Source organism: Netta rufina (genome assembly GCF_964035555.1).
Source record: "Netta rufina genome assembly, chromosome: Z".
Classification (NCBI taxonomy): domain Eukaryota; kingdom Metazoa; phylum Chordata; class Aves; order Anseriformes; family Anatidae; genus Netta; species Netta rufina.
In genome coordinates this window covers 77,758,975-77,903,153 of record NC_140126.1, presented here as the reverse complement: position 1 = coordinate 77,903,153, position 144,179 = coordinate 77,758,975, and the positions used below count along the sequence as shown (strand labels likewise).

Below are 144,179 nucleotides of genomic sequence, written 5' to 3'. Positions count from 1 at the left end.
GGGACACACTGCTTCTCTCAGTCTGTGCCTCCCTCTCAGGTGGTGTCTCTGACTGCCTGGAAACGATGCTCTCCTTTTGGGCCATCTCATGAAAATTCCTCTTGGAATTCCAGGTCCCCAGATGGCCTTTGTCCTTTCCACAAACTGCCCGCGTGCTGGCACTGACTGCTACCCTGGGACAGAGTTGGAGGTCAGCCCCTTCCTAGCTGCCTGTGCATGGGGAGGAGGGCCCAGCATGTTTAGAGGTTTTGCAATAACAGGTTCCTATCTTAGGACTATCGCTTCAGCCTTTAGTTTGGGCACAAAGAGACAGAGATATTCCAGTGACTGAGCATCCATCTCCCCATGTCCCAACATTTTCTGGGGCTGTGATGCTAGAAAGCAGAATAATGCAGGAGAACTGTATAACTGGGAAAAAGCAGGAGAACTGGATAACTTGACGTTTTTAACTACCATCTCTGCCATATGTAAATACAGTAGTCCAAGTCCTTTTCTGCTTGCTTTTCTTTTAATCTGAAAGAATTACAGTGACAAAACAAAACAAAACAAACAAACAAACAAAAACAGATATAGTGGCATTAGTCATGATATTTTTTCTTTCTTTTAATTTTGAAATCCTGCAATAAAACACCGTGATTTTGCTTCTTGCATTCATTGTTCATAGATTTTTATGAGATAATGTGGACAAATCATTTTCTATTTCTGGGTTACTTATGAGGTATTTATTGTAAGCACTTTTTATTTCCTAATTATCAGCTATTCAATACACTTTACTGCTTCTGTTCTCTTACTTAACATCTGATAATGTTTAGGCAAAAAAAAGATAGCATGTTGCTCTTTTCCCGTCTACATTACAAAGAATTAATTTGTAAGATGTACATGTATTACCCTCTGAAAAGTTTAATATAGTTTCCTAAAATACTTGAGAATCAAGTTAGTAGGTAATTTTCCTGTTCACAAGAAAGTGTAGATTCTTTCAAAAAGATTGCAGAAACATAATGACTTCAGCAAGACCTGTTTTGGGGAGAGGTCATTCAATACAAGTATTTTGTACACTTTGAAAAGAGAAGGAGGGAAAAAAAGGTTCTCTGAAATAACCAGTAAATTGTTAGGAGGGCATTCATTTGGGGCATGGGAGGATCGGGTCTGAGTGGCTGCATTCCCTCATTAAGAAGAAATTTTCTTTGTGATTCCAGGCAAGACGGAGACACCAAACAACTTATAAGAGATCATTAACTGTGTGTTTGTCATTTTCTGTGTGCCCAAACTGAGATAATTAATAAACATCTTTCCCAGCCTCTTGTGTCATCCTGTGAAGCACTCACCTCTAGAAATGTTAACTTTATACATAAATCAGGTATGAAACAAATATAAGTTATGAAATCACACAGTGAAAGCTTGTATCATAATGCAATGCCCTTTTCTCATGCTCCTCGGAAAAAAATGAAAACAGGATTTACTTAGTGGTGTAATAGAAGTTAAGCAGTTTTCACAGGAGAAAATCACCCCCCTGTGTGTTTAATACCATGTACATTACGAACAGCATTGGTCATATTTCCTTTTACATGATGGCTTATACCATTGAACTCATTTTCAAACATGGGAGTTTTAAAGTGAATTCTTAAATTCATGTCTATTCAGATACAAACTAGTATATCAAATTAAATACAAAGTCTGGTCTGCAAAAGTAACCATCAGTCTCTATGGTAAATTTTCATTGTCATCCATGAGGAGCACGTGTGACATGGAACATGTCTTTTATATGAATATTAGCTATGATCAACACATGAACTTAGCTATGGCCACCATACTCTTTGTATTTAAAAGGAAGATGGGGAGCCTCATGAGAAAAAGTGTTTACTACTGGAGTAGATGACAGACTGTTTAGAAATACATCAGAGAGTCTTTTAATTAAAGACTTTTCCTAATATGGAATGATTTCAACAGAAACAGTGAGAATCTTTTCATCTCTTAAGGACCTGGCAAACCAGAAATAGTATGGATGTGTATGTAACACACATCTATAACCAGGATTCTTCATATATGGATTCTTTTAGCTGACAACCATTTTTTCAGAAAATACAATGTGCAGTGTAATCTCTACTTTAATGCAGTGTTCAGATTTATAATGGGGGGGAGGAAGATAAAAAAAAAAAAAAAAAAAAAAAAAAAGGAAAAAAAGGAAAAGGGAAAGGGAAAAAGGAAAAAAAAAAAAAGGAAAAAAAAAAAGAAAAAAGAAATAAAAGAAAACCACACAGAAGGGTGGAAAATTCAGAAATGTGCTATTTTTTGATAACAAAAACCAGCCCACACTGTCCGTATGTATGAGGTACAAGTCAAGGGACAGGAGCAGAGGACGTTTCTTGCATTAGATCCGTTTGCTCTGCATCTCAAGTGAACTCCTGAGTGTGCCTTTGAATCCATTGAATATATTTCAAGTCAAGCACATCCAGTTTGCTGGAGATGTGCTGAAAACGCATTGCTGTTTATTTTTTAGATGTTCATGCCTTCTGCAGGTGCCAGAGAATAATTTAATTTCCCCCTCTCCTTGTTTACTGCTTTGTCTCCCTCCCTCTCGAGGGCAGGGGGTTCTCCTCGGGGGGAGGTGCAGTGATGCTCCCAGTCAGCGTCTGCACCCAAGCAACCAGTGCTGTTGGACAGCCGCACTGTCCAAAATGCGCATCTGCTCCCTGTGTGCTGGGTGAGGGGAGGCTGGACATGGGCAGTCCCCTTTGCAGGTGTGTAAAGCAGCAGGCTGCATCACTACAGGGAATGTAACTTGCACTCACCTGGCTGACTTCACCAGATTTTCACTCTTGCTCTCTGAAATGGCCAGAGATCTTGATTTTACAGCAGTCTTACCTTTTTTATTTTGAGCACAGTTTGCTATTCCAATGGGTACTGAACAAAAGCAGAGCTGTCATAGCAACTGAACAATTCATTTCACTTGACCCATTTAAAATTTGAAATGACTTGTTTAAATACATCCTGACAGTCCTGTCAACCTACTAAAAATGTCATACACTTTTGATACCTATAGAGCAATAGCTGTCTTAGAGACATTAAAGGAAGGTAGAAGTAGGCACAGAGAGACACAATTAGGGTGTCTGTGAGACCGATGAATGGGCTTTTAACCTCTTTGCAACAAAAAAGTGTTAGATGATAGTGCAAAACTCTCCCGTCTCCTTAATTGGCCAGCTGACATAATGAGAATTTGGCTAGTACATATTCTGTGTTTTCCTTGTTGTGGCAGTGTTTTCTCAGATGGAGATGCTCCATTTGCTTCTTAGCCTTCTCTTCTGGGTATTGGTGCTTCATAAGCAGTAGCTTTTCAGAGGACAGGTGAAAAACAGAAATTAATGTATTATGCAGTTCCTCACAGTTTGCTGTAGGATTTCTTCATTGCTACTGAGTAACTTAACACTGATAAAGTGTTACTCCCCCATTTAAGCTACAAATTGTTAATCGTATCAATCTTCACGAGGCTGGTTGTAGAGACAACCATGGTAACACTGGATGGAAAACAAGTGTATCCTACCAAGCCAGAATACATGTCAAGTTGTACTCTTCTGCTCCTTCTCATCTTATTTCACGTGGCAATTTTTGTTGTCTGGGAAAAGTACATTAGGAGTCTTGTACTACTCGGCCTTTCTTTTAGACTTTGTTTTGTGGGATCTTAACTTACCTGCTTCCAGAAGAGTATCCTCAAAGAAAGCCACCCGTACCCTGGGCTGCACCAACAGCAGCGTGGTCAGCAGGGCGAGAGAGGGGATTGTCCCCCTCTGCTCTGCTCTGGTGTGACTCCACCTGGAGCCCTGCACTCAGCTCTGGGGCCCCCAGCACGAGGAGGTCACAAAAGTGTTAGAACAAGTGCAGAGGAGGCCACAGGAATGGTCAAGGTTTGGAGCACCTCTTCTATGGAGCCGAGGGCGTTGGGGTTGTTCAGCCTGGAGAAGAGAAGGCTCTGGAGGATTCCTACAGTGACCTCCCCATGTCTAAAGAGGGCTACAGGAAAACTGGGGAGGTTTCTTCAGCGATGACTTCTGAAGGTTTTGGCAGAAGCTCAGGACTGCTGTCTGTGACTGTTTCTTGTGAGTGCTGGCTCCAGGCACTACTGCTTTAGGACCCTCATTTTCATGCTTTTTTAGCCTGTAGATCACTAAAAACCTTCTGCTGGTACCAAGGATCCTTCCACATCAACTTAAAGTAATTGAGAACAGCCTTTCTTACTTAGCTGTGTTTTACACATCCATTAAAAGTAGCCCATCAGTTTAGAAAAATAAAATAAAATAAAATAAAGTAATAAAAAAAATCATATTTTGCACCTTTTTATTTTTATTTTTGTTTTTGTTTTTATTTTTATTTTTATTTTTTTTTGTGATTGTGATTTGTGAAAGGCATTTGGTAAGTGGCTGCCAGCACTGAAAGTAAGAGATGACTGCTCCTGTGCTCCTTCCTGATTCCTAGGGATGCAGATGGTACACACCTGCCTCAGAGATGGGACATCCCAGCAACACCTTCACCACTTCCTCCCAAAGCACACATCAGTCCTCTGGTGAGGCATGGTCTTTGGTGAGACCAAAGAGGGAAGCAGAGCCTCCTGGAGATTTGTTTGCAGAGGTGTGTGAGCCAACACAGACGCGAGGTGGGAACATCTCACTGCAGTTCCCTTTCCTGTGCCCTCTCAGCTCCCAGGCCACTGCTCAGGGCAGCTGCCTCTCTGCAAGGCCAGCCTCGTCCATGTTTAGTGTTTTCTGAACCACAAGTTGCTTCGTGCAGGCTGCAGGCACTCACAAATCTGTGCTGACTGAGCTCTGCAGGTTGCCTTCCTTAGGAAATAAAGACACCTCGTCATTTGAGGAACAAGCTTTGTTTGCTCAGACACCCCACAAGACCACCGCTGTGCTGCAAAAGTGTAGTGAGGCTGCTCTGTGCAGGTGTGTGACTGCCTGCAGAGCCGTGGGCACGTCCCCCCAACATGAGTCTCATCAGCAGCCCCAGCTGCTCCCGGCTCCCCAGGACTGGCATAGGCAGGAGGAAGCACCACCAAAAGCTAAGGATTTTGTATCTGTAAGGTGTAAGCTGTGCTTCTCATTCCAAAAAACCTCTACCTCCTCTGTTTTACTAGCCTTAAATGTAAGGGGACTACATTTGTAGGGGTGCAGTCCCAGAGTGCCAAACACCCTGCTCCCCACCAGCAGTATGGGAGGGCTGTTTTGTGCCCTCCATCAAAAAAATAAAAAAAATAATAATAAAAATAAAAAATTCCCCAGTTCAGTCCAGTCAGTACAGATTTAACCCTAGTCCTCCCTGATCCAAACCCCTGAGTGTTTTTTCCCATTATCTTTTTTTTTTTTTTTTTTTTTTTTCAACTGGACTGGAGAAGAAATTTAGTTCAGTCCCTCCTCACCTCTGCCTCCTCTGTGCACGGACTCAGAGCTTCTCAGGCAGGCAGAGAGGACTTGTTCCCAAAGGTTATGAAGCGTGGATCTGGAATATAGCACTTTGTGCTAGTGCAGGCTTAGAACAATGAGCTATTTTCCGAATGGGATGTCTCTTGCGTCAAGCAGTGAAGTGATTAATTAAGAATTGCATTCATTTCTCATTTTCAAAGTAGGGCGGGTATGCATTGTACTCAAAGTGTTTAAGTTTCAAGTGTTGTATACATAATCTCATTCAGGTCCCTGCAGCTCTCCATATCATAAATCTAAGAGGCAGGCTTTGTTTTAAGTTTGTGGGAAGGATTTTGAAATCTCAAAATTAAGAACAGCAAGGGCAATAGAAGATAAGTCCAGAGAGCCACAAGAACATAATAGTTGAGCAGTCTGTATTTCCTGCATTCTCTTATATTCATGTGAACTCAGTCTAAGAGGAAAAAAAATAAATAAAAAATAAAAAATATACATATATCCTTTCAGAAAAATGTTACTTTTTTTTTTTTTTTTTTTTTTTTTTTTTTTTTTACCCCCAAAGATCTTCGAATTCTTGTATGGTGTTTACTGAGTCTATCTCAATGAGGTAAAGGAGAGCTTTCATGTTTCAGAAATAATGCAAAAATTATTTCAGTTACTTTTTTAAACAGTGTTTTCCTCCAGACTTATGGTTTACTTTTAAACTGTTGCTGAAACTGAAGAACAAAGTACTACAGCTACTCTGCTTCCTTTGTTACCCCACTCTCTTGTACTAGAGGTGAAATCTTGATTTTACCCACACAAGTGGCAAGAGAACTTGGTCTGTCCTACAGCAAGAGATTCCCTCCACTTCCTTCAGTATAACTCAGTTGGGTTACACTTGTAGAAGTTCAGATTCAACCTACGATAAATGGAGAGATGGTGGGAGGGAAACTCGGTGTACCTGAATTAGGTTCAAACAGCTTTAGTTAATATTCCCTTAAAAGTTTGTCACATACCAAAATTGTCTTTTCTTCTTAGAAAAAGTACTTGCTGCTTTCACAAGGAAACACTATTACAATTCCAGTTCTGCTAATAAAGGATGGCACAAAGATGACAGAAGAATGAAAGAATGCCAATACCAAATTTTCTGAAGCCAAACAGATGCAACACTTCAGGGGGCCAAAATTATTTTCTTGACATTTACATCTCTGATAGGCCAAGGATGGAGTGAAACAGCAAGACTTCAATGCTGTGGTATGACTAATGATTTTGTCCAAGGATCTCCTCTTCCTCATATGTGCTATTGCAGCACACACAGATGGCTCATTTGGAGGCAGACCACAGGCTGCTGTGAACAGAAACTCAGTCCCTGCTGTGATAGAGCCTTTCAAATATTTTCACTACAGTAGCCAAAATGTAAGCCACAGATGCTTAAAAGGTGGTTTAGTATCAAAAGGATGCATGCAAATGTTACTTATCATAGATTAATGTCTTTTCTGCCTTGCTTAACTCCTTTTGACACTTGCGTACAGAGGTGTCAAACAAGTACTTCCAGGGTTAATTATGAGGAAGGATGCATCTTTGGTGGTAGGACAGAGAGAACCCAGCTATGCCTGAGCCTTGCCTCACTGTCTGAAGATGGGGCAGGTCTTAAGGGACCCTCTGCACCCCTGTTTCAACGCATACTCCTGCAGCAGAAAGGGTCTGCTGCAAAGCAGGGGCAAGAGTCTGAAGCTCACAGTGCCCTTCATCTTCTGTTGCTTGTGATGGAAATCACCAAATGAATGCTCACAAACCACACACTGAGAGGAAGGAGATTTTGTACCATGTCCTCAGAGCGGGCTCAAAGCTGCAGATCTTCTTCAGCCCCATGCTGGCTGGTGGGAACAGCTGTCTTAGAAATGCTTACATGGAGCCAAATCACAGCATAGTTTTGCAATGGGCAGATAGGCCAAACCGAGATGAAACGAGCCCTGGAGTGCAGGGTCAGTTCTGCTCCAAGTCAGCTGCTGGGAGAGCTGCAGCACCCCACCAGGGCACCTCTCTGGGGCACGAAAGCCACCAGCATGGGCAGGAGTGGGTTTGGGGGCATCAGAGGGAGGTGGTACAAGAAAAGGTGCGGGCACACCTGAATTCAAACCCTGCAGAAGTGACAGACCAGCACCAAGGTTCAAATCTCTCCACACTTGCAAGCTTTTCCTGTTTCAAAGGTAAAAACCCAGAGTCCCCTTGGAGAAAATCAGCTGAAGTACATTTCCCAGGCTTGCCCTGGGGCTGGTGACAATTGCTGTCTTTCTGCCCATCCTCAGGCTCCTGGCCAGAGCCTTCCTCCTCGTGATCTGTCACTTCGACAGGGAGCTAACTATGGGGGACAGCCAGGTAGGTGACCCGACATCCCCCCAGCTGCTGTTCTTCTGGGGAGTGCAGACATTCAGCTGTGTTCAAAGTATATTTTATTAATCCCCGAGGAGGCTGTTTGGATTACGAATGATGACTAATATGATTTGGATCCTTTACAGTCTTAGAAGCACTGCTTCATGAATGAGAATTAAAATTAGATTCTTTGATATTTCTTCTGCATGATGACACACTTGTTTTTTATTATTAATCTTGCCTCTGGTTGTTTATTTTGTGGGTTCAGTGAGTCTGACATCTCTGCCACAGTGTCACTGTTTGTAGGTACTGGAGGTAACTTGCTCATCAGACAGCTCCACCTCTAACCTTTCTTTGTTTCCCCTCAAAAGAAGCGCCAAGGAAGGTGTGCAATTAAGTGTTGGCTGAGTAATTTACTTTGAGAGATCAGTTCAACTAAATAAAGAATAAAAATGTGCACAGATTTATGCCTGAGAGGAAGACATGCCAAAGAGTTGCTAAGCCCTGCTTATATCTAATTTGAACTCACTACCAAAGTGTGCACCATTCTGGAATAAGATTTACTCTTGTAATTTCTGGTCCAAAGGCCTGCCTAGATAAAACCTGGAGGTACTTTTGGCTGTCTCCAGCTAAAATTTCTCCATGCAAATTCCCAGTTTTGTCCACTTGTGATGGCTGTAGTGGTGAAGAGGACCATAACACCCCCAAACTTTTTACTGGAGACAGCACAGATTGTTTCCCTCCCCTTAAGGGATAGCTTCAGTCCTTCCCTATAAACTGAGTAGGTCAGTTCTCTCCTGAACTGTCCTGATAAGGTCTGCTGATCAACTGTTTAATATGAGCAGCACATACAATGTCTATAGCACTGACTGTGAGAATGCACATGGAACAGAAACCTTAATACATCCAAAGCATGTAATGGCGTGATGGGAAAAAGATGAAGAGATGTCTCCTCACCATTTCATTTTGAAATGAACAGCAAAAAATTTCTCTGCAGACTGGCAGTAACACAATACATTATCTCTTTTTATGGCTGGAAATCTGCTGACCTATCCCTTTTTTGCACAGTGAACACTCAGCAGAGGTGCCACCTACTCAGCAGGTTCAGAGGTCCAGATCAGATAAATCTACCAGCTCAGATGCTTATCAATAACTTGTCCAAATTTAGCAACACCGTTTAGATTAAAAAAAAAAAAAAAAAAAAAAAAAAGCAGGAGGAACTCTTGTGAGAACAAGTTCTTCAGCAAATTTCCGGCCATTGCCAGTTGCAGACAAGTCGGGGCGCCCAAGAAATAAAGCACGGTCTAACAATCAGAAGAGAGAGCCAGCATTCAATACCGCTGTTATGTATACATATATTGGTCACAGACCTGCTTGCTTGTTTGCAATTCATGGACCTGTGCAAAGCCCTGCCCTGCCCTGGCGTCTCCTAACGTGGTGACTAAGAGACATAAATAAAAGGGCTGCTGAGACCATGCAGGTCTGGCACAGGCCAGGCCCACAGGATGGCCTCACCCTGGGCCTGTGACGGAGAGGTAGAAAGCACTGAGCTGTGCTGCACCAGGCTGCCCACACAGCACTGGGTCAGGCACAGCCTGGAAGAAGCCCCCTGAAAAGAGTTCATCCAGGTGTTATTCCCAGCCAGGTTAGAGGTGGAGGTGATACCTCCAGACACTTAATTTTCTGAATCAAGCAAGCTCAGGTAGATAGGGGAAATAAGGAAATAAAAGCCAAGAAGAAACAAGCATGCCCACACACCAGGTTCGGCTGCAAAGCCTCTCCCTGGTGGGACTGGAGCACACCTCAGATGGATGGGTCCTGTCCTCTCCTCTGATGAAGGATAGAAATGGACCTGAGGCAAGAAAAATCCCTACGTGCCTGCCTGCCAGCAGCCTGCAAACACACGTGCTCCTGTTAGAGAGTGCTGTGCTGAAATACAAACCACAGCAGCCATCTCAATGCACTGCACAGCCCCCACTGCCACGCACAGCCCTGACCCTACAGAAAGCAACCCCGGGCCATGCTTGGCGCAGGGGTCCCTGGATAATTTAAACAAGCACTGTGCACCGTCAGCTTCTGCGCTTTAGCTGACTCGCGTCTATATAAACATCGGGCGAATGAAATGGTTTCTGCCTCATGGGGAACAGCGGGCGCTGGTGGGCTCGGCACACGACATGTGGAGAAGGTATCACAAGAAGGCATCACGGGCACACAGACGTGTACAGCTGTGTCCATGCTCCTTGTCAGGGGAAGCCCTGTGTTCCCTGTGTCATCAGACATTTGTTTAAGCCTGGGCATATCTTTATTTCCCTTGTGGAAGGAAACACCTGTGAGCGGGGAATAACTGTTAGAGCAGAGCTCACCTGCTAAAAAATGAGACTTCACATCCAGTGCTCCGTGAATAAAAGTGGGCAACATGTGAACTGCAGCCTAAGCCGTGCTCTGGTGGTTTTTGCTCCACACACTGCTGGTGTGTGCGATGCTCCAAAGCACAGAGCTGAGATCAGAACACCGTGCTGGAAGCTGCACCTTGCCTGTGTGCACCCTTGCCCCAAACAGCTCATTAGTTTCAGAAGCAGAAGAGTACACGTATTTGACAGGCAGATGATTGAGAGACACAGAGATCAAAATACTTGTACAGGATCAGCGTGGGCATCGAGTGCTGTGCCCATCTAATGAGTCCAAATCAGCACTTGAGCTGTTCCTCTCTCTCCTCCCATGCAGTCCGGTCCCATCTCGAGCACAGGAGGAGGCTTTCCAGCATGCACAACATGGGCATGGTGCACCTCTGCACCTCTGCAAAATTTCTGACAGCTGATCACAGCAGACCTTTAGAAATAGCATTTAGAAATGCTGCTAACTGTATGCAAGCATTCAGATGTACACAGTGAGGAGAAAACACAGCAGGAGAGGCAGCGTGCTGCTGGAGGCAAAGTGTGCACCATTTCTGAAGCAGAGCTAGCAGACCCAGCTACCAGCTGGGTCTGGAAGATGATTCTCACTCTTCCCAGTGACTTCAGCAAGATTGAGACAGGGCTCAAAGGCAAGCAAGAAGACAGATATGTCATGTTTAAACTGTTCAAGAGAGAAGGTATAATAATTGCTCCACTCATCTCTCTCCTCTTGGGAATTTTCTCAGCTGTTATGTGAAGAAATAATGAAAGTTCCTGTCTTGCTTTCAAGAAAGCCCTAGATTCCTTTCAAAAATTTTGCATGTTCCTGTCCCACAAATGCTGCTGACAAACCAATCCCAGTATTAGTGATGAGGACAGCAGTCTTCCTGGGCGGTTGCTGCCATGCTGTTCCTTGCACCCTTAGAAGCAGCTAACGCTAGGTCATAAACCGAGACAGGAGACTGAATTTAGCAGATTATTGCTTTATCCATTCTGGCAGTTCCTGTGTTCCTCTGCAGACAACCTGTGGACGTGTAGAACTCAATGCACATTGCAGGTGTCTGGCTATACAAGGGGGTTAGGTTAGCCTGCTGACTGGCAGCATGGTCCTGTCCGCTCAAACCCCTATGAGCATTTCAGCCACCCCACTTGTGCACCAGCTGATACTGCATGGATTGTGACCAGCACAGAAGATGCATGGAGCTCTGCTTAGTATAACCTTGTTAACACTCAGCTCCAACATCAGCCACCACCATTTGTTACTGAAAAGACAAGAAAGAAAACACCAACAGGCATATGTGCAGAAGAGATAAAGGAGAGAGTAGGCTTGGGCCAGGGAAGAAATATGTTTGCATGTATGCACATATTACTCTCCTAACTAAGGTAGGAAGAGTGACAAGGAGGTGGAGAAGGACATGTCTTGCAGCTCCTAGTTTGGAGAACAAGATCCTGAAATACTGCCACAGAGTTATAGGAGTCCTGAGCCTGAGCCACCACCTTTTATCGCCTCTCCCTGCCTGCTGGTTGTTTTCTGGTGTACCACACACTGGACAATGCAGGGACAAGACTGTTACACTCTGTGAGATGTCTTTCAATAAGCACAAAAACGATTCCTTCAAGTTCCTATTAAACCTGGCTGCAGCTCTTGTTCTTCTGTCAGACTGTGCAGACAGGCAGAAGAAGAGGAAAGTCAATGTTCCTAAGCTCTTGGGAAAATGGTTCCTCCTAGATGATTTGTTTTCCCAAGATTTCAGTAGGGCACAAGGAGATTAATAGGAAGGGAAGCAGCTTTTGAGCAACTTGAAGCCAGCACACTCTAGCTGTTTCTGCATTCATTTGCAAATGGCTTAAAAAAAAAAAAAAAAAAAAAAAAAAAAGCATTCTTTTTCTGCCATACAAATGCGAGAGCAATTATGACTATTTTTATTTTAAGAACTGTAATACTGCCAGAACATCAATCTGCACTAGCAATCTATTTCCATGTTCATCTCAGCTTAAAAAATCGGTGCTGTAGAAAAGACATTGTGTCAGGTGTGTTACTACCAATCCAGATATGACTTCAAATAACAAATTAATCAAAAAATATTTTGAGCTAAATACTTACTCAAGAAAAGTAGGAGCAGTTGGTGGTATCTGTTCTTCCCAGAAGGCTTGTTGCAGGTATTCATGTCACTGGATACAAAGTGCTCCCAAGGTTTCAGGTCCAACTCTACTCCTTATCACAGACAAAGTTGATGCGCATGCATGGGTTAGGAGCCCACTGCTAAACCTTAGCTTAAACTCTCTGGGATACAATCACCCTCAATGTGAATGTTATTGTTCAGGAGCCACAGGCTGTTATTTCACAACAACAATGACAAATGTAACACTCAGCATAGAAGTACTGACACCTAAATCAAGGCCAAAGCAGATGGCAAGGTGATTTCCAAGCAGCTTGCTCTCACCAGGTGAACAGTGGTATGCATCTCATCCCACCTCCTTCAACTTATTTTTCACCTGCATATGTCCCCACTCTTGCACGTTTTGTTCTCCCTAGCCAGTGCTGTTGCTTACAGATATAATACCAGCTAGCTTATCCTTGCTCTCCTGATGGCTCTTCTGCAGAGAAAAACAAGAAAATTTTTAAGGAAAGCCCAGGAGCCAACATGAGGGCACAAGGACGTGTTTCTTCAAGGAGTACTGCTTTATCTCAGGGTCACTTCCCAGAAGGCCCCAGCTCCAGGAGCTCAAATGTAGGACTGCTGCTACAAGCTACGTGTTCTGATCAGATCCTGAGTGATGGCTTTAGATGAGGAAGAGGATGGTCAGAGGACACCTGGACAGAGGTTGCTAGAACACCTGGCTGGGGATGACCCCACAGAAGCAGTAGGGTGTGTGGGTCACGGCTGCTTGCAGGCTCTCTCTGCAGGGCACCCCAGAAGCAGGACGGTCTGGATGTGTACCCTGTGAGCCCCATGCTCTCCAGAAAGGTGCTGCCACCACAGCACTGCCATAGGCCTTGAACCCAGAGCCACAAAGGTTTGTGCCCATGGCTGTGCTGTGTGTTCAGCTTTTTCTGACCAGCTTTAAAACCACAGAGCTGCTTCATTGATCTGCGTGTCATTTCCAGCTCACCAGCATTTCATGGCTGTCAAGCAGAGCATGAAGCGTGGTGTGAAGAAGTTTGAGGTTTTCTTTCATGCTTCAATGATCAGTCTCGTACAAGTAGCAATAACGCACAAACACTAACCTTCAGGAAACAAGTGAGATAGGATGGGCCCTTTTTGATCTTCTATGTTTCAAGATAAAAACCTGTTGTGTTAGGATGATGAAGAGACTTTTTTTTTTTTTTTTTTTTTCTTTCAGCCAACTACTCAACTACTCTTAAAGCTCTGTGTGGAGGCTAAGTCTTCCTTGGTTCCTGTTCTTTATGCATTTTTGAAGTTTACAGCATTTGTGGCACAGTCTTTGAACCGGAAGGCACTGGAGCTTCACATCTTGCTCAGTCTTGTGTGATCTTCAACCAACAGAGTAGTATTTTGTGGTGGCAGAACCTTCTAGCAAACAACCATTTCAGGGTGTTTGCTAGAAGGTTCTGCCACCACAAAATACTACTCTGTCAGGGTATACTGCAATGCCCCTCAAAGATGATTGACTGTGTTTATATCCCTTTTATGAAGACACCAGAAATTGTAATTTATTACTTACAAAAAAGAGGAAGCTACCACTGTTCCACAAGGCAAAGGTGGAGCCATTTTGCCACCTTTTAATGACTTTATGTCAGAATCAGCTATTAAAAGCCCCAAGTCTGGTGAGGTTTAGACATTAGCTGTATTTTGAAGCGTACTAGCAAGTACCCAAGAGCCTGCCCTTGAAATTACAATCATTCCTATATTCTCACAAGTGTTTAGGCTTCCAAATAAGTTCATTTCTAAGGAAAATAAAAACACACATATATATAAATGAATACCCCAAATGGAAAAACAACCAAGTTGAGGAAAACCCATCCAACAACCAAGTCAGCCAACATTTGAGAAAACTTTGGAGGCTGCGGGGAGATTTGGGGAAGTTGCTGATTCTAGGTAGAAGCCCAGAAGTAAAATCTGCTATGTTCAGGTGAGGCCATATTCACCATCTCCAGGGGTTGGTGCTGAGTCCCAACCTCTTTAATATCTTTATTAATGATTTGGATGAGGGAATTGAGTGCACCTTCAGTAAGTTTGTAAATGGCACCAAGCTGGGGGAAGTGTTGATCTGCCAGAGGGTAGGAAGGCCCTGCAGAGGGACCTGGGCAGGTTGGGTCAGTGGGCAGAGGTCAATGAGATAAGGTGCAACATGGCTAAGTGCTGGGTTCTGCACTTGGGGCACAACAACCCCATGCAGTGTTACAGGCTGGGGGCAGAGTGGCTGGAAAGCTGTGCAGAGGAAAAAGATCTGGGTGTGCTGACTGATGCTCACCTGAACATGTGCCAGCAGCGTGCCCAGGTAGCCAAGAAGGCCAGCGGCATCCTGGCTTGTGTCAGGAACAGTGCAGCCTGCAGGAGCAGAGAGGGGATCGTCCTCCTGTACTCTGCTCTGTTGAGGCCGTACCTCGAGTGCTGTGTTCAGTTTTGGGCCCCTCACTACCAGAAGGACATTGAGGCCCTGGAACGTGTCCAGAGAAGGGCTATGAAGGTGGGGAAGGGCCTGGGACACAAGTCCTGTGAGGAGTGGCTGAGGGACCTGAGGGGATGTTGGGCTGGAGAAGAGAAGGCTCAGGGGAGACCTTAGTGCTCTCTGCGACTACCTGAAAGGAAGGTGTGGGGAGCTGGGAGTCAGCCTCTTCTCACAGGTAATAAGTGATAGGACTAGAGGGAATGGCCTCAAGTTGTGCCAGGGGAGGTCCAGGTTGGAAATGAGGAGACATTTCTTTTCAGAAAGAACAGTTAGGCATTGGGACGGGCTGCCCAGGGAGGTGGTGGAGTCACCATCCCTGGGGGTGTTCAAGGAGAGGTTGGACATGGTACTTGGTGACATGGTTTAGTGGCTGACATTGGTAGGGGGATGGCTGGACCAGATGATCTCGAAGGTCTTTTCCAAACCTAATGATTCTGTGCTTCAGAAGAGCCATGATACCCTACAGCACAGCTCATCTTGGGTGACAGCTTCACCATCCCAGCTCACCCTCTGGAGTGCCGTTGTGTATGTTCTGCCAGTCGCAGGACGCATCTCTTTTGTGGGACCTCACTGGATGCAGCTCCTCATGGAGGCAGCCCCAGGACCTGAACAGTGCCCAGGACATAGAGCCACTTGACAGGGCAAATGTGCCTTTTGGACACAAGGTGTAAATTGGCTTGTGGTCTAAGCACAAAGGAAGGACCCACTGCAGCTTTCTGCAGGATACATTTGTTCATCGAACTGCTTTCAGTTAGACATGATATTTCATAAGAAATGAGGAATAAGTGCTTTCTTTCCAAAAACTCAGTGAAAGCGCAACATTTGGACATGCAGCTTCCCTCTGGCAGTGGCCAAAGAGCACTCTTCGACTGGAGGAAGTGTCAAGAACAATGAAATAAGGCATTCTCTTAAAAAAAAAAAAAGTGGCATAATGCCACTAACTTTGGACTAATCTCAGCAATGTTTTGCAGATTCTGTGCCCATCCTGTAAGTACTACTATCCCCCTATATTTAAGCTGATGTGACAAAGAAATTCCAGAGCAAGCACTGGCACTTGTTGACTGCTCTTGCTGAAAGCAGCTGGCTTTGCAGCAGGGTGAGCACTTCAATCTGAGGGTCCTCTCCTTGCTGGAGCCCTTTCATAGACATGCTGAGGAGTGACTGCAGATATCATAACTAGCTCTGAATAATTATTTCAAAAGGAATATTATTTGGAGGCTAAGTATTTAAATCAGTATTTTTTTATTTTATTTTATTTTTTGTAATCTTGTTTATTCTGTTTTGTGGAAGTCACCCGAAAGTGGAGTTTCAATTTGGCAGCACTAAATCCACAATCTGCCAGTTTGGGCTTTGGCGAGATTTCACGGCCAGTTGCAAAATATTAAAAAAAACAAGCTGTCCTCTCTGTCACATTTTCTGCATGCAACAAACTTACCAACTTAATGGCACTTCTATGAGAATTGTATGTTTTCTTGTTTGTTTGTTTGTTTTTTAAAGTTCAGAGACAAAACATGTCTGAGAGTGACAAGGGATAAACAGGAACTTTGCAGAAAAAATGCAGAGTGCAACAGAGTTACTACAGGGCTGAGGAGTGCTCTATAATTTTTGAAAAATAAATAAATAAATAAATAAAAATGTAGCCAGCAGCTGAATTTATGGAAGATTAAAAGGAAGGATCATACCTCTCAATTGCTCTCTTCTTGATCCTCATGTTCATTTGGAAGAAAATGACTGCCAAGACAGCACATGTAAGGATCATTTCTATTTCATCACAGCAACCATCAGGGCAAGGAGGGCACAGAAAAGGTTTCTGACCTGGCTGTGCCAGGCAGCTCCACGTAGGACCACTTTGCACCTTGCCAAGAGAGCATCGATGGCCCTGATGGAGCTGAGCAAGGCCGGTGGGCATGCAGAGGCAGATGTGAGACCTGCAGGGGCTGGGTTAATGCAGCGAGTGCAGGACTGAGCCCACCTCCGGCCAGAAGGTGTGATTCACACTCCCTCTGTGGCTTATTTTCTCCAGAAAGGTAAACAGAGTTGTTGTTAGTGTTTTGAGATAAGAAGGCGATGTCTCTTATCACTGTACAAGCTCCATTGTGAGCTGCAGTCTGGGCTAAACTGGAACAATATAAGGAAAAAAAAATAACAGCAGAAGAGGTTTCTGCTGCCTAAGAGCTATCCAAGTAATTGTGTAATTATTTCTGAGTGAATACACCAGAAAAGGTTTGAGGCTATGTATGAACAAGCAATACCCTACAGAGAACACCCTGTCCTCCCTCCAAAACTGCTTAAACATTTTGCATTAATTCCACCTTAGCTTTTTCTGCTGTCTTGAAAAACAAAATGTGTTGCAACGGAGTCCACTAACGTGGCAAAAAGGAGAGAATTGGAGCAGTTGTTTTCTGCTTTCATGTATCACGACATTTCTGCTGAATTCCCAAGAGCAAATTGAAATTGCACATCTTTGTAACGCATCTCATAAGTAATACTTTTTCAAGTAATATAAAACATGCAGCATTAAAATAAGACAGTATACAAAAAGCAAGTTTTTATGAAGCCATCATACCGTGGTGGGAAAGGAAAGGCAGCAGACAGATTGGAGCATGCCCTGCAATTCCTTTGGCCTGCATATTGCAGAACAGGAGAGCACCTTTCAAAGCGTTTGTTGCAGGAGTAGGGCTCCCTGCAAGAGGAGGTGGGCAGGGCAGGCATGAGCTGTCCCAGGTCCCTCACTGCAGCACAGGGGCTGTCCGCTGCTGCCAGGATGGGGGCTTCCTACTCGGGCACCTGCCAGCCCAGCTGTGGTCAGCTGCCAAAACAAGCCCCATGATACAGACTTGAAATTTTCTCCTTATTCCACTCCTGACAGCTCTCCAATGACAACACGCATTTCAGGCTGTGCTAACACCATTTTTACATTCACTGAAAAGCTGCAGAATTGTGCTTATGGCACATTTATCGTTAGTGCCTTGAAACACCTCATCAGAGGGGGTTATTGCAGCAACAGCCATGAAGAGGCCCAGATTTGGACTTGAGTCTAAGAGAGCCACTGGAACAAAAGGACACCTAATCCTTGCTGGGCAAAGGAGCTCTTGCAGCAGGAAAGAAAGTTTCACAGTTACAAATACAAAGCATGTGCACTTCACTTCTCGTAAGCAGTGAGTGGGAGCTCCTGGAAGAAACGGATATCTTTCTGAGCAGAATTTAAATTACTGTGGCTGTGTATTTTCCCTCAGATCCTTGTTCTTTCTTCAGTTGCACACTCGCTAACAAACGATGAATCCCCATTTGTAAATCAGCTGCAGGCATGTAACATTAATAGCTCGCAGGCATTTTTTACATTGTAGGAGTTTCAGCTGCACTGACTCATGCCTCATGCAGTTTAGTGTCCAAACCAAATAAATTAGAAACGTTCAGCGGTGCAGGCTCAGCCAAAAGAAAAAAAAAATAAAAAAGAGAGAGAGAAGAAAAAAAATGTGTGAAGTAGTGTAATGGATGAATGCAGCAGAAAACTTAAAAAATTTTAGAGGAAAGAATAATCTCACTAAGCCTGTGTCACTCACAGAAAAGGGGAACCAGCATCACCATTGTCCTTGCACATCCCTAGTCTTTTACCAGCTGTGCTTTTGAGGAGAACGGATGATAGCTGTGCAGTGTTGCCTGCAGTGGTGGCAGAGTGCAAACTGCTGGGAGGTGAGTCCTGTGCGCCGTCATGGCCAAACTTCAATGAAAGGAGTTGACAGCCTCAAATTATTATTTTTTTTTTTTCAGATGCCCAAGAGGGAACCAAGGCTGGAGGCTCAGTGGCAGAGCAGTATCCATCCCTTGTGCATGACCAGCACTGTCATGGGATGTGGACCTGGACATGGGTCCATTGGGCAGGTTTCTGCCATCAGAGGAGTGATAACAACTTATCACACAGTGCTAGGACCCTGGGATGGGTGAGAGATCTCAATCAGAGGCCCCTTGGCAGCAGGTCCCATGGACAATGTTGAGAAGGAAATTGGTACACCACCAGAACTTCTGGCTGTACTCTATAGCTGCCCGGGAAGGATTACCGACTTATTAAATACATGTTTTCTATATATCTTGCATTGCACATGTAAAAAGACTGAGCCACACAGCTGGGCACATGCACAGTCTGTACAGCTGTGTGCTCCCCTCACCGCTTTCCCCATGCTTTGCCCCCCCGTTTCTTACTGCTTTACTTCTTTTCCAGTGATGCCCCAGTTCCCTGCCTGGCTCCTGCGGGGCCAGCACAGGAACAGGCTGTCGGAGTACAGCCAGGAAAAATACTCTTAAACTCTGATACCTCTGCAGCAAACGTCGCACAGCGGGGCTGTGTTCCTCTGCGGGGCTGCTGAATCCCCTCCAGCTATGGCCGGTTGGTTTCAGCCTTTAAAAGCTGCATTTTCACTTCCTCAAACCAGAGAAACTTTTGCAAGGCCTGCTCTTTAGTTATTTTCTTAGGAAAATCATTGTTACCAGATTCTTTTCAGCCTGTGACTGTTTGTTATTGATAGCTTAAGTAGGCATGGCGACTTCCCGGCATCCCGTGGTAGCCTCACAATTCTTCAGACCCCCAGCTTCCTTTTTCACCTATTTTTAAACTGGCTAGCTCACAGTTAGGGGAAGAACTCAGCAGGAGCTTTACTAAACATTTATCAGCATAAAATATTTTCCCATCTGTCCACACACCACTGTCGGGGTGTGCATGCCACCATCAGCAGCTCGGGCATGCTGCAGAAGATCTGGTTCTCTCCCATTTTGCGCTTTCTGTGGGTATTTGATCAGCAAGTGTGGAGTCTGACACTTTTCTTGGGGATCCACTGCCTCCTCATTCCCTCACCTGTGCTCCCATCTTACCTGTGCCAATGCAGCCAGGTGCATGGTCATGCTGATTGAGGCTAAAAATTACACTTTTACCAGTGACCTGACCTAATTACTTGATCTATGCCAACATGCAACCTATGAAAAACTGAGGCAGCAAAGCTGAAATGCTGGCACAGGGCAGGAACAACCAAAAGGAGAAGGGTGAAGAAGTACAGCATCTCTTTACACTGATTTCACTGCATAAAGAAATGCTCCTCCACATGTCAGCAGAGCTGTTTTGATGCAGCCACATCACCCCGAGGGCGAAGAGGTGTAAGTGAGAGCACGCCTTCTATGTGTGCATCATGTGGCTCTGTGCATCGAGAGGCTCCTGGTGCCATAACCACTGTGGACAGGAGCACACCATGGTTAGCTGAGGGATAAGCTGATGCCAAGCAGTGCTGTGGCAGCTTCTCCTCTACATGCTCTTGCAGGGCAATGCTTCCTAGTGGGAAGAGCAGATGCACGGCCTTGTAAGTAGTGGCAGGTGGAGGAGAGTGCCATGGCAGCTGCTGGAGCAGCTCACTGAGTGGGAACTAGCACCCCAACTTTTGTGTCAGCCTCCCGTTCCCCTGGCCAGATCCCAGCGGAGCATCAGGCAGTGCAGATTCTCTGCTCTCGGAGTTCATTTCAGGATGTGGCGGTGTATGGAAATGAAGTAAAATAACTGCATCAAACCAATCCCACGGGCTCTACTTGGTTCCCACAGAAGTGCAACTGGCATCACTCACAGAAATGCCTAGAGGTGGTTTGTGGCAGGGCATTCTTTTCCCAAATCAGGACACCAAAGCCATCACTTTTCTAAACTGTCTTGCAAGCTTTTTGTGCATGTGTGAAATAATGTAAGCTTCAGGAGCTGCCACGGTTTCCAAACCTGTGAGCACACTTCAACATCACCATGCAAAAGCTGAGTGAATCAGAACTGCTTGATAGCTGTCCATGAATGTTTGGAGGAAAGGAAGAATGGGAACAGATCTGGCCCCACAAATCTGTACTCATCCCTTGTTCCTTATCAGCTGACCATATCAACCATAAGAGGCATTGAAAAAGTTAAGGGAGTGCTGAGAGTTAAGGCAGACATAACCCATAAACCTTTGAATGCAACAGTAGTTAAACTTGAAATTCAAGGCAGCTTTCGTTTTGTCTGTGGGTGACCACAGCTCTCATTTCAGCTTTCTTTAAGCAGATAGCTAAACAAACACTCTCTCCCTTTTAGCTATTTAAAATCAACAGCTTAATTGCTGTTCAGCCATATCTGCTAATTCCGCTGAGAAGCAGCACAAAGTTTTGTTCAGACATGCTGTTTACATTGCTTCCCAGTTAGAAGGTAGAAAAAACCTTTTTAAATATCTAGCCTGTGTGCTAATTAAGAGCAAACAGTCATCATGAAGCCAGTGTTTAAACGCAAGCCTCACAGTGACATAATCACAGATAACGAATCTGCTGTTATAGAAAGATAGCATTTTCAGCATATCCTTTCCCTGCTGAGAACCTCGTGTCCTGCACCTCTGCTCTTTGAATTTAAAAGGCGATGGGAATAGAGTTTGCTGCAATTATATCATGGGTTTCTTGAGAATAAGTTGTTAAATATCTTATATTCTTTGGTTAAAGAGGGGCTCTTCTACACCCTTCAATAGCAATTGTTCAAGATGTGTCCCACACTTAGAAAAAGCATGTAAATAGAAACAAACATCCCAAAATCAAAACCTAAAATGATGTGGGAGCATGTTCTGATGGGAAGCAACAAGACTCCTCTGGATGGCTAATCTCATGCAGGACTCACTTTCACCAGAAAAATCACCTCCATTAGGAGAAGTGCATTAATGCACTTTTGATTGCAGCCTGTCATTCAGAGGAGAAATAGGCAGGGGATTTAATTGATCTTGGCTAAACTCTACCTGAAGATTTAGTTGCAGCCTGCTAATTTGTAAAGTCCATCATTGTTATCTGCTACTTTGGCTTTACCCAGGGATTTGCCTCTGTCTGAGTCACGACATTTGATGTTAATTAGCACCAGACCACCCATTTGTTTTGGCACCCACTGGAGCTCGAGGTGCCCTGTGTGCCCCTGTCCCCGCAGCAGCAGCGGTCTCCAGCCAAGCAGGGGCAGCACACATGGGTGCGTGCTGGCTCCAGGGCGTGCATGGGGCTCCCAGCACCTGCCAACACCCTGGGCACACATCGGGGCAGTGACCCCAGAAGGCAGCCAGCCCTTAGCCGCACGCAATGCTGGATGGCCCCTTCCAGTCATAAATACATCCCAGATAAAACATAATTTGGACGATAGTTTAAAATGGATGAATGTACTTCAGGCCACCTAGGTAACTTGTGAGCGATCTCTTTGTTTCTCAAGCTTTCTGTCTGTGAGCCTGTGTGTAGCACTTCATCTCCAAGCGTGTCTCCACTATCTCAGTTTCACAGCTCAGTTTTGTCCGCCAGGAAGTGAAACAAACTGTGAAAGTATCATGGCCACAAATCTCACTTAGTCCTGCAAAGCATATTCATCTTATCACAACAGTGTCTGATGTATCACTGTATCTACTTGTGCCCTTGTGCCATGAAATAACATTCTGATGCTACAGAGGCTGCACTGAAAAGAAAGATGTGTGACATTCCATACAGTGCTACTGGAGGATTTGATACAAATCCCTGACTGGGCCAGCTTTGGGAATTTTCTTGAGCCAACTGACCAAGAAATTGGCATCAGCAACTCAGTAGAATTAGTAGACTCATATGGGCCTCGCCAGCAAGCCTTTGGCTGTAGAAGCTGTTTCCTGAGTGTGACTCCCTGTAGTCAGAGAAATTAACTGCAAAGATTTGTCCCTAGTCACAGTGAAAATTGCCTTTTAGTTTTCCCTCAGTCTTTGCTAACAAAGCTTGGTCAGTAACTGCAGAGCTGCAGGGGAATGTCTTCATGGGGTCTGCAAGTCCAATGCAAATTGGAGAAAGAAGTAACAGCTTCAGGCTGGGATTCACAGAGCCCTCAGAGAACACATGGAGCTTCTGATGCACACGGCATTTTCACAGATGATACTACCTGAGACAACAGAACGATTTTTTAAAATTGCAACACAGGTACTTAGTACAACATCTCTTTTGGTGTGTACAAATACTTGAATTCAAACCAGTATATATCCATATTCTGGGAAAAAACATAACAACACAGGAAAAAAAACTATGGTACCTGCTTGCAAGAAACAACCTGGTACTTAGAATCACTTGGTAATTAGAGTAATCTGTCCTCAGAGCTTGGTTGTGGTACTGCAGCTAGCTGTACACACGGGGCTCATCTACAAGACATGTGGCCGTGTGTTTAAACCAGATGTCTGAGGTGGAAATGCCCCACTGCCTAGCTCCACCAACAGCTCTAGCCCAGAAGGGAGGGTGATAGTAACCTGTCCTCCTGTCTGAAGCCCTGTCGCCACTTTCAGACCACCTTGTCATTTCTCACCACTGGTTTTAATAACCTACCCTAACTGTCAAATGTTATAATTCAGGCTGTGTACATTTACCATGATCGTTGGGCTAGTAATCTCCTGTCAGAGCAACAGAACCTGCTGTTGCTCTGATGAGTCCATAAGGCTGGAATGCTTGTTTTTATTTATTTATTTATTTTTTAATGTGTGTAATAACATTCTTGCGAGATTAAGTCAGATTTGGGTTTTTGTTGTTGTTGTTGTTATTTTGTTTTTTAACTCTATTCAAGGTATGTTTCACAAATTTTACAAAATGCAGTGACCAAGGCCAAGTGTAGAAATTAACATGGATAGAAGATGAGAACATGAGGTTTCCTTGCATTGTCTTCAATAGAGCACATGTCTTAAACTGTGGAGTCTGAACTCCTCACCCACAATTGTAGCAGCTGCTTTAGAAAATAACTAGTGCAATAAGAATGCGAAATGCTACATGAAAAGCTGAGCCCAGATTTATTTTTAATATCTGAAGTCTTTTTTTTTTTCTTTTTTTTTTTTTTCTTTTTTTCCCTGTGTTCTTACAGTTCAAGTTTTCAATTTGACCCAAAAGAAGGTAAGAGTTTTTGTACTCTCTCCTCATTTCCAAATTTATCACAGCTAACATAAAGCTAACAGCTTTACATTAACTAAACAGCTAACGTTCTTTTGCCAACAATACCAATTAGCTTAAATGGCTCCTTTGCCTCCTGGACACTGACATGGACGAATTTACAGGCCGTGATCCTCTCACACTTCACACTGTGCTCAGCTAACCCAGGGGTGGTTTCTCTCATAAGGACCCACTTGACTTCAGAGGTGGTTGTCATTCTACACTTGCCCTTTCCATGCATCTTTTCCAATGTGACATCTTTGTCCTTTTATCTTTGTCAACCATATTTGTGGTCCCATTAGTAACCAGTTTAACGTGTAATGCTTTTTATTATGTTTGTATTTCAAAGTACCACAAGCCAGCATTTCATTTAGGCCAAAATAGATTAGATCAATTGCAAATCTTTTACCTTAAACATGAACATTTTTATCAATGAAGGCTGACAAATAAGTCTGGAGCAATCAATCTGAGATTGAAACTGCACTGCTTATATCACTTTTCATTTAATTCCATGCCTTACTACTGTTTCCTTCTATTTTTCTTCTAGGGTCCAGTGTACAGCTGGGACCGTGTGATGGCAGCTGCTTGGATACCCAAACAGAAGCACTGTTTTTGCAGTCACAACACTCTGCAGCATGGCTTTCTGGTCCTGCACCTTTCTCTGCTAAGCTCTCCAGTGCCCTGGAGACTGTGGGGGAAGAGTATACTGCAATCTTTAACTTCCAGCATTGGCATGGAGATCTTTTTATTCACTTTTTGGATATGTATGAGGTCATGAGCCTGCTCATCCTCCAATTATTTGTATATATTCAGACAAAACAGACAAGGCTTGAGTCTTCAGCTTAAGAACTTAAGCTAAGGAGCCAAATTCATTAATATTTTGATGTCATCTTAGCAAAACAAGTAAGTATGCTTTTTAGCTCTTTCTTTTCTTCTATTGTTCTTATCACCCCCACACTTACTGAATCTGCAGGCTCAATAGGGACCAAACAGTAGGGACTGATGGTATCTGACCCTGCTGAAGGTGCACTTTGTTATTGGTATGAGCATCCATCACTAGAGACATCGTCACTACAAGTCCTGCTGCTTTGGTTTTCCTGCAGCACCACAAGGTTCCTTCATCCTTTTTTTTAAATCTCACTTTTTTTTTTTTTCTTTTTTCTTTTTCTTTTTCTTTTTCCATCAAATAACATTGTTACATAGTTAACTTTTGAGGAAGGTTTTGCATATTTAAAAGCATAACTGAATATTTTAAGTCTAGAAACAGGTCCAGACACAATTCTCATATCTGACTATTCTGAAACTTAGAGTTATCTGAGGTTCAAACAACATTTTTCAAGGCTGTTTAAATTACCACAGAGGGCTGGGCAATATTCCTAAAAAATGTTTTTTCAAATGTAGGGTGAGATGATAATTTTATACATTATAAAAAAAAAAGTATAGCATAAAAGAACAGTGTTACTTATCACAGAGGTGAGCATTCCGCATGCAAACCAACATTTAGAAACACTAAACAAAACTGGTCAATAGTGCAGGCATTGCTACAATTCAAGCCTCGACCAAGGGATGTGCTCAGGCAAGTCTGATTTCCTCAGCAGTATTTGTATGAATGGATTTGAAGGGAGAAAAAAAATGAAAAATTGAAAATAAGATGCTTTCAAGTAGGGGGTGGGGGATAGGGAATCATTTGCAATGAAAAAGAAAATATTGTAATTTAAATCAGTTGAATTTGAAATCGTGCCATCATGAGTCACCTTAAGTACAGCCTCATGTCTATTGATCCTGGTCTCTCAGGCAGAGACCCTAATGCATCTACCTTGCCTGTAATATACTATGATCTTACTGCAGGAAATTTGGAAGCCCTTGGCCTGGTACATAAGGGCAGCTGGCTCCATTGAAAAATGGAGACGATATATCTAGGAGCATATGCCAAATGAAAATACTTCGAGGGCTGTGTATTCTCTGCTTTGTCCAGACTGTTGAAAACAAAATAAAAAAAATAATCAGCATTTCCCCTGGACAAAACAGTTTTGATGGAAAAATTTCAATTAGATCTTCTCAGAGGATAACATTTCTCTTACAACATCTAATTCTAGATTCCAACAAAATAACTAAAACCTCAGCTCAAGAATATAGTTTGCATCACAGAAAAACACTGCAGACAGGTGTTAGTACCCAACCCTGACAGATCCTAAGATTCTCCTTCCAGACAAGGAAATGCAAAACTAATAAAGATAGTAAGCCACCAGCAAACAGAATAATACTGACCTTAACTTAGTGGTTACTGTGCTAACAAAAGTCAAGGAAAAAACAAGCCTCCTAAGCAGGAATATCACTGGTGAAGTGTTCCTTCCATGGACTAGAACATGGTGACTTTTAAGTATTGCAGCTTTTATTGTTGTGATTTTTCTCCTCTAGTACAAATTACATCTGCGTGAGGATTCTTCCCCACCCTTATATGCAAAAACATTATTATAAGATTGTTTTAATTTTTATTCAGGCTTTCTTAGTAGTGCTCATGTACAAGAGCAGCACCATCTGAGGCCAGAAGGTGCCCAGGGAGCCACACAACCACACAAACCACCATCAGAGCATCCTGGTTCACAGATCTTTGTGTTGATTAGACCATAAAAATATACAACATATGACAGTAATTGATTAAAAAGTGTGTCCAAGCTTGAATTAACTCTCCACACCAGTACTAGAAGTGCTTGTTATGGCAAACCAGCCTCAGCTGAGTGCTTAATAAAGTGATATATTAGAATGAAGCCATCTATGCCATATTAAAGACCAATCAATTATGTACATGAATAATCACAGAATCACACAAAATCACAGAATTTCTAGGTTGGAAGAGACCTCAAGATCATCGAGTCCAACCTCTGACCTAACGCTAACAGTCCCCACTAAACCATATCCCTAAGCTCTACATCTAAACGTCTTTTGAAGACTTCCAGGGATGGTGACTCCACCACTTCCCTGGGCAGCCTGTTCCAATGCCTAACAACCCTTTCAGTGAAGAAGTTCTTCCTAACATCTAACCTAAAACTCCCCTGGCTCAGGGGAGTTGGCTTCCCAGGCCAACCCCCACCTCGCTACAGCCTCCCTTGAGGTACCTGTAGAGAGCGATAAGGTCGCCCCTGAGCCTCCTCTTCTCCAGGCTGAACAAGCCCAGCTCCCTCAGCTGCTCCTCGTAGGACTTGTTCTCCAGGCCCCTCACCAGCTTCGTCGCCCTTCTCTGCACCCGCTCAAGCACCTCCATGTCCTTCTGGTAGCGAGGGGCCCAAAATTGAACACAGTACTCGAGGTGCGGCCTCACCAGAGCTGAGTACAGGGGGACGATCACCACCCTAGCCCTGCTGGTCACACTGTTTCTGATAATCCAACGCTTTATCTTCCCAGCTTGCATATGACATACACACAGCTGTGGCAGAACTACTGTGCAGCAAAGGACTCCTGGTGACAATGTGGCTCAGCCAAACCACTGTTCCCATGTTATCAAGGCACATGAAAGAGCAAAAAAGGACAAATAGGAGGTTCTCTTACCAGCAAGTCCTGCCAATTCCTTTTGAAGCCTTTGCTGATAAACCTGTTCTTCTACCTGATCATCTCCACGACTCAGCACAGCTCGCATGCACAGGAAGGGCAAGGCATTTTGGTCATATAGTTCTTGGGAAAGTCCCGTCCATTGTTAAGGGTGTAGAGACCCTTATTTACAGCAAACTTTTAAGTTAAAGGTGCCTGAGATTATGGTGCAGAGAGCACAGGTGAGCATCTGCTTAATCTTTGAATGATGGGTTTGAATAAGGCAGCAGAAACCTCATACATTAAAAATAAAATAAAATAAAATAAAATAAAATAAAATAAAATAAAATAAAATAAAATAAAATAAAATAAAATAAAATAAAATAAAATAAAATAAAATAAAATAAAATAAAATAAAATAAAATAAAATAATAAAATAAAGTAAAATAAAGTAAAATATAAAATAAAATATGTTTAGGACCCCACCCTAAAACCTTAAAGGTTAAAATCTTAGAAAGAGAAAACAGAGTGACTGGGCTGAGCATACACATACACAACACTTCAGTGCTCATGTACGTTTTCATGTGTATAAATTAATATGAAAAGAGGCCTTTACTGTAGCCCAGACATTTGATAAGCAGTGAAAAAATGCAGTTTTTCTATGGCAAAATGGCTGGCTAGGATGGAGGAAAATAAATCTTAAAAAGAGTATCATCTTATGAAGTAATTGGTAGAATTACTCCACTAACTCACTCTCCACTTGCTGGTCATTACTGAAAGAACTAGACGGGGCTGCAGATGAAGAACATCCCCAGAGATGGTCAATAAAAGTTGATTAGATTACAGGAAAAAAAAAAAACTTCCATTTGCTGTTTGAATCTCACTCTTACTTTCTAGCATGAATGAATTATTTGGTGAAAATTTGAGAAAGAAAAATGAGGAGAAAAATCCAGAGTTATTTTTTATATGCAGACCTCACCATTTGCCAGATGGGGTGTGAAAGCCATGGGGCAGCTCCTGGATCTGCCCTACCTTTGCCCTGAGCACTTCAGCAACACAAGGCAGGACCACAACTGGTGTTCTTCAGAGATTTAAGGTGGAAAATAAGACAAGAATCCTCTTGAAAATTATACAGCACTGAAAAGGAAAAGAGGAGAGTTAAGCCTTAGCAGGATAGTTGAGAGGGGTTGCTGGCACCCCTCCAAGCCCTGCCTGCCCATAGGCCAGGAAGCAGCAGCAGGACCAGCTTGGTGTAACCCAAGCCCTTCTTCAGCCGACGCAGAAGACCACACCAAGGAAAGTAGACATGTTTAAATGCAAGTCTTGGCAATACAGAACAAACTTTCCCAGCAATAGATGCTCTTTTCCCATGTTCAAGCTTTTCTTTGTGGTGGCTGACAACATAGGCTCTGATCTCTGTCACTCAGGAGACTCATGGTATGTCCACCAGGCTCTGGAGACGTAGATACCATTTCAAGCAGATAGTCTTTTCCTACTGTGGTCACATATAAAATAAATAAGACAAGCTTTCAAAAAATTCATCACAAGTTTGTGCAGGTGGTTTCTGCTAAGACGTTAAGAGCACTTAAAGATTAACAAACAATTTAAGTTAGAGCTTTCCAGAGGCAGGCATGCATTCTCATCTGAACACGTAGGATGTGATGATCCAAATGCCACCACACAGCAATCTGTGCGACCTGCCCCAACAAAAGCAACCACACAGCAATGAAAGCACAACCAGAAGGATTAACATGAACCGAAAAAAACACCTTTCAGGTAGCCCAATGAGAACATGACAAGTACTACATGCCGTAATGTTTCCCATTTTCCTTCTAGCATGGGAACTGCCCCAGATCCTTCGCTGGGTGTGAACGTGCTGATGACCCACGAGCACTGCTGGGACATTCCCCCTTCGCCACCATCTCCCCAGTGCTACAGTGCTAGATGCCACAGACAGGTAAGCGGGTGGACAGAGACATGGAAAGTCATTAATCTTTGGTCCTGCCTGCTGCAAATTCCCAGGCTGGTGTTTAGCAGCGATCAAATGGCATCTAGCTGCTATATTTTTTCAGCTGGCAAACCAGCAAGGCAGACTAACACCAGCTTGCCAGCTCAAGACAAGTCCCACGTTCCACTTTACAGGATCAGCAGGAAGCCCGATGTTAGTCTTTAGGATCTGTTGTTTTGTTGGGTGGTGGAAGAGAGCCTAACACCACAATTGGCCTGAAAAATCAAAATTAACTTCACATAGCTTATGTGCTGGTTGGAAGCTGAAACCAGACATAAATTCCTCTAGCAGCTTCTGCCAGTTTCAGCCATATGGTGAAAAAAATAACGGTGACTGTAAACAAATATAAAAAGTTCATTTGCACTGAGTGTGAACCACATCGATTTTTGTTTTTCCTTTCTTCCCCCACTCCTCACTGCCATCCCCACAAGGTTACTGGGTTCTCAGATGCACATCATTGTAGCCAACTACTGTTCCCACCCTGTCGCTCTGTACAAGAGCTGATCTTCCTGCCTCAGAAACAAGACTACGGAAGGATGGGCTGGGATACATGGTTCCAGCACCACACGAAAAAAAATATCTTACAACTCTTACAGGCTTTTAAAAGAGACATGAAGATAGAGCTTTTGTTGTAGCTGGGACAGGACAGCAATGGAAGCACCAGACACAGCTCTTTGTGAACCTGTGTTTTACTTTGTCCTGATTTGTTTGCTCTGCTCAGTTTGGGAGAGCAGGACCATGGCAACACACAGCTTCCACCGCCAAAGCATATTTTTGGAGAAGCATTCTGATGTGCCTCCCCGTGCTGGAGAAATTCAGCTCACATGCAGCCCATGAATGGTGCCAACACACTCAGGTGTGTAAAGATCCGGGCAAGAACTGACATCAACACAAACATCCTCTCAGCAAGGCTGTCACCAGTTTCCTTGCTGAAAGGCATAAACATACAAATACAAATAATGTTACTTCTTTGAGTTAGAAATTATTTCTTCCCATGTGCTGTTGTCTGTTTTTTTTATCAGTCTGCAACACAACAGCTTGCTGCCTCTTGTGCATGCTGTGACACAAACTGAATGAGGATTTCTGAAGTGTGAGTCTTAACAGCAGCTATGTGTACTGCAACCTAAACCCTCATGAGCAGCTGGAATAAATTCCTGTACACAGTATGTTTTACAAAGTTGATCTGAAAAATGTTTTAAAGCAACACAAGCCTTTATAAAACCAATCAAAACCTTTGCAGAGCTAGCAGGCTGTCTAAGTTAGTATCTTAAACTCATTCCAAATGAACCATAAATCACAGTTATCATGAAGAATCAGACTAGCACAATGGGAATAATTGCAAAAGCCATAATGTTTCATTAAAAGTGTAAAAAGTCTTTTTTTTTTTTTTTTTTTTTTTTCATTAGGAGGCTGGAATTCCATCTTTAGCTCTGTGTCTCCAATTATTGCAGCATGAATGAAGTATGTGGTATGTGAGATTGCCCACTGTTTGGAGACTACTGAAATCTCTAGGCAAAACAAAGTGAGTTAATCTTAATTCCCTGTTTCCTGGCTTTTGTTGATCTAGATTAGTCTGCTGAAGTTATTTTAGCAAGCTTTTTGTGTACATTTTCTTTACTTTTTTTTTTTTTTTTTTCCAGTTTTAATTTCTAAAGCACATTCTAAACCAATGCTGCTGATGAGTAAGCCCTGACATGCTCCCTTTAGCCCTGAAATACAGTTTACTTGAACACTTCACTTTTCTGCACCCCTAAATATTTCAATTAGTTTTCTCTTGCTTTGCCACGCTACCTGCTCCTCCAAATGCCAAAGCTACTGGTGATGCGTGGGTTTGCTCTGCACAGAGGGCCGCAGACCCCACTCGCACACCCACAGCCCATGCACACCATCCGCAGGGTGACTTGTAAAAGGGTGCGGCACCTGACAACTCCAAGACAGACAGACGGACAGACAGACAGACAGACAGATGTCTGTCTTGGCGTGTCCAAGCAGAGGGCAGCCTCTCAAGGGCTGCTCCCACCTGGGTGCCCGAATCCACGGCGCTATGGACATCAGCCCCCATTTCACATCGGCCCCGTTGAGGAACTTCCTGAACTGCTCATCACAGCTAACTTCACGGGAGAAGTAGCAGCATAGTTGCAAAATATTTTGCTATCCTTCCCATTCAAAGAAAATGTAAGTTATTATATCTTGCATTATGGAGCGAAAATCACAAGCGATGGCCCATCACCTGTTGGAAGACTGCTAGTTCCATAATCCCTCAGCATAGAGATGCTAATACAACAGCCCTCAGCTATCTCCAGTAGCAAGCCATAAAAATTCTCCCATAACTCAAACCATGCCCTAATAATGTGACATGTTACTGGACAGCATGCTGGACCAGCCACTGGGAAAACTGGCTTTGTCTGTCAGCTCTGCCAGAGATATTTGGGCAACTTTCCTTTGGAAGTCCTTTGCCTTTCTGTGCCTGAGTCTGCCCTTGATGGCAATGCAAATTGAAGCACTGTTATCTTTTGATCTGGCAATCAAATGTGTTGAAACAACAGCAGTAAATTGTGTGAATTTCTCCCATACAAGGGATTGAAGCTTTGAAGTCTAACCCTGACCACTTAATTGGCAATGATGTTAACTGTTTCACAGCTCAACTTAATTCCAGAACGAGCATGCATTTGTTGGTGCTAGACACACCTGAGTAAACAAGCTGCTCTTTTTGTTCAGAAACGTACAAATACGTGGTTGCATGTTTTAGTCCAGGCCATGGGGAAAACAGAGATAAAAGGGTTGTAAATCAAGGCATTCGCTACTCATCTCTCTAAAGAGATTCCAGAATTCAGGATCCAAATCCCAGAATGGTTTGGGCTGGAATGGACCTTAAAGCCCACCCAGTGTCACCCCGTGCCATGGGCAAGGACACCTCCCCCCAGCCCAGGCTGCCCCAGCCCCATCCAGCCTGGCCTTGGGCACTGCCAGGGATGGGGCAGCCACAGCTCCTCTGGGCAGCCTGGGCCTGGGCCTCACTCCCCTCAGAGTAAACAAATTCTTCCTTCTTGCTCACCTAAATCTACCTGCTTCTAGTTTCAAGCCATTCTCCCTTGTCCTATCCCTGCACCCCCAGACACTGAGTCCCTCTCCAGCTCTCCTGTAGCCCACTGGAAAGTTCCTATAATGTCTCCCCAGAGCACAATCTCTTCTCTAAACCCACTAATCCTAATTTTCTCAGCCTTTCTTCACAAGAGAGTTGTTCCAGCCCCCAGAGGCTCCTCTCAACCCCTCTAAAAGATCTATGTCTCTCTTCATTTGAGATTCAAGAAATGTGTTGAGCATTGTAGGGTGCTGTGGGTTTGTCCACACGTGGCTTAGTGGGGCAGAACAGACAGATTCCTCTTCTGCATGGAGCAGATGAGCCGAGTGGCTGTGCTCCAGCTACTAACAGGAGATAATGATGTTCCCTATGATGTATATATATTTAGAAGTATTGCCGTTTTGCTTCACTGCTCATTTCCACACCTGGTAACTAATGTGTTATTTGAATTTACATAAAACATTAATAAATTAATGCCTTAACTTTCAGCCTACTAGCTGGAACATAATTAACTGGCCTATAATTTACATAATTAACTAATCTATAATTTTATGAAGCAATCTGTAATCTAGAGGCCAAAACTTGAAGAAAGATTTTGTCAAATGATCATATGTTTTCAGGCTCAAACAAAGGCTCGTCCGACAAATAATCATGCATGAATTTAATTTTAATATACCTGCTGTAAGCTCAGTTGAAGAGCATTCACAAAAAAAAAAAAATGTGGAAGCTATCTAATTATATCTTCATGAAGATTAAGACTACTGTTTGGGTCATGCTCCTCACCTTTGTTGGTTTTTACCATACAACACTGTTTAAAACAGCAGATGAGCTTGGGGCCTGCTGTCAACAGGATCTAATACAGATGTTGAATAGTTTTCTGATTTGTTTCTGATTTGTTTTTCCTCCTCCCAGGTAAGCACACCCGGGGGGAGCCTCTTGCTCCCTTCACATGCTCACAGTTCATTCATCATCTGCTACTGCAGGTTTCCAAGGAACAGCCCCTTTGACTTCAGCTATGGTTATATATCCGATCCCCAAAGGAGGATTTTATAGTTGAAAGGTTCATAATCTTGATATTGAAAGTTTCATAATTCTTGATATTATTTCCTCTGTTTGCAAATGACAGCTATCTTTTTAATTGAGCCTTTATTTATTGTTACCATGAGTTCACAATGTACTGAATGCTCTCTCTTTCTTATGGAAGAAAGGTTCCATTATGCCAAAAAGAGGTAAGTCATTAAAAATACTAATAAATAGTTGGCAATTTTGAGAGTCTGATTGAATTTTCTAGAGAAAGACCACTGTTCTCATTAAAAACATTTCCAAGTATTGCTGAATCACTTTGCAGTTCAACCCTACCCTGACAAAATTTTGCTGCAAATAATCCTACAAAGTCCAAGCCAAATGAAAGAAATTTCCCACAGATGAAAAAGTTCAATAGTAACCATCTGCCAGTACAGCAAGCAATGAAATGGGTTGCTCTTCAGAGGTGGGCTAGTGAGAATCTAACTTTATTGTCATCACAGCTGCATTTGAGGCTGGCTTTTTTACTGGCAGAGGTGCCAAGGCATTTCCAGAGGTTTGCCTAGAAACCTAGACATAGACCTAGGCACTTGGGCTCCATGCAGCTCATTACAGTCCGACTTGGGTCAAGCCATGAGATCAGCAGGTACTGTTGTGCAAAGCACACTTTGGCTGTGGGAGGAACTGAGGCAGCAGCAACAGCTCGTTTCACCACCAGCTGAAATCACCAGGAGACCCAGGTGCACTGTCAGCACAGTCCCAGCACGGAGCAGGAACTGATTTTGTCTCCATTTTGTGAGCTGCTCCCTCATGAAAGCAGATTTCCAGAGTGCATCATCGGTGTCTTGTGGCTTGCAACCCTGAAGAAAGACCCAATGTAAACTGTAAGGATGGTGTTCCAAAATGACTGTTGCTCTTTGGCTGCAGTCAGACCTTTGCCAGACTTTCTCATACAACCTCTGAAACTGGTTGCACCAATTCTTTTATGGGGCATCTCACAGAGTGACCAGCTGAAAAGATAATCATAGTCTACTGGCTTGGTGCCAAATGCACGCCTCTGGGCAGCAACCGTGAAGTTCGGGGTTTCTTTGCTGTTCTGCCCCCATTGATGTAATAGTTGTCAGAGATTACCTGGACATGGGCTTGCCAGAGCATCACAGAAGGCTTTGGCTGATAAGCTGCTCTTATTCAGCAAGCGTATTTTACCCAGATGCTGCCCTCTCTGCAATCAATATAGGACGTGAACATTGCTGTCTCTATAACACTTACCATAACTCCATCATGAAAATGTACCTGTCTGCAGTTGGCATATTTACCTACAATAATCTCTATTTCTAGGTTTACTAAGCTCCCACAGATTCTCAGACTGATTATTTTGTATACAAAGATCTACGGGATTCTGCAAAAGCACTTGTGTTGGACTGCAAATGCATTAAGCCTGGAAGCTCGTGTTTGTGGCACTGAGTGACAACATAAGGAAGAGAAGTGGAGAGATTCCATGGAAAAGCACAAATCCTCAATCTCATACAGTCAGTACTGACTTTATTTTAAGTGTCATGGTTAGTGTTGTTGGTAGGCTTCTTTCTGTGGCTGGGATTTGTCAGTTTCTTCAGTCCAGCCTCAGCAACTGACTATTAGTGGAAGGCTTGGATGCCTTTTTCTGCGCAGCCTCCTGTTGCATATTCTATTCCTTCTGCTTTTGATTGCACCAGCAATCATTTTCCTGAACAGTTACCCAACCAAGCTTCCCAACATAAGTGAAAACTAGTATTTTGGCAAAGGTTTGTTTCAGCAGCATTGGTGCACCGGTCTGCATGACCCCGTGGTTGCACTGCCACCCAAGCAGGAGCAATGTGCTGTTCGAGGGAGGGGAGCACCAGCAGCGCTGTGGCTGGTCTAACCACAGCAGCACGTTTCCCTTAAAAGAACCAGATGGAAGTGGCTGAAGAACAGATGGTGACTGATAATTCATATTTCCACCAGGTTTTTCAGGGAAAACTTAGGTAAATACATACAGATTCTGTTGTTGTGCACAGGTCTGCTGTGCAGCCAGCACGGAGGCATGGCCACACCAGGCTCCTTGCAAGAACACAGGGGACGCCAGGGCTGAGCATCTTCACAGGGCTCATCCCCATGGAGGAGCAGCCAGGCAGCACTGCGAGAGGAAGCTGCATTATGGGGACTTTATGTGGTGCTAGGAGCACCGTCATGCTCCTCAGAGGGAAAAATACATATAGGAAAGATAAATAAACTAAGAAAAAGACCATTTCCTGGAGTCTGAATGCTTGCCTCCCCTGGAGAATGGGCTGGAAGGAGATTTGTCACACATCTGCAGGCACTGAGGGGATGGTTGAGCAACCCATAAATGGACTGTTCTACACAAAAAACTTTTAAATTGGAAAATGAGGCCGTGAATGCCTGGAGGAAGCACTGAGAGCTGCAGGGGGAACCCCCCCAGGAATTACAGCTTTCTTTGCAAGGATCCCTTCAGGACAAAGCCTCATGTCCCCTACAAGCCAGGTGTCCTTGAAAGGTGAAGACATTAATTTTATCTTGTCAGTGAAGTTTTTGGTCCAGAGAAAAAGCTACAGGGCCCTTCTGGTTAACACCAAGAATCTAATTAGATTTGCTCCTAACTTAATGAAATCCCGACAAACTCATTAAGGGTTTTGATGACAATAAGTGACTTAGAGAAATGATAATGAGTTGCCACAGGGACGTACTATGAAAGTGAAGCTGTAAGATTTATTCCATGGCTGCCCTGGAAATAGAAGCATGTGTATGTACAGGTATACATGGTAGGTCTTAAGACAGAGCCTGCAAGATTGGCGTTTCTATAGGAGGCCTTTCCATGCAAGTGGTCCCCAAGTTTGGGAACAGTGTCAGCCTGATGAAGATATAATTCAAGATACTAAAGCAGGGCTAGCAAAATGTCTTTGTGTCGTTTGCTATTATTGGATGAAAGCAGCCCCTGCCCCCCAGCACAGGCACCTCTGCAGTGAGGTTCTGCAGGAATAACACTGCCAGCAGGGCCCTTTGTGGAGGTTGGCACCCTCTTCGTGATCACCTCACAGCACCCGGAGAACTAATTAGTAATTAATCCTAGGCCGGACTTCACAGTCGGTGGCTTTCTAGCAATGAAACTACTCTCAGGAAAGATAACTCACTCAGTAAAAGGTTTTCTGGGTTAGGGATAAATTAATTAGTTGGTGCACAACAACACAGTTAATCCCAAGCTCTCGTTCTCTAGTTTTGTAAGGCAGACATTTTATAATGATCATATTTTCACGTGTGCAGCATAACTTCCATTAGAGCAATTCAAGGCACTACAAAGGAAGGTAAACGATTATTATGTGCCAAGAAATTATGTTCTCTGTAAGCCACTGCCAAAAGCAGGAACAAAGTTCCACTGTCTTGGCTTTTATACACTCGCATGACTGTGGTATGCACCAGCTCCCCATCATGAGTCAGTTTTCCTTTATACGAAGCACCCTTGAAACTCTAGTCCCAAGTTTGGGATTGAGATTTTGTATGCATTCGTCATGAAATTAAATCGGTTTTGCCTATGCTTCAGTCATAAAGCATTCTTATGGTGGGTCAGGGCTGGGAGGAGAAAGCATCAGACAGAGCCAAGACAGCTGGCTTTGTTTTATTTTGCCTGGTCCTAAGGGTCCCTAGGATGACATCTGCATTCCTCTGCAGTCATCAGCTGCTTCTCCAGTAGTTTAACTGGAATCAGAATTTCACTCCTAACACCAGAGGATAAAGTTGTTGGTATATGACAACTTTTCCTTTCTTGATCGTTTCTGAGTGCGTTTATTTATTTATAATCCAGCAGAGTGTAATCAACTGTCTAATGCTGTAGATCGCTTGAAGTACCTGATTTTTCCAACAAAACTTCTGTCTTCATTTCAAATGCATGACACAAATTTAACGTCTGGAAACTAATGTGGAAGGCAAACATTCCAAGTCATACTTAACTGTTCTGGGTGAATGAATAAGCTTTACAGAGCAAATGTAAACAAGAACCAACTGAACATAAATAAGCTGGTTTCAGCAGTTCCAGTCTACGTCTAAATTTAAACTACCCTTCTACAAAGTAGAAAAGCTTCAAGCTTACAATTAAAAGAAGACAAAAAAAAAAAAAAAAAAAAAAAAAAAAGTGGGGGGAGGGGGAGGAACAGAGAGGAAAAGTTACTTTAAAACACAAGAAAGAAAGAAAAAAGTAGTATTTTTAAAAGTGCTATGTAAAATAGGAAGGGGTGACTAGCCAACAATTACCCAATGGTATAAACAATAGCAAAGTGGGATGCACAATTCTAATTGTCAGAATTACAGTAACTGTGGTATTTTGACAGAGCTGAGGGCGTCTGAATGGTGGCTATTTCTAGCAAGTAGGGTAAACAAATATTGTTCCTACAGCAGTAACTGCTACTTTGTAAAGAAACCGAGAGCTGCACGTCCCTATTTCAAGAACTGTATCTAACCATCTGGGACAATTTTATTTTTAAGAGTGATGCAGGGAAAGAGGAAAAAAAAAAAAAAAAAAACACACCACAAATGTCTTGCTACATACTGAGTTACATATAAATTACAGACTGCAAGTCTCAGAGAAATTACAGTCAGGAAAAACATGCTTCTAATTGGCTTAATGATTCTCCAGCATAACATAGACATATAAGACATGTATCATATGGCAAAAAGGTCGTGGTTCTATTTATGGAATGAAATTACAATAAGGACTCAACAATGTATTTTAACAAGGAGCAAGTTTAGCTGATGAACTCTTCCATAAGAAAGCATATCACGGCTGGTATGTTTAGAATTAAGCAAAAGTAGTGCAGAGTGAAAAATAATCCTTCAGATTCATTTTTTTTTCTTTCTATATTTTATTTAAGCAATGAAACAAAAGTTATTTGATTTGAGATATGATAAAATGTGGTATTAAAAGAGATTCCAGGGGATCTGGAAGATGTTAATGATTCCATGCCCTCAAAATAAAGAGAAAAAAATGAAAATCAGGTGGCCTTCTTATGAGAGAAAAAAAAAGTTTTACTTCTTACGGTGCACTATCACAGTACTATTTTCCCAGTTTTGGGAAAATTACCCAATTACAGACTCCTTTCATCTCTAAAAACCAAAAGCAAAGAGTGGAAAGCAAAAGTTATGTATATTTTCTTCTAATAACATTTGGCTTGTACGTGGCTATTTCCAGAAAGTGTAATCACAAAGAGTTCATTCATGGGAGAAACCACGAATATTACAGATTATTACCCATATTTGTAAAGTGAATGGAAACCGGAGTTTAGGCCTGTCTCCTCTACTGCTTTTCACGGGATAACAAGACTGCTTCTGACTTAATTTTATGCCTATTTTTAAGTCTGGAAATGCTAGACAGAATCAAAGACACTGGGAAGACACGACTGGAGCCTTGTCATAGGCTCATATAGTCATGGGGATTTCTTATGGGTTTACAGCATTTCATCACGGGAGGTGCTGGTGGCCCAGTGCGAGCCTCCCTAGAACAGGACTTAATATTTCACAGCCTGGTAAACTGCTGCAAACCTCCAGGACTGTGTCCACCATTTGTCGAAACAGCAATTAACATACTACATCAAATCAATTCCCACTGGAGTTCAGTGCCCGAGGGAGTTCTTCTTGCCATGGGTGGGAGGCTCAGGCCTCCAGCCTCCCTCAACCAGGGTCAGCTGCTCGTGGAGGCATTCAGATGGGGTATGGAGACTGTGAAGAAAAGCACCTAGCTGCAACATCTTCCCAGTAGAAACACCTCCATGTTTCACCAAGGGTCACACCTGATGCCTCTGTGACTGCTAAGGAAAATGAATGAGGCTGGGAGAGAAACACTGTGATAAAATTAAGAGTACCAGATGAATTAAGCTATGTTCTTAGGGCAAAGAGAGAATATTTGACAATGTTTCTACTTTAGATGTACATGACTTTAGTTAACCATTTGTACTCCAAACAGCTGCATGCAGACTGAGCTATCAGCAGAACTGGCCTCCTGGAATCAGGGCCTAAAATACAGAAGAGCTAAATAAAACAGAGCAGCAGCAACAACAACAAATTCCCACAAACTCATTCTACTCAACTTTTTGAACATTAATATTAACTTAAATCATAATGTCTTCCTGTCTCAACCCTACACAAAACAAATTCCCCTCTGTCCACTATTTAGCCGTAATTTGGTAACAAATCACTAGATAATTTCAGGCAACTCCACAAATCCGTTCTTTTGCATCTGAAGCTACTCCTAATCAAAATTACAAGATTTGCTTCAAAAATGTCAAATTGCCTTGACATGATTACGTGAGTATATAATTGATTATAGAAGTGTATAATGTCTGATTGGTTTTCTGACTTCTTCATCCAAATCTTGGTTACCTTAGCAACCCCACGTTATCCAGCAGAATTTAAAACATATCACGGCTGTGGGACTTCTGCTACAACAAAGAAGGCACTGAATGCAGAAGGTATTTTATACTTTTCATGCAACGTTGTTTGTATACAAGAGTGTTTAACCAACTAATTCTTTGTCTGGATTGTTTCATTAAGATGAAGTTTATTTCTTATAGTCTATTTCTTATAGTCTATATTTCTTATAGTCTTATTTCTATATTTCTTATGGTCTTTATTTCTTATAGTTTATTTCGTATAGTCTATTTCCTTTAAGATTAAGTTTGACTCAGCCAGTGAGTAGCAGCAAAAACAATCCACGAACCACAAATATTGGCAAGTCCAACGTGTAGCATCACACAGATTGACCTGGAAGCTCTACAAAGGACTGGGAATGCACAGGAACTGTGTGATCGGAGGCTGTGTGATATGGGCTGTGGTGCTAAAAAAGGACAGAAAGACTTCACTTCTTGCTAGTGATGAGCAACCGCATGTAGGGTCTTTAGGGAAGACAGTGATAGCTAGGAAAACACAGGCTGTATAACACGTAATGTGGCATAGCTTGTATGGCAGATGGCATTTTTATGAGTGGAATGCAAGAGACAGACAAGTGGTTAAGGAGATTAAAAAGTCAACACTGCAAATCAATCCAACTGAAATATGGACCTTTAAGGCAACACTTTGGGATTCTTGTAGCTATCTTACTACCGAAGACTACCAAAATCTAAGCACTCACTTCCTATGTACATGTACAGATTTTCTTCCCACTGTCTGTGGACATATATTTTTAACCCGTATAATGAGGAAATGGAGACTTTTCTTGGCAGACCACAAAATACGCCCGCATCATTCACCACTCCTCCAGCAGCATGAATTATCACTGCAGCCTCCACTGCTCTGTAAACTACAAAGAGCGTGGAGAACTTTAAAGAAGGAGCAAGCAATGCAAGTGGCTGCTTTTTTAACAGTAATTGGCTGTTTCTCCCATACACTGGCCATATTAATTTTTGAAGCATGTTCATTAGAGTAAGTGCAAGCCAAAAGAACTTCAGGAATCCTGTTTATCCAAGCAGGCCACATATTTCAGTGGGTTTTGAATTTGATGTCATCACATAGCCATGAAAAACAAATTACAAAAACTATTAAAAGGAGAAGAAAAAAAAAAAAAAAAAAGAATAACAAGAAGTGAGGCAGCAAATGTTGCTGGTGATACAGGGAGCACAATAGAGGCAGCATTTCCAAAGCTTGTCTGTTTTTCGTCCCACTTTCCCCCAGATTCTGCTGTTATGATTACACCCCACGGTAGGAGTGTACAGCACTGAACCCATAGATCTGTGGTTGCAGCAGCTATCACTACCAGACTGAGGAAGGACAATCCAAAAAAAAAAAACAACCCACAAGCTGGGCCCTTGAGCTCTGACCCTGCTGGAGGAGGCGAGCAGCAGATGTCCTGCCAATGCGCTAGCACCTCTGCCCCACTTCTCGACGCCAAGCAAAGCTGTACCCGCTTTCGGCAACAGCATCACTGCAACTGCAGCCAGATCCCCACCACCTGTCAAGGAAAACAAGCGCCGTAGTAGCAAGGGAGCTGAAATGTCATATGCCTTAGCCCTGCTGCTAATGCTTGCTCGTTAATTGTGTGCGCGTATAAATGTGCCACAGCGCTGAAACGCTGAAAAGTGTTTTGGCTCATTTCAGTGCTGAATGAAACACAGGAAAAACACTAGAAGGAATGAAAATAGCCTGCTTTTATCTGTCATTTCCCCTTGGTTGTTATATTTTCTGTGAGCATAATTGTGCACCTCTGAATCACGTCTGTTTTTTTCCATATCCCCCCTGTCCCGCAACCCTTTGGCAGACGCCAGCCTGTTACACCTCGATAGGCAGTGGATGAATTACTCTGTTGCTCAGCTACCAAGCTTCTTATTTTACTGCTCCTTTCTCCAAGCAGCTCTTCTAGAGTATAACAGTCCATGGGAGAGGAAATAATATACAAAGCGAGCAGCATAATCACCTCCTTTCCTTCATACACGCTCCTTTTCCACTTCAAACAACAACAAAATGTAAGCGAACCTTGCCTGCAGGTATTGGCCTCTATTTGCAGAAAGCAACCATCAGAAAGAAAGAGTAGTTATGCTTTTGAAAATGAAATTAGATTTCTCACCCCGTCACATTCAAAATGTAGTTTGAAATAAATAGTTATCAGATGATCTAGAAACTGCAGAAATCTTAAAGCTCATCTGAACTTGGAATTGGCACTTTAAACAAGTGGGGAAAAAAAAAAAAAGCCTCCATCCATATCTGTCTGTGCCAGTGGAAGAAATTATTTCACTTATCATCTGCCACTAAAGCAGTTTGGGCCAATGCCTCTTAATTCATGTTTGCAAGATAAGCTGAAACAATTTGCTGTGAAGGAAAACCTCTGTCATTAGCCTGGAGGTGTCAATTTACAAAGCTGCACCAGTTCAAGCAGCTCAGCACGCAGTCACACCTCTAATTACACAGGTGCAGCTTCATGCACTGGCAGGACCACAGCTTCTTCCCTATATAGGGAAGCTGTAAAGACCCCAAAACCAGTCAATGTGAGGCTGTTGACCTAACTGGTCCATGTGCAAGGTTTTCTTCCGGGGAGTGTTTTTGGGAATCGGGCTGTCGGGAAGCTGACAGAAAAGCCTCAGAGCCATGACCTGGGGCAGGCTGCTCTGTTCTCGGATCTCTGAGGAAGCCACGGTTGATGCCCCCTCAAACCTACCAAACCGAATCACTGCCAGCCACATGTGAAAGCAGAAGGAAGACAAGTGAGCAGTCCCTGAAGGGCCGGGATGTCATGCTGTTCTTCCTTCTTCCCTCTGGATGCCTGTACGGGCCCCGCAGTCCCCTTGGCCAGGGACGCCCTGGGCACGGCTCCAACACCAGCTCCGCGCTATGTGGGCCCTGCGGTGCTGCTGCCTCTGTGACGGCGCAGGGTGCTGAGGGACAGCTGTGCACCTGAGAGCCCATCCCACACACGGGCAGCCTTGGTGTCGGTGGGGATGTACCGGTACTCACACCTGTACTGGTACCGGTACTGGTACCTGCACCTGTACCTGTACTGGTACTTGTACCTGTACCGGTACCCACATCTGTACCTGTAAAGACCTCATCCCTGGAGGTCTTTAAAAGACGTTTAGACGTAGAGCTTAGGGATATGGTTTAGTGGAGGACTGTTAGTGTTAGGCCAGAGGTTGGACTCGATGATCTTGAGGTCTCTTCCAACCTAGAAATTCTGTGATTCTGTACTGGTACTTGTACCTGTACCAGTACCTGCACCGGTACCTGTGCCTGTACCTACACCTGTACCTGTACTTGCACTTGTAGTGGTACCAGAAAAGGTACCAGTACCTGCACCTGCACCTTTACCTGTGCCTGTACCTGTACCAGTACCTGTAGCGGTACTTGTACTTGTACCCGTACCTGCACGAGTACCTGTGCCTGTACCTGTACCCACACCTGTACCTGTACTGGTACCAGTGCCTGCACCTGTACTTGTACCTGTACCAGTGCCTGCACCGGTACCTGTACCTGCACTGATATTTGTACCTGTACCAGTACCTGCACTGGTATCTGTGCCTGTACCAGTACCCGCACCGGTACCTGTACTGGTACCAGTGCCTGCACCTGCACCAGTACCTGTACCAGTACCGGTACCAGTACCTGTACCTGTACCAGTACTGGTACCGGCACCCGCACCTGCGGTAAGAAGGGGTGAGGGAGGGCATATGCGTGAGGAAGGAGGGTGAGGGACGGGGGCTGTGCGAGGAACCCCTGCGGCAGAGGGGGCAGCGCGGCGGTGTGACGTCACGCGCCCGGCGAGCGGTGACGCCAAACGCGTCCCCGGCCGGGTGGGCGTGCCCGGGGAGGGAGGGGACGGGAGGGGGGGGCGTGCCCGTGGCGTGACGTCACGGCGCCGGCCATGGCGGCGGGCGGCGGCGGCGGCGGCGGGCCCGGTCCCGGCATTAGGGGCGCGGGCGGGCGGCGTGCGGGCGGGCGGCGCGGCGCCTAAGATGGCGGCGCTGCGGGAGGGCGGCCGCTACGCCGTGAGCGGCGGGCAGGCGGCGGGCAGCAGGACGGTGCTGCACGTCAAGCTCACCGAGACCGCCCTGCGAGCCATCGAGAGCTACCGGGGCCGGCAGGTGAGACCGGGGGGCGGCGGGGACGGGAGCGGGGAGCGGGGAGCGGGGACCCCCGCCGAGGGGCACGGAGCCCCCCTGCTGGGCTTGTGCCGCCGCGTCTCGCGTTGCCCGCTCGGGTTTCGCTCTGCTTTCCTCCCCCGTGCTGTGTCCTGCCCTGCTGTATTTCACTTTATTTTGCTTAATTCGTTTTCTCTCGCCCCTCCTCCCTTTTCCCCCAAGCCCAGCGGGCACCCGTGGGTGCCGGGAGCCAGGCAGGTGCCTCCCGCACGCCAAGGGGAAGGCTGATTAATTATTTCTAATTCATGAAACAGCGCTGGTAAATTATTTACCTGATTTATTTAATATATATATATATATATTTTTTTTATTTTCCCCTAAAGCGGAATCGACCTCCAACTTAGTATAATTTCCCGTCAAATTTTAGCACATGCCTGCTCCTCAGGATGCTATGAGCCGAATACAAGAACGATTTATAGTGAGTATAGGAAAAACATATATAATTTTAAATTATCAGGAAAAAAAACAAACAAACAACAACAAAATAAAAACAGCACTGAAATTCTTCCTGCCTTGCTCTTTCCTCATCCCTCTTAACTTCAGTGCCTGGAGCCCCGGCTCTCCCCGCAGCTCTGCGCTCCTCGTGTGGTCCTGCAGGAGTCAGTGCCTGCCGCGGCTCCAAGAGCGGCTGGCCAAAAAACTTGGAGCTCCGAGAGTGCAGCCTCTGGAGCTTCTGCCTTTAGAAGTAGCCACCTCCGAAGCTAGCACGCCCAATTGCAGATCCATGGGCTGTAGCTGGCAATACTGCTCCTCTCTCTAGCTTTTCGTGCTGGGTTGTATCGCCGACTTGTTTCACTTCTCGCCATGGGGCTGGAAGAGTTGTGACACAGGCTTAAAATCAGTGTTGCTGAGAACTTGAGAAAGTTGTGAAGTGAACGCAGGGGAGCTGACCTATAGCTCAGTAATCGCCTCTGCCCGGTGCAGAAGAACCTTATCTGTGTAACACAAGTAATATCTCCAACAGCATGTCGATGTGTGGAGTCACGATAACCCTCAAATGACCTACTTAGCCATCACTTGTACAACTCAGGCAGGCTGTGCGTGCTTAATTGCTTAACACTCAAGTTTAAATACTTTCTGTAAAGATGGAAGCACTTACTCTGCTTGCTTTCTTTGCTGAAGATTTCCTTAGCTTGCATAGCAATCAGCTCTTAAATTCTTGAATCCAGCTTCCCCCACGTGCAGAGCTGGGGTTGTGTCTGCAGCAGACCAGCTCCGTGCAGCTGTTTGTAGGTGAGGGCAGGGCCTGGTTCCCTGCTCACCTTTCTGCTTCCCGACGCATGGAGTGGGCTGGGTGCAGGTGGTGCAGGACGTTCTTCGTGTTCGGGTTGGCCTCAGTGCTGCTGATCGGCATGGCTTAAAGCACTCGAGCATCATCTGCGGCCGCAGCAATGGAAAGCATGACCACTTTTTCTTAAAAAACAGGTTCTGCTCAGCTACCTGATTAGATGAGCTCAAGTTATATAGCATGCAGGTCTACCCTGTGTGCCAAAATGAGCTGGGCAGGATCACCAAGTCACTTTTTGATGGCTTTGCTGTAAAGTTGGATTGCCGTGTAATGATCAGAAGCAGTGTAGGAGACCAGGTGAAGAAGAAGCAGAATGCAACACGGAGCCTCTCGCTGTTTGACGACAGCATGTAATGTCACTCCAGGTGCTGGTGGCCTCTCCTAATCTGCCAGCTGCTCCTGAAGCAGGCTGGGGAGCACTGCTCTGAGCAGTCCCTGCAGGGCAACAAGGACAGAAGTGTCTTCAGCTGATAGTGCTTTTAGCAGAACAAACATCTGTCTGCAGTTATGTCCCAGCTGTGGTTCTCTAGGTGACAGCAACTGTAAATCTCTAAGTTGTTCTGAATGCTATTAAAGCTTTTTTTTTTTTTTTTTTTTTTTTTTTTCTGGCCTCTAAAATCTCAGCCTCCTAAACCCAGGGATAACTCTGGCTCTTAGGAATCTGTCTTGCATTTAAGTGTTTATTCTTTGAATAATCATTTGGACATTCCAGCTGCAGAGGTTGTGGAGTCAATAAGCATATGAAATGCGTGCTTGCTTGTCTGATGTTCCCCCCACTCGGAGCAATTGAAGTGGTGTCATGGGAGTCTGCTGTATTTCACTTACCAGGGCTGAAATTCCCCGTGACTCACGTCTGCCTCGAACAGCCAGGGTTTGGGCTGGGGGTTAGGAAACTGCTTTCTGGTGCAAGGCTTCATCCTCCTGGAGGTCCGTGGGAGTGAGGATGCACTTCCCCTTGTAGATGGGGCAAATGTCTTTGGTTTTGCTTTCTGCTTGCCTGTCAGTCAGCTCCAAGGTGGACTTAGAAGGCACAGGGAAGAGGATGGGGGTGAAGTGTGCTGACAGTCAACCAGAGAGTGGCTGTGAGAGGTTAAGGGAAGACACTGAAAATCCTGTTGGGAGTGGGAGTGTGCGGAAGAGTCTGGCACCTGCAGTGGAGCTGGGAATGCCCTTGGTCATTCCCTCCTGCTGCTGCTGAAAGAGCAGAAATCTGCTAGTGATACTCTTGCTACTGGAGTGCAAGCCTCAGGGGAGCTCCCTGTGAAAGAGGGGATATGCCTGAGGCCTCTGTTTCTGTCTCTAAGTTGCCCACTTAGGTACACGGAGTGCTGATGATACATTCTGCGTTTGTTTTGGTTTGGTTTCTTCAAATCTGAGGTTGCATCTCTCTTAAGATGATGCACTTGATAATGTGGAGTTAATTGATTTAGGCAACGCAAGTATTCATGATAAATGTGTTTTCATCACTGGTTGATTGCAGGGCTTTTTCCCCTGGTTTCTTATGGGAGCAAGAACTGGGTGATCTTACTCTGCGTGTTTTTGCTGTGTCACAAAGTTGTGAGTCTGATTTGGGACAAATCTCTTAGCAGCAGGAGAAAAAATCGTAATCCCTACAAACTATGGGGTAGATGAGTAGAAGAGAGACACCAACATAACAGCTGAGTTACGGACACAGCGGCAGCAAGGGCTTGTGCCTCCACTGCAGACAACAGGCTCCATGTGGCAGGGATAACCTGCAGATAACCTGGTCTGTTAAATCGGTGCCACCTCAGCTGGATGCGTGCTGTGCCGCTGCCCTGTTGGCTGGCTGGGAAATACTGCTGTCTTTTGGCAAGTGTGTCAGCCTGCTCTGCTGCTAAAGAAAACCAGAAGCCCTTCTTGCTGTCCTTGTCCTTTGCTTGGCTCCCCTTCCTGCACAGGCTTCATGGTGCAAGGTCTCGTGTTGTCAGCGGCAAACCGAGCTGGGTAGGAGGGCTCACACTCGGCACCGCGATCGCAGTGCTGTAGCCAAACCGGCACATCCACTCTCAGATGAAAGAAATGCTTTTTTTTTTTTTTTTTTTTTCTTCCCCCTTCCATTCCTACTGCTGCACTATCTTCCTACACAATCCATGTGTCTAATGCACAGGACAGGCTGCTCTGGATAGATCAGAGATCTGGTATGAGGGTGACGAGGATGTGTATCCTGTTTCAGGTGTCAGAAGGCTGTGGTTGATGAGACATGGGACTGTAGGAAAAACTTGGGGCAGTGACATGCTCTCTGAATGAACGAGGTTGTTCCTGCTATAGAGCTGGTTTAAGGCTAGCACCTTACTGGCACCCCGTGCGTGTACTCGGTGAAGACAAAGTGGAGCTGAATATCTGCAGTGATGACTTGGACTGATCTGAGGTTTCGTGGCCCCTGACAGTGGGGAGAAAAAATCCGAATCCATTTCTTTTCATTTGGGAAAAACTACCTGATTATTTATTTATTTATTTTCCAGAGTGTCTGGTTCTGGGTTAGTGAGCTGAGTTTCTGGAGGAGCTCCACAAGTGCTGGAGGGAACAGGTTCCTGGGAATAGGAAGGAAAGCTTCCTGTTTCAGGAGCTGTGCAGCAGTAGATGGCCGCGTAGCTAGAATACAGCTTTATTTTCCAAGACAACTCCTTGGATCTGTTTGCCAGCTTCCCTAGGAAGGGCAGTTGCATTTTCTGAGCCAGTACATCCACTGCTTCACCTGGGCTGGGGCTGCTTCTGCCTAACCCTGGGGGTGCTGCACTGGCTGTGTGTTTAAAGCAAACAACAACAACAAAAAACCGTAATCTCACTGTGTAATTTTAAGAGTAATCAGGGTGGGTATGCCAAAGGAGTCTGAGTTAAGGTTGCATCTCCATATCCATGCATTAAAATGGCTTTGCCAGCTCACAACGTGATTGTTTCAATACATTAAATGCTTGGAGATGAGAGTTAGCTCTCTCAACTTCATTAAAAGGAAGCCTAGCTGGCTACTTCAGTTTCTCAATCCATATAGTAATCGGGAAGTATGATGTGACCCATCTGATGGCTGGAATGTGAAGGTAAGGAATAATCCTCAGTGGCAGTGATACAGTGTCTGAGATAATATAATAGACTTTATCAGGCCCTATAGTCTTTTCTGTTGAAATGCTTTTCCTTCTCCTGTGAGGAGGGCTCTAATTCCTCAGCCGAAGTTGTGCTGATGTATAGCCGTGCTGTGAATTAACAAGTAAATTTTTACAGGCTCAGTGGGCAGCTGTAAGCCCTGAGGCAGGAGAGAGAAGCTGCTGAAGGGCTGTGGAGGGGAGAAAGGGAAATCCTTAGGCTGACACTGTTACCCTGCAACTACATCATGCCTTAGCCTTTCCGCATGGTAACTCTTTTAAAATCATCGAAATGTATACAGAGCTATTGCACATCACAATCTCTAATGTGTTGATATAAATGCATCTTCTGTTCACTGTGAGTCAACAGGCCTGAAAAACACTAGATAATTAACCTTGTATACAAGGGTGGTGCCGGATAAATATCCGAGTTATTTGCCAAGTGCTGTGTGTGTGTGCAGATCTTGTGTCTTGCAAGCAGACGTAGTCCCTGCCCAAAAACCATTAAGCAAAACTGCAAACCTGGGGAAAGTAAGATGGGTAGCTCTCAACTTTTTCTCCCCCTTATTTAGAGATTTATGATCTGGTTGAAGCAGCTCTAGGTATTTTTTTTAACCAGTTCTTTGTAGGAAACTTTATCTTAATTTTTTTCAGATGGAAGTAGTGGAGTGTGCCTGCAGCTGTAGCTCATTTTTTGACTGAGCTGACATTTGGTTATTACTACTCTCACTTCACTGAGGCAATGTGCACATCGCTTCAGCTGTTTTGGGTACTGCATCTGCAGAGGGATGTGAGGAAAGGGAGCTGGCCTCCTCTGCCCTTCCCCTGGAGTGATCAAGGGGGTGTAGCAGTGGCCTACGCCCTCCCGAGAGTCCAGAAAGGCTGGGGCTTCATTTTGGAGCAAAAGATAAGGGGCTGAGGCTTGAGAAATGGTAGGTAATGTGAAGGTAGAGCTGATAGGGCCCGTATCATGCAGTGCCAGAACAAGAGGGCGCTTGATAAAACTGGTGGATAAAGTTAAAGCCAGCGAGTCTGTTCACCTGGAGGATGGTGAGCTTCTCTGCCTCGCTGTCAGGGGAGACAGGAGGCAGACGGTATCAGCCGGTTCATAAAGGGATTGGGCAAATTCATGGACAGCAAGTGCATAAATGGATTAAAAAAGCACTAATTGTGGATGTGCCCTCTAATGTAGGTGGGTGTGGGGAAGTTGGAGGAGGATGGCACAGGAAAGAGGCAGGGCCCCTGTGCTCCCTACACAGAGAAGACCGAGTAGCTTTGGGGTACAGGACATGAAATACAGTGAGCGAGGACTTGGCAAGAGATGAGAAGTAGAAAAGCCATTTGTGCCTGGTGTGAGCTGTCTGTGAGATGTTTGTTGCAGTGTCAGGCTGGCCGGCAGCCGAAGGTTTGGCTGCGGGGCCGTCCCCTTCCCTGCTCCCCACCAGCACAGTCTGGTGCTCCAGATAAGGTGCCAGCAAGGACGTGAGAGCCTTCTGATACTCGGCTAAATTTAGGTTCTCGGTGGCATTTTCTCTCGCTGAAGTAGAGCAGGTTGCTGGCGAAGCCAGTGTGCTTTCCCTGCATCCGAAGCCGGCTGATGTCGAGCTCCGTGTGCGAAGGTGACGTCCGCCGCCTCGGCCTGCGCGGCCGCTGCGCCGCCACCTCTGAGTCAGCGTGTGGGGAAGCGCTCCCGGACGTCACTTTCTGTGTGGGACACAATTTCCTTCCCAAAAGCTGATGCCTGGGACAGAAGTCAGGATTTACAGCGGCGTCAGACTTCATATATGTACCCCACTGCCTTCTGAAACGGGTTCGTTTGTGCGTGCTGGGCAAGCCGGTCCATTCATAACTCCACTTGTCTGGCTTCTGGCACTTCTCTGCTTTGAGCCAGAAGATCTGTAGAGCAAGCTAGTTCCCAGCAAGCCATTTAAAGGCTTAAGTTGGTGTGTGCTGCGGGCTGCTGTGCAACTTGAGGTGCTGCGTAAGCCTCCTGTCACCGACAGCAAGCACAGGCACTGTTGAAGAGCTGGGGCCTGCGCCTGTGTCTGCTTGTTGCTGCTGGCAGGGTGGTGCCTGGCTCCTGCCTCTGCTGCCACCCGGCACGAGCAGGGTCAGTCCATTGCCAAACTCAGGGATCTGCTGCTGGTGTGTGGTGAATTTCCCTGTGAAAAGGGAGACAAATGCCCGGGAGGGAGGAGGAAGCTGTGGCTGGGGGCAGGAGTTGCACCTAGCTTGCTTTCCTAGCGATACCGAGCTGTGTCCTGTGCTGACACCGCTTCATGATCCTGGATGGCACCTCGGTTTACAAGCACTTGCTTTTCTGGAGAGAAATGTTTATTAATTAGAATGTCATCCTCTGGCGCAGCTCTTTCAGCGCAAGCATTTGCGGGAGGCTGACGACCTCGCTGCAAAATCCTATGGACAAAGCCTAGTAAGTCGAGCCAGTCAGCACAGAGGCCATATGTTTTCTGTCCAGCAGCGTAATTTCAGGATTCAGTAAAGCTGAGCACAGTCAGCACTGCTGCTAAAATGGGATATCCTTATCAGCATGCTCCTGCTGGCAGTGGTGTTTTTGCTCCTGTGAGCTATGTCAAGGAATAGATCTGGCCAGAACCTAACCTGTGACAAGAAAAAGTTTTCAGCTAGCAATCTCCTTGCCCCCCTACCCCAAAACACCTGCAAGTCTTCATGGGCTGTGGCACAGGATGCTTCCATACTTGCATCCTGTTCGGGAGCAGGCTGCACTTAGTGATGTGAAATTATAGAGGCAAGTGAGAGGTGGCTACTATTATTTTTGGCCCTGTTGCGTATGTCTCTTGGTAGATTCATTGCTGAGGGAGTGAGGACTGTGTGGGGGAGACCTAAATTACTTGGCTTGGTTATGTTCCATCTCTTCTAATTTCTGAAATGAAATCTACCTCATTAGCCAAGCTGAAGAGTGGAAAAGCACCAAAGGGTGCCCAGCACTCACGAACATGTAAAAATGGTATCATCAAACAGGCTCTTCAGAAACTAAGCACATCCAAAACTGTAAGCGACCAGGATGTGAAGGCAGAATTTAGGAGGGCGGGGGGGGGGAAGCACACCTTTTGGAACTGTTTTCATACATAGGGGAAGGGAGGAGTTCTAGCAATAACAGCAATACTATGCAATAATGCTGAGCATTAATTTTCTTGCCCACCCCTCCACCCCATGGCACTCAGGCATCCTTGTTGAGCGTGACAAAACATCAGCTCTAAAGCTTCTTGGCGCCATGTGGAGGACTGCTGGCAGGAGCCCTGGGCATGCATGTGTGGGGGCACTGAGCCGTGGTATAGCTGGTGAGAAGGAGGCTGGCTGCAAACGGATGCACTATGTGTGCTCTTGATGAAGAAAAATACATTCTGCAGATGCAGAGAGGCTTGCACTTTGCTTACATTTTACTTGTTTTCTTTTTCTTGCAGGATCTTATTTCTGCTCAACCTTCAATTCAGTTTCAAGGACTCCAAGGGGTGAGTATTTTGTACTTCTGTAACACAGTCAAGCATATATTATCTATTAGTTACTTAAAAAAAACAACAACAACCGCAAACACACATGCTACAGGTATTTTCAAGATAAGTTTATCACCACGTTTCATTTTATTTACTGAAGAATTTTAGTTAAAAGTAGAAAAGAGTCGTGCTGTTGGTATACCCTTTTTTTTTTTTTTTTTTTTCGTCTTTTATCACCTGATACCCTAAATTTGAAAGGAAAGAGTATAACTTGTAAGTCATCAACTAAGAAGTGTAGGTGTAATATTGCAAAAATGACCTGGAGTGTTTGGTTTCAAGGTGTAAAGCAGATGTACAATTTTGAGGGGTGAGAGGGTTGTTTTTAATAACATGGACTATCGATGGTTCTTGTACCTTTTTTAAAACTAATATAAAGTGGAATATTTCAAGCCTGTTGATAGAGTTGAAGGAAAAAAAAAAAAAACGAGGAAATGTGGCCTAAAGGGTACGTGTCCTATTAAGCAGTCAGCAAGTGTAAACTGGAGAAATAAAGCTGAGTATAAAATTAAACGCAGGTTGTGATCTGTGAGTATCTTAAGATACTGCGTTTAATATTTGAGCTTTAAAGGATTGTGAAAGACTCATTGTGAAAGACTTACATACGGATTGTGCCTCTCAACCTTACTTCAGGTCATGGAATTGATCCAGTTTTCTATGTACACATGCAGTGCTTGTGTGGATACACCAAGGAAGGCATGAGAGGATGGATAAAACCTTTATTCTGATGTAAAGTAGTCATCCTGCTCAAAGAGTTTGAAACTACAGTCCTGGTCCGGTGTAAGGTGGGCTGAGTGGCAATCAGAACCAGTGTAAGGGATGTGGTTCTGCTGGCGTGGTCACCTTGCCCTCACGTAGCCCACAGAGTCTGCCCAAATCATCGAGTCAGGGGTGGTTTGGGCTGGAAGGGACCTTACAGAGCACTCAGGTCCAACTCCTCTGACACAGGCAGGGACACCTCCCACCAGCCCTGGCTGCCCCCAGCCCCATCCAACCTGTGTCCTCCTTGTGCTGGGGGCCCCAGAGCTGAGCGCAGGCTCCAGGTGGGGTCTCAGGAGAGCAGAGCAGAGGGGGACAATCCCCTTCCTCGCCCTGCTGCCCACGCTGCTGTTGGTGCAGCCCAGGGTACGGGTGGCTTTCTGGGCTGCCAGCACACATTGCTGGCTCCTGGTGAGCTCCTCATCAACCATTGCTCTCGAGCAGGGAGGCAGCGGAGAGCAATGCAGCACCGTCCCCTTTTGGCACTCCACTGCATTTTTTCCTGTGTTCCTGTGTGTGACCATGTAACTGTTCAGCAGAGTGCGTTTTGTTCTTGTTTACAAAACCTGGAGAAAGTGACGGTTTTGCTTAGTTCAGAATAAGTTCTGGGCTTATAAATAATTAACCCAACTATTGGCACAAAGTTTAGGAAGTGGTACGAAGCAAAATGAAACTCACCAGTGCACTTTATCTAGCCTGCACCCTCTCTTTCTCTGCAAAAGTTCATGTCCCTATTTCTCCCTTATTCTTTAGTAGCAGCCTTACAGGAGCCCTCTGTGCAGTTTTAGGAACTACTAGGCTGGAGGAGACCTTGCTTCTCAGCAGTAAAGATCTGCTTTTTGTTGTTGTTGCTGTTGTGGTGCACCAGGCACCTACATCACCACCGCATGCGATGTACAAACGTCCCCACAGCCATACTCCATATTTTGCTCTGTGTCAGTGAAGCAAAGCATTGCGGAAGCCCAGGGCAATGCTGGAAGTAGGGTGGTGGAGTTACGTATAGGATGTTCGTATGGCTTGTTAACTGATGCTGCAGGGATTAATGCTCCCGTGTTTTCCTTCTTGTTTTTTGTTTTTTGTTTTTGTTTTTTTTCCTCAGCTCCTGCTGCAGTGTGGTGATGCTGCATCCCCCTGCTGTCTGCTGTAGGTCTGGGCCAGGGAGGGATGGAGGCTCTCCATGTCCTGTCCTCCTCCCACTTCTCCTCATGCTTCTGCCAGGTAGAAAACAGGAGGGGAGGACACTGCCAGCCACCCATGAGTGCAGGATGCTGTGTGGTCAGGCAGGAACAGAAAAGCCTGTTCTTCTCTCCACCCCCCATGGTTGCACACGTACATACGAACTCATGTACATGTTTAACAAAAACGCATGCTCCACAGAAGGCTGTAGTTGCCCCAGCTCCCTGCATTTTCTCTTTAGGAGAGAGACAGCAGAGCTGTCTGTAACTTGTTAGTGTATCAGCGTGGGTTTAAGTCGCCACAAAACAATTGCTTTATCAGTTACCAAATGTTTCACTGAGCAAACACTTCGAAAGATGGCTAAAGGGCCCAGTGTTACTGAGGTACAATGGTGTCATCTTTGTTTCTCTAGAGCAGTTAATCTGGGCCAGCAAGGTAGAACTCCACAGCAAGGTCTGTTCCCACACTCCACCAGATGGAAACATCTGACGGGACTTCGCTGTGTGCTACAGAAGCAAACATCTCTGATGGTGCTTCTCAAATCTATGCCTAATTAGAGAAATGCAAACTAAGGAGCTTACTCCAGCACATTCTTAGCTACTAGGTATCCGAAGTAGGGGCAGTATTTTAAGTTCGTTGAGGCAGATGATGAGACTCCTTTTCCTGTGGGTTTTGAGTGCTTCCAGAAGTTGTGGAGTTGCAGGCCAGGCTGCCCTGAGAGGCCTTTCCTTCATAGGGCATCATCCTCAGTGCCCATGCACCACGCAGCATCACCTTGGACGTTTGTGGAAATGGGCAACAGCACAGATCCAGGATGCAATGCTGGATTTGTCCTAAAAAGCTGTCTTCTGAAGTGCTTCATCTCTAGTTGCAGGCATCCTACTCACCTTCTTCCATGGGTAACAGGAAGGGCTCAAGTGGAGAAACAAGGAGCGCTCTGGCTTGGGGTGGTCTGCAACCACGTTAGGTGAAGAAGTTGAGAACCTGGGACTTGGACAGGAGCCTTAGGTTAGAAAAGGCAGTGTAGGAGCTTTTAGGTTGTGTGTATGTGCTAACAGGGAGCTTGGGTTTCTGCCAGAGCAAGCTGAGCTTTTTTCTGTTGTAAGGTGACGTTGCCCTGAGGGCGCCTGAAAAGCATTGGATGTGTACTGGCAGCCTCAGAGGTGCCCTAGCAAATCTGTGGACACGGTAAGGCAGTGTGCATTTGAAACAATAATAAATCACCTCTGCATGCTGTGTAATTTGCCTCCAGACACTTTTAGTGCAGTAACCACCGAAACAGTGTTCGTACAGTTTGCACCAAGCTCAGGCTGTCATTGATAAAATATACATGAGTGTTGACATGAACACACCAGGGCACGGATCAGCCCCTGAGGAGGAGAACTTTCCTCCTGGAGCATCTCAGCCCTGAACCGTCCGGACCATAACGTGTGGTACGGTCTGAGCTAAGTGGGGAATGCAGAGGGGAAGGCAAGACGTGGGTCACTCTGATGGGAGAGATTGGCTTTCAGCAAATACCTTGTAATTAAACATTTTGGTTTACACGTTGTCAGTCTGGGTAGCGTAGAAGCTACTGCGGTGTGCAGTGTCCCTGGGGAATTCCAGTATTGCCAGCTGATTTTTCACTGTGAAGCGGTAGGGATAAGTTTAAAAACAAAAGAAAATACAACCCTGCTGTTTCTAGTCCAGTATACAGTCCACACCAAGCTTTAAACAGGCATGCCTTCCTCATGTGGTCTCACTGCTGCGTTTTTAACTTTCTCTGCAATGTCTTGTAACGTGCTAATTTGCCTCTTACGTAGACACAAAACTTGTGGCAAGCATGCTGTGTAAAAAACTGACAGCTCACCCAGCATCTTGCTGCGCTGCATGTGCCTTCAGCACGTCTGTGCTGCAGCTTCTGTCTGCTGAGGGGTGGGCACAGCGCTGCTTGTCCTTCTCCATGGGGCTTACAAAAACAGCTGTCTGGTTTGGGGAGCTGAGCAGTGTGCTGAAGTGGGCTTGTAGCTGGATCAACTGCTTCGTACGCTCTGCAGAGTAAAATTACTTTTTTTTTCTGTGAAGCTCGGTCCTTTGGCTTATAAATGGCTCTTGAGAAATGAATACCTTTGTCTAAAAAGACCTGATTATGTTTGTTTGTGTATCTTTCTAGAGTAAAGCTTTCAGTGTTTTTGTCAAATGATACATTATTTCATGTGTATCACTGTATAGACCTGTTTAGTTTCAACCACCCATTGCAGTTTAAAATGAGACTTTTATACTCTTCTGTATGTTGCAGGAATTATGGTTTATTCTTCTGCATAAAGACATGTTTCTAAAAACAATATAAAATGCCTGCTCTCCTATGTCTTTTTACAGCGTATCACTTCTGTGGTGTCCTTACGGATGAGTCAGCGTGGCGGTATTCTTACTTGCTTGTTTTTCCCCGAAATGTGTCCTGTGCAAACCTTTGGTCCTCTCTCCGACTGTAATTACTTTGTGTTATCCCCCTTTGTGCTGCTTGTCCTGGCCAGGAAAGCCCAAAATGTGTCAGTGAGTGCTTGTTACTGCTCTTTCCTGCAGAACTGGCTCCTCTTGTATCCTTCTGGGAAGAGGTGTGCGGCTGTCGGAGGGGAGGAAGGGCTGTAAGCATCCCTGTCAACAGCACAGGAAGGTCACAGAGCTCAAGTGCGCACAGCCAGCAGTCCTCAGTGGAGGAGAAGTGTCCTGCAGCTGGTTGGTGTCGTGTCTGTCTGGGTGAAAACAGCACTGTCCCTAGTGCCGAGACCTGTGCAGGCAAAAACCTCGGGGAGTGAACGCTGGGCTTTTATATTATTTGAGAGAGGCTTAGGCATCTTAATCTCCCTTTAGAAAGGGTCATTGATCAGGGGTGTTCTCCAGTCTGGCTCTAACAGAGGAGGAGGAGGTTTGGTCCTTAAAGGACACAGCACTTGGCAAAAAAAGGAGGATTCTGAATATTAAAACAAAAGCAAAAGAAGTCAATGCTAAAACAGATTTCATGTTTAGGAGGATTTTTCGAGGCTTCAGCATTGTCAAGCAGGTTTCTGGAATGCCTCTGTCTCCTTGGAGGTTTAGGCTGGACACCTGTATTAACACAACTGAACAAGCAATGTTGTCAGTGCGGGGCAGGGATACCTGGGCGAAAGCTGCTGCAGTCAAGAGCCAGACAATGCTGTAGCAAAATCCATCCCTTGCGGGATTTGTGAAAGAGGAATTCTTACAGTCTGGAAGAGCATCCCTGCTGAGCAGAAGTGCATTGCCACATGTGTCGCCTCCCAGCAAACCAAGTGTCAGCCAGGAAGAGCTGTGAGTAGCTTTCATCTGGGCAGGCAGCTGAGGAAAGGCTTAAACCCAAACCCAAACCTGTCGCGCAGAGCAGGGACCTGGCTTCTGCACCCACTGCTCGTTGGATGCCGCAATCCCCTCATGGATCTGGAGAGGCTCTCGGGCTGAGCTGAGCCTTGGTGCCTGGGGCAGGGAGCACGTCCCAGTCCAGGCTCGTGGGCTGCCAAAGGTTGCCGTGAAAGTAGGTGATGACTTGGGTGAGCAGAGCTGGTCAAAGTGGTCGGGTTGGGATGGTTTTGAGGAGGAACAGAGGGAAGAGGCGACTTGAACATCTGCTGAGCAGCGGCATCCAAAAATAGAGGCGCTGCGAATGCCCTCAACCAGCCTGACATGCTGCTGGCTGTGGGAGAACAGGAGGGAGAGAGTGGGTAGATGTATTCAGGAGCAAATGAGATGAAATGAGTCAGGCTTGGAGAGCGCAATATGCCTGCCCGGAATTCAGGGTACTCTCAAGTGTGCGGCATCATCAGGAGTGATGCAAAAGAGGACTGAAATTAAGAAAAGCCATGAGCTAAAAAAATTTGCAGTCCTTCTTTTTGAAAAGAGGGAGTGTTTAGAGAAAATTCTGAAAACTGCTCTTACTTTAGAGAGCCAATGAGGATGATGTCTCGGCATGAGAGAGGATAATGATAGATCCAGAAATCAATTATGAAGAGGAAGGGATTAAAGTCAAGGGCATGAGTTGTTCTAGTGGATGTCCTCTATTACTAAACCCACTGAATGGTACCAAGTTTCAAGCCAATGTGAGGACGCAGATATTTTAAAATAATGTTTTAAAGTAGGCTGCAGGGGGTCAAGAGCTCTTGACACCAGTGTTGAGTGCTCCAGCCTGGTAGGCAATGACAGTGGGGCCAGGTTGGGGCATACAAGCCTTCCCAGGTACACTCGAGACCCGTGTGGGGACGCGTGAGGTTTTGCAGATGTGGGCATTGAGCCCCAGCAGTGGGGTGAAGGAAGGAGATGGGAACAGGGTGCCTGCTGCGTGCCACAGGGTGCCCTTCGGGTGACAGCCGTCTGCACGGCTTCTTTCAGGTCACTTGGGTTGAGATCATCAGGGTTGGCTTTGATTCACAATTTTGGTCTCTTGGACACGGAAGCTTATTTTCTTTTTTGAAGACTTAAAGGTGCTCTTTACCTCCCTTTTTGCTTCCAAACTGCTTGCAGCAAGAAAGCCTCACTGCTTCAGGATAAAGTCTCCAATTCCAGCAGCATGAGGATGTTGGGAATAAACCTCTGCAGAATGTCTGTTCTGTATCTGTTTTCTCTGTCCCTTGCTGAAAGTGTATATGGGGGGGGGGGGGGGGGACGGACAGGGGCGTTGTTTTCTTTCAATTTCAAGAGAACCCTGTGCCAGCTCAGATCTTCCTTACAGGAATTTCCTCTAGCATCTCCAAGCTGGCATCTCGATAACTCCTGCTGCGTACAGATGAATAGGTTTGATCTTCCTGTTTTATGCACTGCAGGGCTGTGTCTCTGCATCCCTGCAGGACCGGCACAGGCACAATACCAGGGCAGTCCCAAGGGGGGCAAGAGGAGGGTGTGGTGGTAGAGCTTCTGTCTGGCAGCACATTTGCCTGGCTTCTCTGCCTTGTAAGAGCACACCTTAGTGCATTAAATGGGCAGGAACACTGTTAAAGTCTTTTCTCATATGAATATCCTAAGAGATCGCATCAGCACTGGAGGTTCAGGCACCAGTAGCAATCTTTTTAATTATTTTTTTTTTTTTGCCGTTTGGTGACAGAACCGAGACATCTGGTGTGTTCAGTTTAGGTGCAATGCCCCCCGTGACTTCTCCATGCTGCAGTACCTGAAAGCAGTCGTTCCCTTGTCATAACTCATCTGAAAAATCTACAAGTGAGAGAAATTCTGTGAGTTAATTAAATTTGTCTGTGAATTGTGTGCAAACAGACGAAATGATTTTCTTTATGTGAACTTAGTGCAGGGCAGAAAGAGCAAATTTCCTGCAGCTACCATGGGTTCAGAGTGATCAGCTCAGCCATTCCTGTCTCTTCAGCATGGATCTAGAAAACAGTGAGGCTTTTTGCATCTCTGTCAGCCTAGAGAGATGAGTTTGACATTAATACTAAGACTTCTGTGTGCTTCTGCTGAAGTAATACAGATTCTGTAGGCTAAACAAGAAATTGCTCGGTTCCCAGAACTGGGTAATAATTCTTTTGCGATGGCTTATGGCCACCTTTTTTCACGTTACCTTCCACAAAGCCTGTTAATTGTTGCATTCATTAAAGACTTTTTTCTTCTTTTTCTTCAACCAGGGAGAATGGGGGTGATGATAAAGCACAGATGATAAAACGGTGTGAGGAGACAGCTCCGAAGTAAAGCAGAAAGGAAGCATGAGAAGGGAAGGGTTTGAAACATACAGCTGATCATCAGGGAGCAGAAAATTCTGTCAAACCTGGTGGGAAAAAAACATTAAGTATTTGCCTTCCTGTACATAAGCTGCATAAGGGCCCAGAGCATCTCCTGTATGAGGAGAGGCTGAGAGACCTGGGTCTGTTCAGCCTGGAGAAGAGAAGACTGAGAGGTGATCTGATCAATGTTCGTAAATACCTAAAGTGTGGGAGGCAAATGGACGGGGCCAACCTCCTTCCAGTGGTGTGCAGCCATGGGACAAGGGGCGATAGCCAAAAACTGGAACACAGGTTTTACCTGTGTTTGTGAGGAACATCCTATCTACAGCAAGGGTGACAGAGTGCTGGAGAGGGCTGCCCAGAGATTGTGGAGCCTCCTTCTCTGGAGATATTCCAGACCTGCCTGAGGGCTTTCCTGCCCAACCTCCTGTAGGGAGCCAGCTTTTAGCAGGGGGCTGGACTTGATGATCTCCAGAGGTCCCTTCCAAGCCCTGCAATTCTGTGATCCCAGCTGCTTGTTTTCCTGAAGTGTCTGTTATGCAGGAAAGGATTTATAAAGCGTAAGTTACCTTCTGAAATAGACTGGCGCTGGCCTTAGCTACATCCACAGCTGATAAATAGTCTGTGAGATAGCAGCTGAGGCAAATTCTAAGCCAGACCTGAGCTGGATGTCAGCCAGAAATGAGCCAGTGCCTCAAGGCTGCGCAGGGTGTTGAGGTTTAACCCGGCAGGCAGCTGAGCTTGCTCCCCTGCAGTAAAATTTGGGAGGGGAGTAAAATTTGTGATAGGGGGATAGAGACACAAAGCAAGTGGTGCACAATACAATTGCTCATCACTAGCCAAGATCCCGAGCAGCAGCAGCCCCCTGGCCAGCCCCCACATATAATTGTCCTGCATGATGCCCCATGGCATGGGACATCTCTCTGGTGGCTGGGGGCAGCTGTCCTGGCCCTGGCTGTCTCCCAGCCCCTCGCTGGCAGGGTAATGTGAGAAGCTGGGAAGTCCTTGGCATAGTGCAAGCACTGCTCTGCAACAGCTACAGGTCGGTGTGTTATCAGCATTGTTCTCATCCTGAATCCAAAACACTGCACCATACCAGCTGTCATGAGGAAAGTCAGCTCTGTCACAGCCAAAACTAGGACACGGGGACATGAAGTTATGATGTGAAGTGGCGTGTGGGAGAAATGGAGTAGTGCTACCACAGCTGGCTGCATTGACGCGCCGTCTGCTCGTGGAGATGTCTGCACAATGGGCTTCCCGTGTGAAACGGGGAAAGGTGTGCGGACGCGGATAAATGTGTTTGGGTGCATAAGGAATCATCTGCGAGGAGAAAAGTGATGCTCTGTCTTCACATGCTGGTACGTACCCTGGGAAGTATACAGACCACAGACATAGTAATTCAGACAAGTTTGTTAGCCTGCCTGAAACTGGGGCGATGTTTGGGGGTAGACACGTGGCTCATTTCACTAGGTTAGTGCCTAAGTGAGGGGGAGAAGTTGTTTTGAACGGCGCTGGTATGCACCTGTTTTCAAGGTGACCTTGTTTCCTTGTCTAGACACAACCTGAGTGATTCTTTGGTTAAGGTGTGCATATATTGCAGCTTCTCTTCAGGGCTTTCTCATCGTCTTTCATTGCTCCATCTGGCTGTCTGCTGGCAGGGATAAACTAGGTCTGCAGCAAGGACTTCCCTCCTCCTAGGGGAAGAGCAAAGATCAGCGATGAGTAATGCGTTGTGCCAGGGTGGGTGTTTGCTGTTAGAAATACTCTTCTTTGCCGTGGGAGGGTATGGCAAATTACTTTCAAGGTAGAGCACGCCACCTGCAAGCTGGGACACTCTGTATGCATGCAAGGCAGAGTACGAATATAAAGCAGCTTTTCTGAACAAAAGCACTAACAACTGGCTTGCAGTGCAGCTTCCTGATATGGATAAGTTTATTTTCTGTCACGGATTAATGCAGTTGCAATATGTGCTTTATTAATACAGGATCCTTGACCTACTTCTGCAAGTATAGCTCAAATAGGAAAAACAAACTTTTGGCCACTCTGCTTATTGGAAGCTGAATGCAGTATCTTAATTCTGATTAAACCAAGAAGACTCGAACTCCGTATTGAAATTTTCAGAACTATAGGATACAAATTTATGGTGTAAAATCTGGCTGGTTTGTTCAAAACAGAAGGCTTATTTGGAGAAACTGATGTGTCAAACTAATTTGAAGCGCTATTTTGTCTTGCAAGATACAGAAGGGAATGGCAAGTATGCCAACAGCAATAAAACTTGATCTTAAGCATTTGGGGTGGCAGTAATTTTTGAAAACCTAGAAGTTGTCAGCAAGTTAATGGAGTAATTGCAGAAGCAGCAGTAGTCTCTGAAGAGCTGGAAAGAGGATCAAGAGAGGCAGCTCCCAGGTGCAGGGCTCAGGCCGCTGTGCTGCGGTTCGAGGTGCAGTTTTTGTGTTTTTACAGTTTTTGTGGAGCTGCTCCTGCAGCTGGCTGGTTCCCATGTTTCTGCTCTAAAAATAAGGTTCCTTGCACAGCTGCTTTCAAATGGCAGCATGCTCGCATTTTCAGACCCATCTCCTGTTTTTCAAGTCTGCTTTGACTCCATCCTCATGTATTTTGTCCCTGCCAGCTTTGTATTACCTACAGATTCAATACTTACACTTTGTTCTTTTTTTCGTAAATGTTTGGGCTTTTACTTTTGAACCATAATATGGAAAATCAGCTTATCTGATTTATTTGCATTTAATGTAACTTAAAATGCACTTTCTTTTCCCCTCAGAGCTTTTTCAAAGTTTATTGAACTGGCTTATCTGAAATACAACAGACTTTCTGCAGTAAGTTCCCTTGTTTAAGGGAAAAAGCTTTTCACTTTGTGGATACTCTGAATGAGTCCTTTTCAGAGGTTGCTAAAGCATTTACTGGGTCCTTCAGTTTCCTGGATGCAGCAGCAAATAGTAAGAAATGCGGCATTGAACTGAGTTAGCAGCCCTTCTCACCACTAACTGTTGTTCTGAGTTCTTTAAAAACACCTCAAATTTCTAACTGGTAAGAACTTTTAAGGAAAATGACAAAAATGAGAGCCTTGTATCCGCTGCATTACAAATCCAATAATTTTGGAACTGAAGATGAAACTATTTTTAATTCTCCAATTAGTTGCACTGCTGTTTTCTGTGCTTGAAGATTTCAAAAATATTCTCCCACAGTGCTTGCTTCCTCTTTACCTTAAGTCAGGGAGTGCCTGAGGAGTGATCACCTAGCTCTTGCAAAGTTTTTGAAAAACCTGTCTTGAAAAGGTGAGAATGAAAGTTAACTTCTAGATCTCTTACTTTCTGGTGAGAAGACACCTATCACAGTGCTGTCAACAGCTGGTTCGCTTGTCATCATCGGTGCCTTTCTTACAAAGCTGGGCAGGATGGGGAGCTGCAGGAAGCCTTGACAGGTTCAGGATTTGTGTTTGAGTTTGTTCAAATGGTAAGTCATTTTTGGTGATCAGCTTGATATGTTTCTGCCTGCAAGGAGGCGCATTTGTATTTTTCTCCATACCTTGTCGATGTCTTGTTTCATTGGGAGAAATAAGGCTTCACTGAAGGTAGTGGGAGAGCAACAAACAAGTTTTTAAATGTGCTCTTAGGCCAACTTCCATCTTCACATTGTCACATCAAAACATTTGGCTGGTCTGTGATTTAATATCCACAGTAATTCATCCAGACTTGTAAAGAAAAAAATTCTGGTTATAGATATTACTAATTGCTAAGGTGATTCCGTGGATATACATTCTTTCAGCTGATCAACAGGAAAAAAAAAAATCCCCAAAGCTTTGAGAATTAATTGAAAGCATACACAGCAACATTTAGCTACTTCAATATGTGTGGTTGTATTTCTTGACTGGCAGCCTTAGATTGATATTTGCTGTTCTTCCAAAAACTACATCAGGCTACAAGACATCCTCTTCTTCGGTGGGTTGAATCCTCAGTCCGCCACTTACAGTCCTATCAATGCCACGCATACACACCTGCTGTATGTACTGTAAAACCATTAGGCTGAAACGTTCAATCAGTGATGGCTGGTTTTAGAAAATGTAGGTGAATTCACGTTCCTGTGATCTTTGCAGACTGATGGTTACTCTGTAGTAACCTTTGTAATAGTTGAAAGGTAAGGTAGCACGCGCGACCCACGATGATGAATCAGGTAACTTGCTTTATTTTCATTCTTATTGCAACTGCATAAATTGCTCTCTTAAGAATACAGCTACTTGAGGCTTAAGTAAAAGAATAATGTTCGGGTAAATTGTCTTTCTCCTTGTCCAGCTATTGCCCCGAGCTGCTGCTAAACTGTCCAGATGTTAATGATTAAAATACTATTGGAGTCTTCTAGTTTCATGTTAGTACTTTGTGCAAAATGACACTGATTTTTAGAAAGACTAGCCAAATTCACAAGTGAAAGAATAAGAAAAAGACTGTTGAGTATCACATCTAAATACCCTTTCTTGTCACTTTTACTTAATATTCCATTAAAAATTCAAGCAAATTTCAAAACAGCTTTTTAGACGTTATGCAGCCTAATTTTATGTTCAGAACAAAGTAATTGGATGGCAGTCATTTTTTGTGCTTCAGGGTTTTATTTGTAAAGCAGCACATTTTTCAAATTTTTTTTTTTTTCAAATGTGCTTATGCCAATAAACATTTTAGTGATTCCTCACACTTAAGTTTTTCAGCTCTGGTAAAGTGTGTCACATCCTAGGCTAAGTGATTAGCTCAGCCAAGGAAATAAAGTTTTATTATATCTGACTGAGTTTACCAACAACTATTTACATGTCATGCTTATGCAAATAATCTAGAACTGAGCAAAAGAAAAAGGCTTTTAGCGTCTGTTGGAGTTGAAATTCACCTTTGATATCCTTAGAAGTTTTACAGTTCGTGCGTTGCTGTTTCTTGTAGCTGAATGCTGATTGTGCTTCATGAGGACAGGGTAAATCACAGAGCTGGGTCGTGCACATTGCTTTGCTCTGTTGAGTTAGCCAAGCTTCAGCCTGTTTGGCTGTGCTCAGGCACTTGCATTTAAAGCTAAGTACATGCATAGTAATTCCACTTAATTGGAAGGGACTACTTGCTGCTTGTATGCCTTGCTGAATTAGGTGCCAGAGTGCTTGCTGCTTGAGTGCCTTGACGACTGACTGTAGCTTTTCTGGTACAGTTACAACAGCAGCACATAGCCTGGGCTGCTTTTGGAGGGCAAATTATGCCAGATCAGACTTTTTAGTGATGTCACTGAAATCATGCTAAAGCTTTTGAAACGCATTTTCTCATTGAGAAGTAAATCCTACGAAGACTCTTATGACTGTAGCTAATCACAAGCAAAGGAGTGTAGATTGAAGTCTTTACATAAACTTTTTTTTTTTCCTTTTAGGTTGTTAAAATTCCCAAAGCTGAAGTCCCAAATGAATTGCATACATTTAACTTCTACGTGTCAAATGTTGGCAAAGATAGCCCTCAGGGAAGCTTTGACTGTGTCCAGCAAACTGTCTCAAGGTAAGTTTTACTTAACATTTTCTTTCATGGCAAATTTAAGTAGATTCTGTGGCTTTATGCTATATGCTCAAACCTTTAACAGAGGCGTGCTCTTAGTGATGAGCTGCAGTTAAAAAAAATAAAAATAAAATACCTAGCAGTAGCCTGATTTTTTGCTCATTATATATAAATACTTGCTTTTACATAGAATTCTTTAGGTTTTGCTTTTAAAGAGAGTAGCCTTTTGATTGCTTTCTCACCTCTCAGAGCTATTTTTAAAAGCATTTGGAGTTCAGTATCATCCAAGCTAGACCAGATCCATTCTCCAACCATATGTAAATATGATTATAGCTGGCAGCCTGCTAGGAGGCCAGCCATGATGGATAGTTGTCTTATTTTAAGAACCACATAACTCAGTGACCTACCCATAGCTGCATGACCACCACGTTTCAGAACCCAAAGGCAATACAGCAGCGCCTTGTCCTGGTTCGTTTGAGTCAAAGTGAACAGTGTTAGGGTCTAGCTAACAGCCCAGCAAGCTCCGTGCTCTCACACCTGGCTTGCCTCAGCCCCTGGAAGAAGGCATTCAGTGTGGTGCTGGTGGGGTCGGGGGTGCAGAACCACTGCCTGTCCCCACGCGTTTGCAGGAAGCTGCCGGCAGAGCCTGTGCTGAGCAGGGAAGCTGATAGCAGACAGCCCTGTGTGCATCTCTGAAAGGGGCTGCTCCTCTTCTGGCCGCAGAAAGGCTCCTGCACTTACCTTGGAAATTGGGGTTTGTCGTGGTGGAGAATTTACCAGCATTATGAATGTGAGCGGATTGAGTAGCTCTCTGCCTAGCAGGAGACCTCCGAACGTCCTCACTTCTTGTGCTAGTTCTCTCCTAGGCAGTGCAGCCTTTCTGTCAACTCGTGCAGCTGGTGGGATTGCTGAGAGCTGAACGCTTCAGCAGTGGACCTGGGGAGCCTGGGGGGGTGCCTTTTGGTGTGCTTTTTTTTTTTGTTTTGTTTTTGTTTTCCCCCCTTGTTTACGCTGTGTCTGCAAGGAGCCAGACAGTGGCTGCTGATGCTGGCACAGAGTAAGCAGCAGGGGTGAGTCCTGCTTGCTCTCCCCTCTTCTGTCTGATAAAAGCTGTGTGTGCCTGGTGCGCTGAGGCTGCTGCCAGCTCCTGATTAGAAAACCTGCAAGTGGCCTTCAAGAGGGCCATTGAGGAAGACAGCTCATACTCCTGAGAGAAATTGCTTCAGGGTCCTTGTGCAGGCAAGCCTAATGTGTAGCGGTCCTCAAGTCCAACTCAAGTGTTTCACTGAGCATCTCTGTGGGCCCTTTGTTTGTGAAGGAGCAGCTTCTGTTAAATTGAACTGAATTCATTTTATAAGAAAGATTAAATTTAAGCTGCTTTAGGTCTGAATAACATGCCTAAGTAGTTTTAATGTGGTTCTGCCAATCTATTTTGAAAGCTTGTTTGAATTAGATTTTGAGTTCTTTTGTAGTCAGCTCTCAGTTTGTTGGAGTATTTTATGTAGAATCATTTAAAAATAATAATACAGAAGGGACCTTCTGCTCAAGGCAGGTCTGGCTTCAAAACTTGCTCAAATTCAGAAAATCCATAGCTCAAGGAGGGGAATTGCACTGTGTCTTCTTGGTTAGTCCTTAGCAGCTCCCATAGTATTAGCCTTTTCTCTGAGGTCTGAGCTGTGCCCCATCTCTTCTTCTTTGAAATATATTTGGGACAAGCTGCTATGGGAGCTGTTCCATGCAGATGTCTTGCCCAGTGGGGCCCTTTCTCTTCTTGAACTTTGGTTGCTGCAACCCGGGGAAGTGACAGCGAGCCACATGCACTGAGCAGCGCACAATGCTTCGGTGCTGGTGCTGGTCCTTCTTAGATGAGTCCCTGTGATGGGTAAAGCAAATGGGCAACGGGTAGAGCTTGCACTCTGGGCGGCAAGAGCAATCTCTTTCTATTGTACATGTGCTGTTCTGGGAGCAAGAAACAATTCCAAAAATGTAGCTCTGGGCTCCAGTTGGACAGAACCGTAGCTGTATCCTGAATATTCTCAGTGGCTTGGCTTTGTCCAGTCTTGTGGCTGTCAGAAACAACCTGGTAAGGTAAGAAGCTAGATGCTGAATGTTGTTGCTCAACCTCTCCTTTTGGAACCTTAACTGGGGAGTTTCAGGGTTGTTCGAAGTGTTTCAGGCTAGATTAGTCTGTCAGCCTCTTTCTGGACAGAACAAGTGCTCTGCTGCACAAAATACATGTTCACAGCTGTAATCACTAAGGTTAAATTGAGTTGCTGTTAGGCCGTGGACATGCTCATCTGGATGAGTGTGAGTGCATTTAAACTGATTCAGGGCAAACAAGAAGATGGTTTTGGGGGAAAGCCACTCTTCACCTATTTTGCAGCTTCTGCCAGCAGCTCCGTCAGTGAGATGCTGCTGATGTCTGTGGCTGGTAGAAACACGAGGCACTTGCATCCCAGAGGACTGGGCCCCTTCAGAAACCTGACGTCTGAGCTTTACTGAGGAGATGCCACACCTGCCCTCTCATTTGTTCTGTTGTACAGGGCTTTGTTTGAAGTGTCCCTTATAAAATACAAATCCCCAGAGTTAAACCAACATTGCTGTCAAATGCACAGGGTCAGCAAAAAAAAAAAAAAAAAAAGAGGACAACCTCTGAAGGCAGCAGTTAGTGGTGACAGGTAGCATACAGGCTTTGAGGGGAGGTCTGGCTTTGCTTTCTTGAACCTCAGGGAGACGTGGGCAGTCACGAGCAAGTTGTCGGACTTGGGCGGGCAGAGGAAGCTGGTGACTTTCAAATATGTGCTTAACTAGGTGCTGAGCATTACTCAGAAAGCCTCGAAGGCATAATGTGCAGGTAGCTGTTAGGATGCCCATGTAACTACTTCAGCTCACGTAGTAATTTGAGTAGTTTGCTGTAGTTCTTAGTACAGCCACTCATCCTATCGTGAGCTTGCCCCTCAAAAGTGGTTGTACGAGAACATTGTGATTACATTGACAGGTAACATGGATAAAATTTGGGCGTTGGGCATGCAGAGGTTATTTGAAACATCTATCAGCTAGCTGTCAGAAGTGAAAAACATTTTTCTCTGCCTGTTAACACAGGTGTTTAAGTTTCTAATACAACCATACTTCTGGACTTGAAATAGTGCTTGGGCTCATTTTTTTTTTTCAATGTTTTTGTAGTTCTGGAGTCTCACAACTGAGTTGCCTGGGATCTGTACAGAATAAAATTACAGTATGTGCAACAAATGATTCCTATCAGATGACCAGAGAGCGCATGACCCAAGCAGAACTGGAATCACGCAATCGAAGCGCAAAGTTTATTAAGCCTGGTGGACCATATTTAGGTATGGTTGTATTTTGTTTTCTACTAGATGTCTGTAAGTTTTCAGTAACTATTTCCTTTGGCATGCTGTTGGCAAGTCCTAGTTTTAGGTGGCTCACTCTCACGTTGCAGATTTAAAACCTCCTGTTGCTGCGTTCAGAAGTTAGCTTTTTCCAGCCTCCCCAAAGCCTGCCAGCCTTTTCTTCCTTGTTCCCATATTGCTGGGCTGGTTGAAATTTTGACTGTTGAGCTTTTGAGGGTTTTTCACTCCCCATGCACTTACATCCTCTGTTTTAGTAACTAATGTTTTTGTTTTGTAACAGCACTCTTGACTACCTAAATACTGCACTAAACCATCACCTGAATTTGAAATGTAAAAAAAAAAAGCAACACTGACGAAGCTTCCTATACAAATTCATAAGCTTACTGTTTTTTGCATATGCTGATGCTAATTAGATTTATTTTGTCTTCACCATGAATGAGCAACTGTTACCATAAGACTGTTTTTCCATTTAAAAAAAAACAACTCTCAAGACAAATAATGCTGGTTCCTTAAGCAGATTGGCTGCTTAAACAGACCCCAAGCGAAAGCTTTAAGTTAAGGAAATGGGGCCTGAGGATGGGCGGCAGCAGAATGACAGGATTTGGTGGTGCTTCTGTTTCAGGCTGGCACAGGCGAAGCCCAGGTGGGACAGGCTGGGTGCTGCTAGAGCACAGAGGGTGGCTTTCAGCATGCTTTATATGGTACAGGTGGGGAGCTGGGGTTGTCACTCGTGGTAGCAGGTGGTTATGTTTTTGGCTGATTGCTTTTAAGTGATTCAGAGACACGACTTAAGCAGGTGCTTGGCTGAATGCTACTTCCACTATCTGCTGTGCCAGGAGGCACGCATCTAAATTGGTTTTACCTTGTCACAACATTTGGAATGCATTCAGGAGACAGCTGGCCAGCTCGTGGTGCTCTGAAAACGTAATCACGTGTGTTTGTGTGGTTGGCTTTGTTCTTGGCAGCCAGGAGGGCAAAGTCCAAGGGCAGAAAGATCATAAAGGTTTGGCCTGCGCTGGAAATACATTTCTACAGTTCCTGGGGACAGCAGTAATCAGCACAGCTATGTACTGGTCTCTCCCCTGTGACTCCAGAAATTTCCTGAATTCCAAGCGTGTCTGACGGAGGAGAGGTGGAGCCTCGGATGTTCTGACACATCCTCGTTGGCCTCCCTCATGTACCAAACGTGACTTGCTTGCTTCAGAAAAATGCCTCACATCCTCTGGCGGATTGCAACATTTTTTTACTACGATAATATCACGTTTTATATTTTTTTTCTGTTCTATAGCAGGTGTTATTTAAAAACTGAGTAGAGAAGCTGAGGGCTGTTTCTGGAAAGCTCAGATCCAGGTTGGGCGCTGTTACTTTTACACTCTGGATGCACTGTTTGCAAGCACTTGCATTGCTCCTCCGGTTGAGAAACATGCCTCTTTGTAGCTTGATCCAAAATGCTGAGCAGGCTTTCTTTTTAAACTTCTCTGGCATGGTCCCAAGAAGTGTTAGGTTCTTGATATACTGTTTTCTGCCAAACTTGATGACATATATATGAGCTTATGTAATAAGAGGGGGGGTAAAAATTTCTGTATAGAATGAGTGACTCAGGTGATGAACACCAATCACTGGTAGTTTCTTTAGGCAGTGGTGCAATTGTTTCTGTAGACTTGTCTTCCTAGGCACTCTTCAGTGCTTAAGCATAAAACTGGAAAAATAATAAAAGCAGCATCTATCTATATAAATAAATATGTAAATTTTCCTATCACTCACCTACCTGTTTTTATTGTATTGAATAATATTTTAATTCTGAACCTGATGCATCTTTACTCTCTGAATATGCCAGTGGATCTTAAAATGCTAAGTAAATACATTTTTAGAAAAATCAATTTCCTTGGCTACTTTGAACATCCCTGGTAACGCTTTTTCGTTTTATCCTTAATTTAGGAAAAAGAGTACAGATCAGAAAAGCACCACAAAACGTTTCGGATGCTGCGCCTGAGAGGAAGAGGTCGACACCCATAAACCCAGCAAATACGATACGGAAGACTCATGCAAACAATACTGTTTCTCAGCGACCGTATAGGGACAGGGTGATTCACTTACTGGCACTGAAGGCTTACAAGAAACCAGAGTTACTTGCTCGCTTGCAGAGAGATGGTGTCAACCAGAAGGACAAGAATTCCCTTGCAGCTATCCTGCAGCAGGTCAGATCATGGTTGCCAGCATTTTTTTCTCCTGCTGTTCTTTTAATCATAATTTAGGGGTATGTTACTCCCATATTTAAATGAGAAAAATCATAAACACTTTAATCTTCTCCTCATTTCAGTGTTTCAAACGGCACTATGAAGGGTCCTCCAAATGCAAGCCAAAGTGACAGAAGGAAAGACTAAAAGATCTGGGGGGTAGTTTTGTTTTTCTAGGATGGCAGGCAGCAATTCACTTTTTTTTTTTTTTTTTTTTTTGCTTTGTTGTTCCTACTGCCTTTTTTCCCCATGCTTTTCTGTTGCTTGGACTGCTGAACCAGCTAATTGAGAGTAACTGACTTTACTTTCTCTCAGTTGCTTGAAATAGATCATCACAGTACTTCATATTTGTTGTGATGAGTTTACGGGGAGAAGTCAGTAGTCAAGTAGGTTAGTGTTCCACATGCAGTTTGTGGCCTGTATGTGGTATGTTGGCTCCTCTTGTGACCTGTTGTGGACTGCAGTCTGTTGAGGGGTGTCTCAGCTGTCAGTAAATGAGAAAGGCAGTGGTCCTCGTTCGAGCAAAGGTTCTCTTTGCTATTGTATGAATTCTGCTTCTGTCATTCCTGCAGGGTTTTTTCTTATGCAGTAGCTTTTCCAGTGCTTCTCTGAGTTAAGTTCTGCTGGTGTTTCTTCATCACGTTCATCAAAATCACCAGTAAGCCTACGGTGTTTTACAAGGTGAAACTTGTAAATTCTGTGGTCAAGAGTGACACTAATTTTTCTACTCAAACAGTTCTGAGAAGGCTCATTAGGATATAATAATATGCAGTGGATGCTGACTTCATTTTTTTAGTACTACTGGTACCCATAGACTGTGACTGAGTTATGCAAGTATATGCAAGCGTAAGCCAGGAGCATTTTCTGTCTATCTAGGATAGTTTTGAAAACTACTACAGTGAGTAAAATTTAATATTTATGCAGTTGGCGTTGTTCCTACACTGAATTTTAAACACTGGTTGCTCAAATACGTAAAGTATTGTTTCTTTGTTTGCCCAAAGCAGTGGTAGTTTTTGACCTCGAAGATGTGCAATTTAACAAAAGCTGCATTCTTACTATGAATTTAAATAGTTAATTTCATATTTAAGTTGATTTTAAAAGTCCAGAACTTCAGCTCTCTAGACTAAAAAAGAAGTTCTCCTATCCCATTACTTTTGGCAATGTTTACAAGAGACTTTTAGAGTCTGAAGGTACTAGTTCGTATTCAGAAATGATCGTGTTAGCAGCACCATGAAAAACCTTGCTCAAATTTTTCTTGTCTCTGTAGCCAGTTTTAGTGGAATCTAATATCAGGAGCCTAAACTTGCTAAGATCTAACATTCACAGTTTCATTCTCTGAGAATATAGCTTTAATTCAATTTTTTTAACAAATGGTTTAGTTTCTGGGTGTCTTGGATACTTTTAATTATTTTTAAGCAGGGGACACTTGCACACAGACACAAATTAGTAGCATTTATTTATAGTGTATTAAAGGATAAAAAAATAAACTCAGGTCTAATAAATTTCAGAATAAGTCAGAAAGTGCATCAGAAAATAAAGCATGCTTAATCCACTAACACATTTAAATCCTTTTTTCTTTGATCATCGGCATTTATAACTTTTAGTAAACGCTGGGGAGAAGAAAATAGTGAAAGCTGCAGAAACTGGTGGTCGTTTTTTACAGAGTGATTGAACGTTTTGTATCAGGCAAATGGACCAATGTTGTTTTTCTTTTCCTCAAAAATTTAGAGGAGGAAGTCTGAAACAGCCCTTTGGGTGGCAGCAGTCCTGAGGTTTTGCTAGTTAACTTTGAGTATACTTTGTGTTTTTCTTAGGGAAGATATTTTAACACCTCACTTGCAGGGGCACATGACTTTCTCACGACAGTGACTTGCTGCAATGAACCCTGTGTCTGCAAGAGGAAGAGTGTTTCTGTGCGTCTCTCCTGGAGCACTAAATCTTGGTTTTAAAATAGAAATTGTTAGATATGGCCACAGTTACCTTTTTTCATCTGTCTGCCTTTTGTGTGGCAGAATAATCCATCTTTGTAGTAAAAGTGCAGTTATCCTGTAAGCCTGTCCAACAGAAAGCTGTAGTTCCTTGCAGCGTGCACTCACTGGGGAAAGAAACACCATTCTGTTTACCAGGCAGGAGATGACAAATAAGCTGCTCTTGCTCATTGAGGTGGTGATGGAGATGCTTGCCCAGGAACAGCCGTGCACCACAACTGCAGTGCCGTGGTGTCCTCCTGAAGTGGAACAGCTCTGAGTCTGCAGCTGGGGATGTGCATTCTCTGCTCCTTCACAGAAAATAATATTAAAAATCAGGCCTGTCCACATGCTGTACCAGTGAAGACTGGGCAGCTTTGGCATAGCTTGCCGTGGTTCTTAGTGCTGTATTAAACTCAGTGTTACGTTGTGCAGATAAATTTACATGAGCATGTTTCATATATCCAAAATTGACCATGTTTTTTGAGGATCAGTGCGCTCATTATATGAGAATGACTTTGGTCTTCACCTCTAAAATCTAGAACACTCGTGCTTGATTTTGTTTTCAGTGATGATTTAGCTCTGCTTTACTACTGTGGTTTGTGTTGAAGTATAATGAACTTTTTTTCTTTTATTGATGTCTGCCTGTAGGTAGCCAACTTGAATCCCAAGGATAACTCTTATACTCTGAAGGATTATGTATTTAAAGACATTCAGAAAGACTGGCCTGGATACAATGAATTTGATAAACAGTCACTGGAATTAATACTTTCTAGGTAAGTTTAGTCTCTAGGGGAAGGAAAATAAGTTTTGGAAACTTTCATCCGGGAAATGAGGAGTGTGTGTTTTCCCAGTAATGAAAGAATTATGACATGGATGTTTTTGCCTTGTAACCTGAAATATGGGTAATCCTTACAGAAGAGTAAATTCATCTCAGAATACCACCAGCACCAGTCTTTTGGAATCTCCTGTAACTTCTAATAAAGATGCTGCAACAGCTTCTCCTTCCCAGGTATTTTGTGGCTTTTTAACATTATTTACAATGTATTATGATTTAACTGGCTTTTATATTGGAGTAAAAGCTGTAATGCAGAGCACTAGTATTGTCTTTATCATATGAAATACTGAAGCTCTTATTTCTAGTTGGTCAATTACATTTTTTTTAAAGATGGTTGCACTGTCAAAGACTTTAAACCGTATGCTCACATAGCTCAAGAGCTGCTATGTTTATTAAAATCTTCGGGAAAAAGCAGTTCCTGAATACATGTTATCTTGTAAATAAGCCTAGATCTCACAGAAGCTATCCACGTAGTGTCTGAATAGTTGAGGCATCAGCCTAGCATGTCGCTATCAATAGCACACTGACCTTGCAGGGAGCTTGCCTGTAGAGGCTGAACTTCTTGGCTACCCGTTATTGTTACAGTCACATACTTTCTGATTAAATACTTAATAGTTTTGTATTGACACGTAACTTGATTATCTTGGTGTGTGGGAAGGTCTTCTGAAAATCAGACATACAAGGTTTATATATATATTTGTATAAATATTTGTTACACAATTGCATACATTCAAGGTTCTTTGTGAATATGGTACTTACAATACATCAAACCTGCACGAACATCCTTGTGCTGCTCTTTAAATATAATGCTCAAAGTCTAGAATAAGGACAAATTGCCATAGCAATCTACTGTTTGAGGGAATGTTTTTCTTCCTGGCATCATTTAAATACTTGTTATGGTGCAGGGTAAAAGGCAGGTCTGGATCAGTGGGAGGTACATCAGCCTTTTCCCAGCCTTTTCAAACTTAACATACATACGTCCTGTTTCTCTAAAAATAATAAAACAGGACAATACAAACTCTTTAGAAAGTGCTTAAAAAACTCCATATAAAACACACTGCTTTATGGAAAAGCACAACTCTTTCTGTGACAGAAACTGCACGTTAGTAAGTGCAACCAAAACTTGAAGGAATTTGGTTTTGCGAGCTTGTGTGTGCATAACAATAAACGAGAGAGGACTTGAAGCCTCTCATGGTTAAGGTATTTTAGTGCTGCTCGGAGCTGCCATGGTCAGCCAGGGACCTGACCTCCTCGTCTGGCTGCAGCCTTCTGCAGTCTTAGCTGTAGGCTTGGACAAAGAACTTGAAAAACCATAAGATTAAAAGCTAAGAGTAAACAAGCTACGTGTTTAGCTGCATCAATTTCTTGCTGGGTGCCATTGTTTTAGGTGTGGGATGTATGTTCAAGATTTGCCTGTTCTGAGACGCTTTTGCCCAGACCGGCAGCGAAACTGAGTTCTGCTAATCTGTTTTATTTTTCAGAAACGCCTCTGGGATTCTGACTTCATCGACCCCCTGATGAACAAGAAGCCGAGGATCTCTCACCTCACCAGCCGAGTCCAGCCATCCTTTGGCACCCAACCTCCTGCCCCTGCCAAGAAGGCAGCCCCGGCCCCACCACCAGCCGACGCGGCGCCCGCCCCGCTGCCCCTGCCCACTGCGTGCACGCCTGCCTCCAACCCGCCCCAGACCGCCAGCTCCAACTCCCCCAGCACCCCCAAAGGGCATGGGACCCAATATCTGCCCACAGACAGCATCAACCAAAACAGCAGTAGCAACTTCAAGGACCAGCAAGAAAAATATACCTCTCGGACTCCCTCGGGAACCCCAGCACCCGCTGACAGTCTGTTGGAGGATCATACTGTGCCGGCAGGAGAGGACGGCATGGTTTTGTACAAAAAGTCCAAGAAGAAGGCCAAAAAGCATAAAGAGAAGGACCAAATCAAAAAGCAGGACACTAGGAATGCAGGCGAAAATGAGAAGGACCTTGAAAAAGAAGAAACTGCCAACCTGAAAAACCCCTCCAGTTTGGAGACAGATGAAGGTACCCATACACTGCTTTTCCTAAATATTGCATGGGTAACTGTTGCGAAAAGGTGCTGGTAAAAATGGGGTGGAAAGGTGAATGGTCTGTTTTCTCCACTTGCTCTATATTAAGTCCCTTCCCATTATCCCTAACTTATAATCATGAATTAGGAAATCATATTTTTGCCTGCCATTGCACTACATTTTATCTTTTAGTTTTAAAAAAAGAAAAGCCCCAAAACAGATGCTGAGCTTGTTCTGCTGGAACCTGAAGTTAGGCATATATTTAAGAATTCTCACTCTGCACTACTAAAATGGTTAGAACAAAGAAATATTACATGGATTCCTGTTGGACTGTAACCCTTTAAAAGGAAGGGCTAGGTGCTAGAAAAACTCAAGTAATAGATTTTTTTTTTAAACTTGACTTCCATGAAACCGAAATTTACTTTTTTAATCAGCAGGTTTTAAAGCCTTTGCTCTAATAACGTATGATAGAGAAGCTTGTCAAATATATGTATTGCATACTATTTATTGAGATGCATATTTACTGAAAGACATGGATCAGAAATAAATGTATTTAATTAAGTATTACAAGACAAAGTTCATGTTACTCTACCTTTTGTTGGGTTTTCTAAAACCTGTGTAAACTGGAAAATGGTTTACTGGAATTTTGGTTTGAACACTGCTGTGTGCTCTTCTCCATTTTAGCCACAGAACCTACTACTTCAGCGAACTAGAAGTCAGGTTTGGCCCTTGCCTATCACAGCCCAAAGGAATCTTCAGAGCATGCAGGGTGCCCCTTTGAAGGATTGTGTGTGTACATAAGTGTGCTTTGAGATGGTCTTTTCACATTTACCATGGACATACTGCCCAGTGCCCGCAATGTGGCATGGAATTGCCTTGGAAATAATTCATGCCTGACTACAGACATGTGAACATCTTTCTCCAGACACCAGTAACGTAATTCTGAATGGCTAGGGAAGTAAGGATCCATATTACCCTCCAAGTTCATGCTTATGTTGAAGTTTTCAGATGGGTCTAGCCATTTAAGCAAATAATGCTCGAGCTTTTGGAAGTAAAATGCTCACAGCCAAATTGTTCACAGAAATAGTATTTTTTTTTTTATGCTGAGGTTATGTTACTGTTTTGCATTTTTCTCAGAATTTATTCTTATTCCTATACTATTTTCTACCATACTTCCTGCTTTTAACCTGTGATAATATTAAAATTAAAACTAATTCAGTAGAACACATGTAAGTCTTCCTGTGATTTTGCTCAGCTTACAGCTTGGTAAAAATGGCTGAGCTTCGGCAGAAATACTGTGCTTAAACAGCAGTGATGTAAGATAGTAATTACAATAAAGGATTGTGTGTTTTTTAAGCTTCCCAACAAACCCCAAATGAAAGGCAGGCAGATTACGAAGATACTGAACCGTACTTCCTGTTCCAGCTATTTTTCTTATTTGTCAAAAAGACAAATGTGTCTTGAAATGTTTCTTTAAAAAGAAGGACTGGAGGTTGAATGTACTGTGTTTTCACAATGCCATCTAAAAGAACAAAAGAGCAATTTACAAGTGCAAATAACTTTCTACCCCGGTATTGCCACGTTAATTGATGAACAAGTCTTTGTTGCAGGTTATTGAAGCCTGAATGCCAGTAACCCATACACAATGCTCTTGACTTTCCTGTCTACAAGAGTGCTGAAATTGAATCCAGCTTTGGATATCCAAAATGGGTAGGGAAGGAGGGACAAAAAAGTGACATGAAAAGAACTTCAGCTTTCTACTCCCTTTATTGCCATGCTCAGAAGCCTGGGTGTTGATATATATCAAACTCTGTTCTTTGTGTGACTACATCTGCTGCTGCGTAATTTGAATTGCTGTGCAGATGCCACATCATGTCTTGAAATAAGAAAAGTTGACCTCTGAGTAATAGTTTGGTCATGCAGACCCTGTAGAATAAAGTAGCCATGCCCTCTTTGTAAACTCTGGTGCTGCCTACTGTGGAGAAGGTCTTGTGAGCACTATTATTAGTGCATAGAGCTTATTGCCAGTAATTTACTGTGAGAATAAAACTAAAGGATTTTTTTTTTCCAGTCCATCAGGTCGGTACTGTTTAGCTCTATTAAAAAGCTGTTTATCATGAGCATCAAAATTCTACTTTTCCACAGGAGTTAAAGAAAATTCCACTGCCTCCACAGATACTCCTTCATCGACAAGTGAACTACCAGACTATATCATGTGAGTACAATAATAATTAAGCATCATACCACTTACAGATGATTTTTCAACTACTTCAGTAAAAACTCTAGTTTAGCTACAAAACTGAAAAATTACCAAAATATAATTTTACATTAATGACAAATTCCTTTAAAATGACAATTTCCTCTAAAGGAACATTTTGATTTAAGTCAACCAGCTGCCCTATTTGAATACCCCTAATTTTTGAAGTCTAAGGCTGTCCCTTAATTATTTTGAGGGGGAAGAAGTATTAAGAACGATTTTTAATATGCTTTAGCAGATAAATAAAAATTAAAAAATTCACTCTTCCTGAAGACCAAAATGAAAAGCCATATGAACTTGTATTGCTTTCTGTTTAGGGGTGAGGCAATACAGAACAAAGTTTGAATGCTAAATTACTCAGTACATGAAGTTTAAACACCTGTCCTGTGTTTTCACTACTTAGTACATCTAAAGTACATCTGATTAATTGGAAGCTACAGCAAAATATCCAGTTTCACCACAAAATTGTAAAACAGGGGCCTAGAGATGGTCATGAAACCTCCATTCAAATTTAAATTCTAGCTTCTTAATTATGACTACAAAAAAAAAGTACAAATGTGCTAAACTTGTATATGAAACGTTGCATATCTGCAATGATTGGGGTATTGCACTCTTTACAAATGAAGAAAGACTTCCCAATTGAGTTTAATTTTAGCTCCATAGCAGATTGTCACGTCAGATGCCCAAAAATTAAAATTCACTTCCTATATAATGAAAATTTTCGTACCACATTGCAATAAGAAGTATGGAAGAGCTTGCTTTGAAATGGCATAACAGTAGAATCAGTAGGTTGCCTAAATGCTTTATTAAAATACTAAAAATAGTTTTCTAGAAGAGGATTATTCTTCACATTGTAACACAGAAATAGCTTCTGCATATTTAATGCAGCCGTGCGTCGTGGGCAGCCTGAGGCACTGTGGGGCAGCAGTTTAATGCTTCCTGCGTTGGGCTGAGAATTCAAACACTTAGCCAGCTAGGAAGGGGATGTCCTCATAGGTCTGTTCAGAATGGAGAAGGCCCTGTGAAGCAGGTGAGGGTAGGTGTTTGTCTTGTTCACAGTGATTGGGAATTAGTTGAGGTCAAGAATTTTGACATAAGCAGAGTTGCCGGCCTGGATTATAGGAGAGCAAACTGTAAACTACTCAGGGAACTAGTTAGCAGCATCCCTTTTTAGGGGTCCATCAGAGCTGGTTGGTTTTGAAGAACCACCTTTTAAAAGCCCAGATGCAGGCAAACGCAGTGTGTGGCAAGTCAAACAAGTGGGGCTGAAAACCAGCCTGGCTGAACAGAGAGCTCCTTGAACTGGGGCAGAAAAAGAAAATATATGCCCTCTGTTATGCAAAGTCAGGCTTCACAGGGAGAGTGGAGAGCAGCAGCTCGCATCTGCGGGGAGAAAACAAGAAAAGCCAAAGCTTGACTTGAACTGACACTTGCCATTCAGTTAGTCATGAAGTGGCCAGGCGGTGGGACTTGATGGTCTCTGGATTCTGCTCTGTACTATCCAAACACATCCAGGCACATCGTTACACCAGTCTGGAGTCCACTGATCGCTCTCTGTTATTGCCAGGCACAGCAGGACAGGTGTCCTTTGTTGTTGTCTCCCTGAGACCTTGCTCTTTTCTGGAATTGAAGTTTCTCAAAACAACACTTCTGGTGTTTTGTCATATAATCAGCTTGTTGCGCCTAGTACATCCTGCCAAAGTGCCCAGGCCTGTGTTTGCAGCTCTGGGCGGATACAAAGCAATCAGTTCCTAGCTTCTAGGAGAACAGTTAATTCTTTCCTCACAGAGGTAAAGAAGGGCAGAGGGCAGCAATTAACCCGTTCCTCACAGCACCTGTCTGATACTATGAAATGGCTTTGGTGTACACTCATACACACGCTTGTTTGTTTTTTTTTTTTTTTCCATTAGGAAATACATAGCTATAGTCTCTCATGAGCAGCGCCAGAGTTACAAGGATGACTTCGATGCAGAGTATGATGAATACAGGAGTTTGTATGCTCGGATGGAGAATATCACCAGGAGATTCATGAAGCTTGATGCACAAAGGAAACAGCTTTCTCCAGGGTCCAAGGAATATCAGGTAAAGCAGAATAAAACCACACACGTTTGTTTGTCTTTTCTCTCATCTTTTCCAAAAGTCCACATTCTCAGCACAGGCAGATGCTTCAGCATAGTAATCCATTAAATTGTATTGACAAGGTTTTAAAAGTTCAGTGTTCAGGAGAGACCAAGTGACTGGTCATATAGCTGGAGTTACCAGATTGGCTGTGGCTTTGCTAACTCTGCCCCACAGCATCCCAGTGATGTGCTGCTATATTGATGAGGGAGAAGCATAGAAATATGGAGAACAGCAGCTATAATCCTTGGGCTTTGCTGACCAGCTGTTTTCCATTATCTGAAGGAATATGTATTTAACTACATGTACTCAAAAGGACCTACAGCAACAAACATATTCAGCTTCTAGGTGGCTGGCCCAAACCCTAGCTGAAAATTTTAGCAAAGAAGGGTACTAGGAACATAGCATTCCAGTTTTTGAGCCTGGGATGACATTGTTTGAACATGCAAATTTCATCTGTTCAGTACTGATATTCTTTAATTCTGTGTGCATGGTGAGGGTTCTTGGTAGTATCTGGCTACCCTTTATAAGCTTTTTTTGACAGATTGCAAATGTATTTGAGAGTAGAAGGAGTATTTAAAAATAGTTGGTACTGCTTGGTCAGACAAATGAGAGAAACCTTGCAGAACTCACATATGTGGTCTGACTCAGTGTGGACTAGCTCTCGTAGCCTCACAAAACCCTGCAAGGAGTTGTGTAGCCCTTAATTGAAGACTCCACCTAACTGAGCTGTCTGTGAACACAGGTATTTTACAGTGGCATGAATGACTTCACAAAGGGAATCTTCAAACACATTCTCTTCTTGTTGCTTATTTACAGGTTTAATTGCAGATCTGGGCTGTTTCCTAGGTTTGTTGGTCTGGTTATGGTTTGTTTGTTTGTTTTTTTTTTCCGTACAGGGGAGGGATGGCTCTTGGATAAGAAAATATCTTGAGTAAACCTTTGCATTTTTACTGCTTTACATAGTTGCATTTTCTATTAGCAGTGAAAAGTTCTTTATTATTGTCTTCACTTTTTTTTTTCCTTGAAGATCCTTCATGAGGAAGTCCTAGAAGAGTATCGAAAGGTACAACAGGTATGTGTACCACAAGCTCTGTGGGAGTTAGAAATTGCTGTGATGGGCTTGAGGCCATTTTTAAGCAAGGGACATGAAATACTAAACTCAGAAATATTTTCATGCCCTAATTTTCTTTTTATCTTTACAGTCTAGCCCCAACTACTATGAAGAGAAATATAGATGTCAATATCTACATAACAAGCTGTCTCATATTAAAAGACTTATAGGTGAATTTGACCAACGGCAAGCAGAATCATGGCACTAGTCTTCTGCTTAGACCAGAACATGTGAATGAACAGAAGCTTATTTATTTAAAATTCCAGATGAGTTGCTCTAAGATTCTAAGAGGCTAGAACTTTTGCATTACAAAAGTTTCAGTATTAGTATACTTGAGTTGACTACTTCTGTTGTTGGTGGTGTTGCTTATGCATATTTGAAGCTGCTTTTCCTGGTCCCTTCTTTTCTTCAAGACTTATGTTTGTCCATTGAAATCCATCTTATTAGTAGGTGCTGGGATCCCAGCCCATCTACGATGAAGTTGTGCACATTTTAAGAAAATATTGTAGCAAACTGAAGTACTTTTGGATAAATATAAGGCTATTTTTCTGACCTTTCTTGTTAATGCAAACTCTTTGCCTTAAATGGTAGAAGGTTTAGAAATTTGCACAAAAAAAAAATTAAAAAAAAAACAAAACAAAACACATTGTTTTGGAGGGTTAAAGAGGCATGTATATAAGTGCTATATACAGCCCATACTTGTTACAACAGAAACTCATCACTGCAACTCAAACCCCCCATTGCAATGGTTGCCTTAAGGTGTTTGCTTGTGTGTATTTAGTGTAGCTAAATTATTAGCTACACTGCTTCCCACTTCTCTGCAGCACCTGGGAAGCACTACGTGGCCTACCAATGTCTGGAAGTGTGTGCCTGTACTGTGTGAGTGCAAGAATGTGTGGGTGTGAGCATGTGTGATGGGGAATAAAAATTAAAAAAAAAAAAAAAGCTGCTACTCTAAGTAGGCCAAACGCTCAGGTTAAAACAACTGACGAGTGTTGCTGTAGGTTTTTTCCTATAAAATTGCTACTTCTTTTGTGGAAGATGAAAACATTTCCATTTCAATAGTTTGTCAGCTTTATTAATGTTGGGAAAATTGATACTTTACAAAAATTAAACAGATATATAGTTTTGGGGCAAGAATATAAAATTAAGCATGTAGGTTACCTATTTATATACTGCTATAAAGTATTTTTTGAAGAGAGATATGCAAAGAAGCTATTGCCTACATGAAATGTATATTTAAAGATTTTTTTCCTGGGTGCCAGGAATGTAACAAACAGATGTATTTAACTATGAAATACTGTGATCACCAAACAGCACAAACTTTCATTTCATGCAGTTTTTGGTTTATTTTGATTTAAACTATTGCTTGCTTTGTCATGTGAAAACACAGGTTATCTGGTCAAAATAGAGCAAAAATCTTTGTTTGTTTTATTGTTTTTGTCTCTTAAAAATGCTGCCAATTGAAAAGGGAAGCATTATGTTTACAAATCTGGTTTTGGAATATTTGCCAAAATTGTGGTAGTATCTTTAGTAAACTTTATCTCCAGCATAAAAAAAAAAAATCATGTTGTGTGTCACTGTAAACCAGAAAATGTTTGAGAGTTGCCAGAAAATATGCATTCAGGTAAATGGGGATATGAATTTTTGCCTTAAATTTGTGGGTTCAGATGCCTTCCATATGTGAAGATGAAAGAGGACGCAAGAGGCATCTCCCCTTCTCTTGCATGAACACTATACTTCTGTTACGTATTTTGAGACCAAGTTGGCGCTGAGTCCCTTGGCTTATACTGCACATTTCAAATGGCAAAGTGAAGGGGAGACCTCTTGCTTCCCATCAGCAGCTGCGTTCCTCTGGGCGCAAAGATGGAGCTTGGTCTTGAGCATGCACACAGCAGTGCCCAGCTCTGAGTGCAGGGGCTGCTAACTGCACTGTAGCTGCACTGGACGGCTCCATTTCAACCCAGAAACAAAGCAGCTGCTCAGATTAAAATAAGGGGAAGCTTCTGGTATCGGGACCCACCCTGGCAGTGCTCTTTATCTAAACTGTATGCACAGATCTGACTTTAGCTGCCACTGTGGTACGTGCAGTGCTGCTCTACAGCTGCGTTGTTACCATTCGTAGTGCTACCACTGTGTAACTGAGACCCAGTGTCGTTTACTAATTTTTCTCCTTTTACGAGAAAAAGATTGATCTGTATTTGCATGCATCTTCTGGTTTACAGCCTGTGTATCTGTTGCTGTGGATTATTGTACTTGAGAGGTCCACTGCGTATCATCATGAGACCTGACAAGCTACTGTAACGACCTTAATTGAAGGTTTTGCCCATTTGCATCGAGCATTTCTTAGGCCTTGCAAGTATACCCAACAGCCTATGCAGATTTACAACACTGTTTTGCAATACATATCTCTTGTTTCCCTTGAGCTGTCGTTCCTGTTCGTCAGATGCAGAGAACTCACTGAAGCTGGGCCTGTGACTGTATTGCCTGTCCCACGCTCCATTGCTGTCCAGCTCACTCCGAGGAACAAGCACTGGGGATAGTGTTGTCTTGGCTGGGGTTACAGCAAGCCCAGAGCAAACAGTTGATGTAGAGAAGGGGCAGCTGCATGTGCTCCTGCCTGGCTGGATCTCACTGCGGCTTGAAAAAACATGTAGTCAAGAGGCAGGCATCAGCCTGTCCAGATGAATGGAAAAAAGAAAATAATCAGAGGAGGACTGTGTTCCAATCTTGCTATGGTTTTGGGGAGGGAATCTATGCCCAAAGAAAACTGTCTCAAAACAGTAGCTCCAAACTATCACAGGAAGCACATCGCTGTTGACTGCTTCCAAGCCTTCATTTGACCTTGTCAGTTACCAAAAAGTAGTAATACAAATGTTTTGCAAGTGTTTTGTGAAACACTTGGGTAAGTGGTAGAGGCAAAGTTGCTTCAACATGTTTTAAACAGGATTCAGGTTAAGGTGTCGATATTGTAACTTTGCTCATACGTTAGCTTTTTTAAAATGGTGATGTTACAACCAGTCTTTCTGGATATGTAAATGTAGATTCGTGTGAAGATCTATGGCTGCTTTGAAGTATGATTCTTTTCATAAGTTTTGCTTTCCTCTGTTTGTGTACCTGAGGGGAGAGGGATGTGGGCAGCAATTCCATAGCCACCTTCTGGGCAAGGATATGGAATTGTCTCAAGGAGGACAGCATCTGGGAACATGAAGGCTTACAGCAGGGCTGCGAATCCCCCTTGCTGAATTGGAGAGTATTCTAAAACTTTTTCAATCGTTTCTGTACCAACTGTATTAAAACTGTATGTGAAAGACCCTGGGGCATTTTTGTTAATGAACACTCGAGCCGTTGTTGCCCCTCTGTTCTGCATCAACTTAGGTTCAATAAAATGTTGACTTTGCAACACCGAGGTGTGGGCCTGTCCTTGTCTGGGGGTGGCTCTCCCGGGGTGTGTGTGGCCTGTCACCTTGCCGCCATGCTGAGGGGCATGGAAGTGAGAAAAATGCTGCTGGAGAGCAGGAGCTGCATTCTGCCATCCTCGACTGAGCACCCTGCTCCAGTCGTCTTCTGCTTCCAGCTGGTCTCCCTTCTGTCACCCAAGGGAACATCTGGCCTCTTCCTCTTCCCTTTCCTCAGCTGGAGCTGACCCCTGATCCTTATTTTGTTATGCTGAGAGCAGTTCCTAACCTGAAAGAGCAAGATGTTCAACATGCCAAAAAAATAGTGTCTGGAAAACTGTCAAAGGCCACGGGGCTTTTTTCCCAGCGCTGCATGGCCAGAGGTGAGGAGGCAGCGTTCTTCCAGGTCTCGCTGTTGGCTGAATTTCAGGCTCTTCTGCTCCAGAGCTTGCTTGCCTGTTGGTCAGTAACTGTTAGTACTGGACACTTGCATTGCTCCCCACAGGTAATTGTTGGTTACAAATGCAAAACTGATGCATGAATGAAGGGTTTAGAAGCAGGTATTTTTATGCTGGCTCACATTTCACTGTGCCCTTAAACTGCTTTTGGGGTGTGTAAATTCTGCACGTGTAGTAGTCCTGTGCATTTCTGGCTGCCAAAAGCAAGACAACACCCCTCCAGAAACCACACACTCTTTAAAACCCTAAAACCTAAACACTTCTGAAGTTCTCGCTTTGTAACTTACTGCATTGGTGACTTTTCATTTAGCACGTGTAAAAGCTTAAATTTTGATGACACACACAGATGTAGTCATGCTTTCCATGTGGAAGGAGGGCTTCTGGTGCAGTGGTAAGCCTAGAAGCAGCACCAGGGCTGTGCCTCGGCCTGGCGCTTAGTAGTGCACTGGGGAGCTGTGATTCCTGCTCTGGATCTGCCACTGCTGGGATGCTGAGCTGCCATCAATGAACTGCCTCAGTTCATTGCTTGGAGGATAATTGCAGCATCAGAAAACGGCTAGATCGTAAGATGCTGAAAAGGCCTTCATCACAGGAAGCAGCGTGTATGTATGTAAAAAGACACCACAGTCTTTATCAATATCTCATGTACGAAACTGAGCTCCTCTGTCTCGCACAGATAATGGGGCTGCCATGGTTCAGGCTCTTTTGGCTATTTTTTCTTGTTAGCTGAGCACTCATGGATGCTTAAAATGTGATTGCTGGTTACACACGCTGCCTGCCTGTAGCCAACACTCCAGCCTTCATCCTGAGCAAAGACCACTGAGAGCTTCGTGTGTTCATCTTCACCTCGACATCCTGCTGGGTGCTCAGCAGGGATGGGGTGAGGTTGACAGACCCTACACACTTTCCCTGGCCTTGAAGACAATGAAGTGCATGCTTTTAATATACCCGTTTTATTAGTATAAATGTTGGCCACTAGACACACCTGGAAAAAAACAAACAGAGAACACCTCTTCAAAGGAAAGCCAAAAATGCTTGGGGGGAAAGAAAAAAAAAAAAAAAAAAAAAAAAAAAAAAAAGAAGAAGTAACTACAAGCCTGTAAAACTTTGACCAAAAGCTTGTCTTTCAGCCCAAAAAAAGGACAGCAAACACTATGTCACTTGCCCTCCCCTATCAGCCCTTACCCTGCTACCGCTGCTGTGACACGGGCCCGAGCCAGCCCTGGGCAGCACTGATGGCTGCAGCACACGGCTCCAAACCAAGGCTGCCTCCCTCTGAAGCATCCTGTCCCCTGTGAGATTTCTGACCGTCCGTCCAGCTCTTGCCACAGGAAACCACTTGCAGTCGCACATTTTTGTCAGAACGCCGTCAAAATTTCACCATGCAGGCTTTTAGGGAAAAGAAGATGAGCAGGCTCTCATGGGCTTACGGGAGTGACAGCGTAGATAAGATAACGCAGACTTAACAGGGTCCCGGGCTGAAATGCCACTCGCTCTCTGAGCAAGTGGAAAAGGCTGACAGGCAAAGAAAAATGCAGCAAGACTGGTGTTGATAAAGCTGCTCTGGGTCCAGGGCTGTGCCAGGAGAACAGCAGGATGAGAAGGGCACTGCAAGGGGCTGGAGACCGCTGGCGGTCCTGCAGCTCAGCAGAAAAGGGACAAAGTGCTTCCAGAGCAGCAAGAGGAAGGTGGCCCCTGTTTGTGGGCAAACAATGGCAGTTTTTCAGAGCACGCGTGGTGTTTTTTTCCAGCAAAAGCACCCACAGCAGCATCTGGAGCTGTACTTCCCGACTCGGGAGCTTTGTGCACACCCCAGGTCACCGTGGTCGCACTGCCCGAGCAGCCTGCTGCTCACATCCCAGGCTCGCCACCGCCACGCCACCGCACCCAGCTAAGGAGCAGGGCGTTGCAGGTGCCTGCTGCCCAACGTGATACGTCCCCCTGCTCGTATCAGGCACACACTGTTGCCAGAGCGACTCTCTGGCTGGAGTTGCGAAACTCTTTCCTATTTGCCAAGCCAGAAGGAGAGCAAAGTATTGTGCAGTCACCAGTCGCCCAGTAGGACATTCAGCCTCCATGCCAGAGACCTGAGCCATGGGAATCTTCACGGTGTAAAGTAAGGGAAGCACAGCTACAGAGAGAGAAACAGCAAAGTGTAGGATGTTGACCTCCGAAGCCCTGAGTAAGGCAGCGCTCTGTAGAGGATCCCCATCATGGCACTAGAAAGCAGTGCACGGTACAGGCCCCTGATAGCTCCAGCCTACATGAGCAGAGATCACCTACAGGAGAGGCTCAGACATCTACGGAGGTGCCTATTTGGTTACAGGATGCCAGTAACAGTGGCGCTGGGTGCTGCCCAGTCTTGTTCTCTTCCCATAAAAACCTTGCCCTGGGGGACAAGCAGACCGAGGCTGTCCCATCTCCCTTTCTTGGGAAACCCTCTGCAAGCTGTGTGCAGGGCATCCAACACACCAACACTCACCAGCCGAAAGGCACAAGAGGAGGAGCCGCCTCTGAGTTGTGACACAGGGAAGTGAGGCAGCCCCAAGGAGCCAGCGGTGCCTCTCTGGGAGTTCCTCGCTCAGCACTTCCCAGCGAAGGGGCCGGGAGCCACACGGGCGTGGGGAGCAGACATCTCCTCATCTTTTATCTCAGTCTTTCTGAAAGGCTTGGAGTCCTACTGGCAAGCGCTGTGGGCAAGCAGGCTGATTACTGCATGGAAGATTTCCATCCTCTGCCACTATCAGCCAGCATCTTGCATAAACAGGTTCTTCAGATTATCTGAAAAGGTGCACGATCCTTCTATTTGCTGCAGCTGCCCATGAGCTGAGTATCACAAGTGCCTTCCAGAAACACTGCATTTTTTTCTTCAGTTTCTGCGAACTGCTGTTGACAAAAAGGAATTTGTTACTGACCATGAGTTCACATTTTAAATAACCAATTTACTCAGAATCTACTCTTATGCTTTTCCTGATCCTCCTCTTATATTAGCAACAAAAGCATGCATACCATAGGGTATTTTTGCCTTCTTTTTTTTCTGGCTACATTGTTTCTTCTGCTTTTCTCTTCCTACTCCCACTGCAAATAAAAAATAAAAATAACAAAATAAATAAATAAATAAATAAACAATAATAACAATAATAACAATAATAACAATAATAACAATAATAACAATAATAATAATAATAATAATAATAATAATGTGTCCTTGCCGTTTGCAAGTGTTTTAGCTGAAATGGTGCCGAGAGAAAAGTTAAAACAGGAGGACAGTGATCCCAATAGCCAATACCACACTTGTTTGTGATTCAAAGAGGGCTTATCTTGATTGTCTGTTGCTGCAGCCAGCTGGAAGTTTGCTTGTTCATTGATCTCCCTGTGACCACATTAATTAATGAAATGAGCTGAGGGCCAGAATTAGAAGCCACAGTTGTGATGAAGCACATGGAGACGTGTTTTTACATTGTGAATTTTCTCTGGCTGACAAAACAACACGCCTTTGTTGTTGGGTGTTTCTGCTATGAAGGCATCTTGAGATAGAGCATCCAGGAAGCAGACCAAGAGCACCAGTCCTTTCTGGCCAGGGCCCTGGATCTCTCCAGGCCCCATCTCCTGAGAACGCCCATGTGCTGAGGTAGAGCTGGAAGAGCGATGTCTGAACAAAAATCGCGTAGAAGTTCCCTGGACTGGCCTACAAAAGCTAGCAGCCCTCCTTCCCATGGGGCCACGACCTGCATGTCGACAGCTCACATTCATGTTCTGGGGCAGAAAAAGCTGTTTTATGGAAACTTCCAGAGGGGCCCCCAGCTGCACGTGCCACCAGCAGCCGTCTCCATGATGATGCTCCTCAGAGCAAGTGCACACCAGGGTGTTTTTTTTTCCTCCTGGGACTGGCAGCTGAGGGAAAGAACAGGTAGCGTTCACACCGTTTCCAATAGTGACTATCTCTGGTTCCCTCACGGTCTTATAGGGGGCATTGCCATGAGAAATAATCTCAGGAGCAACTGCAAAAGTCACAAGGATTTGCCTGCCAAGGACAGCAAACAGGATCGTGTGACAGGAAGAGGCAGACCTGAGTATGTACATGATTTTATTTAAACTTGACTCCCTCCATCCCCAACCAATTATGGAAAACCTGAAATTGGATTTTTCTTCCCTTATATTTCTAAGAAATATAGGTTGTTTTTTTTTTTTTTTTTCTTCCTGAAAAGAAGCTCCGTCTATCTTTCAGGATTTAGTTTATAGGATTTCTTTGTTAACTCATTAAGTCCCCGCAGGAGTATTGATTACAAAGCATTAATAATTACATTTTGGACATAATTACAAGTGGGCAGTAATCCACAGACCTTCTGAGCACCTTTATGCAAGATGCCTCTTCCAGATGTCTTTTCTCCTCGTTTCGACACTGGTGCTTTCTCCACAAGGGGAATTAATTATAAATGTCACCCTCCCCTCCAGAGGGCGTCCGTTTCAAAAATGATTTTCTTACAAATCACCTGGGGCATTCACTGATACCATCTCTGCTGACAGTGCTGTCAGCTGCTGACTTCAGCAGAGCAAACTCATGCCCTGCTGCATTTCATAGGGAAAACCTGTTGGGAAGGAAAAAAAAAAAAAAAGTTCCTTCAGCAGCAGGAAAAATTTTAATCAGATCATTCATCCCTCTTAGATGCCCCAACGATAACCAGCCACAAAAGATGAACCTGCAGGAAGCCAGACTTCATTAATATTGGTACCCACACAGCCAACTTTTTTCAACCCAAATAGCCTGATACGGTCAAAAGTGGCTAACACCACTTTTCCTTCCTTCCTTCCTGCCTCAGCTGTAGAAAACAATGAAAAAGAAGTTATGAGAAGGTAGTTTTGGTGGCATGAAGACAAGTAATGAAAAAAAAAGTTGTGAGACCTGCGCCCACCCGAAGACCCACGGGCAGGACCAGCTGTGTGGAAGGATCTTGAGGTGTGTTCGGGCTGTGGCTGGGCTAGGCGTGTTACAAAACCCACTTTGGTCTCGGTCCTTTCCCCAGAGCACCGAGGTGAGGACGAAAACACTTCCAGCAGAAAACGTGATGCATTTTTCTAGCTCCTATAAGCATCCCGGGCCTATTTTGGCCCAGAGGGACAGCCAACTCAGCCAATTCAGGCACGCCTTTCGCCAAGCGCGGGCATGCCGGAGCCTGGCCTCTTCTCTTTGCCCACACAGAGCGGGATCCTGCTGCTGTCTGACCACGCTGGGGCTGCCTTTTGCCCATAGCAGGGGTAAAGTTCCTCCTTTTCAAAAGGGGGAGCTGGACCCACAGCCCTGGCATCTCACGGTCTGCGTGGAAGCTGCCTAAGACCAACCCACGGAAAGCTCCCTCCCCGACCACAGGTGCTGTGAGGCGGTGACCCAGCGCTTGCTGGAAGGGGCTGCCAGACCTTTTCAGAGGCATAAGGTTATGTAAAGAAAGCAGGCCAGGCTGCCTCGGAGAAGGACAACACGGTTTGTTGGTTGGAGGTCAAGGGCTGAATTTCTTTCTGCCTCCCTGGGCTCCCTGTGCTCAGATCTCAAAGCCGTGTGGCTGCTGGCGCCCGGGCACAAGGAGCACAGATCCCCACCAGCTGCCTGCTGTGCACAGCGGGGCCCACTGCCAGCAACTGCTGGGGCTGAAAATAGAAAAAATATATAAATTAAAAAAAAAAAAAGAAAAAAGAAAATTAAATAATGACCACCTGGGGAACTGCAAGTGCAACTGTCTCACATGAAAATCCTGGGCCCTAGAAAATTCTTGGCAAAATCTTAGGGGAAAAAAAAAAATCCAAATGAGACACAAACCAGGGTGCATATCGTGGAAACAACTCAGCATATGGAAGTGGCTGGGGAGGAGGGAGCAGCAAAAGTAGCATCCTCAGGTCGTTTGGCAGGGTGCTTTTTCTATGATTATTTATCATTATTTATCCCTGTCAACAGCTCCTGAACAGAAAAGTCACACTGATAAATATTTGCACACCTTGCTCTGCCTCCCTCGCATCATGACCTAACAGCACTTCCCTGCGTGATGCAGCTCTGCCGTAAACAAAGGGGAAGAGCTGAATCACCTAATATATTAATTGCGCTTGGTTCTCGTAATCAGAAAACTCTTCCTGTTTGTGCATGAACAAGCCAGACAGCTATGCCACTCGTGGCAGGAGCACTTTTCATCGCTGCAGCACAACGTGCCAGCTTTAGGAAGGTGCTCTGGCCCTAGCGATGCGGGCTACACACAACCACCTTTGCCCTTCTGTTTTGTCACTTAACAGCTTACACGCTGCTTGAGAGTAGATATGGAGCTACCCAACTGCTCTGTAAATTCCCAGTGGCTTCAAGCACGAAGCGTCTTTGATGAAGTAAAAAGCACATTGCCTCTCATGTTTTCTAGGGTACAAACTTGGGAAGAGCCTTTACACAGTGTAAGAGGAGAATTTCAGTGGCACTGGTCCTTATTTCTTCTTTCTGAGCCACCTGCTACTGTGTACATTAAATGAATTAGACACTTTGGTTTTCTACACCTTCACCGAAACGTAAACTCACCCTTAAAAAACACAGTGCTCACCCCTTGCCTTCTCCCCTACCTCACACCTCACCCCCAGTCTTGTGTATCTGGAAGGAATCAGATTACTACTGGGAGAACGTGGCAAAGTTTAAGTCCACAGGACAACTCATTGTAACGATTGTTTTAGAAGTTCCACAGCAATTTTAGGCAACGATACGTTCTGGAAATGAGAAATAAACTTGGGCTGGAATTTGCTGCTTCCACCTTCCGCAAAGAGCAGAACCCCTCGGGGGCTGAGTTAGGAGGTGGGGGCTGGCCCAGAGGGAGCTGAGCCCCCCAGCAGCCCCTGGCACCCTTCGGGGCAGCAGAGACCAGTGAGCCCATGGAAAGCAGGGCTTCACTTCTTCACTTTTCAGGAACGCCAGGAGGAAGCAGGGGAGGAACACGGACACATGCTGTGGCAATTGCTGGCAGCAGCCAGCGCCAAGGTGCCTGCAAACCAGGAGCTTTGGCGTGTGGAAGGCTGGAAGGCCCGTTTGTAATTAGCCACTGGGTTATTGTCCCTTGTGCAACGGTGAGTACCCTGCTGCTCAAGGGTAACTGCAGATTGAGTCCCAGATCTCGGTGACTATTTACGTGAACATCTGCTGCAAAACCAAACCGAGGCCAGGTTGATGTCCTCCGTGCAGGCTGCCAAGGGGTATTGTCTACCTGGTCAGACTGTGGACATGTCCACCAACTGGTGCAAGCAGTAATGTAATTAAGCCCCTTCAACCGTCATCATTTATTGTACAAAATATTTTTTTTCCTGCTGATTCCTGCCACGAGTGAAAGGTAGGCGCAGCCACTGATCGTACCCCATAATTATCTCCACGTTAAAGATGTTTATTGCTGTGATACTGTGACACAGCACCTCTTTACAGCAGTTCCAGGCTTTACGCAACAGCGCAGTCTGAAATGCTTCTGATTTCTGTGTGTGTAAAATGCCTGTCACCCTCATAAGGCACAGCATTTTCCTTCTGATACATTTAAAAATAAGTCGTTTTCTCTGTAATACTAGAATCACCACAAGAGAAGCCCTCTCCAAACAACAACCATCAACAACAAAATAAACAAATAAGGAAAGAAAGAAATAAACACACACAAAAAAGGTGAGACAGAAATCCTCAGTGTAACTATCTCTAGTATATACGACATGTTTTCTTCTTCCCTTTTGAAGATGCAAAATCATTTTAAAGTAGGACACCCTGTGCCTCATTGCTTTAAAGGGCTATTTACACTTAAAAACAAAGAGCACAAACATCAAAAGGCACAATCTGGGGAAGGAGTCACATCCAACTTCAGCAGAAAGGATTTCCCAGGTGTGACTTTGGGTGGACAAAGCTTCCTCTCTGTGTGAAGGGCAGCCCTCTGCAGGCAGCGGGGAGGCTGGGAGGCAGCACACTGTGCTGGGGATGGGAATGTGAGCAGCACTGCAGCTTCCACACCCCATGAGGGTGCATTTGACGTGCTGATGGGGCCCTTTGCACCAGCATTGCACCCTGTTTTGACAGGAGGACAGGAGCAACCTGAAGTTGTGGAATGACAGAATGATCTAGGTTGGAAAAGGACTTCAAGATCATCAGGCTTACTGAGTCCCACCACCAAACTGTGTCCCTTAGTGCCACGTCCACACATCTCTTAAATTGCTGCAGGGACTGGGACACCACCACTTAGCTGGGCAGCCTGTTTAAATCCTTGGCCATGGAGAAATTCTTCCTAATGCCCGACCCAAGCCGCCCCAAAACCATTTGAGACTGTTATGTCCCTAGCACGTCCCCATGTCACTGTGACTTTCTTCTGTCATTAGGAAACCTGAATTACTGAACCTCTCCTGCCACCCCTGGGCTCCCAGCCCAGCTCTGACAGCTCAAATGTTTGCTTCAGGTTTTTAAGGGTGGGTTCAGGCACATGGTGCTGGTGGCTCCTTGAACCCGAGCCAGCAACTTCCAACAGTCTCACTGCCTTTTAGAACACCCAACCTGTGAAGCTAGTTTGGGGAATTTTTGTTTTTAGGGAGCAAGGGGGAAGCCTTCACGGGCATGGGAAGAAGCTGCTGGAGGAAGCAAAGGCTGAGCTCTGGGTAACGCGTGCTGTTCAGCAGGAGAGGGTGGGACACCTCGTTGCACAAGGACAAGCTGATTTCTGCTTGGGAAGGGGGAACAGCCACCTCACGGACAGACCTCACGTCTCCCCTCTGCAGGAGACGCCGGGAACCTGTCCGCGTCCCGTCCCACCGCAGCACCTCCTCCTGGTCAGAGGCTCGAGCACCCGGCGGGGAGCCCCAAACATTTCCCCCTTGAACCATTCTGGTGTTTCAACAGCGAAGACCCAGAAACAAACAAACAAACAATTAAAAATAAATAAATAAATAAATAAAAATAAAAAAAAATAAAAAGAAAAAAAAAAAGAAAAGAAAAAAAAATAGGAAAAAAAAATAGGAAAAAAAAAAAAAAAAGGGAAAATGGCATTTCACATGTAGTTATTTAGTATTTGGTGTTTTTGATGATTTTCCAAACTGCTCCACTTGTTTAACACATTCAGGGATACATTTACATGTAAGGATCATTTTTAGCTCTGATGTCGTCCCAGCTGCAACTATAAACTGTGGAAGACAGATTGCTGTGCAAACAACTTGTCTATGCCCAGAACAAGGTACGAGGGGATCACATCTCCTTGCTTCTCCTCAGAAAATACCAACGTAAGCAATGCAGTTCTTCACAACAGAAAAAAATAATAATAATAAAATAAAATTAAATGATCATTCAAAAAGAATACTCAGAAACTTATATTCATAATAGTATTATGTATAAATGTGGATAAAGATTATGTATAAATGTGACACAAATACAAAATTGAGATTTATTGGGATTTGTTGGCAGAGAAGTAAAAATAAATACACCTTTTATATGTGTATTTCTTTTCTCTTTCTCACAGCATTTTCCTTCCTCCCACTGTGCTCAATTCAATTTTCCTTTTATGAAATTTATGACCCTGGTTCTTATTCCACACTGAAACAGCTGACCCCATGGCTGATGGGTATCAACAGCAGCAAAAGGAAAATCTGTGGATGCAAAATGTCTGCAAGATAAAGTCGTGACAGAGGCTCACAGAGCACACTGAGCAGTAGCATTTTCACTAGGAAATTGCTTTGAATTTTCTAATAGAAGTACAAAAGCAAGAGGAAATATATTAAATTCCAGTGTGTTGGTAGTACAGAATGATAAATGATGCCAAGCACTTCTCAGATGTAATAGTATTCAATTAAACAAATACTCCATCACCCAGGGAACATTATTACACTTAGAGAAACATAGACAGGAAATGTAATTCACAAGACAAACACGGACTAGGAACAGAAGACAGGAAATTACTAACCAAAGCCAAGCAAAGCAGGAGGTGCCTGACCAAAGTGATTCCCAATGTCCCAACACTGAAACTCATGTATGCACACAAAAGATGAATTTGGTGTCCTCTCTTCAACAGTGTAGCCAAACAAAAACACTGTCTTTTGTCCAATAAGCAAATATGAACACAAAGGCTTTTATATATATATATACACATACATATAAGGATTACTCAACATAAATTATGAAGCTACTCTGCACAAACAAAACAAACCTTCAAGTGCACTGGAAGAAAGGCCTTTTATCTGGTGTCAAGAAGGCAGAGCTTGGGGATGTCCAGAGGATTGCTTGTGTATGCTGTAATAAATTCCCTTAGCCTTGCTGCATCTCAGTTTGGGTTTTCTGATAGAAATTCACACAGCCACTGCAAATGCTATTAAATAATTCTATATAACACCTAAATGATACAAATTCTGCCAATTTTCGTGATGATCACAGAATGCTTAACATATGTAAGATCAATGAAAGTATCTAACATTATTACTAGAAAGAGTATATTTCTTTGAAAATACAAATCATGCTTTTAACCGTCCTGTGCCAGGATATGTTAAATACCTTAAGATAATAATTCTTCAAAGGGACAGGACCAAAACAGCACACCTTTCGCTTCACATACAAGCCATGTTACTCAGCAATTAATAGCAGGTGCACAGGAAAACAAGAACAGGTTGGGCATGTTCCCACTTTTCCTTTTCCTTTTCCTTTTCCTTTTCCTTTTCCTTTTCCTTTTCCTTTTCCTTTTCCTTTTCCTTTTCCTTTTCCTTTTCCTTTTCCTTTTCCTTTCCCTTTCCCTTTCCCTTTCCCTTTCCCTTTCCCTTTCCCTTTCTTTTGCTTTCTGTTTTTTCTTTCTTTTTCCTTTCTCTCTCTCTCTTTCTTCCTTTCTGTTTCTCCATTTCTTTCTTTCTTTCTTTCTTTCTTTCTTTCTTTCTTTCTTTCTTTCTTTCTTTCTTTCTTTCTTTCTTTCTTTCTTTCTTTCTTTCTTTCTTTCTTTCTTTCTTTCTTTCTTTCTTCCTTCCTTCCTTCCTTCCTTCCTTCCTTCCTTCCTTCCTTCCTTCCTTCCTTCCTTCCTTCCTTCCTTCCTTCCTTCCTTCCTTCCTCCCTTTCTATTATTTAGCCATTCCTCAGCCTCCTTCTTCAAAAAATTGGTCGCTGAGGCTTTCATGAAGGATGCAGAAGGCTCTTGTACAGAAATAAATAAATAAATAAATAAAATAAAATATGTGTTAAGAGCAAATGCACAAATATTTTCTGTGCATTTTTTTTTAGGAAATTGACAGCTACACAAAATTATTCAAATTATTGTTATTCTCTACTATATCCAACTCAAGGATAAAATTTAAGGATTGGGCTAATGCTTAAAGGAATCAAAACTAACCTAGCCACCTAGCATTAACGTCTGGCCAGAACATGGTATTCCACTAGGAAACATGAGGGGGCAGGTGCAAAATCCTGTATCTCTTTTAAAGCACAAGGCCAGGTTTGATTTGATTTTCAGTTGTCCTTGTTGGCCCAGAACAGTAAATTTTGGCATTCTGCATGTTCTGTGTGATCTTTTCCATCTGCAACCTCACATACCAGTCTATACAGTATCTTAAATACCCCTGCTGGGGTGGTGCCAATCAGTACAATGACAAAGAACTAAAGCATTAATGAGGGCACCTCTGAGACCCCTGGGATAAGAGGCTGAGAGAGGTCAGCAGGAAAAGAGCTGAAGTCCTAGCAGAAGGCTATGACCGGCTCGGAAGCATCACATCAACCCAAGGTTGCTCTCCATCCCCTGATGTGGGTGGGAGCAGTGCACCTGCTTATACTGTGTTCATACTTGAGTCTCACGTAGAAATATGCTGAGAGTCAACAAGCCCGAACCAGACGTTCTTCTCTCAATGGAGAAGAGGCAGCCATGGGCTCCTAGGTAGCTGTAGCTTGAATGCAGGCAATAGTTCTATGGCATCTGCCCTCCATTTCTATTGCATCCCATAGGATGCAACTCTCCATCAGTCACACCAGACTGTAGCCACGTTAATCTGCATGAAAAGGAGCTAAAACAGCCACCCTGACTGGGTGACCCCTAAAATTCGCTATCAACAGGTATAAGGAGGGACACAGGAGGCAAGACAGTCAGCAAATGCTTTAAGAGGTGCACAACATCGCCAAAGTTCCCCCATGTCTTTTCCTCAGCCCCCACTGCTGGAGTGGCCCTGGCAGTGCCCCTAACCACAAAGGACCCTCCTGATCCTGGGAGAAACACAGAACTTACTGCATTTCCCACATCTGGGCAATTGTTGCACTATATTGCTGAAATAATAACAATAATGATAATAATAATGATGATGATGATGATGATGATGATGATGATGATGATGATGATGATGATGATGATGATGATGATGATAATAATAAAATATCTGTTTCTAACTGGAGGAGGAGAGAGTCTGAGGACAGGCTGTGTCCATGCTGTCCCAGTGTAAAGGGGCAGCAATATTACACTCTTGGCTAAAAGAAATGTTTTCACTGATACACACAGCTGTTCACATCTGCCACATCACCAGCATGTCCACACAGTGGACATTTCTCTGCCAACTGTTTGTCAAAGAAGCTAGAACAAAAAAGGAGCTGCAAAGCACAAGACCTACCTGGATTTCTAATGAATTACTTTTAACTATAAAAGATTTCCCAAACGCTTCATATTCACCTATTGCCAATCACCGCAAACCACATTTCCTTCAAAATATTAGGAAGCTTAACCTTTTATCCTACAAATAAAACAGTGCAGGAAAACAGGAGTTGTGCCTTCTCCTAATCTCCTAAACGATTCAGATCAGTGTGCTGTCCTGAAACAGCTCCTACAGATGTGCTGATTGTCACTCCATGTGGGTCCTGTGTGCAGCTGGGATCCCAGATGTGCTCTCCCCTTTGTTGTAAAGCCAGCTTTAAGGGAAACAATTTTGGAACCGTGGCAGCATTACTGTTTTTGGACACTCATTGACCCCTGACTGGCTGCTAAAAATAGTTTCCCTCTGCACACATGGCTGTTTTGCTGGAATTGTCCGAGTTTGCTGGAATTTGCAAAATCCATTTCCCCTGCACTATTTCCCCACCTATCTTCCCCAGCTCGAGACTGTGATTCTCCTTCTGCTGGGAGGAAAATTTCTTACCATCATCACCCATTCTGTGCCTCCTGTCAGGCAGAAAGGGCTCAGGAAGACCAGCACTTTGTTCATGTTTTACAAGGTATTTGGGTATTGCTTTGCTCAGTGGTGCAAGGTGGAGCTGTTTGGGCCCATTTTCAGGGCCGACCTGGAGTCACACCAGGTCGGCGGTGCAGGACCTAAATCCCCAAAGCTTTTTGTGTCCGTCTTGACCTGCCATAAAATACTGTGTGAGCAGCACCCATGCCTCTTGTTCCCATTCCGATACTACTTTTCCTACATTAACAGCTTGTAAGACTCCTTATGTTCAGTCACAGTTCTCCGTTCATGGGGTAAAAACCCAGGCTATTAGCCCTCCCATTCAACTACAAAAGACTCCAAAATTTAATCAATTTCAAAGAAAACAGAAGAAGTTAAAAATTAATCATTCGCATACACAGAAATGTGTGTGGACGTTTTTATACAACCTGATAGACATGTTTAGCTACTAGGTTTCTAGAGTTACTTTCATGCCTCTGAACTGTATGTATATATTCAATATGCCAGCCAGCCTGCCACTTGGAAATGCTGCAATCTAAATTTGTGTGGGCACCATGTACGAGGAAGAACAAACATTTTACTGCAAACATACGTATATAAGTATTAAACTGAAAGTAAATTTTCAGTTCAGATGTTCTCAGTCTGGAGATAACTTGCACATATTTAATTTATAAATGATTCATAAAAAGGCTTAACAGATTTATAATCTGCTGATTACCAGAAGATAATGTTGTGGACACTTTTCAAGCTTGTATAGGATCAAGACTCAGGCAGGTACATGCTGAACGCTGTTAATATTTTTACACACTTCTTTGCGTGAGACTAACACTACACTTATCCTTCCCTTTGTCCTTACATTAGTAATGCATTTTTATGCATTCTCACAGCAGAGGTTTTCCCCAAAAGGACGTGTACCTACACCTTTTTAGATATTCCCAGGTGAATATCTAACATTAGCAAGCCTTTCTGAGATTTTCACACTTTCATTGCGGCAACATCCAGAATAAGTAAGTGATGCTGAACCTGGGTGACACTGGAAAAGTGAGAGCTGATCCTTGCACAACCTCATCAATTACAGGCTCTTGACACACATACCAGTGAAGCCTGTGTTTATCACTGAACGTATAGCTCCAGGACACTAGGCACCAAATAACCAAATAGCCCCGCAAGCAGTGATCGCAACCCATACCCCATGGTGTGGATTGAAATATCTTAAACCAACAACCCCAGGTTTTGTTCAGGTACTTAACACAGCTGTCATACAACGTGTTCAGGAAAGTGCAGCACACATGCGATGACACAGCCAGAACCTCTTACAGGAGGAGCTCTCCTGCACCCTGACGTTCTCTGCTGTGCGTGCAGACTGTAAATACAAATATCTTGTGAAGAGCAGCTCACATCTCTCTCCCTTCTGTATTTCAGGTCTCTCTTCCTTGTAGACTGATAGCCCTATTATATTTCTTCAGCTCCATGCCCATCTGATGTTATTTGGTGCTGGAAGGATGATACAAGTGTGGGTCGTCTCTTAAACCCTTATTTTTCCTGGGAGTGTTCAGCCCCAGGCTCAATAAAAGTCTCCCAGGAGCTTTTTATCACACTGAGTCTAACCCCACATCTTTTTGACAAGTACAGGGGCTTGGGTTTTAGCCAGTCCTGAGGGCTGTCACATAAGCAGAGAGCAGCCAGGCACTGTAGGGGTTGGGGTGCTGCAAAGGGTGGCTGGATCTCACCATGTTGCCCCCCATGCTCCAGCAAAGATATTCTCAGAGCTCTGAAAAAAAGACCAAACAAGTATCTTTAGGCAAAACAAGCTTCTATGCCTCAAGTATCCACCGTACTTTCCTAAAAACCATCAACTTTTAACTCTGTTAATCTGGTATATGCAGTCCACAAACACATGCATAGGTAGTGCCTAATTTTGCTGTAGCTTCAAGGTGAGAGATCACGTACTTAACCAGGTGAAGGCTGTCACAAAGGCTGAAGCACACCTACCACATAAAATAATTTCGGAAGAGCAGTGGGTCTCAGAAGTCTTCTGTTTCCTTATTACTAGTCGAGTGAAATGGAAGTTGAAAGCAGGAGAAGTTAATCTAGAGATTTTCTGTGGTGTACCAAGCACGCAGCTGATGCCTGGCAAGCATGGTGTGCAAGATGTGGCATGGTGCACAAAGAGGATACAGAGCCTAATTTTTCCTTTCTCAGCTCTGAACAAGAGTGGGTAGAGCTCAGAATACACATTTTTTCTGTACACAATAGTGCATTTTTCCATCTACAATGCTGATGTTGCAGCAAGCAGAATTTGGGAAGCTGTGTTTTGGGTAGGGGAAGAGCTCTTGTGTCTGTCTATCATGTACAAGGTTGGTTAACAGAAAAAAAAAAAAAAAGCATAAAAAAAAAAAAAGTGGAGTAGTTCTGGAGTTCTGGTGCTGCTTTTTCCCCTCACCCTGATGAAAATTACAAGTTGAATTTATCTAATTTATTCTCTGAATTTATCTGAATTTATTCTCTTGGTTTTTTAAGCCTTGATGATGTTGTAAATAGCTAAAATATGCACAGGGTGCTTACACTCGGTGAGTGGCCCAAGTTACTGCAGGGGATTTCTTACGTGTGCAGGTCAGTTCTGGGACCCTCAGTACAAGAGAGAGATGGGCGTACTAGGGAGAGTCCGGTGAAGGGCCCTGAAGGTGGGAAGGGACCAGAGCATCTCTCATGCAAGGAGGCCATCCAGCCTGGGAAAGAGAGGCTCAGGCAGGTCTCACCCACGTGTTTAGCACCAGGTGGGGGATGAAGAAGGCAGGGCCAGGCTCTTCCCAGCAGTGCCATGACCAGAGGCAATGCAGACAGATTGAAATGCAGGAGGCTCCATTTAATTGGACGGAGGAAAACTTATTATTTATTTTTTTTTTAATTTCTGGAGACATCATGATGGACACAAGGCTGAGCAACCTGCTCAAGGTGACCTGCCCCATTGGGCTTTGTGCAGGGGGGGGGAAGGTGGTGTAGGACACCCTCCACCTGGGGGACTGATCCTGCAGTGCCAGGCACAGCCAAGCTCATGACAAGTTCCTCCCTGCAGGTGTGGTGGTGCCCCCATGGGCAACTCCACCCCCCTGTGAGCCAGGCGTTTAAAATCTCACCTCCTTGTTTCATGCAATGTGTGTTGAATCACACTGAGGTGGTTAGTAGCTTCCCCAAAATGATTTTTGAGCACTGGTCTGCTAAAATAATATTTGGGATTTTTTTTTTTCAGTTCCGAAGCTGGTTCTTCAAACAGTTTCAATTCTCTCTTCATGGCTGGAGTAAAACACAGGCACTTTGAAAGCTGAAGCAAGTCTGACAAGTCATCAGGGAATTTTGAGAACTGCAGACAGGGACCCACCCATTATGGAAAGTTTGCAGGTAGAATACATGCACACAAAAGATTTTTTTTTTTTTTTTAATTTTTTTTTAGCTTGTAGAATAGGAAGTCTGCATAGCAAAACTATCTGAATTTTCCCTGTTGTCTGTGCTGTCACCTCAGGGTGAGTGTCACGTCCTGCAGTGTATGAGGTGAGAGGAAAGGCACAACAAAACCCTTGAAAGAGGAGAAAGGCAATGGAGAAAATGCACCTTCAGCAAGAACATTTGTTAATGAGAAACTACAGCAAACCTTGTAACAGCACCTAATACTTGTCTGCCTACTTTTACACCACTAGCTATTTCACTGGCTTGTGGTTTCTGGCAAAATGTATAGAAAGTGGAAGTATTGCTGCTGCTTTGAAGCATGTGATTGGGTCTGTAAGAGATTACATCCTCCTGGGGAGGAGTTTTCTGGGAGGAAGGCACGGTGCAGCCCATAAATATCTGGGACTCGGACTGCTGCTGTCCCACTTGCTGTGAGTGTGCTGCTGAGGGGCGCTGCTCCTGCTTCTGCCCAGCAACATGGTCGATGCCTTTGTGAACAGCAAAATCCGACATGACAAAGTCACCCTTTTTGTAAAGGGAACCTGCCCTTACTGCAGGAATGCCGTGGCATTGTTGCAGAAATTTAACTTTCTGCCAGGACACCTGGAGGTGGTGGACATCACCGGGATGGAGGATGTGCAGGACTACTTCCAGCGGAGGACAGGGCAACGAACTGTAAGTGCTGGAGCTCCTGTTCCAGAATTTTGTCTCCTGTGCCAGCTGGCAGCCGGGACCACTGCTGCTGAGGGTGAGGCGAGGTCTCCTCACCAGGTCCTTTCTGCTGCCTGGGGCTGCCAGACCCCCGGGAACACCTCATGCCTCCTCCAAATTGCTGCACAGGAAAACCCAGTGCTTGCTCTGGCTGCAGAAGGGCTTGTGCAGGGAGCACCCACACGTTTTGGGGACTGTGACCCGAATTCCCCCAGTGATCATGCTCTGAAGCTGCCTGAGTCCGCACAGAGCACTTGCAGAGGAGGGAGAGCCACAAGTCTGTCTGAATTTGGTCTTGTTTTCCCCTCTGATGTCAAGCAGAAAAAAACATTTCAAATTGACTCATTTTAGCCAGCAGCAGAGTAGGCACTGTGCTTGCAAAATGTAGTGGCCGCTTATTCGGAAGCTTAATTAAATAATTAGATTCGTGTGAGGGAGCAACAATACATGCTTGGATTTCACAAGTAACTTCCTCAGAAACACTGCCGTGCAGGTTGGGCAGTTCATGCCCCAGCGTTAGCCCTGCCTTTGTGTAACCAACACACCTTCTTCTCCTCCCTGGCACCTTGCTGCCAGCAACAGCCCAGGCTACTCCTCACAGGTCACACAGGCACATGCAAAGCACCTTGCTCAGCTTCCTGGGAAGGGCACACGACACCCCAGAATCCTGCAGCCCACCCTCAAGCTGATGGAGCACCCTGGTGCACTTTTTCTGCACTGACTGCCAATAAATATCTTTAATGTTTCTTCCCTTAGCCCCAGCCTGCAGTAGCACTTGAACCACTAGACCTTTTGGAGCATAGATAATATTTCATCCCTGTATCCTCTGCCTTTCTTGAGCTGCGTGAGGCACTGCAATGTGCTGGTGGTGGTCCCTGCAGACCTCAGGAAACCTCATGGCCTTACACCTGGGCTCAGACACAGCCCTGGTGTGGAGTGATGCTGGAAATGATGCAACAACACCGTAAAAGCAGAAGTGTTTTCCCAGCAGCAAGGGAATCTAGGAGGAAGAGGATGGGTATCTTGGTCAGTGAAGCCACATATTAAAAGCAGCAGATGATTTCACAGCAGGAGAGGAACTGACAGCGTGAGTAGCAAAAGAAGCCACACACAGGAAATGTAAGGAAATATCCTGGCTGATAAGGCATGGTGTGAGGTTTGACGGTGAGAGAAGTCGGCTGCTGGAAGCAGAAAGCAAATTCATAGCACAGGAGGGATGGAGAGAGAGGGTTTGCTCACGTGCTTTGCCGAGTGAGGACAGAGGCTCAGGCCAAGGTAACAGAATAAAGCCTGTCTTGTCTGATGCTGCAGGTTATAATCTGAGTCAGGGAGTGATTTGGGCTGGAAGGAACCTGGCAGAAAGTTCTGTAATTGTTCCTGGCCGTAAGGAGAGTGGCTCAGCCTGCATGGAATGGAGAGAGGAGATACAAGGCTTGCTGAGAAGGGACCAGCAGGGGTGGGGGAAGAAAAGGGAGATTTTGTAAATCATGGTCTCTGTATCACTACGTCTGCTTTCCTGACAAGTCCTCTCCCTGCTCTGCTCTTTTAGTGACCCAGTGGTTGCCCTCTTTACTGATTGATCTGTATCGCTGTTTCTGTCCAGGTTCCTCGTGTGTTTATTGGGACAACCTGCATTGGAGGGTTTTCTGATCTGCAGAATTTGTATCAGCAGCTCCCCGGGATGCTACAGAAGATTGGTGCCCTGCAGTAGCTGAAGGGTAGGTAGCGGGGAGGGCTCTTTGGACAGCAGCAATGCTTTCCGGTGCCACAGACGGAATTTGAGTATAGCTGTGAGCAATCCAGCACAGGCATCCATGACAAGATCAATACTGGACTGCCTACCTGGGTAACATGCATATTGCAGCCTTGCAGAGGACAAGGTACAGCTAATATCAGTACACAGCCCCACGCCTGTGCCCTTTGGCTTCTCTTGTGAAAGGCTTACTGATCAGCAGGTCAGATCTGGCTACAGGACTAAAGATGTTGCAGGACAGTCCCTTGCCTAAAATCCTGAACTGAGTTTCTCTTCGATCATCTTTTTTTTTTTTTTTTTTGGAAATTAGGAAATTATTGAAGCGAATTTGTTTTCCCTTTCCCTTTCCCTTTCCCTTTCCCTTTCCCTTTCCCTTTCCCTTTCCCTTTCCCTTTCCCTTTCCCTTTCCCTTTCCCTTTCCCTTTCCCTTTCCCTTTCCCTTTCCCTTTCCCTTTCCCTTTCCCTTTCCCTTTCCCTTTCCCTTTCCCTTTCTCTTTCCCTTTCCCCTTCCCTTAACCTTAACCTTAACCTTAACCTTAACCTTAACCTTAACCTTAACCTTAACCTTAACCTTAACCTTAACCTTAACCTTTCCTTTTCCCTTTTTAATACTAAAGCATGACTTGATGGAGCAGTACTGTGTGCCATTACATGAGAGTGAAGTGCCCGTTCATTTCTGGTATTCCCAGCTGCAGGATATGCTTTATTAAATGTTTGACATCTTGCATTCCTGTTGCTAGCCTTTGCCTAGGATCTAAACAAAAATGATTTTCCTAGGGAGAGAAGGAAGCCATTTGGGTTTCTTTTGGCCCCATCAACAATCCTGCATAGCCTTGCTCACCCATGTCCTACTAATACAGCATTAGAAGCTGTCTTTGTTGCCCATTGACGTCCCTTGCAAGTCACATCTTGAAGTGAGCACTGGCTTTCCTAGCGTCGTTCCTACATGCCTGGGCAATGTTTCCAAATTCCTCTTTTCTAACCCATCCCTGCTTCCAGCTCCCTGTGCTTCATGCTAGGGCCCTGTGAGCTCCTTGTTCGGCCAGGCTGCTCTCCTGCTGCACCTACCTGCTGCCTGGAGCACCGGGCTTTGGGCAGGCCACTTCTGTGCTCAGAAGGGTAGCGGACAGGAGAGTAGGGCCTAACATCTGTGCCTGTGGGGTGCACAGAAAGGCAGAGAGGACACTGAACGGCAGCAGCTGGTGAAGGACTGGAGGAGATGCTGCAGTGGGCTGTCCCTGGTCCTCAGCTGCACAAAGGAGCTCATGCAAGAGGCAGAGGTGTGGCTAGGAACCCTGACCCCTCTCAAGTGTAATGTGGAAGAAAAAGTCAGCCAGGCAACAGTTGTGTTCTTTAATAAGCCCCGGGCACTTGACTTTCTACAGAAAAAGGGATGGAGGTGCAGAGGTAGCCAGGTCTGCAGGAGACCAGGTCCAGCTTCAGCGAGCAGTGTGGGACACTACAGAGCTAGGCACTGTGCAACAAGAGCACACCCATCTCCTGCTCTATAGGGTGCCGGTGAGACAGGCACAAAACCCTGCCTGTTGCTGCTGCTCGTTAAGCATCCCTTAACAACCTGTTGTAGCATGCACCCAGAGGGAGATTTTTTTTTAACCTAGGATCTGCTTATCCACAAGTTAAGATGCAACTAACTGTAAAAACAGACAAGGGTGTGTTTGTGGGTGTGGGTGCATACAATTCCAATACTGTGATTTCTGCACAATAAATAGCGTGTGATCATTACAGCACCCTGAATTAAGCTTAAAAGCGGGCATGTCTTCTCAGAAAGAGCAGTCAGGCATTGGGATGGGTTTGCCAAGGAGGTGGTGGAGTCACCATCCCTGCGGGTGTTAGGGAAACGTTGGACGTGGTGATAAAGACAAAGGTTAGTGGGTGATATCAGTTGTAGGTGTATGGTTGGACCAGATGGTCTTGGAGGTCTTTTCCAACCTTTATGATTCTGTGTTTCTGTGTGGCTGAATTCCTTGCTTTATGAAGTTGGAAGTGCTGATTTCCCTCACTGAATGAAACCTGCTGGTTTGCTGTGATAGTTTTTAGCAAAGAAGACTGGAGTTAGGTATATGTATATGAAATACATATTACCTGTGTATTGTACACAAAGAAGTGTGTGCATGTACAGACGTGGACTTATATCTCTGTATATGACTTAAATTTATAGGTATGTATACACTCACTTAAATGTGTACTTAAAAGGTCTCCAAAGTCTGTTCCATAAGGGTATCTGTTTATAAAGTAATGTCTCACAGGAGTGATCTCTACCATTTATGTCCATTATTTCTGCTTCCAGGACAAAGATGACCATGAACTGTGACCTTCCCGTCTTAACATGCACACTTCTTGGAACAGATTCCTTCCAGCTGCTCTCTGTGGGATCAAATCCATCTTTTTAGGGGAATGCAACTTCTTTTCATTTCATTTATATGTGCTTCAGCATGTCACATCTCTTCATTCTTTCTGTAGTTGCAGAAAGAAGTCCAGAATGTGAAGCAATTCAGCCTAATAAAATACACTTGCACTAAGTGGCTCTGCTCACCATTGTGTTTCTTTTCTTACATAGATCAGTTCACACACTCATTCTAAGTGCCTCTTTTCTCTCTACAATTTTTTTCTATCTGTCTCTCCCAGAGGACCTTCTGAAAATCCTCAGCATTTTCCATGCCTTGTAAAACATGTCATTAAAATGGATCAAGCTGGAGCTGCACACAGTAACGCTGGCATGCTGTAATGCAGCCCCGAAAGCAAGCACTTGCAGCCTGTAAACACTGGCCCTTGCCTTACGACCTATCATCCTTCAGCTGATGTCTCATGGCAGGGTCATGAAGGTTGAAGCAGCCTTTTTTTCTGTAAATGTTTTGTTAAAACACAGCTGCTGGCAAAAAGGGTTGTGGATTCTTCATTTCTGGCTGTAATCTAAGAGCTGCTTTGGACAGAAAATGCCTGGGGCTGTCGGACAAATCCTCAATTGAGGAGGCTGCTAATTGAAGAATACTCGACCGTGACACCACTGGTCAAATTGAGACTTCAAGTAAATAGCGTTGTGCAGGGAAACCAGACTTATGGGAAATGGGCAGTGAAGCTACTACCAAATCAATAAATAAATAAATAAATAAATAAAAATAAGTTTCCAGAATTGGAAGTTTAAAGATTGCTTTTAGTTGCTGAAGAGGCAAAATAGATAAGTAAATAATTAAGTAAATAAGTAAATAAATAAATAAAACCTTCTCCATTCTTTCCACTTTTATTTCTTTCATCTTTTAGACTCTGCTTTGCCTGCCGAGCAGACAAAGGCCTAATGGATGAGAAGAATCTAGAACAATTCTGGGGCCATCATGTCAGCATGGCCCCAGTGGTCACATCCTTGACAAAGCTTTGTCCTGAGCACAGCCTCTCTCCCTGTGTTGAGCTCTCATGAGACAGCACAAGCTTGTCTGCACAGCCACCAGATCAGCGAGAAGCCACGCAACCTGTCCTCGCTGTAAAATTTCCTAGGTGAGCCACCTCTGGTTGCTGACCTTCAATAAACTCATCAGAAAAGAAAGTGAAGATATTGTGGACTTTTCTCCATGCTAGGAAAGCAATGGAAAAGACAAAAACTCAATTCTGGGCAAGTTTAAATCCATAACTTCTTGGCAGAAGAGCAATCTCCTATTTCACAGAATGATAGGGTCCTGGAATAACGGAGTGGAATTAGTGGAATAATGAAAGCAGACTGTGGCTTCATGTCACTTGGCAGTACAGTCAGATAGCACAAACATCCTAAGGCTGCCCTGAGGACGAGCAGAGGGCAGGCACAAGCCTCGCTTATCTGCAGTCTGGTGCTGCTCTGGCTAAGCTGGCCAAACCAACACAAGGGCATTTTGATTTCAGTTTAAGGATGGTTAGAGTTAGATTTATTCTTCACAGACCTAATCCAAGCAGCCTGAGTTAAATGTTTTTAAGTGGAAACGAGAAAGGCCAGAGAGAAATTTGCCCTATTTAAACAAACCAGCCTGATTCCTCACAAGTTTTCTCTCCTGTTGAGGTGACCTATAGTCTAGAAATATGTTGAAATACAAAATACCAACCACAAAGTCATATCAGAAATTAACTGAAGATAAACATTGAATGAAAAGAGAAAAGCGTACAGCAATTCAAAGTGAGCTGGTATGGCTTGCCTTCTCTATTGATTCTGTTTCCTGCTTAGCAACAGGCCTTCATGGAAGTTACATAAAAAAAAAAATGCAGAGAAACCTCTGGGTTTCAAAGGGAAAGATTATTTGGCATTAGAATTATTGTACAGGGAAGATCGGTTTTAAGAAATCATAGAATCCCAGAATGGTTTGGGTTGGAAGGGACCTTAAAGCCCACCCAGTGCCCACCCCTGCCATGGGCAGGGACACCCCCCTCCAGCCCAGCCCCATCCAGCCTGGCCTTGGGCACTGCCAGGGATGGGGCAGCCACAGATCCTCTGGGCAGCCTGGGCCTGGGCCTCACCCCCTCAGAGTAGAGAAGTTCTTTCTAGATCACCTAATCTACCTGCTTTTATTTTAAAGCCACCCCTTCTGATCCCCTGCACCCCCTGACACAGAGTCCCTCCCCAGCTTTCCTGTAGGCCCCGTTAGGCACTGGAAGTCCACTGTAAGGTCTCCCCAGAGCCTTCTCTTCTCCAGGCTGAACAGCCCCAGTTCCCTCAGCCTGTCTTTGTAGGAGAGGTGCTCCAGCCCTCTGATTCAGAGCTAAGCTTGGACAACTTAAGATGACTTATGCAAATTTGTGCAGATTTGTTCAGCAAACTTTAACATTCTACTAAGCAACAAACAGTCTGTGAACATGAGAAGTTCAACACAGACATTTCTTAGATTACATGACAGTTATGTTTTTTAGAACTGTGCTCATATTCACTGTTCCCAGTCCTTTTATGCAGCTAGAATTTCCATGGGATGAAAAGTTTAAAACCTAATAACAGAGTTTAGATCTACTACCATCTTCTGTGTCAGAGACAACGTAATGGAAGCAGCTGTAATAATTTTTTCTCTGTGTTCACACACGTCCACAGGTACGTCAGAGCCACTGCTGGAGGGTGCATTTTACAGAATTGTAGGCGATGGTCAATTGCAAATGATGCTGCTGAGGGCAGCTGCTGAAAAGGTGTTAAAGTTACAGCTATGATTTCCTATTTTTAGTGCTTGAGAAAGTCAGATTGCTTCCCTTCTTGGTTAAGACTTCTGAGGAGAGTTATTCTGGGGCACATTTGCAGAAGTGAAATTACATGCTGTAAATTGAGTGCTTTGGTACTGATAGGCATCAGCAAAGAGCATTTGGTCTACAACGGCACTTTCTGTAGTTTTTTTGTTTGTTTGTTTGTTTGTTTTTAAACAAAGAAATAACAGAGCTTATTTACGCAGCTCTGTAACCACATCATTATTGCAAGCTGAACTGTGAGAGGAAACCAGAAATAGCTAAATATAGAATTTGAGCAATTTTACCCCCCTCAAAGTCCTAATATGATATTTTTGTTTGTGAAATGTATTTCCAATGCAGAATAAATAACTGTGCTGGTGCACAACACCTCTGCGGCTTTTGCTCCCCAGTGGTGGTGCACAGCAACACGCCGCCTAATGCCCAGCTCTCCTTTTCATGAAAAGCATGTTCAAAAGGAATCAATGAAGAGAGGAAATAGGACAATTCATCTGAATAATCAGGAGGATATTAACACTTTCTGGCTAAGACACCATTCACCAAGAACCACAGGGTTCAACTTGGACACAGTTCTGGTTTTCACCATTTTTACATGTAAGTAACAAATTTACACTGATATGATTCACTTTATCAGCTAAAGTTTCTCAGAGGAGCTGGAATGTGAGGTTTACTCAGGTGCATGACAAAAGCACACAGATTGTGTTAAGCTGTAACTGTCAAAATATCCATCTGTCTTTCCTGGATATTCAGTCAGTTTCTAGAGTATTTATTGCAAATGGGGAAACCAAGATATTGATTGGAATTCCTAATAGACAGGAAAGAACAAAACAGTGGTGAATGAGCAGATAAAACTAAACATGAATCTGCACTTTTTTCATCCTCTTTCCAGAAAGGTCAAAGATACATCTAAGTAGTTTGCCAGACCTTAGGATGCATTATCTGATAGGGATTTCATGCATGGATTAGAGTGTATTGAGACATATTCTTATTTTACAACCTTTTGCTGTACTATATAGGTAAAACTCTTAACATAGCAAATAAGGTAGAGAGGGAAAGCTGAACTATGATTTTTAAAGAAATTCTTGAAATTTTGTGAAGTTTAAATACAAAGCTGAAACAGCACTTCAAATGATAAAAGTATGCAGACAATATAATCCAGGAAATGAGACTGTCATGATATGAACTGCAGGGTGTGGAGAGTTTCGTGTTAAACCTACAGAATGGGTGTATTCAAACCTGCAGAGCTGTTGGAACTGTATAGTCTCTCCCATTTTCTGGGCCCATCTATTTCCGTTTTACAGTAATTCCTAAAAAATCAACTACTAGGGCATGCTAAGGGTCAGAAAACCAAACGCAATCCTTGCTGGAGCAGCTGGGGCAGACCACCACTGGAGGACGGAGGCACCCAGTGACCACCCAAATGCCTCCCATGAGTGCTGGTCAGCAAACAGTGCCCACCCGAGCAAAACATCCCACCAGCAACCTGTCCGAGGAGATTACACGTGACATGGTGCTATTTTGCCTGTGGTGCAGGGCTCCAGTGATTGCTTTCCTTGTTGTGCAGTGCCTTGCTGTACTTCATGGTAAGCAAATATGTGCTGCACCGACAACATCAGCCTGGCTCACTGGCTGGAAAAGCATGACGTATTGCTGCTAGTTGTCTCTTGTAATTAGTCAGCTTCTTCTTGCCTCATTATCTCTGAATCATTGTTGGGAGCTGACAAGACACAGATTAGCTGTTCTTTGCTGCATCACAAACAAGAAAAGCTATTTGAAGTACCTTACACATTTCTTCTACCCTTTATATGATTCAATGAAGACTTTGCCTGGGCTTGTTAAAGGACAGCTAACAACCCAGATGACAATGTGATTCTAATTTCAGATATGAATAAGCAGCTAAATCCCCTTTGCTTGACACAGCACCGTTCACTAAAATTTTCAGAATTTTTCATCTTGCAACCATGTGAAGAAAGCAAAAAATGTTAAAATGCCATCAAATGCAGTGCATCTTAATTTAGGGTCTGGAGAAATATTGCAGTACAAATAATTCCTTATCTGTTCCCTCACTTACCACATTGCACATAAATGATAAGTTAATAAGCTACAGAAATGTTTCCATTGCAATGCTCAAATATTCTAATACAAATGGGAAAATAACCACGAGACCGACTAGAGAAAATCTTTTTATTTTGTAACAACAACAACAAAAATATTAAATCTAATAACATGCACATTTAATCACAGTATGTTAAAAGAAAAAAAATAAAAACACATAGGAAATGGTGAGTTCCAGTACATGCTTAATAAAATAACTTCTCTTCCTTCTAATTATTAATTTTTATTTAAAAAAAAAAAAAAACAAAAACACAACAACTATAGATTCTTAACTATAATAAGGACTATAATAAGGTTAACTGTTAGTGCAGAAACTTTCCACGTTAGTCTCTGTAGAGCTCCATGCTAGGTTGGACGAAGCCTATACATGTATCAATACAGCAAGAATGATACTGTGCAAGCTCTTACTCAACAAATTTTCTTCTAAAAGTGGATTTTTAGACTTAGCTCTATTGAGAGACTCTGAAGTTAAATTTCTAATTAAATGTCAGTCCTAAAATGTCATCCCAAACCCTCTAAAACCTGCTCAGCTCCTGCCTAAGTACCCAAAGTCACCACCTGCTCCTTCCTTTGAGCCCAAGGTGCCTGATGCTCTCAGAGTTGTGAGATGCTGGGACCTGTGCAAGCCCCGTGGCTTGGCACTGGGATGTTTGGGTCTCCCCACCCAAGCACTGGGGGCTCTCTGCTGCCCTGCGGGTTATGTAAGAAGTGTAGGTTTGAACCCCATCAGGTTGCGGCCGTCACTGGTTCTCCGGACTCTATTCAGAGGCAAATCCTAATTCTCCTCAGAGCAAAAATGTTCTTGTGGGCAGTTATGAGAACTGAAAACTGAATCTGTCAACAATACATTAAACTGTTTATCAGAACTTGGCAAGTCTGTTTTAAAGAGAAGTGGATGTTGCTAGCAAGATAACTGTGCATTGCAAGTGGATGTTACTAGTAAGATAACTCTACGTGAAACATCTGAAAGAGTACATTTCCAGCTCTAGCACATAAATTTTCCTCCTCCCACATTTTACTCTTTTCAAAGCCACTAGTCTGAATAATATTTTTCAGCTTCTTCATAATTTTTACTTTATACCCTAGCTAACATCCTAACATGTTATGCAAAGTTATTCACAAATACCAAACTCAGTGGTGCCTTAATTCCTGACTATCCAAAATCTATATGTTCCTACATGTATCAAAATACTAAAAAATTTGCCAACAGCAACTAACCAAGCATCATGACCTACTCTCAGCTGTGTTTTAGAATGTTAAACTATCAGCTTTAAAAACAGCTTTAAGATAAATACATTTCTACAGAAAATCAACATACTGAATAAAAATAAGAATTTATAATTACACTTTTTCTAAGAATTTAATTTTATCAGATGTTCTATGTCTGCAAAGTTAGCATATTTCCACCTGATACAGGTGGTGTTATGGGGATACTCTATAAGATGAAAAACTGTTTTAATGTCTGAAGAGTAATATGCAGTGTATATATGAATTCATAATAAATACTTTCACACTGCTTGGCTTCTCAGTATAAAACATGTGATTACCACTGACTGTAACACATAATACCAAAATATTTCTCTTGGTTGGATACAAAGTTCATATTCCCATAAAGCCTATTTTAAATGTCTATAAAACATTTACATAAAGTTAAAATAGCATTTTGTTATACCTTATCTACTTACATTATTGGCAACATATTATCTTTTAACAGAAAAAAAAAAAAAAAAAAAAAAGGGAAAGCTCTCAAGACATTGAAAATTTAGGACTGCATGCAACACAAACATTCACACAACTTTTGTCTCGGTTTTGTACAAGAAGTCTTTGTGAGGCATATAAATGTATCTTCTGTCAGTCGCCAGTGATGGAAGCACATCTGTGACCAAGCATGTTTCAGGTACCCGGGAAAGTTATGGTTCAGCTGTGTGCTCATTTTTGTTCATGACTTTATGGTCCAAGAAAATGTAAATTTTACTCTTATCTATTAATTTATGCCTAGAATTTCTATTTTTCTACTAAAATGGTATCATAACTTTAGGGAGGAAATAAAATCTTTAAATTTCAATTCAATACATATTACTTTTCTAATCATTTTTCTTCACTATTTTCAGTTTTATTCATTGGTCTTGAAAAAGTGACTTAATGTTCTGTATTTCTAACTGCTTATATGCAACATGTGGATCGTTATATCTCATCTTTAAAGAGCTTTAAGATCTCCAGGTGACAAGTTAAAAATAAAAATGATTTATCATTCTTATCTAATGCAAAACTAACTTTAGAATTTTGAGCCTGTAGCAGCCAGCTGAGTCATAATCTATTTCTTATTTTATTGTTTGTCCCAGAAAAGTACAAAAAAAACTCTGTATAATATCACCAGGGAAAAAAAAAGAATGATTCTAGCACAGAATATGAAAGAACAATTTACCTATGAAATCTTATTGAAATGTAAAAATAATCCATATAAGCAAAAAGATTCATCTCTAACAATTTGCAGTTCCATCTTCATCTCACAGGTGTAGTTAACTTCCAAGTACTTTTGAGATAATCTGCTGTTAAAGTTGGAGAAACGCTAAATATTTTTTTCAGTGTCCTTTCTTGGTCTTTCTGGGCTCAGAAAACACATAACAAAATTAAAGGCAGCTGGCAAACCAGAATTGAAATAAAAGTACAAGAAGACTGATAATGAAGAGTTTACTTTCTTGCTAAGATTTCACTTAGAGAAACTATCCTCTGATAGGTACCCTCAACATAAAAGTTGTGTTAATTTTGTCATTAGTATTAATACATGCACATAACTTAATGGCAAAAGAAATGAATGATTTTGGCCTGTGACCTGAAGAATACTCTTAAAGACTGTCTGCTATTGAAGGGTCATCCTATGCATAGCATTCAGGATTTACCTCTTATATCTGATAAAGAATCCATGCATTCAAAAAATACAGTCAGATTTCTATCATACATGGTAGCTTATGAACACACTATGATAATTCCATTTTAAACTGACTCCCCACTGGAGAGGGTCAAGATGAACACCACATTACAACAGGTGATGTTCCTCATAGGACCATCGTGCCTAGCTGTAGGCCACCTCCCTCCACCATTAGGACACTGATTTCAAACATTGATGCTAGGACTTCTGACCATGAGACCCACTTTTACCAGAAAAGTCACTACTGCCAGTGAGTTTTCTCCCACAGAACGTTTGAATGACTGTTTGCCCCCTGCCTATAAGAGTTCCACTGAAAGTAAAAACCTATTTGAAGTAGAAAATGAATGCTTACTAAAATATGAATTAAGCTTACCCTTTATTTTGCAAACCAATAAATGCTGCAGTAAATTTTTGTGTTCTGAGATATTTAAAGGACTTAAGAGTTGGCTTCTCAGCTTGCTTACTCTGCTACTCTTGTATTGTATACAGATGTAGAAAAAAAAAAAAAAAAAGATTTGTTTTCAACAACTTTACAGCTGAAAATAACCATGAAAACCACTAAAAATTAACAATAAAGAACTTAAAAGTGGGAACAGATGCCAGTCATGACATGGCCTGGTTGAATTCTCATGAACGTGAAATCCTTATGCTTGAAATAATTCTTCATGATACGGTTCTTACTGCTTTAAGGAAGAAAGTAGAATCATTCATTATCAAAGCAAATAATATTAGTAAGTGCACTACAGTATTGCATATAATGTTCTAGGGAACATCAGTGTTTATCTTTTGCTATTGATATGATTTTTATGCTCTATATAATCCCCAATTAGAGGTTTCCCAGTCGAGTTGCACTTCGACTATGTCCGGTCTCCTTACATTACTGCACAATGACATTTCTGAGAGTGGATGTAATTCCTGTATTCAGCAAGTTGCTTCAGGTACATGTTGGACGGCCATCTGTGCATCTCTACAAAATTGCGCTCCTCCACTAAACAATGCAATAAATGAATTAAATGTAATATACAGACAGGTATGAGTGTACAGGCTGCACAAAGTTTCTTAAAATTGGTTTTAAAACATCACGGATATAAATACAATATAAAAAGTAAAGTTGGAATGAATGACTGCATCCATTTCATCAAGAACTTAGTCTAGTACCCATGATACAAAAGTTTGACATGATGTTCCATTGCTATTAAGTCAGCAGTAAATACGTTACTTAATAAAATGGATACAACACTCATTCAAAGAGCAGAGAGATCCCCCTAAAGATGGATACTCTTTATTCTTAGAAGACAAACTAAACTGCAAGAACTTTTCCATACCATAACATTGCAGGTGAGGGTATTTCAATCCTTATGCCAATTGTTCGAGATTACAAAAAGCAAGGTAAAGAGGGCAGCTAAGAATTTATCAAGATTTTTGTCTTTTATGCCATGTTTTCTGTCACTGACAATATAAAATCATGTAACAGGTATTAGTCACATTGCTTAGGTGAATTTGCTCTGCCTTTGCAGAACAATGCCTTTTCACCACTGAAGCCCACAACCCCATAGCTCCTGGGTCGCCCTGCAGCAGCAGCTGCCTGGCCAGGTGGGACAGAGACCCAAACCCAGGCACCCAAAGAGCAGCAAGGCCAGGGAAGTTATGTTGATAATGGGCAACAGGCAGCATCTTTCATTTGTCTGCAGCAAAATGCAGAGCTGCTTTTGATGATTTCAGGGTTTCAGCTGTAGGAAAGTAACTAGAAATCAGCTACTCCATGGTCAATTGTTCTTGAAACCAGAGGTGATGCTACATTGTGATGTTCTGAACAATACAGGTCAACTACCAATAACTGCTGCTTTCTGAGGAGTGAGCTGCCCACCGGAGCTGTACCTGTGAGAGCACTTGTGCCCTGGCAGGTCAGAACAAGACATTTTCACCTGATCCACCTGTGTTTACATTTGCACTTTTCTTTCTTTCCCCCACCTTGCCCAGTGCAAGTTCAGTAGAGCGGAGCGTGTCAATCCCTCAACAAATCATCTGGTAGAGACTGGGAGGAAAGAGAACAGCAAAGGGCAGACTACCAAAACCTCGAAGAATACCAGTCGGGCACCCTTTTCCCTTGAGTGAATATGAGCACTTTCCACCAGGAGCTGGCCCCAAAAATGGGTGTCCGTCACCGCTGAGATTTCAGACACCTCATCAAACAGCCAACAGCCACATCAGCCCTGGGTGCTTCACAAGGGGTGAGGGCACAGAGGACACTCCAGGTGATGGCACAGCAAACATTTGGTGTGGTAATATTGTACAGCTCATCCCCAAGCTACTCGGGCACTGTCAGAGCATGTCCTGACCGTTAGCAGAAGTCTCCTAAGTTTCACTTGCACAACTCTCACAGGAGGCTCGTACACAGACTGACATCCACCTGTGTAGCTGCAGATGCAGGCAGAAGCACACTTACAGCTTCCCACAGCAGAAAAACATCACTTAATAAACAAATTTCTTAGAAATTCTGGATTCATACAGGTAAAATAATATTTATCCTGCTGACGTTGATAGTGAAAAGCAGCATTAGACTTTAAAGCCTTTAGCATAGCTATCTGAAGCTGAGCCTCTTGATGGAGCTCTTTCAGCACTAAAAAATAATTTATGGTGAGTGTGAAGAGACCTGCTGTGCTCAAAGAAAGTGGACTACCTCAGGGGCTGCCTGTGAAAGCCTGAGTCTCAGACAGTGCCCTGAATGTGGTGGTAGCACCCTTCCAGACAGGAGAAGCTCAGGAAGAGTGAAGTCCCGCAGCAAGAGAGGTTCAGACACGCACACTCTGCCACCCCAACCAGCAGGAAGGAGAGCAAACCAAGCCTGAGGAGGGTGAACCCCCATGTGGATGACTCCCACCAGCACAGGTGTCCTGCTCCCAGACGTGATCCATTTCTGACTGCATAAAATGGGTCTTTAGAAGGTGGGCAGATGGCCCGATGGAGGATAGAGCCCACGTCCAAACAAAGCAGGGAGGACCCAGCCCTCCTTCCTTTGTTCATAACTGTCACAAATCTGTCATCACACAGAGAGATACAAGCCATAAAAATGGGGAAAAAAGACTTTTAAACAATTCAGGGCCAAAGAGAGCGTCAGTGCACTATGAAGAATTTCCTTCTGAAGACACTGACCCCCTACAAACAGCCCGAATATAATCCCCAGGCCCAAGAGCTGCACCTGCCAAAACCACCTTCACTTGAGTGACAAAAAGTCCTGCAGGCAACAGGAAAAACTTTCTGGAATTACATGTCAGGAAACAAATATAGTCAGGGTTGAAAAATAAATCTCAATTCCCTGGAAGAACCTGGATTTAATTACTTGAAAGGATGTTAGTTAGTTACTTGGTTTCAAAATATCTGCTGGAGACTACGACAGGAATCCTTTTTTCCACCGACAAAAATCCCCACCCTTAAACAGCAGGTACTGGAAGTGACTCAATACAGACCACACAAACTTACAGACATAAGGGTGTGCTAGGGCTGAGATATGATGACCACATTGCCCTCATCAGTTCAGCTCTGGGTGGGACCAGCTGTGCTAGTCGTCAGCACAGGGATCAAAGACAGGGGTGCGGGGTGCTGGCTGTGCTGCCCTCTGTGTGCCTCGTGCTTGTTGTGCACCAGGGTGGTGAACCGAAAGGCTTCGTATTTGCTCTAGATTATGTAGCTAAGTAAGTCCTAATCATCATATGCAGAAGTAGCATTCTTCAGCATCACACTTCTAGTCTAAGCAGAACAGAAAAACATTTCATTTTTTTCAAAATAATTGGTAAGGGCTACCTGAAAGATCTTGAAATTCAGGCTTTTGACTGAAGATGAGGTAGTTAGTGGCGATAAAATGAAGAAGCCAAGTTGAAAGGCAATCAGAATTGTGAAACTGCAAGAAGAAAGGAGATACAAGCAACACTTTTAATACTACCAAGTCTAAAAGTACAGGAGAAAAACAACCACACCTCCCATGCCAAAACGTATCAGATTACCACTGTCAGCACAGCAGTATATTAGATGAATTTTTTACAGGAGGAGATAAAAAAGTCGCTGGCTGAAATATTTAAACAGATGTTGACTCTTGAATGAATGATAAAACTGCCCTCCTCAAACTGTGATTAGCGATCTAATCCATAGGTCTTTTGGTCATGAATCTTGAAACTTTTGGCTTCTGCTTATTAGCAGAACTTCAGAAAAAGTCATACAGGAGCATCCTCTGCCTCCTCTGTGGCTCAGTGAGCAGGGTATTCTCATAGCTCCTGTGGCTGGAGCCCCCTGGGGGACAGAAGCAAATCTGAATGTGTGAGAGGTTCACCATCCGTCCTGGATGCACCTAGGTTGATTTCGAAACAGCAGCAAAGCCCAGTAGCATAACATGCAGAGCTGAAAATCCAGTGAGACATTTCAGGTGCTGCCAGTGAAGGAAATGCCGTGGAAATCCCTACTAACTTACTGAAATATTGGCACAAAAGGAGAATAACTTTTAAAACACACCTTTTAAAAAATGCAGTTAAGAAGATGTATTTTTACTAAGATGTACATCATCACATGCATTCACAGAGAGAAAACCTATAAGTATATAGTCTGGTGTCCTATCTCCTGTGGCAACTCAGAAACAGGAGGAGGGCAGCTATGTCGCTTCTACTAATCAGAACATTTCAGAATTGGGTTCACTTTTAAAGAAAAAAGTGTTTCATTACTGTAAATCAACAAGTTGCTTCTTTATGTATCTCCCAATATATAATAAATTTAATTTGCCTTATTCTCTTTTTATGACCATGGCATTTTACTCTCTCTTTTTTCTCCATAAAATCCTTTTTTGGATTTTGTCACAGAGATTTTCTGTGACAGTTAGATATAATACAATTTTCTTTTTGACTAAAAAAAGAGGTACTGCATCTTCAGCTGCCTTAAATGCACCTTTTTGGCAGGAATAACAATAAAGCTGAATTACTGCAGTGTGTCACTGATGAAGAAAATTGCACAAAATATGATATGACTGTACTTTCTGTAATAAAAGGTTGATGAAGACCTTATTTTAGCCACCCTTGTGCCACTAAAAATCCATAAGCACCAGATTATATCAACACTTGTCCTTGAAAGTGAAATTATTAAGATCTAAAAAATCATAACAGTTAGGATTAAAAAAATAAAAATAAAAATCCCTCCACTAATTATGGTGACCATATACATTCTTATTTAATATACAAAATCCATACCTTAGCTTTTTTGAGCAAGCTAACAATACTGAGACTTGTGGTTGCCAGTTCTCTACTAGGCATGCTCTGAAGCTGTGTGATAATGTACAGCTCACAGATATGCTGGAGTCTCATTACTTGGTACATCTCTGCACAGATCAAGAGGGACATAGCTTGGAGAATACTAGCTGAAAAACAACAGAATAACAGTTACAAGTACTTTACTTTTTTGAGAAGACACTCAAAAGCTGCTTTTCACAGAATGATCTTTCAAATATTTAATGCTGAACACAAAATCAAGATGCTGTTACCTTTTATTTTTCTTTATTATTATTATTATTATTATTATTATTATTATTATTATTATTATTATTATTATTATTATTATGTTTGCTATATCACTTTATTTTTCCTGATAAACTATTTAATTACCAGGAAAAAAGTAGTTAGTAAATTTTTAGAAGGCAAGAGTAATAAACTGTAATCAATATCCCATATCTTGAAGAAGGTAAGTCAAATGCTACTGATCTCTTTAAATTGAATGATGAATAATAACAGGATTTAGCTTTCTAAATCCTCTTTTGAAAAAGAACATCTGTAATACTTGTAAGAGTAAATACAATGAAAAGGCCAAAGAAGGGAGCTTTTTTTTTTTTTCAAATGTGATGTAGAGTTTGAATATTTAAACCAGTGGACAGTGAAATATGAGAAGGATTGAGAAGAGAAAAGTGAACAAACAAACAAACAAACAAACAAAAACACAACAGACTAGAATTATTTAAGAGGAACAAAAAAGCAAAATTAAGTATAACACCATAATTCATTCTATGAAAGGAAAATTATCTGTATATAAACCACATTTCATTTTTGTGACTGCTTTTGTTCTCATTAAAAAAGACAAAAGATAAGAAGCAAAGAATATTTTAGTGTTTTTTTTCTTGACAAATACTCCAATGCACATGTTCATTAGAAGGGCTTTATAAGCAAATAAGATATCAGTGTATATACATAAGGTATTCTTGCAATTTAATTTTAGTTACATTAAGCTTAGTAAAATGTAAGCCAAACAAAAATTACAATTTGGTAATAAAATCCCAAAGTAAGATTCAAAGCAATACTGCTTAGATGCAGAAAGAAAACTCCAAATGCTGTAGTGTACAAGAAACAAAATTTCACTTTTTTTAGTCTTACTACATAAGCATAAAACTACTACAGCAATTTTTTATTAGTGATAATCGCTCTGTTTGCATATTGATTTTACTTGAATAAGATTGATTTCTTTTTTTAGTGCCAAATATTATCAATTTTTCTTTCTTAAGACATTGTTGAAAAAAATACTGGCATTTTCTGACTAAATAAATGCTGCTACATTGCTCCCTATCCCTTCATTCTCAGTGTGGAAAAATATGTGTATTTTTAAATATTCTTACCTGGACAGCAGGAGTCGGTATAGAGATATTCTAGAAAGGAGAGGAAAGTGTCTTTGGAAACCCCATACACTGGAACCAGAATACTATTTGCTTCTAGATAATTACCATTAAACATAGCTGCCATTACCTCACAGCGAGCTACCAGAACTGCTCTGTGTGCTGGTACAGTTGCACCTGCAGGACACAAGAGAAAAAATTGATGATGAATTTATATACACAGTAAGATCTTGATATTAAAGCTTATATTATCTTAGAATGATTACACATCACTTAGCACGATTAAAAGCAATTTTAGAGTGTTTAAAATTAACAATAGCCAATAGATAACTAATACCAAACAGGTATGTATGTGCATGCAGTTGTAGATTTGCGTACTGATTAGGAGGTTCAATCACACTATGGGTTTTTACACAAACATAAAGGCTCCCATGGTGCCAAAGCATGCTTGTAAGCTAGAAAACTTAGAGCAACTCTCACTATTCAAGGATTAGTTTCAGAATAAAAATCTGTTTGCCTGAAAAAGACTAGAGTAATTATTAAATTACTAAATTTTAGTAATTACTTAGTAATTACTAAATTGTAATAAAATTATCATGGTTGATGAATTAGGAAAAAAATCGTGGAAGATTCAGCATCCATTAAAAATAGGTCCACATTTTGTTAGTGGATAAGTATGTGGTTTTTTTTAAATACATGTTGACTCATTTGCTGGTAACTTTTATTCTGTGTAATACACAGTGGTGGTATGGTCTCACCAGCTTCCCACAGGGCCTCTCTCAGGAATGGGATACTGAGCTGAATTGTTTGTGTCATTAAACTCGACATGAGGATTCTGTTCTCACTGCAAAGATTTTTTTTGGTTTTACTGCATATTAAACAGAACATCTAGAAAGAATCTGCTTGTCCATGCGTGCTTATTTTTGAGAGATTAATGTTTCATATTTGGCTCTGAGACTTAAAGCTAAAATAATTAAACAATTGTCTAACCCTAAAAAGCCATTTCTGTATGAAGGGTGGGTGTGAACAAATTGAGAAAATCATTAGCATTTAAAACAATCTCATTCTTATTCTCACAGAAGTATGCACTTTTTTTTTTTTTTTTAAATCATTTTTGTTTTCAGGATGAAGGCATTTCATTTCCAGAACAAGTCATGAATGCTACTCCAGCATATTGTGCATCTGAGTACATTGTTCACAGACAAAAGAAGAGCTGGCTGAGCATGGACACTACTCTAAAGCATCCATACAGACAAGTTGAGCAAAAAAATGTTTTCCACCATGACAGGAAAGTGTATACATTTACTCAGTTTTGACTCCCATGCAGATGCACTGGAAAATACAGTCGCCTCCCTTTTTTTTCCATTATTTTTTTCAGGGAGGATAATTGCTGGAGACGTGGTGGAGCAGAGCTGCTGTACCTTGTATTGTGAAGATGACATCCGCCAGGACAGGCGTATTAAAGAACAGCCTGAGAGAAGTATTGTACAACTGTTTTATCTGGTGAGAGCTGCCATCCCTCAAATTGTTTAGCTGCAAAATAAATTATTAATAAAAATCTGACAAGTATAGCTGAACGCAAAATAAATGACTACAAGACATGATTTATGGGGGGAGACTAAGCAGCAGCCTATCGCTCTCAGCATTATGTTCTCCTGTTAATCCCACCCAATGGCATCTCCTACATCTGCAACTCCACAACCTTTTATATCTTTCCAGTCCCTGTTCCAATTCATTTCTAGCCCTCATGCTTTTGAAGAAATGTGAAGTAGAAGTAGCCTGAAGGCATGATGAAAGCCCCAAAAGAAAACTAACAAACAACCCTCCCCCCAACAAATAAACAAACAACAAACGAACAAAAAACAGCAGTTCAGGCGTATTACATTAAAAGCTTTCCAGACTTTTAAAATCCAACCCTATTAACTGTTTAGCTGTGGACATGTGTGACTGGCAAGCTACAACTGAGAAATCAGAAGCTTAAAACACTAGGTAACTTTTTGATCTGTATATTATGTTATCTCAAGATGGTGCAAGATGATTTCCCACTTACACATCAAAGAAATATTTTATGCAAGTGCTATAGTGTCAGGAAATCTATAAGCTCTACGTGTAAATAGCTATTAAAACTAATTCTATATTATAAGTTTTTATTGACATGTAATGTGACATAGATAACATTTTACTGTGAAGTCAGTTACTGAATTACATACATTAAGCAACAGACAGATTTCCACATCACAGCATTTATGAGGGAAACCAACTCTACCAATCTCCTCCAGAAGCATAACTTTTGGCACATTTTCAGGAGAGCAAAGCTTTCCTGGGCAGCTTCTATTACATGAGAATTAGGAACACATAATCATATTGTTAGACAATGTGTGAAGCTGTAAATATCACAGAATCACAGAATAACAGAATTTCTAGGTTGGAAGAGACCTCAAGATCATCGAGTCCAACCTCTGACCTAACGCTAGCAGTCCCCACTAAACCATATCCCTAAGCTCTACATCTACACGTCTTTTCAAGACTTCCAGGGATGGTGACTCCACCACTTCCCTGGGCAGCCTGTTCCAATGTCTAACAACCCTTTCAGTGAAGAAATTCTTCCTAACATCTAACCTAAAACTCCCCTGGCGCAACTTTGGCCCATTCCCCCTTGTCCTGTCACCAGGCACGTGGGAGAACAGGCCAACCCCCACCTCGCTACAGCCTCCTTTAAGGTACCTGTAGAGAGCGATAAGGTCACCCCTGAGCCTCCTTTTCTCCAGGCTGAACAAGCCCAGCTCCCTCAGCCGCTCCTCGTAGGACTTGTTCTCCAGGCCCCTCACCAGCTTCGTCGCCCTTCTCTGCACCCGCTCAAGTACCTCGATGTCCTTCTTGTAATGAGGGGCCCAAAACTGAACACAGTACTCGAGGTGCGGCCTCACCAGAGCCGAGTACAGGGGGACAATCACCTCCCTAACCCTGCTGGCCACACTCTTTCTTATACAAGCCAGGATGCTGTTGGCCTTCTTGGCCACCTGAGCACACTGCTGGCTCATATTCAGCCGACTATCAACCATCACTCCCAGGTCCTTCTCCGCCAGGCAGCTCTCCAGCCACTCATCTCCCAGCCTGCTTGTAGCTCTGCTTCGGGTTATTGCGCCCCAGGTGCAGGACCCGGCACTTGGCCTTGTTGAACTTCATGCAGTTGACCTCAGCCCATCAATGCAGCCTATCCAGATCCTCCTGCAGAGCTTTCCTACCCTCGAGCAGATTGACACACGCGCCTAACGGTGTCATCTGCAAACTTACCAAGGGTGCACTCAATGCCCTCGTCCAGATCATTGATGAAGATATTAAAGAGGACCGGCCCCAGCACCGAGCCCTGGGGAACACCACTAGTAACCGGCCTCCAACTGGATTTGACTCCATTTACCACGACTATTTGGGCCCGGCTATCCAGCCAGTTTCTAACCCAACGAAGTGTGCGCCAGTCCAAGCCAAGAGCAGCCAGTTTCTTGAGGAGAATGCTGTGGGAAACGGTGTCAAAAGCCTTGCTGAAGTCAAGGTAGACATCTACAGCCACTAAGCACTTCACGTTGTCATAGAAGGAGATCAAGTTCATCAAGCAGGACTTGCCATTCATAAACCCATGCTGACTGGGCCTGATAGCCTGGTTGCCCTGCAAGTGCTGCGTGATGACTCTCAAGATAATCTGCTCCATGAGCTTCCCTGGCACTCAGGTCAAACTGACAGGCCTATAGTTCCCCGGGTCTGCCCTCCAGCCCTTCTTGTAGATAGGCGTCACATTTGCTAGCCGCCAGTCGACTGGGACCTCCCCTGATAGCCAGGACTGCTGATAAATGATGGACAGTGGCTTGGCCAGCTCCTCTGCCAGTTCTCTCAGTACCCTTGGGTGGATCCCATCCGGCCCCATCGACTTGCGTACATCCAAGTGCTGTACCAGGTCGCCAACCATTTCTTCGTGGATAGTGAGGGCCACATCCTGCTCCCCATCCCCTTCCACCAGCTCAGGGTACTGGGTATCCAGAGAACAACCGGTATTGCCGCTAAAGACTGAGGCAAAGAAGGCATTGAGCACCTCCGCCTTTTCCTCATCTCTTGTAACTAAGTTTCCCCCCGCATCCAGTAAAGGATGGAGATTCTCCTTAGTCCTCCTTTTTGTGTTGATGTATTTATAAAAACATTTTTTGTTATCTTTAACGGCAGTAGCCAGATTGAGCTCCAGATGAGCTTTGGCCTTTCTAATTTTGTCCCTGCACAGCCTCGCTACATCCTTATAGTCCTCCCTAGTGGCCTGCCCTCTTTTCCAAAGATTATAAACCCTCTTTTTTCTCCTAAGATCAAGCCACAATTCTCTGTTGAGCCAGGCTGGTCTTCTTCCCTGCCAGCTCGTCTTTGGGCACGTGGGGACAGACCGTTCCTGCGCCATTAAGATTTCCCTCTTGAAGAGCACCCAGCCTTCCTGGACCCCTCTGCCCTTCAGAACCGCCTCCCAGGGGTCTCCACCAACCAGTGTCCTGAGCAGCTCAAAGTCAGCCCTCCGAAAGTCCAATACAGCGGTTTTACTGGTCCCCTTCCTGGCCTCGCCAAGAATAGTGAACTCCACCATTTCGTGGTCACTCTGCCCAAGACAGCTCCTGACAATCACATCCTCCACCAGTCCTTCTCTGTTTGTGAAGAGAAGGTCTAGCGGGGCACCACCCCTGGTAGGCTCACTAACCAGCTGCGTCAGGAAGCTATCTTCCACACTCTCCAGAAACCTCCTAGACTGCTTTCTCAGGGCTGTGTTGTGCTTCCAGGATGTGTCAGGGAAGTTGAAGTCCCCCACGAGTACAAGTACCAACGATTTTGCAACTTCTGTCAGCTGCCTGTAGAACCTCTCATCCGTGTCCTCATCCTGGTTCGGCGGTCTATAACAGACCCTGACCAGGATGCTAGCCTTGTTGGCCTTCCCGCCGATCCTAACCCAAAGGGACTCGACCTTGTCATTCCCAGCCTCGAGTTCTACAACATCGAAAGATTCTCTGATATAGAGAGCCACAGCACCACCCCTTCTGTGCTGCCTGTCCCTTCGGAAGAGCTTATAGCCAGGCATTGCAGCACTCCAGTCATGAGAGTGGTCCCACCACGTCTCCGTGATGGCAACCAAGTTGTAGCCTGCCTGCTGCACGATGGCTTCCAGCTCCTCCTGTTTGTTACCCATGCTGCGTGCATTGGTGTAGATGCACTTCAGCTGGGCCATTACCTTATCTCCCGGCCTTGCCATTGTTCCCCCTGGCACAGCTCCAACAATCCTTGTTTCAGCCCCATCCCCCTTCTTACCTAGTTTAAAGCCCTCTCAATGAGTAATCTTGTTAGGAGACCTGCTTATGTGCTTTTTACTGATTGCATTCAACCAGCACATTACATCAGCATCTCTGTCTTTCTAAACCAGAGATAAAACACATATGAACAACCTACTGACAAAACAGTAAAAGAAAACATAAGCTAAAACTAATGTAGTACAAAGCTGACAATGAAATCTTGTCTAGAGAAGAGTTTTTTAAGAACGTAAGTAACTAATACTACCAGTTACCCCAAGAGGCTTAGGTGTACCTTCCCTGGAGTTTTCAGGATACATTTAACTTTCTCAAGCACATGTTCAGTTTTTTCAGAATCCTTCAACTTCTTTTTTATATCCTCTTCTAGTCGTTCCCACTGGCAAGCACCTGTCACAAAACCAGACAAAGTTGGCTTAAAAATTGTTAAGGCCCAGAACTTACCAGGCAGACAAAAGTTCTTATCAATACCAAACACATCCTGCAGAAATTATATTTTTTACCAAGATGTGCCCAGAAATTGGGAGATGTGATTCTGCTACAATCAAGCTTTCATGGTAAGCTGGAGATGACTTTTAGAATAATATAGAATGCTTCACTATTTATTAGGCTTCTATGGCATCTGATCAACCAGCATCACTGGTTGCATTGCTTTGTAGGTGTCTGAACCAGAAAAGTTCCATGTCCAGTTATGTTGAATACTGGTAACTGAAAACAGAGCATGGTTTGCAGTGGAACTTCTTTCTTTCTTATTTTCAGAGTCAAAACCACAATATGCTCTTAGGTCTCTCCATAGTTTTCTTTCAAAAACTAAGTTGGACAGAAATAAAAAGCACTTCTTGTGATGACCTGCAAAGGCTCATAGTTGGCTTAGGCACAGATTCTGGCCCCAACTGTCAAAAATTTCTTTATGGTAAAGAAATAATATAACATTATTGCCAAATTGTAAATGCAAATCAGGTGACAGTAGCCAGATTGGGAAATAAAAAAAAAAAAAAGTTTATCCTCAAAGACTTTGCTGGGGTAAATCTCAAAGATGGGAGGCACTTCTTCAGTATCTCCCATCTGTGACCTACAGGGCCCTGCAGCCGGGAAGGTCCAGAGAGAGAAAAAAACTCAGGATAAAGAACGGGTCAGCACTGCCCTCACAGCACTCTGGTTTACCAAATGTGGAAAATGCACGCAGAAGCTGAAAGGGCATCGAGACTCTGCAGCTCTAACAGCTCCTGCATAAGGATGGTAAGTGCCTGTAATCTTGTGAGCATGATGCCATGGTCCTAACAGGCTGAAATGATGACACTGTCTCATGGCCTGATCTCTTCTCAGCCTATGCCTTAAACGTCTTCAGAAGTCTTTGCCATTGCTCAGATGTACCAAACTGCAAAGACTGAAGGCAATTCTCTTCAGGTTGTGAGCTGTGACCTCGAGCAGGGTTTCACCCACCTCTGTGCAAAGCTGTTCACCCCTTTGGTTCCCATAAACAAAAATAAAAAAATACATAGACGTCAGCAAACGCTAAAGGTAAATTAACAACACAAACAGATAAAGACACTGTACTTATCTTTCATGTGTTGAAATTCCAAGCATTATCTTCTACTCGTGCCACTAATAAATAAAATAATGGATCTATTCACACCAAAAAACAACTGCATCTGTTCTCCATGCTCAACACTCTGTTTGAAAGTACTAATGGGGAGATTTCCCAGGTTGAAAGCTGAATGAGCCTCCCTTGTACCTTTGTAAGCCTGTACTCATGTCTCAGTCACTGAGGAAAGATCCTTTTCATGTGTTAAGCAGGTATGGATCTACATACATCGACTAAGCTCCCTTATACAAGGAGTTCTAACAATATAATTATTTAGGTCATTTTTATTACCATTAACATCAGAATGTATCAATGAAAAGCCTGCTAACTTGTTCCACATATAAAAAAAGCCTATATTCTTATGTACTAACAGCTTGCAGAATATTTTATAAAGGATAACAGGAACCTCTGAAAAAAATATATATATAATATATTTCTCTTTCATCTGATGATTCCTAAGCAATATTTTAAAAGATAAATATATATATATATATTTATTGGAGATGACTTTTACAATATATATATATATTAGTTCAATATTAATATATAGCTAGCATTAATTTTGTTTGGATGAGATCACTGCCTCGATTTCATTAGCAGCAAAGCATATGCAACATAGAGAAGTTCTCTGCACCGAAACCAGATGTCACTACTTTCTTTTGAATAGCACCATGTCCAGAAGAGAAAGAGCATGTAAGATTTACTTCAGTAACACTGCATTCTTTTTAACATGTTTGGAGCATGCGGACATTTAAAGTACTTTCAAAGCCCGAACCCTGCAGCTATCATGAGTTCTACATTTTGTTGGCAAAGCTTTGAAATATAATTGATGTTAGTTTATGGCTGTAGATAAGTAAAATATCATGCTGAATAGATCTGGAGTGACAGACAATTTATTTTTTAATGGAAATATGCGGAGAGCTTCTCTCCAACAAGCATTGCTCCTCAGAGCCAGGCAGGTGTAGTGACGCGGCACAGCGCATGCATGCCAAACTCAGCCTAGGGATGGCCCTTGCTTTAGTGCACGTGCTCCCAAGCAAGGCGTGTGCCACAGCAGAAATAGGCAGCCAGGTACCTGAGTATATGAAGTGCAGGATGTCCAACAGACAGGAGCAGAAGACAGAGTCCTTAACAATCACCCTGGCTGGGGGCCTGGGTTCTGCAGCACCACAAGGAACTGGGAGCCCGGCCCTGGTGTCCACCGCAAAGAGGCTCTGCGCTGTCCGCACAACGGAGGAGTCGTGGACATCTGCGGGGCTCTTCACGTTGAAGAGCAGCATGAAGACCTGGCTCACGGAGCACAGGATGACCTTGTGAGCCTCCATCACCTTGCTGAAGTCTTCTGAGTAAAAGGCCACATCCGTGCACTGGCAGCAGAACAGCAAGTTGTGCAGGTCAGAGTCGTAATGCGAGGCCTCGCCTTTTAAGATCGGCAATTTTTCTGCAAAAGTTAAGGAGCTGGTCTGTAAAACTAAAGCAATTATTAACTGTAGAACACTTATTTTCCCAGAAATCTGATCAAATCAAGGTCAAATTTTGGAAAAAAAAAATATTTGATGCAGTTCGCATACGCCGAGTGAAATACTCCTAAAATGGAAATATTTAGTAGAACTCGTTTAGCAAAGCATGTCTACCAACTTACAAAACCTTTTAAGGCACTTATGACTGAAATAAATCTTGGCTGTGAGTCTCAAAGCTACAGGATCTGAGTGTATTTTCTTGTACATGCAAGACAAGACAGCTACAGATTTAGAAGCAAAATCTTGTCAATAATCCTTTCTCTGGATATGTGCATCAGGTGCTTGGACATCACATGCAGGAGGAACTCAAGTATTTTTCCTTTAAGGAAAATAGGAATTTTACTTGTTGATATTGTAGAACAATAAAGCATTAAGTAATGACTTCCTTTTCTAATTTGTATGTTCATCTTTTACTAATTTGTACACCATAAAATGCACCAGAAAATGACTCTTATTATTTGTGTCTGAAACAAATTAGAAGCCGATTGCAATGTTACATGTTGCTACACAATTCTCCCCATATTAATTAAACTACACTAAGAGACAATGCAACCAGAGCATCATAACCAGTATAGCTGATGACAGATAACACCGCTCAGAATAATTACGACAAAGCATTAATTGCATAAAGAACACCATAGACATAGCAGACAATACAGCAGAGACCAGACATCAGCGAGCACCTGGCTGTTCAAGCTGAGGGGGTTGCACACGATGGCGCTTCTGGTTCTTTTTTCTTTTCTTCATTTTTTCAGATGACTTCTGATTCAAACTTTGGATCATAAAATATTCCAGCTAAAATATAAAATGCAATTTTAACAAATCTTTTTAATTTAAGAACATACTATCCACGAATCTATGAACAATGAGTGGACTCGACATGCAGGACTGAAGCTACTGCCATTAGGAAGGGCCACCCAGGTTATCAATGTTCTGGCACTTCCTTATCAGAAGATACCAAAGGTGATTGAAATCAGCATAATTTTAAAGACTATTTATTCACATGGTGATGGTTATCTCTCCTGTGTTTCATCTTCTCAGAAATGACAGGCACAAAGATATTCAGCTTATCAACTTTAGTAGATGCTAATTACACAATTACAGAGAGGAATAAGACTCAATGTCTAATGATCAGGTGCTAGTGATGGAAACAACAAACCCTATACGAGCTCTTCAGCTTGCAATCCACACAATGCTATAGTGCCTTCTGGAAAAGCCACATTAAAATATCACCTGTGTGAGCACAGCATTTTACTACAAGAGACAGCAAGCGTGATCACTGCAATAAAAATGTACCTCAGGTGAAATGATTAATTTAAAATGAGCAGAGGCATTAATGGTGGTATGGTTCTAGGTAATGGAGGTGTTAAACCCTTTTAGCACCCAATGCATTCCAGTAGCATGCACAGTGCTTTATGAAAACTAGAAGAATATTCTGCTTGGATGAGATGTTGTGAGGATTCCTTGGTTTTAGTCGGGAATGAATGGATCCAATAAAAACTGGCTACCTTGTGCCAGATATTTCAAGTTGCTATCAAATCCCATGGAAGCACACTGCACTTATACATCAGGGACAGCTGTCAAACCATGTGAAATTACTGGGCTAAAGGAACTACATTTTTTTTCTTCAAATCCGAATGCTACCAGGAAAGTAAATAAATGGTTCAAAAAAACCCCGAGCTTAAAATGTTGCATAAGGTTGAAAATTAAATGCAAATGTGAAACAATTTTATGGAGAAGTCTGAAAGACTGTGGTTTGAAACTGTTCTGTGGACCTCCCTGCCTGCAGGAGAGAGGAAAAATAAAGTGCTAATTAAAGGTGAAATATTTTTAACAAGCTTTTGAGCCTCTGCCTTGTTTGACTTTACTGCAACTGACCCCAGGTTCTGCTCAGGATTACCGACAGTGCCATGACTGTTTGCTGAGAGACCACAAGAATATGCTGAAAAATCAGTCACTTCAGCAATCTTATTGTCCTCATTTCATGAGCAGGACAACAGAGGGATTGAGCAGTTACAGTAAAACTTAAAAAAGAGACGAGAACATGACAGAATAACACTTGGAATGGACCCGCGGAGGCCACCCACTCAAACCACCAGCTTCAAGCAGGTCTCCTCTTTCAAACCCACACATCAGGTTGTCAAAGGTGCCTTGTCCAGCTGGGGTCTATCACACTCAAGCAGGAAAAAAGCACCAGAAGTGTGTGGGGAGTCCCTGCAGCGTGCACCACGGCTTCCCCCGTTTCTCCAACAGGCAGTTACAGCTGGCCCGTTGGGCCCATTAAGCCCATCAGGCCCACCCCGCGCCATGCTGGGAGCCCTGTGGCCCCTCACTTACCACACCCCCAAAATACTTCTGGATATAGAAGTCGTTAAGAGTGTGCAGCTCAAGGTAAGTAGCTCCAAACTCCTTAGCAAGCTGGAGCCCCTCAGAGGTGGTAACACAGCTCCCCCGGTCCGAGGTGCACAGCGGGCAGGTACAGGGCACTGCGGAGAAAACAGGGGTGCGTGTAAGGCATTTTGGTCCAACCACACAGACTACCCATCTCCCTAAACAGTTGTAAGGATGTTCTGCTCAGAAAATAAAAAACAGTCAAGCACAGCAGTTTTCTGGTAAGAAATCTGCAATCATATCAACATGAACAACTTCTAGTCCATTCAAGATACCAGCTGCTATGCAAAACTCAGTTTATCCTACATTAACATTATTTTAAATACCATTTGGATTCTATTTAAATTCAATTCGAGGCAGAAGAGTTGAGCAGGACTTTCAGGACGCTGGTTTGGGGTTGGTACGTGCACCACAGGTTGCTGCCACCCTCCCGCCTGTCATACTGCGGCCTCTCCGTGCACTCCAGGCATGGAAAGGAAAAACTTCCACCAACAGTCCTGGCTGCCATGAGCACGCACATACAGCAGAGTATGATTTATTTTCAGGTTTTACATAATTCTTTATGCCATAGTAGCTATTTTTGAAGACTGTGCTGTTACTGATAGAAATCTGTTAGCCACCTGAGCTTGGCTTTGCTTAACACCAGCAAGAACTGCCTGCAAAAACGTGCTCCCAGATATGCCGTACATGCTCTACACTTGTTCCCACTGCTCTGGCCCACGGGCAACATGTGTTAACATCGCTGTTTTTATTTCTGTTGGCAGCAGCACTTGCTACTACAAAAGATTAAAATCTTAGTAATGAGTATGAGCAAGCCACCGGCCCGCACGTACCTCCCCCAAACAAAGGGGTGCAGTGCGAGCCCCAGCAGCCGGGTCATGACCCAGGCGGTGGCTGGGAGCCCTGGCCTCTCCCCTGGCCTCTCCCCATGAGGAGGCAGGCAGAGGGAGGCTGGGGAAGACAGCAAGTGCAGGGAAGGGAAAGAAATGGGGAAGCCCAGGGTTAGTTCAATGGGACGTTACCTCTGGGACGGCAGCTTTATTGCCCTTGTGTAAATCACAGCATAAAAGCATTTTGTCGCTGTTAGTGACTTACTAAAGGAAATAAAATAAAATAAAATAAAATAAAATAAAATAAAATAAAATAAAATAAAATAAAATAAAATAAAATAAAATAAAATAAAATAAAATAAAATAAAATAAAATAAAATAAAATAAAATAAAATAATAAAATGGGAAAGAAGGGAAAGGAAAGAAGGGAAAGGCAAAGAATTTAAAGGCAAAGAAGGGAAAGGGAAAGAAAAGAAAGGGAAAGAAGGGAAAGATTTAATTCTTATAGAGTTCTTTAACAACCCCATCTCAATCACTGAGCAAAACAGGACGTAAATAGATGCTGGCAAAACTGAACATTATGTCCACAGAAGATATATGTCATACTGCTTAATACTTATACATATTTCACAAAGTAGATGACTATAGATATGTTCATAAACCACATCCCTTACTCTTAGCTGGAGAAATGCTCAGAAACATTGCTTTTAGTCAAACTCATAAAGTAAAACCAAGTCACAAGTTTGGCACTCATTGTCTTGGAAAGAAAACATGTAAGAAAATCAAACCCCGTGACTAAACAGACTATGAAAACCAGCAAAAGCACAATGCAAAACACCTGGAAATAGAGAATGAAGTTTATGTGGTTATTCTGTTGGTATCTGTGCTATTTTTTTTTCTACTTTACTTCAGGATGTAAGCAGACAAAAGCTACTCATGTCTACCCAAACTGTGCGCATCTTCTTATCAGTGTTGCCCCAGTCAGCTGCGGGACACCAAGGTGTCAATCCACACCCGTGTGACTGTGGTTTCCCTAAGCGTGAAACAGCAGCACCTCCCTGCTAGCTACACATCAGTGTGCTCTGCCCTCATCGTGGGCCTCCTGTGCAGCCCGTGCGGTACCAAAGGGCTGTCTCTCTGCTCCTCTGATGACACCCTAGAGGATGCAGAGGCTTTTTCCACCACCTCAGGCTGCAGGCTGACACACTGAGTTTTAATGCTGGAGATATGTGGAACCTCCAATATGGCTAGAGAGAGCTCACAACTACAGAGCTCATCTCATATACTCAAACTTATGTCTCTTTAATCCTAAACACTATATTTAATCCCCACCTCTGATGACTCCACAAGAAGAGTTGTTGCAGAGGTCAAAGCAGGATAGGATGCCTTTTGTCATCAGGATTAATTAACCATAAGGGTTCTTGCCCACATGCCAGCCTGCAGAACCACAATACATGAGCACATTACTGTCATTCTGACAGATTAATTGTTCTGTTAACAACCTGGAAAAACAATCAGCTTCTACTGAAATTACTACATGTCTAACTTCCAAGTGGCATTTTAACTATTGCTTCAGAAGATCGGATACTTACAGTTTTTTCTTGCACCAATAGCAGAAATTATTACCGGAATTGAACAGTGGTTTAATGCCTTTTTTATCATTGGGACATAACTGTCTTTTATTTCTTGAAACGAGGTCTTGTCATTGACAGAGTATTTAATCACAATAATATCAGCTCCTCCAATAAGACTGCGAGAGGTGTACCAGTCACTGTCAAATATATCCTAAACAGGGAAAAAAAAAAAAAAAAAAGTCAAGAATCCCTTGTCTATAAATGAAGTGATTAGCTATTCAATATAATTTAATGCAAAACCTTACAGGCATGCTTTTAACTGATAGTCTAATATCTCATTTGAAGACATGCAACAAAGACCAGAATTGATGCTCTGTAATTCTGTTATTTGCAAAACAAGTTATTCAGATAGTATTTATCTAGGGATATAATTTGCAGGAAGAAACACTGCTGTTTAAAATACTTAACTTTCATATGTTTCTATTAAGGAAATAAAAGTGGTAAAAATTTTGTAACAATTCATATAAAACCATTAATTAGAATAATATTTTAGGTAGAGGGTTACACGGAACAATAGTTTGTACTTATGAACCTTTAGATACAGCTTTTATCACTTGAGTGTAATATTTATCTGCTTCACAGAAGTTTCCAGGCAGAAACAAGTGCTAGTGTCTTCAATACAAGACTTATGTGACATAACTAACCTTCCTTTTCCAATTTCTCATTCAGTTTTTCATTACCGTGGGCTATAAGAGTAAGATTTAAACTCTAAAATTATTTTGTATCCAATTAAATTACAACTGTGCTGCATCTACACATAATATTGGTTGTTACTCATATAGTCATTTGCATGGCATCTCCAATTTCAGAATTTCTGCTTTACCAAACACTAGCTCAGAAATGGCAATGGCTTTGCACATCTGCTCAGCTGAAAACTCTTGACAGAAATCTGGAAATTTTCCAGAGAACTAAAAGTCAATTCAAAAATCTAAAATAGTATAACCTTTCAGAACAGTACTATACAGCATGAAGTAAAGCTAACATAAAATATGATCTTGAGAAAAAAAAAATGGAAACGAGCAATGATTAAATGCAGAAGACATGGAAGAGAGGATGAAATAGTCATAAAAGAAGAGACAAAAGAACAGGACTCAAAGTTTGGGTTGGGTGAGGGGAAATCAATGGGATCACTCCGAAAGAGTCACTGTTTCAAATCTGTGCTGAAAGAGCTGTATTACTCTTAAGTACAAGAGAAGTAGGAACTTGCTGGAAGTCTATCAATTGGCAAATATTTGCCTAGACTGTCAGCGCACATCCTACACAATTCAGAGCTTTTTTCTACACATAATTAAGCCGAGAAATAAACTCAAAGCCTAATAGGTGTTCCCATTAATTTCTTTAGTAGGTGTCCTTGTTCTGGAATAAGAGAACTATAGACAATTTACAAGTTATAAAGAATAGCTATAGTATAATGATTCACCATGCTGGCATGAGCTTTAAAAGTCTTGCTGTTGGTGGATTTTACTCAAGTCAACTGTTAGAGATTATTATAATCCCAGGTTAAGGAAAACTTTCACCATGGTTTAACAAAATTCTATTCTTTCTATTCTATTCTATTCTATTCTATTCTATTCTATTCTATTCTATTCTATTCTATTCTATTCTATTCTATTCTATTCTATTCTATTCTATTCATTTCCTCCCCTCCCATCCCATCCTGTCCTAGTCCAAAATAACTTGGCTGTGCTAATCCAGCTTTGTATCAGCTTCAGTCCTGATTCACTTAACAGAATCCCAGAATGGTTTGGGTTGGAAGAAACCTATATCCCACCCAATTTCCAGCCCCCTGCCATGGGCAGGGACACCTCTCCCCAGCCCAGGCTGCCCCCAACCTCATCCAGCCTGGCCTTGGGCACTGCCAGGGATGGGGCAGCCACAGCTCCTCTGGGCAGCCTGTGCTGGTGCCTCACCCCTCTCAGAGGGAAAAAATTCTTCCTTATAACTAATCTAAATCTACCCTCTTTCAATTGGTGATGGTTAGCTTCCTTTACATGACTATTTCATAGCATAGTCTCATCAGAGGGCTCGAACTATATCTTTCATCTTCTGTCTGCCTCTTTGTTCACAATAAATAGATAACTATTTCCCTGGAAACTGCAGAGTGTTTTAGAGCCTCCTGTTTGACATTTAACCCATGCCTTTTTCTCACTGGCTGCTCCTAGGCACCAGCAAAACTTCAAACCTCAGCCCAGCCAAACCAAAAACATTCAAATCTGTAGCCAGAACACACTTACTTCATAGTGAATTTATAAAGTTAAGGCAGTAACACAAGTTTAGTACCTGTAGCAGTGAGACTACCAGTTACAGTGCTTTAAGACAGCCAGCTAGATGGGCATTCACAGCACCTCATCACCATACTGCCAGGAAAAATTTGAGAACATTCAAGGGGCAGATCTAATACTTTTTAGCTGATGAAGATCTCCACAGAAATATTTTGGTAGGGTTGCATACATTTACCACATGAAAGGTTTAACGAAAAATAAAATACAATCCAAAAGTAAATATAAAACGTTTAGTTGTTGTATGACAGAAGATAGAAAGCATGCCTGTTGCTTTTCAATTTCCTTCTGTCTGCTTGTGTTGAAGCTCAGGTTTGCACATTTCTATCACTAAGATGTTGGGGATCAATAACACCACCGGGGACTAGAGCAAAGATGCACAAATATACAAAAACTCTGCAACAAGCGAATGCATTCATAATAAAAAATACTTGTGGAAACTTCATACTGGATGTAATATGCAATATTTACATGTTGTCACATGTCTGTATATGGTTTGTACAGCTGCCTCCATTATAGAGCTAAACCTCCAATGGACTTTGACACCATTTCATGCCACAAAGAAAGATTTTGGGAAGATTGTTGAGGTTTTGGTGAATATGAACTCAGCATGGCCAAAGGAAAAAACCACTTCTAACCATAGTACTTAACTGGGTATCAGCCCTAGTGGCAGCTCTGGACACAACACAGTCTAACACACAAGGGCACACTGCTCCAGCCTCAGCTCTCATCCCAGCTCTCCAAAGAGAGCATCATCCCGTAAAAGACCATCCTTGAACACCCTCCAAGCCCTAACTCCAACTAGTGGCATCTCTGGGGCTCTTCCCGATCTCATCAGAGCACATTGTAGAAGACTTGTGTTTGGCTGCAAGCTTGTGCAGATAACACAACAGCGGTGTAAAGGTCAGTATGATACAGCAAGAAAATATGTATGCTTTTCCTGTTGAAAATGATACTAAAAATGTATTTTTGACAACAAAACAACAACAAGAAAGCTTAGCCATTAGTTCACAAGTAATGCACTAGGTGCCCTTTTTGTACCCTGCCACATCTCCAGCTCTGCAGGTGTGTGGAAACTTGGTGAAACCCTTACTGAAAATAACTGCATGGGTGCATAAATGCACGTCTTTGTTGAACTGCTAGGGAAAAAAGTCTTATGGGCTCTCAAGAGCAGACTGCAGCAGGTTCTTAGGTGTGCACAGCTGCATCTTGTAGCAGGTTTGTGGGTCTGTGGTTTCCTCCACTACCCCCTGCCACCACTGTGTGTCTCTGCTAATACTAAAAAGGATTTTGGTGATGTTGACAGAGCTGTGGGGATGGAGTGCACCTTCCCAGGATGAGAGCCAGTGTGCAGCATATCAAAGAAGCTAGAACAATGTTGGATGCGCCCACCCAAAGCATCACAACACCCCATCTGTATCACCCTCCTGCAGTTTCCCTAAGCTCTCCCACACACCCAAAGTCTGTTCTTCAGGATGGATGTTACTTTCACAAACACAGAGCAGAAAGACGCATTCCCAGAGGTCTCATGGCAATTATTTCATTTTGCATCAAAGGTAGAGTAGACCATTCAGATTACTGCTCCCATGGTGGGAAAGTTCTTCAAAAACATCTCTGACAAAATGTTGTTCTCCCAATACATCACTTGAGACAGAGCATCTGGATCCTTAGCCATGTTAAGCACTCCTTGATCATCATTTTTAGGAAAGTTTTCCTGCAGAAATGGCAGAAGAATTCCCTCAGATAATGAGCTGTTCAGATGCAGGAGTGACCTCAATTCCAGGCTCCAGCTATGCCATTTGCATTGCAGCTACTTCTCATCACACTTCCTGCTCTTGGCACAGTCCACTTCCCAAGACAGCCACCGACACAGAGAATAAGTGCATAGCTAGCGTTATGGTAATATGACCTTATTAGTTATAATTGTAGTTCTGTTGCTGTTCCTCTCAGGACTTCCTAGAAAAGAAGCTGCATTCTCCCCTTACCTGTCTCTGCTACACACCTCTCTCATGAGAAACCCTTTCCACTAGTAAATCTTTCTTGTCAAGCAGCAAAGTCGAAAACCAAGCCTTCAGGGGCAAGGAAAACATGGTTTTCCTGTGGATCACATGGTCCCCTTAGAGGACAACAGCTGCTTTGTGAAAAAAAAAAACAATGTATGAATGCCTTTAGGGAGCCAGCAGCGTCCTTCTGCCCACTGAGCCCAGCACCCTGCCCACCACAGCACCAGCACCAGCACCAGCACCAGTGAGTGCTCGGTGCTGGGGCAGAGCAGCCCCTCTCTCCCCAAGCCCCCCAGCACCTGCCAGGTGCACCGTGGCTGTTGGGAGGTTTGCCCCAGTGCAGGATCTGTCCCAGGACTTGCTCCCCCAACCTAGGACTGAATCTCTCTAATATCCTTACAGCACTGCTCCAGGCGAGAGGAAAGATCAGCAGAGGTAACACAGCTAGGTTTATTGCCCTTACCACAGTGCCGCACATCCTGCCATTTATTTTCCAACATCACAATTAAATGAATCAAAATATGAATAGCTGTTTCTATGCTATGCTTCATTCTGAAGTTGAAGATTTACTTGCCATCAGATATTACAGACTTGGTCCACACTTTTTCTGCAGTTTTCACCTGTACACATGCAGGAGCACAACAAAACTCAGCATAAAGTGACTGAAGTTGCAAAGTACACACAAGCGGATAAAACAGCAACTCACTTCCCAGGACTGTCAAATCTGACACATTCATAGCTTGCCAGGTAAAGCAACCTTTTCTAGAGGAAACTTTAAACTACTCTTGCAAACTACTCCTTTCAAGTCACTAGCTCCCATACTGAGTTTTATGAAAAAAAAAAAAAAAAAAAAAAAAGATAAAAAATTTTGACTTTCTAGTTCGATATGCATTATGAGATCACAACTTGAGCGTGTGTTAGCAACCAAGTGCGCATTAAAGTCACAATATGTAGCTTGGATGTTAGCACACTTAGGTTTTCCTTAGTTCTTCATACCTCCGCTCATGCCAGGTCTTTTTTTTTTTTTTTTTTTGTCAAAGTTTGTTCCAGCCATGTGAACCACCAGGGAATTGGTCCTGTGTATCTGTCCCCTGCACATGGCAGGTATCAGCATGCAGCTTCCCAAACACAGCGTGGGACACAGCAGGCCACAGTGATAAATACACAGGGTTTGACGCATGGAGGTCGGTGTGGTTTCGGAAACAGTGGCACTGTGCTCACAGATTTCAACAAGAATGATGCACCTCTATCTCCAAAGCCAGCACTGCTTCCCTGCACCCTGCAGCTGCCACCAGGAGGAAGATCTCACAACACTCAGCTGCTCCTCTGCATGCTGGCAGTAATGCCATCCTTGTCATTTTTGGAGCACAGAAACTTCAAAGACCTTAAGTCCGTCTGTAACACTAGACAGACTGTTCCTATGGGCAGCATTGCCCAAGAACAGCTCAAACCTGCTCAGCAGTTTGGTAGCCACCTCCAGCCACCAAATACCAGGACCCCAGGGTAACGCTGATGCTGCTTCAGCGACCCCGTTCCCAGAAGGATGCCACTGCAGCACTGTTCACCTCCTGCAGACAAGACACCGGCCAGGACATGTGCACAAAGACAGCAAACGCACCCTGCACCACGATCTGTCTCACAACAGTGCCCACCCATGCCACGGGACCCGGGCAGCCTGCCATCCTGCAGCAATTGGTGTGCTCACCTGCCAGGTTTGTGTGCAGCACTGGCTTGCTTTGATCCTGTGGGTTTGATCTAGATAAAATACAAACCTTAGCTGAAATGGAAGTTATGCTTAGATGAAACAATGCAAAGCCCACTATGTCACTGCCTCTAATATTCAGTACCCTGCATGAAATATGAATCCTTTACTGTGAGGAATATGATGCATTAGCAACGACCGCACTTGAGGCACCCCCAGTCATTGTTCTGAGCTGTTACGTAGTATTTCCCCTGGCTACCAAAGAATAGTCCTTCAAAGACCACAACGGCCTAAAGTCTCAAGAATCCAGCCTACCAACAACAGTCCTGTCCTGCCTCCTCCTAGCAAGCAGGCAGCTTCACTCGGAGCAAAGAACCTTCAGAGGAGGCCAGTCCAACTCCCTGAGATGTCTTCTGCTCAGCAAAAAATGCTCACTGCTCCTCGTTATTCCCAGTAATAGGCTCCCTGCCTCCCTTGGCTGAGAAAGGGAACAACAAGAGGCCAGTGCTGTAAAACATAATGCCATAGACAAAAACAAGAGGCCAAAAATGACAAGAGGTCCAGAGATGGAGAGCCTTGCTCTCCACAAGGTCAGATGGACATAAAACAACATAAGATGAAAAATGCATCTCTAATCTAGGTCTGCACACTTTTCTCCTCCTACCATTCTCCAGCTATCGCTGCCTGCCTTCCAACCCCCCTCGCCAAGCGCCAGTCCTTTGAAACATCCTTTGAAGTCCTACAGCTTTAATTTACATTCAGTGGCTCCTACTCATTGCTGTGCTCCAATGAACTGAACAAAGTACACGTGCAGATGAAATGCAGATTTAAAAATTAAAAAAAAAAAAATCAGAGATCCCATTTAAAAAGAAAAAAGAAAAAGAAACGAAAAGGAAAAGCAGTGAGAAATAGAGAACAGAATGATAGCTAAATCGGATAATGCAGCTTTAAGATTACAGGCTCCTGATATCATGTATTGCTGCACCGGTAGGATTCCCGTAGATTGAAAAAAAAAAAAAAGTTTCCTTTACAGTGCTGCAAAAATCACTCTCAGGATAAAATTATTAAGTTCAAGCCAATTACTGTCTCAGAGTTTGATTTTGTTAAAGCTGTTAAAGCTTTTTTTTTTTTTTTGGAAGGCAATCAGGTGTTATTAAGTATGCGTTATTCTAAAGTATCAGTGTCATTTCTTGCATAATCATTGACCTGCTCATACGCCTAATTAAGTTATCTCACCCATTAGCAAAAGTCCCAGTAACACGGTAGAGTGTCAGGACCCTCATTATTTACCTTCTGATGTGAGAAATCGTGCTAGGATGTGATAATTCATCACAGCAGAAGCAAAAGGACTCGAAACAGTGCATTTAGCCAGAGGACAGATAACAGAACCTGTCATTTCCCTGAGCTGGACGCCTGATTGCCTTTTCAGCCTTACAGAGAAAAAGATCCTCTGTGGACTGCTGCATCCTTTCTGGTGTTTTGAGACTTGTTTTCGGCATTTTGCCATAAACCCGGTGCCACAGCACCAGCCCCGGCGCTCTCGCCTCTCTTTTTATCGGTCGGGCCGCCCGCAGCACCGGGCATCGCCCTCCCGGGGAGACCCCCGGGCAGAGCAGAGACCTCCCCCTGTTTCAGGGGGGGCGACCCCCGAAGGAGGGGGACACCCGGGGGACCCGCGCCGCGCCGTACCCATCGCGGACACTCGTGGACCTCCAGCCGCACGCCGCCCAGGATGCGCGCCCGGAGCCGGCTGGGCGCGGGGCTGCCCAGCTCGGCCACCAGCCCGCTGCCCCGCAGGTAGCTCCGCACCAGCCCCGGCTGCCCCGCGCCGCCCGACGCCGCCTCCCGCTCCGTGCCCAGCGCCACGATGCTCACCGACCTGCAACGGCACCCCCGGCATCACCCCCGGCATCACCCCCCGGTACCTCCCGGTACCCCCCGATCCCTTCCGGGACTCCCCCGGCATCCCCCCCGGTACCTCCCGGTACCTCCCGGCACTCCCGGATCCCCCCCCGACATCACCCCCGGTACCCTCCGGTGCCCCGCGATCCTCTCCGGTACTTGCCCGGTGCCCCCCCGGTATCCCCCGGTACCTCCCCGTACCCCCAGCATCCCCCCTGTGCCCCCCGACCCCCCACGGGACTCCCCCGGCATCCTCCCCCGATCCCCTCCGGTACCCCCCGGTGTTCCCGATCCCCCCTGACCCCCCCCCGCTACCCTTCTCCCGACCCCCCCCCCCGGCCCCGCGTCGGCCCCTACATGCTCCCGGCTCTGCCTCCCTCCCTCCCGCGCTACGTCACGGACATCACACGCTGACGTCACGCCCATTTCGAGGCGGAGGGGGTGGGGGGAAGGGGGGTGGGGTGGTGGCAGGGCGAGCTGCTCCCTCCGCTGGTCAGTCCCGGGTTTTCAGGTTTTTAACCTCCAATGGACAATGGCAGCCCCGTGTCCTGTCACCCTGTCCTGGAGGGGCTGCAGGAAGGCCGGGGAGGGTCTCTGTGTCGGGGGTGTGGGGACAGGGCAAGGGGTGAGGGCTGGAAACTGAAGGTGCGGAGATTTGGGTTGGGTATAGGGAAGAAATTCTTCACTCTGAGGGTGGTGAGGCCCGGGTTGCCCAGAGGAGCTGTGGCTGCCCCATCCCTGGCAGTGCCCAAGGCCAGGCTGGATGGGGCTGGGGGCAGCCTGGGCTGGAGAGAGGTGTCCCTGCCCAGAGGGGAGGGGAGGGGAGGGGAGGGGAGGGGAGGGGAGGGGAGGGAAAAAATAAAAGGAAAGAAAGGGGAAGGGAAACAAATAAAAAGAAAGAAAATGAAAATAAAAAGGAAAGTAAAAGGCAAACGAAAAAGAAAGAAAGAAAGAAAGAAAGAAAGAAAGAAAGAAAGAAAGAAAGAAAGAAAGAAAGAAAGAAAGAAAGAAAGAAAGAAAGAAAGAAAGAAAGAAAGAAAGAAAGAAAGAAAGAAAGAAAGAAAGAAAGAAAGAAAAAGAAAGGGGAGAAGAAAAAGAAATAAAAGGAAAAAGGAAAGAAAAGGGAAAAGAAAAGAAGAGAAGAGAAGAGAAGAGAAGAGAAGAGAAGAGAAGAGAAGAGAAGAGAAGAGAAGAGAAGAGAAGAGAAGAGAAGAGAAGAGAAGAGAAGAGAAGAGAAGAGAAGAGAAGAGAAGAGAAGAGAAAAGAAAAGGGAAAAGAAAAGGGAAAAGAAAGAGAAACAAAAAGAAGAAAAGGAATACAACTTAAATTTTACATGGTAGCAAACTCCATGAACTGAGAATTTGCTTGACATCTCCACCTCAGATGCATTCTGCAAGTTATGTGGGCAAGTGAAAGCAATAAAAGATTGTTTAACTGAAAGAAGAGGATTATAAAGGATTGCTTGACTGTTCCCTATTTGGCAGTCTGGACGCTGAATATCCTATGATCAGCAAACACTTCAGCCAGCAGGCATTTGCTGCTGCTGCAGACACACAAAGACAAAATTGCAGAAAAGGGAGAGCGTGTTTGACAAGACTCAGAAAACAATAGCATATTTCATCTTGTACATTTTAGACTGGGACGTTATTATTTTCTTTCAAATGATTTCTGCTGAAGCTTCCCAATGAATATCTCAGAAAAAGCAATGAAGACAAATATGCAATCTTTCCCAACAAAAGGGCAGTGATATTTTCCATGGCAAGGAGATAAGCACAGTCAAGTCAAGGAGGAAGAATTTTTCCTTGTGGAAGCTGTAGTCTCGCTTGCATGGACCAAGACATGACCAACTGTCCCATATTTTCACATCTGTGAAATGATTTAATGCACTTGGGTTCGGTGCTGTCCTATTCATTAGCTGATCCTGCACACTACCCAGAGCTTCTGCTCACTTTTTAGCAGCTTTTGATACCTGACAATCTATGTTGTTGTCAGAGAGGTAAATTTCCTTTTTTTTTTTTTTTTTTCCCCCCGAAGAACATAGACAGTGACTCCAGGTAACAGCAATCTTTTTTGGTGAATGGAGGTGTGTTGCAAAATGCAAACTCTGTCAGCCCTGATTTTACTGGTGCCCATCCACGCTGCTGTACAGTCTGGCAGCTGAGATTCTTGCACAGACAAA

At 43.6% G+C, this 144,179-nt stretch overlaps 3 protein-coding genes across 6 annotated transcripts; 2 read left to right on the top strand and 1 right to left on the bottom strand.

Annotated features, from left to right (window-relative positions):
* Positions 1 to 43,823: 43,823 nt before the first annotated feature.
* On the top strand, positions 43,824 to 83,760 carry ELL2 (elongation factor for RNA polymerase II 2; the record flags this gene model as incomplete). Of its 4 annotated transcripts, XM_084305533.1 has the most annotated exons (13): positions 51,871 to 51,886; positions 53,784 to 53,902; positions 54,967 to 55,048; positions 64,981 to 65,102; positions 68,283 to 68,446; positions 70,406 to 70,665; positions 73,323 to 73,447; positions 73,590 to 73,683; positions 74,991 to 75,552; positions 77,703 to 77,772; positions 79,725 to 79,896; positions 80,963 to 81,007; positions 81,138 to 83,616. In XM_084305533.1, the coding sequence occupies 9 exons, from the start codon at positions 68,362 to 68,364 to the stop codon at positions 81,252 to 81,254; spliced, it is 1,530 nt and encodes a 509-aa protein (XP_084161659.1). In that variant the 3' UTR covers positions 81,255 to 83,616. The 4 variants fall into 4 exon arrangements, with proteins under 4 accessions (XP_084161657.1, XP_084161656.1, XP_084161658.1 ...); XM_084305531.1 differs by lacking the exons at positions 53,784 to 53,902; positions 54,967 to 55,048 and adding an exon at positions 43,824 to 43,952 and having other exon boundaries at positions 51,839 to 51,886; positions 83,473 to 83,760; XM_084305530.1 differs by lacking the exons at positions 53,784 to 53,902; positions 54,967 to 55,048 and adding an exon at positions 43,824 to 43,952 and having other exon boundaries at positions 51,839 to 51,886.
* Positions 83,761 to 101,966: 18,206 nt separating this feature from the next.
* Positions 101,967 to 103,911, top strand: GLRX (glutaredoxin; the record flags this gene model as incomplete). Its single annotated transcript, XM_084305601.1, has 2 exons — positions 101,967 to 102,164; positions 103,804 to 103,911. 2 exons carry the CDS (start codon positions 101,967 to 101,969, stop codon positions 103,909 to 103,911), a joined length of 306 nt encoding a protein of 101 aa, XP_084161727.1.
* Positions 103,912 to 115,068: 11,157 nt separating this feature from the next.
* On the bottom strand, positions 115,069 to 142,252 carry RHOBTB3 (Rho related BTB domain containing 3; the record flags this gene model as incomplete). Its single annotated transcript, XM_084305600.1, has 12 exons — positions 115,069 to 115,184; positions 117,998 to 118,094; positions 119,425 to 119,591; positions 120,834 to 121,007; positions 122,252 to 122,363; positions 126,432 to 126,544; positions 128,815 to 129,180; positions 129,943 to 130,054; positions 131,597 to 131,745; positions 134,073 to 134,265; positions 141,788 to 141,977; positions 142,077 to 142,252. 12 exons carry the CDS (start codon positions 142,250 to 142,252, stop codon positions 115,069 to 115,071), a joined length of 1,965 nt encoding a protein of 654 aa, XP_084161726.1.
* Positions 142,253 to 144,179: the final 1,927 nt, after the last annotated feature.